General features: G+C 42.2%; 1 protein-coding gene across 1 annotated transcript; it reads left to right on the top strand.

Annotated features, from left to right (window-relative positions):
* Positions 1-28,521: 28,521 nt before the first annotated feature.
* LOC309889533 (ras GTPase-activating protein 1-like) lies at positions 28,522-141,560 on the top strand (the record flags this gene model as incomplete). Its single annotated transcript, XM_082782382.1, has 25 exons — positions 28,522-28,976; positions 33,809-33,958; positions 36,826-36,961; positions 85,157-85,227; positions 88,358-88,475; positions 89,147-89,178; positions 90,937-90,989; positions 91,742-91,892; positions 96,663-96,741; positions 98,184-98,304; positions 100,185-100,341; positions 101,037-101,124; positions 103,316-103,393; positions 108,964-109,121; positions 109,414-109,490; positions 112,277-112,449; positions 112,639-112,798; positions 112,986-113,128; positions 113,920-114,035; positions 126,555-126,641; positions 131,090-131,157; positions 134,935-135,023; positions 136,698-136,775; positions 137,990-138,124; positions 140,779-141,560. 25 exons carry the CDS (start codon positions 28,522-28,524, stop codon positions 140,860-140,862), a joined length of 3,057 nt encoding a protein of 1,018 aa, XP_082638508.1. The 3' UTR covers positions 140,863-141,560.
* Between the last annotated feature and the right edge of the window lie 2,619 nt (positions 141,561-144,179).

The following is a 144,179-nucleotide window of genomic DNA, read 5'->3' as shown; positions in this document are numbered from 1 at the left end:
GAGCACAGGCCCTCAGCCTCTGGAGACGACTCCTGGCAGCTATCAAAGAAAGATATCCCCATAAGGAAGATATTGTATATCACATAGGCAAGTGGACCACTGTGGATAAAGGTCTCCAGCATCTGCGGGAATTAGCTGTGCGGGAGATGATTTATAGTGATTTGGATAATGCCCAGACACCTCAAGATCCCGATGAAGTCCAGTGCACAACATCCATGTGGCGTAAATTTGTGCGGAGTGCACCATCAGCACATGCCAGTACCCTGGCAGCAATTCGCTGGGACGAGGGGATTGGACCAACAATGTATGATGTGTCCTGCCAGCTTCAACAATATGAAGACAATCTCTCTGCTCTGCTACAGTCCTGTGTCTCAGCTGTGGAGAAACTGTCTAAAGGACTTGACAAGCTCGTGGAGAAAGTATATTCCCCCTCATCTAGACAGAGTGATACTTCAGCCACTAAGAATCAGCATTCGCCTGCTCAAGAGAGAGAGTACCCAAGACGTACACCACGTGGCACCTTGTGGTTTTATCTGCGTGACCATGGGGAAGATATGAGGAAATGGGATGGTGTACCTACTTCAACCCTAGCTGCTCGGGTACGTGAACTGAAAGGAAATACAGCAGCAAGAAGAGGGGCTCCTAAGAGAAATGCTGCTCCAGTTTCTATTGGGCAGTACCCCAGAGGCAGTAGAAGAGCTGATGTTATTCTTGACCACGATGAAGGGACCTCTACCTCTCATTTGCCAGAATTTGTGCATTTGCAAGAATTAAGTGGCAGACGCTCCAGCCAGGACTAGAGGGGCCCTGCCTCTGGCCAGGTAGAGGAGAGGGATAACCGGATTTATTGGACTGTGTGGATCCGATGGCCTGGAACATCAGAACCACAAGAATACAAAGCTTTAGTGGACACTGGCGCACAATGTACCTTAATGCCATCAGGCTACCAAGGGACAGAACTCACCTGTATCTCTGGAGTGACAGGGGGATCCCAACAACTATCTGTACTGGAAGCTGAAGTGAGTCTAACTGGGAATGAGTGGCAAAAGCATCCCATTGTGACTGGCCCAGAGGCTCCGTGTATCCTTGGTATAGACTATCTCAAGAGAGGGTACTTCAAGGATCCAAAAGGATACCGGTGGGCTTTTGGCATAGCTGCTTTGAGCACAGAGAAGATTAGGCAGCTGTCTACCCTGCCTGGCCTTTCAGAAGACCCTTCTGTTGTAGGATTGCTGAAGGTTGAAGAACAACAGGTACCAATTGCTACTACAACAGTGCACCGACGGCAATATCGCACCAACCGAGACTCCCTGATTCCCATCCATGAGTTGGTTCACCAACTGGAGAGTCAGGGAGTAATCAGCAAGACTCGCTCACCCTTTAATAGTCCTATATGGCCAGTACGAAAGTCTAATGGCGAGTGGAGGCTAACAGTGGACTATCGAGGCCTGAATGAAGTCACGCCACCACTGAGTGCTGCAGTGCCGGACATGCTAGAACTTCAGTACGAACTAGAGTCAAAGGCAGCCAAGTGGTATGCCACAATTGATATTGCTAATGCATTTTTCTCCATCCCTTTGGCAGCAGCATGCAGGCCGCAGTTTGCCTTCACTTGGAGGGGCATCCAATACACCTGGAATCGGCTGCCCCAGGGGTGGAAACACAGCCCTACCATTTGCCATGGACTGATCCAGTATGCACTGGAGCAAGGGGGAGCTCCTGAGCACCTTCAGTACATTGACGACATCCTCGTGTGGGGCAACACAGCAGAAGAAGTTTTTGAGAAAGGGAAGAAAATAATCCAAATTCTCCTGAAAGCTGGTTTTGCCATTAAAAAAAGCAAGGTCAAGGGGCCTACACAGGAAATCCAGTTCCTGGGGGTAAAATGGCAAGATGGACGTCGCCATATTCCAATGGATGTGATCAATAAAATAACAGCAATGTCTCCGCCAACTAGCAAAAAGGAAACGCAAGCTTTCCTAGGCCTCGTGGGATTCTGGAGAATGCATGTGCCAGGCTATAGTCAGCTTGTGAGTCCTCTATATCGAGTGACTCGAAAGAGAAACTATTTTGAGTGGGGCCCTGAGCAACAACAGGCATTTGAACAGCTCAAACAAGAAATAGCTCGTGCAGTAGCCCTTGGGCCTGTCCGTACTGGACCAGCTGTGCAAAATATACTGTACACTGCAGCTGGGGAGCATGGGCTCACCTGGAGCATTTGGCAGAAAATCCCAGAAGAAACTCGAGGTCGACCTCTGGGCTTCTGGAGTCGGGGCTATCGAGGATCAGAAGCCAATTACACCCCAATTGAAAAAGAAATACTCACAGCATATGAGGGTGTTAGAGCTGCTTCAGAAGTTGTGGGTACAGAGGCACAGCTCCTCTTGGCACCGCGGCTACCTGTGTTACACTGGATGTTCAAAGAGAAAATTCCCACTACACACCATGCAACTGATGCTACATGGAGTAAGTGGATAGCGTTAATTACACAGCGGGCTCGAATGGGAAAACCCAATCGCCCAGGAATCCTGGAAGAGATTATGGACTGGCCGGAAGGCAGAGATTTCGGAGTGCCAACAGAAGAGGTAACCCGTGCTGAAGAGGCACCACCATACAATGAGTTGCCAGAAGACAGAAAGCAGTATGCGTTGTTTACTGACGGATCCTGCCGTGTGATAGGGAGCCATCGGAAATGGAAAGCTGCTGTGTGGAATCCCATACGACGAGTTGTGGAAGCCATGGAAGGGGAAGGTGAGTCGAGTCAGTATGCAGAAGTAAAAGCCATACAACTAGCCTTAGATATCGCCGAAAGAGAAAATTGGCCAGTATTGTATCTTTATACTGACTCATGGATGGTGGCAAATGCTTTGTGGGGGTGGCTGCAGCAATGGAAAGAGAGCAACTGGCAGCGCAGAGGTAAGCCTATCTGGGCTGCTACCCTGTGGCAAGATATTGCTGCCCGGGTAGAAAACCTGGATGTTAAAGTACGTCATGTAGATGCCCACATGCCCAAGAGTCGCACTACTGAAGAACATCAGAACAACAAAGAAGTGGATCGAGCTTCGAAAATTGAAGTGGCTCAGGTGGACCTAGACTGGGAACGTAAGGGTGAGCTGTTTGTAGCTCGATGGGCCCATGAAACATCAGGACATCTGGGGAGAGATGCCACTTACAGATGGGCTCGTGATCGAGGGGTGGACTTGACCATTGAGGCCATCACACAGGTCACTCATGAGTGTGAGACCTGTGCTGCAATCAAGAAAGCCATGAAGGTAAAATCTCCCTGGAACAGGGGGAGATGGTTAGGGTTTCAATATGGTGAGGCCTGGCAAATTGACTATATCGGACCACTCCCAAAAACTCGCCAAGGCAAACGGTACATACTCACCATGGTAGAAGCAACTACTGGGTGGCTGGAAACATACCCTGTAAACCATGCCATGGCCCGAAACACTATCTTGGGCCTGGAAAGACAAGTATTGTGGCGTCATGGTACACCAGAGAGAATTGAGTCTGACAATGGGAGTCATTTCCGAAACAGTCTTGTTACCTCCTGGGCAAAGAGGCATGGTATTGAGTGGGTGTACCACATCCCTTACCACCCACAAGCCTCTGGAAGGTTGAGAGGTACAATGGACTGTTAAAGACTATGTTACGAGCATTAGGTGCTGGGACGTGGAAACAATGGGACACAAATCTACCAGAAGCCACTTGGCTAGTTAACAATAGGGGGTCTGACAGCCGTGCTGGTCCTGCCAAAACAAAACCCCTACACACTGTGAAAGGAGCTAAGGTTCCCGTAGTGCATATAGGAAGGTGGATGGGGAAGGCAGTGTGGGTTGCTCCTGCCTCGGGAAAAGGCAAACCCACTCGTGGGATTGTCTTCGCCGAAGGACCAGGGTATACCTGGTGGGTCATGCAAAAGAATGGGGATATCAAGTGTGTGCCTCAAGGAGATTTGACATTGAGAGAAAACTAATCTATAATCTAAGTTATATGTTGTAGGAAGATGCTGTAGGATCAACGACAGGTCAACTTTGCAAGGAGCCGGGCAGTGCAACAAGGACTTGAGCTAAGCTGGTGCTGGTGTCCAGACATCCAACTCCGCCTGCCTTAAGTGGCCACTTTGGCAGATGAAGACCTAATCATCAACAGTTCTTATGAACATTTTCCAAGAAAGACCTATGGAATGAAAAGATACACCTGCCTATTAATCCTGTCCTGTTAAATCCTTGTCCTGTTAAAGGACAAGGGATAATGATGAGAATGCTTGTATGCTAAAGTATGGGGATCTGAGTGTGACACAAATGTTATGGAATAAGGGGTGGAGGTTGTACTGGGTCTGGCTGGAATGTTAACTTTCCCGGCAGCAGCCCATACAGTGCCATACTCTGTACTTGTAGCTGGAACAGCAGTGTTATCACACCAGTGTTGTGTCTACTGCTGAGCAGCAGTGGAACAGCATTGGGCCTTTCTCTAACCCTCCTAGGGGGTAGGCAAAAAAGTGAGGAGAGAAACATCACTAGGGCAGCTGACCTAAACCAATCAAAGGGATATTCCATACCATGTGGTGTCACACTCAGCAATAAAAGGTGGAAACAGGAAGAAGAGGGGAGGGGTGGGCTCTCGTTGAGAAGACGTCGGTCCTCCTCTCGAACACCGGCTGCGTGCGTTGAGGCCTTGCTTCAAGGACGTGGTCAATCATCGCTCATTTGTGGGAAGTAGAGAGTAATTTCTTTCCTCTGCACTTCCATATAGCTTTCATTTATTTTGTTTGTTTGTTTTCCTCCCTTTTTCCCCTTTCCCTTTTATTTCCCCTTAGTTAAATTGTTTAGTTCATGGTAGTCTTTATTTAATTATTATAATTATTTCCCTTTAATTAAATTATCCTTATCTCAACCCGTGAGTTGTTCTTTGCTTTACTTCTCCCCCTCCTTATCTAAAGGAGGGGGAGTGAGAGAGCGGTTGTGGGGTTTAGCTGCCCAGCACGGTAAAACCACCACACTTTCTCGGAGCCTATTACTTTAAACGGAGATGGGAGAACTTTTCACCAGTCATAACTAAGATATGCTTAACTGGAGTCACTCAAGCTCCACCAAAAAGATAGAAAGTAATATAACTTGGCCTAAGAGAGAGGGGATGTTAGGGAAGATACCACCGTCAGGGGAGATACCATCCCAAGGGAATACAGCATCCTTAGGACCCCTGACTCCTGGGACCAGTCGACGGGCTGGGACACGTTTGGGTGAGATCTGAACAGTTTGGGAAGGACTGTATCCCATGAGAAGGACCCCACACTGGAGCAGGGGAAGAGAGTGACTGAAGAAGCGGCAGTGACGAAGTGTTATGGCCTGACCCCATTTCAATGATATTGAAAGGAATAGGCAGACCCAGCTAATTAATATGCAGCTCCAAGGCTGGTGTTACCAGTAGAATTTTGTGTTTCTTGATCATGGGATGGTCTACACAATACGAGGCCTGCTGGTGCCTGATGGGACACACCTCTCTCAAGGGGGGAACAGGGTTTTTGGTCAAGAGTTAGCAGAGCTGATTGCTAGAGCTTTAAACTAGATTTAAAGGGGGAAAGGGATAAAATCGGGCTTGCGAGTGTTTAAGGGACTGTGTGCTAGCGAGGTCCTTCAGTCTTCTCCATGAGGTGGCGGGTACAGTGAAGCACATTGGAAATGTTTCTATGCCAATGCATGAGGAACAAGCAAGAGGGGCTAGAAGCCTTGAGTCAGTCCCAGAGCTATGGCATCATTGGCATAAGTGAGACTTGGTGGGAAGAGTCCTGTGATTGGTGTGTTATGGTAAAATGTTGTAGATAGGTAGGGCAGGTGAGGTGGGGTGGTGGTGCTTTATGTAATGGGGTAGGCTGAACTGTATGGAGCTTGCAGTTGGTGACAATGCAGTTGAAAGCCTCTGGGTAAGGATTAAGGGACAAGCAAATAAAGTGGATTTTGTTGTGGGAGTCCAGTGTAGATCATCCAGCCAACAATGGTGACACCAATGAATTATTCTTTAAGGAACTAAGAGGTATTTTAGGGTATAACTGTGTACGAGCGTACAGTCGGCTCTAATCTAGTTCTAACAATTTGAGGGGGGATGTACCGTTTTATAGCTCAAGTCAATAGTTAATAACAATACAAAGAACATAAGTGTTGTGGAGAGATCAAATGGGAAATGATGGAAGGACTCCATAAGGCTGACTGTAGATGATGAAGAAGTCAAAGTAATGAAGCCATACAAAGGACAAGCTATTAGTTAAAGGTCCAAATATGAGCTCTTCTGGAATTCTGTTCATGGTCCTCAATAACAAAGACAGCTTTGCTAAACCTCAAGCAAGTATTGAAGAGGGCTGCTAAAATGATGGGGACTTTGTGGCTTTAGGAGTAGGCATGGGTTACTAGCTTTAAGGTTGAAGTGCTTAATCAGCGTTAAAATATTTTTTTAGGCTCTTGTCTGTTCATGGAATACTTCTAAATACTAGCTCCTGGGAATAAAGACCTCAAGTTTTGTGGGTTTTGTTTTCCTTTTTTTTTTTTAATTTCTTTATGATATGTTTGCAGAAGAAAAATCTTGGACTCAATCCAAGAGGCTTTCTGGGATCAGCCAGCATTATCTCTGGGTAAGGATTAAGGGAGAAGCAAATAAAGCAGATGTTGTGGGAGTCCACTACAGGCCACTCAGCCAGGATGACAACAACGAAGGATTATTCTTTAAGGAACTAAGAGATATCTCTAGATCAGCTGTCCTTGTCCTTATGGGTGACTTCAACTTCCCAGACATTAACTGGTAATACCAGAAAGCTGATACAAACAGGTCCAGGAAATTCATAAAACATAGTGATAAGTTCTTGGTACAGGTATTAAGGGAGCCAGCTAAGAAAGATGCCCTCCTAGATGGGTTTGTAAACAGAGAGGGTCTTGTGGGTGAAGTGGCAATGGGCAGCCCTCTTGGCCATCATGACCATGAAGTAGTCAAAAATGAAATCTTTGGTGATAGGAGGTAAAGCTGCCAGCAAAATTTGAACCATGGATATGGGGAGAGCAGACTTCAGGCTGCTTAGGGAACTAGTTGGTGAGGTCCTCTGGAAAATGGCTTTTGAAGGTATTGGGGTCAATCAGTGCTAGTTGCTTTTTAAATACCACCTCTTAAGAGCACAGGAATAGATTTCCAAGTGTCGGAAGTCAAGTGGTCACTCAGGACAGGCTGAGTAGGATTTCTGGATGCCAGCACCAGCTTAGCTCGAGCTGTTGCTGCCCTTGCCCGGTTCCTTGCGAAGCTGACCTGTAATTTGTCATGCAGTGTCCTCCTATAACACATAGCTTAGATTACAGATTACTTTTGTCCCAATGTTAAATCTCCTTGAGGCATGCACCTGATCTCCCCATCCTTTTGCATAACCCATCAGGTGTACCCTGGTCCTTGGGCAAACACAATCCCACGAGTGGGTTTGCCTTTTCCTGAGGCAGGGGCAATCCACACAGTCTTCCCCATCTACTTCCCTACATGCACTACAGGGACTTTAGCTCTTCCCACCGTGTGTAAGGGTTTTGTTTCAGCAGGACCAGGATGGTTGTCAGACCATCAGGTGTTAATTAGTCAAGTAGCTTAAGGGTAAATTCACGTCCCATTGTTTCCACGTCCCAGCACCTAATGCTCGTAACATAGTCTTTAATAGTCCATTGTACCTCTCAACCTTTCCAGAGGCTTGTGGGTGATAGGGGATGTGATACACCCACTCAATGCCATGTCTCTTGGCCCAGAAGGTGACAAGATTGGTCTGACAATGGGAGTCATTTCCAAAACAATTTTCTCTGATGTACTATGGTGATACAACACTTGCTCTTCTGGGTCCAAGGTAGTGTTTTGGGTCATTTATGGGGTATGTTTCCAGCCACTCAGTTGTTTCTACCATGGTGAGTATGTACCCTTTGCCTGGGAAAGTGGTCCGATACAGTCAGCTTGCAAGGCCTCACCATATAAACATCTTAGCCACCTCCCCCTATTCCAGGGGGATTTTACCCTCGTGGCTAGCTTCATTGCAGCACAGGTCTCACACTCATGAGTGACCTGTGTGATGGCCTCAATGGTCAGGTCCACCCCTCGATCACGAGCCCATCTGTAAGTGGCATCCCTCCCCAGATGTCCTGATGTTTCACGGGCCTATTGAGCTACAAACAGCTCACCCTTACGTTCCCGGTCTAGGTCCACCTGAGCCACTTCAGTTTTCAAAGCTCGGTCTGCTTCTTTGTTATTCAGATGTTCTTTGATGGCATGACTCGTGGGCATCTACATGATGTACCTTTACATCCAGGTTTTCTACCCTGGCAGCAATATCTTGCCACAAGGTTGCCTTGAGGTATCCCAGAGCCTTCTTTTCTGTAGGCTGAACAGCCCCAGCTCTCTCAGCCTGTCTTTGTAAGAGAGGTGCTCCAGCCCTCTGATCATCATTGTGGTCTTCCTCTGGACCCCCTCTAAGAGCTCCACATTCTTCTTGTGCTGAGGGCTTCAGACCTGGATGCAGTACTCCAAGTGGAGCCTCACAAGGGCTGAGTAAAGGGGGATAATCACCTCCCTCAACCTGCTGACCACTCCTCTTCTAATGCAGCCCAGGATGTAGTCGGTCTTCTGGGCTGCAAGCGTGCACTGCCACTTCACGTCGAGCTTTTCATCCACCAGAACCTCCAAGTCTTTCTCTGCAGGGCTGCTCTCAATGAGTTCTTATCCTAGTCTGTGCTCATGTCCAGGATTGCCCTGGCCCAGGTGCAGCACCTTTCATTTAGACTTGTTGAACCTCACTACGTTCATGTGGGCCCACTTTTCAAGCTCATCCAGGTCACTTTGGATGGCATCCCTTCCTTCTGTTGTATCAACCATACCACTCAGCTTGGTGTCATCTGCAAATTTCCTGAGGGTGCACTCGATCCTACTATCTGTGTTGTTGATGAAGACATTAAACAGCACTGGTTCCAGGACAGACCCCTGAGGTACACCATTCGTCACCAACCTCCACCTGGATATAGAACCAGATCACCTCTTGGTCTTGCACGTGCCTTGACGTTGCTTCCAGGAGGATCTTTTCCATAATCTTTTGAGGCAAGGAGGTGAGACTCTACCGGTCTGTATTTCCCTGGGTCCTCTTTTCTACCCTTTTTCAAAATGGGAGTGATGTTTCCCTTTTTTCAGTCACCAGGGACTTTGCCTGACTGCCAGGACTTTTCAAATATGATGGAGAGAGTGTGATAAGACTGTGTGTTATCTGGTCATTAGTTTCAGAGACCTCCTCCTCCCCTTGAGGGTCCTGGGTAGCAAGTTACCTTTTGATAGGTGCAGGCCAGAGACAAAAATGATAACGCAGGGCCTGAATACCAGATTAAACTGAAGGGCAGTGCTTCACATCACAGCAAACTGAAAAAAGCAAACAGATTTCAGCACGTTCTCCAATCGCATATGGAGAAGAGATTATGGCACGGATTGCATAAGGCAGTATCACACAGAAAAATATTAATAGCAACCTAAACTTGGTGACTAACAAGTAAGTGTGTTATTTGTGTTTTAATCAAATCTACTGTTATCTCAACCTTTTGTGCCCCACATTGGGCACCAAAAAGAAATGTGGTGCTTTTACCTTGCTAGGTAGCTGAGCTCCACCACAACCATTCTCTCACTCCCCCTCATCAGAAGAAGAGGGGGGAGAAGAAAGTATGCTGGGAAGAAAAAAACAAAACAAAAACTCATGGGTTGAGATAAGGATAATTTAATTAAAGGGAAAAGGAAAAAAGAACAAAAAAGCAAAGGCCATGTGGAAGCACAAAGAGAAAGAAAATAAATTTCTCTCAAAAAATTACCCAAAACGCTGGTGTGATACCAATGCTTTTCTAGCTACAAGTGCAGAGCACAGCACTGTATGGGCTGCTGCATGGAAATTTAATTCCATTCCAGCCAGGCCCAGTACACAAGGTTACCCAACTAGTTGATCAAGGAAGATAGTTGATATGATCTTCTTGGATTTCAGCAAAGCATTCAATACATTTTTCTTATAGTATCCTTCTGGACAAAATGTGCAGCAGTCCAGCATACAGCTACAAAAATAATATTGTGATGGGTAAACAATGGGCTAATGGGTCAGGATCAAAGGGTTATAGTAAATGGGGTTACATCTAGCTGGTGGCCAGTCACTAGTGGGGTTTTGCAGGGCTCCATTTTGGGGCCGTTTCTCCTCAATGTTTTTAAAAATCCTGAACTAAAATACATACTATTGCGTTAAAGGGTAAAGTGTGCCAGAACCTAAAACCCCCTTGTATTCCAGCATGTTCTCAGATATGAGAGGGGATGGGGGTGGCTGTGCTTAGATTCTCAGCGATGCCTAAATCAGCACTATAAGTCTTCTTCCAATATATTGAAGTACTACAGTCACAGATGTGCAAATAAGTTGATACACCTTCAGTCTAGTAGAGTAATGAGTAGTGCAGTTTATTGCAGCAACGGGAGTCCAGGTTCTTTTGGATTGCTGCTGATGAATATGCTGTCTGCAACTAAGATATGCTTGACTGGAGTCACTCAAGCTCCACCAAAAAGACAGAAAGTAATATAACTTGGCCTAAGAGAGAGGGGATGTTAGGGAAGATACCACCGTCAGGGGAGATACCATCCCAAGGGAATACAACATCCTGAGGACCTCCTGACTCCTGGGACCAGTCGATAGGCTGTCTGCAAAGCACATGCGAATACCAAGATTATGACAAACACAACCAACTACACATGTGCTAACTTATGAAACAACTCTATAGAGAATGTTAGGTTTCCTGGGGAAGCACTCAGTATAACCAAGGGTTGGAATCTCACCCAGTAGGCATCTCTGTGTGAGGGAAGAGATGCTTAGCCTGTTGACTGATCCCAGAAGTCAGTGATGTCTTTCCAACTTTTCTGCAGTGGTATCTTCCCTAACATTCTTCCTCTCTTGAGCCATTTTTATACTATTTTCTTACTTTTAGGTGGAGCTTGAGTGACTCTAGTCCTACATATCTTTTATGATTGGTATAAAATTTTCTTACTTTTGCTTTAAACGTATAGGCTCAGAGAAATTCATAGCACGTGCTCAATGAGGGGTGGTCATACCCTGGAGGCAGATGGTGTTTTGGATGGAGGTGTGTTTTGGCATTATGATGAGATTAAAATGAGCAAAGTTCACTCAGAGGACGTGATTTTGTTCTCAGTTCCACTCATGGCTGGCCGTGCAGTCTATCAGTTTCATAGAATCATAAAGGTTGGAAAAGACCTCCAAGATCATCTGGTTCAACCATAACCCTACCACTGACATCACCCACTAAACCATGTCCTGAAGTATGATCTCCAACTTTTCCTTAAGCAACCCCTGGGACAGTGACTCCACGACTTCCCTGGGCAACCTATTCCAATGCCTGACTATTCTTTCTGAGAGTATGTCCATCATGATGGACAGTAATCAGAGTCTTTTGTCCATTTTCTTGAACTTGTGTCATCGGCCGCTTCAAGTCCTCATGTACCAGCAATTTCTTCACCAAGGCGAGGTTCATTCCAATAGGAGTAGGCAGCAGATCGTGAAGCAGAATTAGATGCAATAAGTTGATAAGAAGTGACAGAAGCTGAGTATCTAAAATCACATCATGCAAACACAACCTTTCCCAATATATACAAGTACAGTTTCAAGGGTTTCATTAGGATGTATCTCTAAGTGGAAAATATTTTGTTCAGTGTCAAGACAAATGTCTTGGGCTTCGAGCGTGTTACTCTCGCAGATGAAGCCTTTTTGTTCACACACAATACATGCATTCACATCAATTGTTGGCCACTTTCCTCCCTTTGATGGGCCCATACTTCATGCTCCTTAGGATATAGTTCCATTATGATTGAGTCCTAATGCAATGATTGGATATACGTTGTATATGGTGGCATTACTTATAGTAAGTATAAAGGCAACAATTTTATGATTTTCTGCATAGTAGGTAAAGTTGACTAATCGCCACCATGCTTGAAACTCCTTTTCAAATTCTGAAGCATTATCCCAAATCAGTTTTCGAATTTCAGTGGGCAAAGTTCCTCCTTCTCCCTCTCTAATAATAGCTGCTGCTACAGACCGTATCCATAACTGCGCTTGGATGCAGCTCAAGGCAAGGGAGGTATTGCCTTGAGTTTTTCCAAGGGCATTTACAACTAATTGATGATCATTTTCTTCAGTTTGTTCCCAATGGGGTAAAACATCTGATAGAAGCCAATGATTTTCTCCTAAAGCCAATAAGGATGATTTTATTGGTCGTTCCAGTTTCCTTAGGTCATCTGTAGTAGCAGTTATTCTACTCATTAGGACCTCAGCATCAACGCTATTTAATATACCTAATCCTATTCCCAATAACCCAGTTGCATCCCGTGGCATGCGCTGAGATTGTTTCAGAGAACGTCCGTGTAACCATGCTAACCAGCCAGTGTAAGCAGTTCTCAGAAAGGTGGTACATTTTGAGTTGATTTCAGAGATATTAATGTGCAGCACTAGCTCTACCCTTTTTAGGGACCAACTAGGGTTAAAGAGAATTTGTTGTTGTCCCACATTTTTAATTATGTAAGGACCAGGGTTGAAGATGGAAGGAGTTAGACCAATGGGAGGCCAAGTTGGTACATTTTCAAGTATCTGCGGGGCAGAGGCTTCTTAATTCTGTGCCTCTGTAACCCCAAAGACAGTACACAATTATAGGTTTGGTGAAAGTAAAATTGTACCAGCAATCAAAATTTGGTTCAGTTATTTTGGTACAATCGGTACTCTGATTTTGTGGTAAACTGTCTTAATTTCAGTTGGCTTATTGTAAGTAGATCCACAGAATCACAGAATTTCTAGGTTGGAAGAGACCTCAAGATCATCGAGTCCAACCTCTGACCTAACACTAACAGGCCCCACTAAACCATATCCCTAAGCTCTACATCTAAACGTCTTTTAAAGACTTCCAGGGATGGTGACTCCACCACTTCCCTGGACAGCCTGTTCCAATGTCTAACAACCCTTTCGGTAAAGAAGTTCTTCCTAAGATCCAACCTAAACCTCCCCTGGTGCAACTTAAGCCCATTCCCCCTCGTCCTGTCACCAGGCACGTGGGAGAACAGACCAACCCCCACCTCTCTACAGACTCCTTTAAGGTATCTGTAGAGAGCAATAAGGTCGCCCCTGAGCCTCCTTTTCTCCAGGCTGAACAAGCCCAGCTCCCTCAGCCACTCCTCGTAGGACTTATTCTCCAGGCCCCTCACCAGCTTCGTCACCCTTCTCTGGACCCGCTCAAGCACCTCGATGTCCTTCTTGTAGCGAGGGGCCCAAAACTGAACACAGTACTCGAGGTGCGGCCTCACCAGAGCCGAGTACAGGGGGACGATCACCTCCCTAGCCCTGCTGGTCACACTGTTTCTTATGCAAGCCAGGATGCTGTTGGCCTTCTTGGCCACCTGAGCACACTGCTGGCTCATATTCAGCCGACTATCAACCATCACTCCCAGGTCCTTCTCTGCCTGGCAACTCTCCAACCACTCATCTCCCAGCCTGTAGCTCTGCTTGGGGTTATTGCATCCCAGGTGGAGGACCCGGCACTTGGCCTTGTTAAACTTCATGCAGTTGACCTCAGCCCATCGGTGCAGCCTGTCCAGATCCTCCTGCAGAGCCTTCCTACCCTCAAGCAGATTGACACACGCACCTACATTGGTGTCATCTGCAAACTTACTGAGGGTGCACTCAATGCCCTCATCCAGATCATTGATGAAGATATTAAAGAGGACCGGCCCCAGCACCGAGCCCTGGGGAATGCCACTAGTGACTGGCCTCCAACTGGACTTGACTCCATTCACCACGACTCTTTGGGCCCGGCTATCCAGCCAGTTTCTAACCCAACGAAGCGTGCGCCAGTCCAAGCCAAGAGCAGCCAGTTTCTTGAGGAGAATGCTGTGGGAGACGGTGTCAAAAGCCTTGCTGAAGTCAAGGTAGACCACATCCACAGCCTTTCCTTTATCCACCCAGCGCGTCACTTTGTCATAGAAGGAGATCAGGTTCGTCAAGCAGGACCTGCCTTTCATAAACCCATGCTGACTGGGCCTGATCGCCTGCTTGCCCTGCAAGTGCTGCGTGATGACTCTCAAGAGAATCTGCTCCATGAGCTTCCCTGGCACTGAGGTCAAACTGACAGGCCTGTAGTTTCCCGGGTCTGCCCTCTGGCCCTTCTTGTAGATGGGCGTCACGTTTGCTAGCCGCCAGTCAACTGGGACCTCCCCCGATAGCCAGGACTGTTGATAAATGATGGTAAGCGGCTTGGCCAGCTCCTCTGCCAGTTCTCTCAGTACCCTTGGGTGGATCCCATCCGGCCCCATTGACTTGTGCACATCCAAGTGCCGTACCAGGTCACCAACCAGTTCTTCGTGGATGGTGAGGGCCACATCCTGCTCCCCATCCCCTTCCACCAGCTCAGGGTACTGGGTATCCAGAGAACAACCGGTATTGCCGCTAAAGACTGAGGCGAAGAAGGCATTAAGCACCTCCGCCTTTTCCTCATCTCTTGTAACTAAGTTTCCCCCCGCATCCAGTAAAGGATGGAGATTCTCCTTAGTCCTCCTTTTTGTGTTGATGTATTTATAAAAACGTTTTTTGTTATCTTATTAGTTATTAGATCCAAATAGATCCATTATAGATCCATTAGTTATTCGGCAACTGATTTGTATTGTCTGGCCAGACGTGGCTTGAAGTTCAGCCATTCTTAGAGAATCGTTCCAACTCCATTCATCTTTTGAAAATATTTACTCCCATGTAAAACTAAAGTAGAGAGATTTAGATCCTTTTTGTTCTGAGGTGTTCCAATGATTGTGCTACACTGTGACAATGCATGGTTAGATGTTACAGTGAAACACCTCAGCTCCATGCACAACCACAGTAGCTAAGTTTCCTTTAAGGTCTGTAATTGCATCAAGGTCAGGGTAAAGTATAGCATTATTAATCCAAACTGTTGATTCGTCATCCTCCAGCTGTCCATACACAGTTCATTCAGGATTCTTGTGAGCACAAAAGAAAATAAAATATGCTCTGTTGTATTCAACCGGCAGGGTTAGAAAGAGGGTGAAATAGCAATCTTTGACTTCCCATGCGTAGAGATATTTGGGAGTAGTTAGTTCCATTGTTACTGTTAGATGCACAGAAGGCTTTCACTATCTCTGCATGTTTGGAACTGCGGCAGTCAAAGGTGCAGTATTAGCATTCAACTGTCTGTAATCCACTGTAAAAGGCCATTCCCTGGCTGGTTTCTTTACCGGCCACACTGGTGAACTGTAAGGTGAATGAGTCCTTTTAATAATGCCTCTTTCTTCCAATTCTGTTACCACCCCGTCAATTCCCATAACCGCTGCTGCTGATAACAGATATTGCCGAACATTAGTGATTTTAGCAGGGGATAAAGGTATGGATGTTTGTAACAGACTCGGTCTCACTGTGCCTGAATCCCTTTGATGTGTCATGAAACTCCACACAGTTCCATCAGGGAGTTTCCACATACAGCCACGCAGCATGTTAAATCCTAAAATATTAGTATATGCAGCACCAACTAATACTTCGGCTCTGGTTAATTTTTGTTCCTCTGGCAGCCAGAGTGAAATTTTTGCAGTAGGGCATTGTTTTTCCACACCATCGATTCCTGTGAATTTAACCCTGCGTCAACCAGGTGTTATGCTCAGGGTTTGTGCTGTCTTGTGTAATTACTGACATTTCGGTCCCGGTGTCAATAAGAAAATTTACCAATATTTTTTGGGGTCCAACAGGAATGGCAATGACAGGGTCAGAGTGTTCATTAGAGAACCATTGAATTGCTAATACCCACTGAGCAGGGTGGCTCACTGCCCTCCCCGGGGATAGGAGTTTTTTTGCTGAGCTTCTGCCTCCTCAATTAGGCTCGGTGCAGAAGTTGCAGTTTCCTTATGGGTTAGGGGTTTTCCGCTTAGGCAATTCTCCCCAGCTGGAATATTTTTCTTACCCAGAAGTTGGACTAATGTACGGAGGTCCTCCATAGAGGCACCATGCAAGAATGGTCAGGGTGCACCCAAAGCTAGGGCCTTACGCCACAAGTCACCTCGTTCCCTATTAGGTTTGAACCCCTCTTTGAATTTGGGGTATCTGGGATTTTGAGTGTGGATTTGGCGGACTCACCGAGAGTGGTCTTGGGACTTAATACTGGATGAACTAATCCAGACCATTCGGCGTCCATACTTATCTATGTCTTGTACAAATTCACTCCAGGTGGGAATGGGGGAGTTCAGATTTCGCCTACAACCACTATCATCATCCCTACAAGCAGCTAGTATGTGATCCTGGGTATTTTCTACAAACATCTTAAGACAATCAGGGAGTCCACGGATGAGAGGGGTTAATCGAACCGGGTCAATAGGAGCTAACATCAGGGATTTCCTGAATTCATCTCTTTCATATATCGTCTGAATGCAGGCTGCTTTCTGTACTGCTACAGCCAGGTCAGAATAGCTCGTGGCTCTAATTTCCAGGGGTTCCCCTATCTCCCGGGGATCTATACCACCTGCCCAGTATGCTGCCCGTGCAGTGATAGAGTAATTATGGTCTCCTGGTGTGGTAGTTAAAAATACTCCAGGTCCCCAAAAGCCTCCTGCTTCTTCCTCACTCAACATAATTCGATCTCCTCCTTCAAGAGAAACTCGCCACACATACTCAACTTCCGATTCCCCTGACCGCCTTGAGAACTTCTCCTGTATTTTAACCAACTTTGCCGGTGGCCATGGAATCGTTTGCACAGTAGTGTGGATTCCATCATCATCATCAACAGTAGTCTCAGTCTTAACCAAAGGTCTCAAGGGAATCGATTGAGGTTCAGAATCAGCAATCTCTTTGTCATCATCATCACTGTCAAACCAGAAATCACCATCCCAGCTTTCAGGGTCTGAACTATGCAGCAATCTACAAATCTGCTTGACTGGAGCAGAAGGCTGTATTTTATTTAACAGATGACTAACCCTCTCCAGCAATTAAGATGATTATTCATTATTCAAGTTTATCATTTTCAGTCACAAGTTTGTCATTCTCAGATGAAAGTTTATCCACTCTGATTCCTAATGTTTTTCCCATCTCCCTTTCAAAGGCCAACGATGACTTCAACACCTCATTCTCTGATTTCAAAGCTGTATATTCCACATCAGAAATCAGTTTGGGAGCAGGAGTTTCCTTAGCTTCTTGCTGAGCACAAGACAAACAGGATCCTAACACAGCACAAATCACACCTTTACTCTTTCTTTGACCGATCTTTCGTGAAGCCTGACACTGCTCAATACTTTCTACCACTTTCTCTTGATTTTTCAAAACATTTTGGGCCCACTCCTTCCCCACCTGGGAAAGGAAACATTTGCATTTTTGCAGCAGTTTATCCATAGCAATCCTGCCGACTATGCCAATTTCTCTGTCGCATTAAGGGGTATAGCCGATTAACCATTATGGGCCCAGTCGGATTCAGGGTACTGAACTATCACAATCACAGATTCACCAATAATGCATTAACTGGTCTGGTTGGATTCAGAGCACTGAACTACCACGGTCACGGATTCACCGATAACATATAACCACCCTTACTCTAGTCATGTTTAGAACCGTCAAGACTAGGAACAAGGCAATCAAGTGCAATTTATTACAGCAACAGGTATACAGGTTCTTTGGATTGCTGGCGATAGTTACTGTCTGCAAAAGCAAGCTAGCATGCGTGAAATACACAGGTGCGCAGCCTGGAAATTAATGCGTTAAAAGGCACAAAGACTCTATAGAGATTTCTAAGTTTCCGCAGAGACAGAGTATAACCAACTGTTCAGATCTCACCCAAGCGTGTCCCAGCCCGTCGACTGGTCCCAGGAGTCAGGAGGTCCTCAGGATGTTGTATTCCCTTGGGATGGTATCTCCCCTGACGGTGGTATCTTCCCTGACATCCCCTCTCTCTTAGGCCAAGTTATATTACTTTCTATCTTTTTGGTGGAGCTTGAGTGACTCCAGTCAAGCATATCTTAGTTATGACTGGTGAAAAGTTCTCCCATCTCCGTTTAAAGTAATAGGCTCCGAGAAAGTCAGAGCCATGCTCAGTGAGGGGTGGTTGCACCTTGGAGGCGAGTAGCCTTTGGGATGGAGGTGTGTTTTGGTATTATAATGATATTATAATGAGCAAAAGTACACTAGGGTACAGCATTTTGTCAAAACATGACAGGTCCTTGGCTCAGGGTAGGAAAAAGTGCAGCTTATCGGTCTCGGTGTGCACAAGAACAATTGAGTCCCCACCTGGTCACAGAGCCTAGCCGTGGTGTCTCCACTCTACTCTACGCTCCGTACTGTTCCTTAGAGCTAGCACACCAGGTTCCCCCAGTGCGATAGCATCTAAGGTTGGAAGCCTAGGGAATGCTCAGGTAATGCAGCTACGCCCTACCCTGAAAGCCTCTTCAATGCTGTACATTTTCTTTAAAATGTGAATGTTAGTTTTATTTTCCTAGTTACTTCAGGCAATTACACCACACCTAGCCGTGATAGTTCTCATTGAACGCAACTAGAGTGAGGGTGTGTTATGTTGTTGGTAAATCCATGATTGTGATAGTTCAGTGCTCTGAATCAGACCAGACCTATATCAGTTAATGTGTTATTGGTGAATCTGTGATTGTGATAGTTCAGTACCCTGAATCTGACCATACCCGTAACAGTTAATCAGCTACACTCCTTAATGCGACACTGGGATGTAGTTCATTTCCTTCATAGTGGCTGGTATGGTGCCATGTTTTGGATTTAGGAGGAAAATAATGCTGATAAAATGCTGATGTTTTAATTGTTGCTGAGCTGTGCTTACACAGAGTCAAGGACTTGTCACTTTCTCATACTGCCCTGCCAGCAAGGAAGCTGGGGGTACACCAGAAGCTGGGAGGAGACATAACCAGGACAACTGACCCAAACTGACCAAAGGGTTATTCACAGAATCATAGAATCACAGAATATTTAAGGTTGGAAAAGACCCCCAAGATCATCTGGTTCAACCATAACCCTACCACTGATATCATCCACTAAACCATGTTCCGAAGTACGAACTCCAACTTTTCCTTAAACACCCCCCGGGACAGTGACTCCACGACTTCCCTGGGCAACCCGTTCCAATGCCTGAGAAGAGATTTTCTTCTCTTTCTGAGAAGAAATTTCTCCTAATTTCCAACTTGAACCTCCCCTGGAGCAACGTGAAGCCATTCCCTCTTGTCCTATCACTAGTTCACCTGGGAGAAGAGGCTGACCTCCAGCTCCCCACAACTTCCTTTCAGGTAGTTGTAGAGAGCAATAAGGTCTCCCTCAAGCCTCCTCTTCTGCAGACTAAAGAACCCCAGTTCCCTCAGCCACTCCTCATAAGATTTGTGTTCCAGACACTTCACCAGCTTTATAGCCCTTCTCTGGACATGTTCCAAGGCCTCGATATCCTTCTTGTACTGACGGGCCCAAAGCTGAACACAGTACTCGAGGTGCGGCCTCACCAGAGCAGAGTACAGGGGGACGATCACCTCCCTGGTCCTGCTGGGTTACGCTATTCCTGATACAAGCCAGGACGCTATGGGCCTTCTTGGCCACCTGGGCACACTGCTTGCTCATGTTCAGGCAAGCATCAACCAACACCCCCAGATCCTTTTCCTCTGCACAGCTTTTGAGCCACTCTGCCCCAAGCCTGTAGCGCTGCATGGGGTTGTTTTGGCCAAAGTGCAGGACTTGGCACTTAGCCATGTTGAACCTCATCCCATTGGCCTCTGCCCATCGATCCAACCTGTCCAGGTCCCTCTGCAGGGCCTTCCTACCCTCCGGCAAATGGACACTTCCCCCCAGCTTGGGGAGTAGACTGCAGACTTACTGAGGGTGCACTCAATTCTCTCATCCAATATCAATAAAGATATTAAAGAGGATGGGCCCAAACACCAACCCCTGTGGAACACCATTCTTGACCGGTCGCCAGATGGATTTCACTCCATTCACCACTAGAAACTGGGCCTGGCCGTCCAGCCAGTTTTTAACCCAGCAAAGATTGTACCTGTCCAAGCCATGGGCTGCCAACTTCTCCAGGAGAATACTGTGGGAGACCGTGTCAAAGGCCTTGCTGAAGTCTAGGTAGACTACATCAACAGCCTTTCCCTCATCCACTAGGCAGGTCAGTTGGTCATAGAAGGAGATGAGGTTGGTCAGGCAGGACTTGCCTTTCATGAACTTATGCTGGCTGGGCCCAATACCCTGGTTGTCCTGCATATGCTGCATGATTGCATTCAAGATGTCCTGTTCCATCACCTTCCCTGGCCCCAAGGTCAGGCTGACAGGCCTGTAGTTCCCTGGTTCTTCCTTACGACCATTCTTATAGATGGGCATCACATTAGCAAGTCTCCAGTCATTCAGGACCTCTCCGGATGACCATGATCACGGATAGATGATGGAAAACGGCCCAGCAGTCACATCTGCCAACTCCCTCAGCATCCTCATATGCTATTCCATAGCATATGATGTCATACTTGACAATAAAATGAGAGGGAGTTGGGTGGGAGGGTTACCATTGCTCTATCTGGGCATCAGTCAGCTGGTGGTGAGCAACTGTGGTGTGCATCACTTTTTTTTTTTGTGTATTCTTTTACTATTACTACTACTACTACTACTGTTTTCCCTTCCTTTTCTTTCCTATTAAACTGTCTTTATTTCAACCCACAAGTTTTACTTTTTTTCTGATTCTCTCCCCCATCCCACTATGGGGGAGTGATCAAACACTGTGGTGCTTAGCTGTCTTACCTGTTAAACCACAATATGTGAATAGACTATCAAAAACAACTTATGCCCCCCCCCCCCCAAACAGAAAGGCTCACAGGGTGAGCTCTTTGTTTTGTCTGCCATTAGTCTGCATGTGGCTTTTAAGCAAATAGTCCATATGCAGTTCAAAACCAACTACATCTTATTCTGTCTCTTCCTTAGGCAGTATTTAGGGAAGAAAAGAAGAGGTGGCAATGATGTATGAAGATGCCAGAGTCAGGGATGCTGTTGTGGGTTAACTCCGTTAGGTAGCTAAGCACCATACAGACACCCACTTGCTCCCCACCAGTGGGAGCAACTTTCTTGCAGGCACCTTACTTTTGCTATGGTACTGCAACTCAGCTGAGACCTTGCTTCTCTGCTGCCATGGTACTATTCTCAAACGTGCCGTATTTTCTATATCTGATATCTACGATTTGCTTTCACTTCTTCCTAGACTGATAACACTCAGTCTTTTCCTGTACTCTGTTCTGGTGAGGCCGCACCTTGAGTACTGCATTCAGTTTTGGTCCCCTCAGTACACTGTGTCCCCTCAGACACCGTTTACTGTTTCATGTTCGCTTAAGCGCTGGCCATTTAGTTCCCACCAGAGTCCACTGTATGCCACAGTTGGGCCAGAGTTCCTTTGTGGAAGTACTGGCTCCAACATGGATTATCCACAGGCCGCAGTCCCTTTAGAGGTGATACCAGTTCTGGTATGGAACACCTACTGCTGTGGCCTTGTTGTACCTTTTTTTTTTTTTTTCTCAGCATTTACTGCCCATTCTAAAATATATTTTCACAGAGGTCCCACAAACTAAAGCTTTCATGTGCAGTGGGTCTGTTGCCAAGCCAGTTGGAAGCAGCTGTGACTGGCAGAGGGCAGTCCCTGACCTCCTCCCACAGAGGACATCCCTGCAGTTATTGTTCCCCTTGCCCCCACCTTGCAATTTATACACAATACAAACACGCTTAAAGTTTATAGATGGCAAATGTTTAACAATACCGTTCCTTGAGAATGCCAAATGTATGACCTGCAGTTTGGATCCTGCTCACTGATCAGTTTCATCCAGTCTCTGTGCTAGTTAGTGGATTTTCAGATTTGTTAGTAAATTAAAACATAATATTGACACTTTTATCACTCTCTTATGCTATGTATACTCTGAATGGTATTAGCCTTTACAAGTACATTTTCAAAGCACTTACTTAGGGTTCAGTAAAAAACGTCTGCTTTGTGATGTAGCTGTATTTTAGAAGGTCTAAAAGTACAGAAAAGTCAAGCACTGACTTAACAGGCAAAGAGCAGCAGCAAAAGAAACTTCTGACTCTTAGAACAGGCCAAAGTGTGGCCATGAGGCTGTGCAATGCCTCCAAACAGACTGCAACTGAATGGTGTTGTTCTTGCTTAAAATGGATGTTTTTGAATAATTCCATCACTGATATACTATATTTTATATCATCCAAGATATTCATTCAAATGAATATAGTATGTTTCCATAGGCAGTAACAAACTGAAAAAAAAAAAAAAAAAAAACATAACAACAACATTATGAATACATAGTATTTCAAAAATTCAGTGGTAATATGGGAATAATTAAGGGTAAGAGCGTGTATATTGGAATATTACACTCAAATGAAAGAAATGGATTTTAAAATGTCATCAGTAAAAAAATTGCTCTTTGATGAAACTGATAATCTCTGTACAACATTTAAATGATATGTCACAGAAAATTTATGCTTTCCAAGGCCAATTCTCAAGAAAACTGCAGCACAACAGGTTCTGAGAAAATCTTCCAAGAATGTACAAGTAATAAAGGTAGGAAAAGAATTTTCACTTATATTCAAGACTGGGATGACTGGATAAAAGCATGAGGCCACTCTCAGAACAGTGAGTAACAAGATTTGTCAGGAAGGAAAGATTTTGGGATCTGGGACAAAGGGATCTGGGGGTTTTGGTTGACAGCAAGCTGAACGTGAGCCAGCAGTGTGCCTTGGCGGCCAGGAGGGCCAACTGTATCCTGGGATGCATCAAGCAGGGCATTGCTAGTCAGTCAAGGGAAGTGATTGTCCCACTCCACTCTGTGCTGGTGCGGCCTTACCTTGAGTACTGTGTGCAGTTAGGGGCACCACAGTATTAAAAAGATATAAAACTATTAGAGACTGTCCAAAGGAGGGCTACGAAAGTGGTGAGGGTAAAATGTATGAGGAACAGCTGAAGTCACTTGGATTGTTCAGCCTGGAGAAGAGGAGACTGGGGGGAGACCTCATCGCGGTCTATAGCTTCCTCACGAGGGGGAGCAGAGGGGCAGGTGCTGATCTCTTCTCTCTGGTGACCAGTGACAGGTACCCAAGGGAATGACATGAAGCTGCAACAGGGAAGGTTCAGGCTGGATATCAGGAAAAGGTTCTTCACTGAGAGGGTGGTCAGGCATTGGAACAGGCTCCCCAGGGAAGTGGTCACAGCACTGAGCCTGCCAGAGTTCAAGAAGCGTTTGGACAACACTCTCAGACACATAATCTGATTTTATTTTTGGAAGGGAAGTCTTTTGGGGACCCAGGAGTTGGACTTGATGATACTTGTGGGTCCCTTCCAACACAGATATTCTATGATTCTAACAATTTAATTGATCTTACAAGAAGCTCTCTTTCTGTGGAATCTTCCTACCCTCCGGCAGATTGACATTTCCCCCCAACTTGGTATTGTCTGCAATATGTTTGCGTCAGCAACCTAAAGCTCCCAAAACAGTTTGTAATTCCTTTGTGTTAGAGGGACTCTGCCCCTGTTCTGTTTAGTTTTTTTTTCTACAGTGTCTGGAGGAAGAGAAGATGTTCCTTTAATCCATCAGACTCCCAAGAATTTAACTTCCTTGTCACTGACACTTTGAATCTGGAATTTCCAATCCCAGTTCAATTATTGTTTCCTGAATGTTTTCCATTGTGTCTCTTGCACTTTCTCGTCTCTGTCCCTCAATCAATATATTGATATATTGTAATGTCAGGTGAAACAGGAATTTCTGCTAAGACTTTAGCCAAAACATTGTGAGCAATCATAGGGAAATGTTTATATCCTTGTGGAAGCCTGTTAAAAGTCTCCTGGATCCCCCTCCACATAAAAGCAAACTGCACTTTATCCTGCTCAAGGAGAGGAATCATGAAAAACACATCTTTAACATCTAAAGCAGCCATCCAGGAATGAGCAGCTCCCTGTATCAGTGTCACTATTTCTGCAGTGTTTGGGACTGCAGCAGTTAAAGGTGCATTATTAGCATTTAGCTGTCGATCATCAACTGTGAAATGCTATCATCAGATTTTTTTATTTTTTTTTTATTTTTTACTGGCCACACCATTAAATTATAAGGCAAATGAGTCCTTCTAATGATTTCTGTCTTTTCCAATTCCGTCAGCACCCTGTCAAACACCCGCCCCCCCCTCCTCCCCCACTGGTAACTGCCGCTGCTAGCAGTGGATATTATCGAACATGTGATTTTTATTTTTTTTTTTTTGGGGGGGGGTAAGGGTATAGATGTTTCTAACAGATGTATAGATTTAGTTCAAACCACTCTATTTCCCCATTTCCTCATCCTGTGAAACTCCAGAATGACTCAGCAGGGAGTTTCCACGTTCTGCTGTACAACAAATCAAATCCTAAAATACTGGTATTAGCAACACTGACCACTACTTTAGCATGGGTCAGTTTCTTTTCACCTGGGAGCCACAAAGTGATCTTTGCTTTAGGACATTCCTTTATGACTCCATCAATCCCTGTAAATTTTAATTTAGTGCAACCAGGCTTTATGTTTAGATCCTCTGCTGTTTCATTAGTAATTACTGACAGCTGTGCCCCCACGTCAACAATCTACAGAAATCTTCTTTAGTCCTGTCTGGATAGGAATGGTTGGTTTATAGTGTTTATCCAAGAGCCATCCTATAGCTAACACCCACGAAGAAAGGTGCCTCACTGTCTTCCCCAGGGATGCAAGTTTTTCGTCGGAGTGTCTGTTATATCAAAAAGCAAACCGTGCCCTGCAGTCTACTGCCAGAGGGATGGAGAAAAATTCATTAGCGATATCAGTTGTTGCATACCACTTGGCCATATGGGACTATCAAAGGGTGAGTGAGTCTTGATGATCACTCCTTGGCTCTCCAGTTGATGAATCAGTTTATGGATAGGAATCAAGGAGTCTCGCTTGGTGCAGTATTGCTCCTCTTTCTGTGGAATCCTTGCTGAATTTAAAACTGCTCTCCCTAAAACAAAACTCATGAAGGATGGCTGCAGTTACATTACCCTCTTCTGCAAGGAATTATTAGTGCAGATGTCCACATACCTACACATGCTGTTGCCCTTGAAAGCACTTAGAAAAGACTGCATCATAAAGGGAATCTTATTAAGTAAACAGCAGTAAATAGAAGCCCACAACAAACTACAAGAGTATTTGAAATTACAAATATGACACCAAAACATGGTAATGCAGAAATCTATCATAAGAGAGTGACATTGAAGCTGTAACTTCTTAAAGAGAAAAACAACAGGGTACAGATGTGTTAGAGTCCTGTAAACTGAGGACTTGAACCTGATTCTGCTTTTATTGACACTGGCATAAATACAGCATAATTCCATTTATATTAGGGGTGTAACTAGAAGTAATTTTTGCCTTCAGAAGGCAAGATATAAAACTTTGTTTCTGCACATAAAAAGATGTTGGCTGAAAAACTGTGAAAATAAGAGTATTAGGTTGTTTTAATGGCCTCAGGAGAAATTCACTTAACACTTTTGGGTAGTACAAAGCTTTGAAAAACTGAATGCTTAAATGCCTTCTGGGAACTCGAGAGACATGCAAGTGTCAATGTGCTATTATTTGTCAGCTCTTTTAATACTGAAAATAAAAATTAAAATATATGTACACGTTACATTGCCTGGCAATATGTCACACAGTCTCTTGATCAAGGAGGTACTTACATATGAGGGGAACCTAATGTATCCAAGTAAACCCACTGAATTTAGTAGAATTATTAATGACAAAGATAAACTTGGGTGTGAGAATTCATAGGCTTGGATAATAAGAAAAAAAAAAAACAATTTCAGAAAAGTGCAGATTAAACATATTTTAAGTAGCTATATAGTTGCAACTCTTAGAAGATAAATAGTACTTATTTTCAGGACAGGCTGTGAGAGCTGGGCCTGTTTAGCCTGGAAAAGAGAAGACTGAGGTATCAGTGTATATTGATATCTCATCAATGTATATAAATATCTGAGGGGAGGATGTTGCAAGGATGGAGCTGGTCTCTTTTCAGTTGTGTCCAGCGACAGGACAAGAGGCAACAGGCACAAAATGAAGCACAGGAGGTTTCAGCTGAATATGAGAGAGCACTTCTTTACTGTGAAGGTGACAGCACTGGAACAGGTTGCCCAGAGAAGTTGTGGAGTCTCCTTCTCTGGAGATATTCAAAACCTACCTGGATGCCTTCCTGCGCATTGTGCTCTAGGTGATCCTGCTAGGCCAGGGGTTGAACTAGATGATCTTCATACGTCCCTTCCAACCTCAACGATTCTGTGATTTATAATATTAATATGTATTATTTATCTTGTAAATAAGATGCCTGTGACACCTGCTCCCCTACCTCCCCAGCCCCCCATCAAGCATGCCCACCCTGCCCACACTCAGCCCCCATCGCTGTCCGCCTGCACCTCTCACTTGCAGCATCTGCACTGCGGTGCCTCACTAGATCTACTTTCCCTTTAGGCAGCAGTACAGTACCGAGCAAATTCCTACTTTTTTCCTCAAGTTGGGATGACCTGAGAGCCACCCTACTCTCCCTACAGAACTATGCACGTATTTACTGCTTCACACTTTGGTAGTCCAAAAGGCTCACACAGTTGTTCTCAGCTTGGAAATCATAATGAAGCCAGGGATAGAAGAATGGGGGCTTGTTTAATCGCATTAATGATTTCTAAATAAAACAATCACTATTATTAAAGCCAGGAGTGGAAGAATGGGGGCTTGCTTAATCGCATTAAAACAGATGTTGCTGAGTGTCTTTGCTTACTACTGTAATAAATATTTTATAATAAGTTTGTTAATCAAACCGGTGGGAAAGCTTGTGGGGCCTGTGACAACCCTGTATAGCTGAAGTTTCCAGCTGCCTATCCTGATAAGAACCTGTAATAAATTTGGGGGAAGCTTGTGGGGGCTGTGACAACCCTGTATAGTTGGAAAGTTTCCAGCTGACCATCCTGATAAGAACATGTATAGTGCTTGCTCAGCAAGATCGCAACCTGCAATGCAGAGGAAGACTACGGCCTTCATCCTCACGACCACCGGGAGGTCCGAGACGACCCTCTAGCAACAGTACGCGCAACCGCAGGACATACCAGGATATCCCATGTACACCCGGAACAACCAAGCTATAAAAGGGGGACTCTGGCGGGGGTGAGGTGTGCGCCGTTGGTGGAGTGGAGACTCCCCAGCCGCCCAGCACTGTTTTGCCTGCTTGAATGCTTGCTTAATAAATTTGGCTCTGATAAAGATTATTCTGAGAGTGGTTTTGTTCCGACCACTTATTACACTACTGTGCAAATTAACCTAAACAAGGAGTCTCGGGGCCCCTCACAGAGGATGTTTCCGAACAAAAACAGGGAACCTGTCTCAAAAACCAGCTGAGACTGACCTTGTGGTTTGGACAAGAGCCAAGGAGCAGCTGAGTCTGGACAAAGGCAGGAGGTCAACTAGTGGTGATGAAGAGGAGTTATCAGCCTTCATCCCCACGACCCTTTGCTGACCACCACCAGAAGGCACTGCACAAGCGCAGATGGGAGGAGTTTATGGAAATGACTTCTTGGAGCTAATTTTAATACAAAGCAGGGATAGGTTATGCAAATGTATAAGCGTATTGGGAAACTTCATGCATATGCAACTCTTTATTGCACATAACCAAAGTAAGTAGCCACGTTAGGGTGTGCATGCCTTGGGGAGCTATCCCGCATGCACCCGGCACTGAAATAAACCACATATCTACTTTGTAACTCATTTGCTTTGAGTTGTAGAGTTCTTCCACGAATCAATAACTCTAGGGGAAGAGAAAAATTTGGCACGATCCAGAGAAATCCACCTTTTTCTATTTGCTTGTCGTGGAATTATGTTTTTTGTTTGTTTGATTTTTTCTCCTGATGGTGGTGAGGAAAATTCCTTATACTTCTCTCTCTTCCCTGCATCCCTCACAACCTCCAGGGAAGAACAGAAATCCCCTCTTACGGCGCATCCCACAAGCTGCCCGCATGCGCCGTGCGCCTTAGTGAACACGCAGGTGCAGCCCGCCCATCTGCTCTTTTTTTGTCGCTAGCTAGCTCCCTTTCTATTTTCTTCCTTTCCCCACCTATGCGTGAGCTCGCTGGTTCTCGAAGGGGGTGGGGTGATTATGAAGCTACGCTCTTGCAGGAGCTGTTCCCCTCGCGGCCACAGGGGGAAGAGGCAGCAGGACTGATGCCTCGTGGAGCTGCCCTGAACGCTCAGACTGATATTGTTTGGAGGCCGTCTCTGTCGGGGAAATGTTCTCCTCGTCCCCGGCTCTGCTCCCCGCAGACGTGGGGGGAGTCTGAGCTCCTTTGTCGCCACCTCCCTAGCGAGTGTTGGCGGCGGCGGGTGGGGGTGGGGTGGGGGGTGTGTTAGGAGGGGGCGAGGCTCAACATGATGGCGGCCGAGGGCGAGGAGGACGTCTCGGTTACCTCCGTCAGGATGATAGGAACCGTTGGCAGAGCTGAGCTGGGGAACTACCCCGCCCTATGGAAGAGCAAGGAACTGGGGTCTCAGGGCCACTTCCTGATGGGCTCTGGTGAAGACAGCTCGGGCGCCGGCGGTCCGGCTTTGTGCTCGGCGCTAGGGCTTTTGGCGCTGGGCTCAGGGTCTGCCCCTCTGGTGTCCGCAGGTGGTGGTTCCGTGACACCGACTGGCCAGGGACCGGAGGTGTCCGGAGGGGCGCTGCCCGAGCCCCTTCCAGACACCGTCGCCTTTTCTCTGCTGCCATTACAGCCGTCTTCCTTGGCGGGGGGGTTGGGAACTGTGGACGAAGGCGACTCGCTGGATGGGCCGGAATACGAAGAGGAGGAGGTGGCCATCCCGCTCAACGCTCCCCCCACGAACCAGTGAGTAGTAACGTTCCGTTGCCCCGTCGGGCGCCTGCCACGCCTGGGCTCTTCCCCCCGGGGGGCGGAGGGGGAGGGGAAGCAGCAGGAAGCTCGGCGTCGGGCCCCATCTTTTTTCCGCTGGAAAGTGCGTGTCAAACTCCCGTGCAAGTCCCGCAAAAGTTTTGCCCCTTCCTTCCCCCCCCCGCTCTGATTCCGCTTAAGTGGGAATTTAGACGGGAAAGTTACGTGCGTAGGAAGTGCTAAACCTTGGGATGGCTTTAAGACTTATTTCCTTGTTTCGGGTGAATCCGTGGCTTGGTCCGGCTTCATTTCAGAATTCAGTTTGACTCACGTATGCAGAAGACTCCACGGAAAGTCAGTCCTGCTTGCTCGTACTTGCCACTTTGAAGTGTGTCTCATCCATCTTTTGTCCTGTTGTGCTGTTTTATGACTGGCAGTGGGTGAAAGCGAGTGTAATACGTGTGTCTGTATATCTCTAGGAATTATTGCCTGCCTTTTTTTTTTATTATTATTTTTTTATTTTTTTTTATTTTTACAGTAAGCTAGAGCATTAGTGACATGAAATGTTTGAGATTTAAAGATGGTACTCTACAACTAATTGGGGTCAGCTCCTGTGAAGATTGATCTGCACGAGTTAACTTTTTCAGCTTTTAATATTAATAAACAAAATGCCAAAAAGGAATGAGCTGTTCCAGATATGATTCGATTATTTGTTGAACTACTGGGGAGTCCAATATCTAGAAGCAGAGTAATCTTTCTCAGAAGAGTAATAAATGTTATATTTAAATAGTGAAACCGTGTATAACATTTTAATTAGTTTTAAAAGGTTGCTTATACTGTGTAATCATTTTATGTTGCAAGTTTTTTGACTAAAAAAAGTTTAAACTCCAAAAAAGTGTAACTTTAACATTTCAGATAAAAACATGATTAATGTAACTTTTAAAAAAAAAAATATTCAGGCAGTCTTGAAACACAAATTTGAAAGGGATGTAACTATTTCTGTATTTTAAAATATTAATAGAGAGGTTATTTTTGTAAATAATGCCTTACTTAGGCTGCTTTGCTGCTCAGCCAGCTTCTTAAAAGTTGTTCTTAATTAAGTTATATTTGGACAGAAGAGGCAATTGGGGGGGGGAAACTAAATTTTCATTAGGATAAGTATAATAAAAATCTTTTCGTTAATTGGCATTCCTACAGTGCTGGTATTATAAAGAACCTTGCACTAGAGGCAGAGCAGTTCTGTGTTTATATTTTGTGAAATAAAAAATCAGAAACTGTTATTTGGAGTTGATATAACTAGTGAGTACTTGAAACATAATTTTTGGATTTAACAACAAATTAAATTTAGGAATCTTGTACGTTTTACATAAAAATGTTGCAAGACTTGTATTAGAGCAAGAAAATAGCCCTCAAGCAACTACCTTACCATCTCCAAAGTAAAACATTGGTATCTATGAATATATTATTTCTGAAGTTTTAGTAAGTATAGTGGATAATTTAGGGTTTCAAGATTTCAGGTTTTATTTTCACATTCTCTTGTAACTCCAATGTTGAGTTTAATTTTTGCATTATTTCAGGTATTTCCAAGATTTCAGAAGCCATTGTAATTTTAAGGAGGACATAAACTGTAATATTAAATAATTGCTTTAAACATACATGCCCCCTCTAATCTTCAAAGACTTCTTACTAAACCTTTCCTCTTTTTGTTTCTTGACTTTTGCTAGACATTTCTGAAGAATAAGACGTCATTTTGTGAAGACAGCGTTTGAATAGTCTTTAACTTGTACATTTCCATGAAGAGCTAGAAATATAATCAGGCAGTTTAGACAAAGGATGAGGGTAATAGAAGCACGTAAAGGTGAAGTTACTTCTTTGTATCTCACTGACTTGATATACAACAGAATTCTGGTATTCTGAAAAAAATCTGACATTTTACTATTAGAAGTGGTTATGTTTCTCAGACAAAGTAGGTTTTTTTTGGAAATACTTTTAGAAAGTGGGGTAATTATGATCACCTCTTTGATACAATAATTGTACTACTTTCACAAATGTGAGTAGACTTTGCTGTCAGAATGTTGTCTTAACTCAGCTGATAGCATGAAAGCTAACGTTTATGAAAGGATACAGAATTTTTGGCAAGTACATTCTAGGGGGAAGACTGCAAAGGCCCTGATTTCTTGTATTAGTCGATGAGGCTACTTATCTTGTGTGGGCTTCCTGTAGGCTGATGTTCTTCGAGTTCAACAAGTGCAAGGTCCTGCATCTGGGCTGGGGCACTCCCAAGCCCAAATACAGACTGGGTAGAGAATGGATTGAAAGCAGCTCTGATGAGAAGAACCTGAGGGTGTTGTTTGATGAGAAGCTCAGCATGAGCCAGCAAGATGTGTTTGCAGGCTAGAAAGCCAACTGTATCCTGGGCTGCATCAAAAGAAGTGTGGCCAGCAGGTCAAGGGAGGGTGATTGTGCCCATCTACTCTGTTCTTGTGAGACTCCACCTGGAGTGTTGTGTTCAGCTCTGGGGTTCCCAGTACAAGGACATGGATGTATTAGAAGGAGTCCAGAGGAGGGCTACAAAGATGACCAGGGGGCTGGGGCACCTCTCCTATGAAGACAGGCTGAGGGAATTGGGGTTATTCAGCCTGGAGAAGAGAAGGCTCTGGGGAGACCTTATTGCAGCCTTCGAGTACCTAAAGTGGGTCTACAGGAAAGCTGGGGAAGGACTCTATCAGGGAGCATAGTGATAGGACAAGGAGTAGTGGCTTTAAACTAAAAGAGGGTACGTTTAAATTAGATGTTAGGAAGAAGTTCTTTACTATGTGGGTGATGAGGCACTGGAACAACTTTTCCCAGAGAAACTGTGGATGCCCCATCCCTGGACGTGTTTAAGGCCAGGTTGGATGGGGCTTTGAGCAACCTGGTCTAGTGGGAGGTTTCCTTGCCCATGGCAGGGGGATTGGAACTAGATGATCTTTAAGGTCCTTTCTAACCCAAGTTACTCTATTATATTTATTAAGATTAAAAGGGGTATTGAAGTCTTTGCAGGACCAGCATAATTGTGTTTTTTCTTCTGGATACTTTAACATTAAAAATACCTGAACAGTAAATATATTAAAAAAAAAAAAAACAAAAAACAAAAAAAAACAAAAAAACAAAAAAAAAAACCAGAAACTTATACTTCCATCTTCCTATTTTTCATCATTGTTTATCCTTGTTTTATTACTTAAAGTTAAATTGAGTAATTAAAAATGTAGGCATGAAACATCAAAAAGCTTTTTGTTTTATACAGTCAGTTTTTACCTTTTTTTTTTTTTTTTTTTTTTTTAAAAAAAATTGGCCATGTATTGATAGCGAATTGTATACTTTCCATCCTGCCATTTTCTTTTGTAAGTGTCCTTTCTTTGTAGTCATACCATCTGCTTTTATTAAATTGAACTCTTCATTACCAAAACAATCATCTGTCACCTTAAAATTATAAGCAAGCACCTAATTTCCTCTTCTCTTTTACAAATTTTGGTGGTTTCACAGTGATGGCTAGCTAAACAGGGAATGGGGTTGTGGTCAGTCCATAATGCTCTGTCATCTGCTGTTCTGTCTTTGTTTTCTTCCCCTCTTCCAGCATGGGATCCCTCCCACGGGATGCAGTCCTTACCGGAATGATCCTACGTGGGCTTCCCGCAGGCTGCAGTTCTTCAAGAACTGCTCCAATGTGGGTCCCCTATGGGTGGTATCTCCTGACAGATCACCTGCGTGTGTGTGGGCTCTTCTCCACAGGTTGCAGTTCTGGCCCATAGTCTGTTTTTGCATGGGCTCTCCACAGGCTGCAGCATGGATATCTGCTCCTCTGTGGTACCCATTGGGCTGCAGAGGAGATGGCCTGTTCCACCATGCTCCTCTCCATGGGCTGCAGGGTGCCTGGAGCACCTCCTCCCCCTCCTTCACTGACCTTGGTGTCTGCAGGGTTGTTTCTACATTTGTCTATGTTTTCTCACTCCTCTGTCCCAGCTGCCACATAGGCACAGTGCAGACTTCTGTTTGTGTTTGCTTTTCATCATAGAATATCTGAGTTGGAAGGGACCCACAAAGATCATTGAGTCCAACTCCTGGGTCCCCAAAGGACCACCCAAAAACAAATATCAGATCGTATGTCTGAGAGCGTTGTCCAAGTGCTTCTTGAACTCTGCCAGGAGTGAAAAACCTTTTCCTGATATCCAGCCTGGACCTCCCCTGTTGCAGCTTCAAGCCGTTCTCTTGGGTCCTAAATAGGATTTTAGGTCCTTCTAATAGGCTATGTTGGGTTTGGGTAAGACTCTTTTGACTATGGTGTAGTAGTAGTAACTGATTTTATTTAGTTTAGGTGCAGGCCTTGCTGCTGAGATCTGTGATTGTTGTTTGAGAAACAGGTTATTACAACTCGCTTCACAATTCATGTTTATCCAGCCTGAATTGAAGCTTGAATAGGCTTAAAATACAACAGTTGAGTCAGATCAGTTACTTCTGTTTCTGTTCACTTACTGAAAATGCACAAATTGAGGAGGAAAGAAAAAGCTGGTCATATAGAACCTTTGGATGGTCCAGAGTGCTTTTGCCAAGTGTGAGTTATTTGGGAAAGTAGGTTATCTGAAAACCTGTGGACTGTTTAAAATAATTAAGATTCTGTATATTGGAAATGATTAATTCCAGAGAGATTACACCTGATAACTTTATTTGAAACAGTCTTGGAATTGCATCAATTTCAAATGATAACTTCAATTATTTTCAGAGGTCTGTTTTGTGAGAATGAACAGAAGCTTTAAGTTTTAAGGACACCCATTGTTACATTTGGTTTTTAGGTGGTATCATGGAAAACTTGACAGAGCAATTGCTGAAGAACGTCTTTGGCAAGCAGGAAAACCTGGAACTTACCTTATTCGAGAGAGTGATCGGAGACCGGGTTCATTTGTGCTTTCATTCCTTAGTAAAACAAATGTAAATCATTTCAGGTGAGAACTATTATTTTTTTTTTATTTTAAAACACTGTAACTTGTTTGTGATTTTAGAACTGAATACAGAAAATAGTTGTATTATAAATTAAATATTTTGACTTTTTATTCATGTACCATATAGATCTTCACTTGGGTTTGTTTTTAAATTGTGATGCTTAAAATCTACTTCATAGGCTAAAGAATGAAAATGTCATTGAAATAGAGAAGCTTGTCTCAAACTGTTATGGCTAAACTTACAGTAATATGGAGTCATTCGTGGAGATGGTTTTGAGTCTATTCCTCAGTCACTGCAGTTTACAGGGAATACTTGAATGTTGAAGTTGTAGTAAATCTGTGTGCTTCCTTTTTAAGAAAAATAACAAGGAGAAACAAAGAGGTTATGTATTTAACAATCTGAGGTTTTGGTGGAATCAGCTTTCCAGTATGTGTTAATTGAGTTGTTCTAAATATAAGTAGTCCTTTATACAAAATTGTAACTAGGATTATTTTTCCATTGTTAAGTTGTATGCTTTAATTTATTCTCATTTATCATCAATAAGATGTGTTCTGGGAAGCTCTTGAATGTTAGCCAGCGTGTAGTGTGCGGCAGTGTAATGTTTATCTTTTATCTTCACAAAATAGGAAATCAGATTCATTTTTAGTAGTTTAAAAGAAAAAAGGCACAAAAAACAAACAAGGAAACAAACAAAACCGATAGCTGTCAGCTATTTAGATAACAGGAAATAAAAGGAAAGCAAATTTACTTGCAGACCAAATAGAAATAGCATACTCACGTTTGCTTCATACTATCTGAGCTAAGAAGTATACTTTTCAGCTATACTGATTTACTGATTCTTATTTGGGAATCGGTTATTATGTAGCAGTAGTAGAAAATAAAAAGCAAGAATTAACACAGTTTTAAAATAATCAGATACTGAAAAAAATAATAACTTCTGCTCATTGTGGCTAAAACCAGGCATTGAATATTGGTTCATGTCCACTATGCAGTTGTTTCTGACATCTCAGATAGAACATACTCTTTAATGGCTTCCCACTCTCTAGGAAAATGATTCTAATATTTTCAAATATTACAGAAAATTTCCTTCTTGGATCCATTACATATGTGAAGAGGTAGCTATTCAAATGAAATTAATTTCTTTGATACTGTTCTTTACAGAATAGACATGCTCTTTGGTTTCATTTGTTGACTGCAGAGTGTATATTTTTGTTATTAGAAGGCAGGTGCTACGCTCAAATGTTGTCAGCTTCAAGAATGGCAGTCTTGAAATTGTTTCAAGTAAATGTAGGGATGCATCCACTGGGTCTCAGACTAGAAATGTCATTTTCCCCAAAGCTGGTTCTTTGACAATTGCCTTCCAAAAATGGGTGAGATTTCCATTGCTCAATAATATTGCTGATAGTTCGTTTCCAAAAAGTGATATTTTTCAGAATAAACTTCTCTTATGTATTTGTGTGACTAAAATGCTAACTTTTTAAGTGAAAGCTCACTAAATTGCCCCCCAGTTGGATACAAATGTGTACTTAGTGCAGCATATGACTGATAGATAGTGTATGAGTCCATGAAAACTAAAATTCTCTGTGGATGTAGTAGTATGCTTTTAGTGAGTTGCAGAGTAATATAAAATATTAGAAAGGAAAACTTTTCATCTTGTCCTTCAGAATTTTCTGTGTTTACAGAAATCATGTTTACTAGTCCCATATGTTCTGAAGAAAAGCTTAAATTAAGCTTGTTTAATGATAAAATCTGAAATACTAAATTTCATTTAGAAGCCTAATCTCTGAATAATTTACCTTGTCTTTTATAAGGAATCTGGCAGAAAATATGCCAAGTGTTCTATCCATGCTCTAAGTTACTTTTCCAGATAGCTCTTAATATTCTTAAAGAAGTGCTGGAACTGAGTATTGTTTTCCAGATTCTGAATGGCTGGAAAAGTTCGCATCCTGTTGATGCTATCAGTTTACATAACTGGTTGTTTCTTTGGATTGTTTGGTCAAAAATACTATCTGTTTCAACTTAAGTACTCCTCCCCCTTGTATAAATGATTATTGTGTCATGTGAATGTTTTTAAAAATCATTTTTACCTAAATCAATTATTTCTGACTGTTTTTAGAACTTTTATTGCATAGTAATATGAACAGACATAATTTGCATTTTTGGTACAAGTGCATTCATGAATCTGTATACTTAAAAGCAAAAAGTAGTGAGGTGAGCAGTTCTGTAAGAATTTAGTGTTAAACAATGTTTTGTAGGCTTTTTTCCTATTAATGAGCTTTTAAACTCAGTAATTATGATCAAGTTGTTATTTTTAGTATGTCTACTAGACTAACTGTAGAAAAGTGACTAATTCTTCGAGGTATTTCAGTATAATTAAATGCAGTTATTTGTTGTTACACAGTTAGATATACTATATGCAGTTATTTTTTACTATATTGATACTTTGGCCAAATGTATACAGGCCTGTCATATAAGCTGTATGTTGTGCGTGGCAGAAGTATTAACGCTGTTGCCTCTACTAATGTATGTCATTTATTCAGGATGCTGGTAATTGCTTCTTTGTTTAATTTAACTTAGTTCTGGCAAATTTGCTTGTTTTTTTGTGAATCTATGCCTCCTTTATAGTCTTTGAAGACTTCTATCATGTGATGTTTATCAGCAATTTCTGATTATCTAATGTTTATTTAAAGGGTGTGTATGATATTGCATTTTATTGAATGTAGACTGCTTTAAAAACTCACCATTATCCTAATTTCCTTTTTTAAAAATCCACACACACAAAAAAAAAACATACAAAAAAAAAAAAAACGCCCAACAATTTGTAGCAAAAGATTTTCTTCTGTCAAGTTTCCTTTTTCCATATTAACAGAATTATTGCCATGTGTGGAGACTATTACATTGGTGGACGTCGCTTTGCTTCACTCTCGGACCTAATTGGTTATTACAGTCATGTGTCTTGTTTGCTGAAGGGGGAAAAACTGTTCTTTCCAGTAGCACCTCCAGAGGCAAGTAGTAAAAATTTTAAGTGTTTACTTGAATGTTAGTATCATTTATCTTGCATTTGATATTCATAATTTTATGCGGGGGAAAAAAGCATTGTAGAAAGCTTGTCCAAGTTCTAGAGTTGTCTCAGTGTATGGTGAAGTATAACAAATATATAAATGCATTCTTACTGATACAAAATAATTATGAAAAAATTGCTTTATAATGAAAGTCTAATGACAAAGCTAGATCTGGTACTTTAGTTATCTCCAAATGTAATTATAGCGTTGTGTGTAAACTCAGATAAACAAGAAAATGTGCAATTTTTGGCTAGTAAAGAGCACTGTTGTAATGTAGTTAACCTCTATGCTGGGTTTTACACCAACTTAATAGAGTATTTCAAAATAATTTCCATTTTGTGATATTCTTGATGAGGCAACCAGCTCTGATGCCAGCACAATCCTCAGTGTGGAGCAGGGGGATCATGGTGTACAGGGTGTGTGTGTGTGTGTGTGTGTTCCAGAAATCCCAGGGGAGTGACAGAAACTCTTGTGAGATTGGCTGATGAGGCATGGGCAGGGCTAGGAGCAATGGTGAGAGATTTAAATGTGGTGTAACTGTAACTAGCAGTCATTTGCTGGGGTGAATGGCTCCAGTGCCAGCAAGATCTGCAGTAGAGCAGGGGATGGGGGGGGACTTCAGGAAATCCCAGCTGAGTGTAGAAACCTGCCAGGAACCAGCAGCTCTTGTTAGAGTGGCTGATGAGGCTTGGGTGAGGCCAAGAGCAAAGGCAGCCAAATGCTACTCACATAAAAGGCAGCCCTAGGGAGCACTAGTGACCAGGTCAGAGTGTAGCACTCAAGGCAGGGCACAGGAGTGTGTGCAGGGAGGGTACAGTCACTACCAGTTCAAACAGCAGTTCTAACCAGCTCACAAGGAGATCCAGTCATGGTATCCACCTAGCGGAAAGCCATGTTCTTTGTGTTCCCTGTGGCCTCTCCAGCCACAGGAACAACTGACACAGCTACCCAGACAGAGCTCCCAAGGGAACATGCAGCTATCTAGATCTCAGGCTGAAGGGTGTGCCCAAATTTTCTGTTAGCATCTAATGGCAGCAGTGAGCTGTCATTCAATGGCAGCAGTGAGCTTCTACCTGGGTGCACCTCCTGTAGGAGGTGCACCCAGGTAGAAGAACTGCTCAGTCTGGTGACAGAGCTTCAGGAAGAGGTGGGCAGGCTGAGGAGTGTTAGCGAGTCTGAGAAGGAGATTGATGGAATCATTGTGGTGGTTTTACCTTGCTAGGCAGCTGAACTCTACCACAATCACTCTCTCACTCCCCTTCCTCAAAAGAAGGGGGGGAAGAAAGTACTATGGAAAGAAAAAGGCTCACAGGTTGAGATAAGGATAATTTAATTCAAGGGAAAAGAAAGAGGGGAGGGGGTAAAAAAAAAAAAAAAAGCAACGGCTGCATGGAAGCAAGGGGGGGAAATATTCTTTACTTCCCATCAAAAAGTGATGTTCAGCCACATCTGGGGAAACAGGGTCTCAGTATGCGTAGTGGTTTTTTGGGAGGACAGATGTCTTCATAACAAGAGGACCCCCCCCTTCTCATTTCCCTTTACCACCTTTTATTGCTGAGTGTGACATGATATGGTATGGAGCATCTCTTTGGTTTAGGTCAGCTGCCCTGGTGATGTCCCCTTTTTTTTTTTTTTTCTTTTTTTTTTTTTTTTTTTATACTGATGTCACCTTTTGCCCACCCCCAGCATACTGGCTCTTGGGGGGGCTTGGAGGGAGTCTTGATCCTGTGCCAGTATTGTTCAGCAATAAACACAACACTGGTGTAATACCAATGCTGTTCCAGCTACAAGTACAGAGCACAGCACTGTATGGGCTGCTGCAGGGAAAGTTAACATCCCAGCCAGACCCAGTACAATCATATTCTATCATCCCTGGAACAGATGCTTCAGCCAGCCACAACATAAGAAATGAAGTATCCCCTACCCTCTCCCACCAGGCAGAAGGAGGGCAATTAAGAGATGGGTGAATGGAAGGAGGCTTCTGCTTCACAGCAGGTGAATCCCCTCCCTGCCTACCTCACCTTACCAGGTACCCTTGTACAACAGGTATGAGGCTCTGGAACTTGATGGACATGCAAATGATGATGTGACCAAAGGTCCATCTAGGTTAGAGGGGTCACCTAGGGCAAGTCAGCCTACCCCATGGGTCAAGACCACCTCTGTCAAGGGGAAAAAAAGAAAGGCAATTGTCATTGGTGACTCCATTCTGAGGAGAACAGAGGGCCTGATATGCTGATCAGACCCAACCTGCTGGGAAGTCTGCTGCCTCCCAAGGACCTGGGTAAAAGATGTTACTAGAAAACTCACTAGTCTGGTATAGCCCTTTGATTATTATCTGTATTGGGTTTACATGGCAAGGTTTTGGTAGCGGGGGGGGGCTGCCAGGGTGGTCTCTGTAATAAGAGTCCAGAAGCTGCCCCATGTTAGATAAGGACCAGTTTCAGCCAGCTCTACAAGGGACCTGTCACTGGCCAGAGCTGAGCTAATAAGCAAGGTTGTTTGTGCCTCTGAGAGCATATTTAAGAAAGGGGAAAAAACTGCTGGGCAACAGCAGCTGGGTAAGTGAGGAGTGAGAACCAGCCTTGCAGACAAGAAGGTCAGTGAAGAAGGAGGGGGGGAAGAGGTGCTCCAGGTGCCAGAGCAGAAGTTCCCCTGCGGCCTGTGGAGAGGACCATGGTGAAGCAGGTTGTCCCCCTGCTGCCCATGGTGTATCATAGTGGAGGAGATTTCCACACTGTAGTCCATGGAGGAACCCACGGTGGAGCAGGTGGACCTGCCATGAAGGAGGCTGCGGCCTGTAGACAACCCCTGCTGGAACGGATTCCAGGTCAGACCTGTAGGCCGTGGAGAGGAGACTACTCAGGAGCAGGTGACCTGGCTGAAGCTGCCGCTTGTGGGGGACCAGTGTTGGAGCAGTGTGCTCCTGATGGATGGACCCTGTGGTACGAACCTGTATTTGGAGCAGTTCTTGAAGAGCTGCTGCCTGTGGGAAACCCATGCAGGATCAGTTTGGGAAGGACTGTATCCCATGAGAAGGACCCCACACTGGAGCAGGGGAAGAGAGTGACTGAAGAAGCGGCAGTGACGAAGTGTTATGGCCTGACCCCATTTCAATGATATTGAAAGGAATAGGCAGACCCAGCTAATTAATATGCAGCTCCAAGGCTGGTGTTACCAGTAGAATTTTGTGTTTCTTGATCATGGGATGGTCTACACAATACGAGGCCTGCTGGTGCCTGATGGGACACACCTCTCTCAAGGGGGGAACAGGGTTTTTGGTCAAGAGTTAGCAGAGCTGATTGCTAGAGCTTTAAACTAGATTTAAAGGGGGAAAGGGATAAAATCGGGCTTGCGAGTGTTTAAGGGACTGTGTGCTAGCGAGGTCCTTCAGTCTTCTCCATGAGGTGGCGGGTACAGTGAAGCACATTGGAAATGTTTCTATGCCAATGCATGAGGAACAAGCAAGAGGGGCTAGAAGCCTTGAGTCAGTCCCAGAGCTATGGCATCATTGGCATAAGTGAGACTTGGTGGGAAGAGTCCTGTGATTGGTGTGTTATGGTAAAATGTTGTAGATAGGTAGGGCAGGTGAGGTGGGGTGGTGGTGCTTTATGTAATGGGGTAGGCTGAACTGTATGGAGCTTGCAGTTGGTGACAATGCAGTTGAAAGCCTCTGGGTAAGGATTAAGGGACAAGCAAATAAAGTGGATTTTGTTGTGGGAGTCCAGTGTAGATCATCCAGCCAACAATGGTGACACCAATGAATTATTCTTTAAGGAACTAAGAGGTATTTTAGGGTATAACTGTGTACGAGCGTACAGTCGGCTCTAATCTAGTTCTAACAATTTGAGGGGGGATGTACCGTTTTATAGCTCAAGTCAATAGTTAATAACAATACAAAGAACATAAGTGTTGTGGAGAGATCAAATGGGAAATGATGGAAGGACTCCATAAGGCTGACTGTAGATGATGAAGAAGTCAAAGTAATGAAGCCATACAAAGGACAAGCTATTAGTTAAAGGTCCAAATATGAGCTCTTCTGGAATTCTGTTCATGGTCCTCAATAACAAAGACAGCTTTGCTAAACCTCAAGCAAGTATTGAAGAGGGCTGCTAAAATGATGGGGACTTTGTGGCTTTAGGAGTAGGCATGGGTTACTAGCTTTAAGGTTGAAGTGCTTAATCAGCGTTAAAATATTTTTTTAGGCTCTTGTCTGTTCATGGAATACTTCTAAATACTAGCTCCTGGGAATAAAGACCTCAAGTTTTGTGGGTTTTGTTTTCCTTTTTTTTTTTTAATTTCTTTATGATATGTTTGCAGAAGAAAAATCTTGGACTCAATCCAAGAGGCTTTCTGGGATCAGCCAGCATTATCTCTGGGTAAGGATTAAGGGAGAAGCAAATAAAGCAGATGTTGTGGGAGTCCACTACAGGCCACTCAGCCAGGATGACAACAACGAAGGATTATTCTTTAAGGAACTAAGAGATATCTCTAGATCAGCTGTCCTTGTCCTTATGGGTGACTTCAACTTCCCAGACATTAACTGGTAATACCAGAAAGCTGATACAAACAGGTCCAGGAAATTCATAAAACATAGTGATAAGTTCTTGGTACAGGTATTAAGGGAGCCAGCTAAGAAAGATGCCCTCCTAGATGGGTTTGTAAACAGAGAGGGTCTTGTGGGTGAAGTGGCAATGGGCAGCCCTCTTGGCCATCATGACCATGAAGTAGTCAAAAATGAAATCTTTGGTGATAGGAGGTAAAGCTGCCAGCAAAATTTGAACCATGGATATGGGGAGAGCAGACTTCAGGCTGCTTAGGGAACTAGTTGGTGAGGTCCTCTGGAAAATGGCTTTTGAAGGTATTGGGGTCAATCAGTGCTAGTTGCTTTTTAAATACCACCTCTTAAGAGCACAGGAATAGATTTCCAAGTGTCGGAAGTCAAGTGGTCACTCAGGACAGGCTGAGTAGGATTTCTGGATGCCAGCACCAGCTTAGCTCGAGCTGTTGCTGCCCTTGCCCGGTTCCTTGCGAAGCTGACCTGTAATTTGTCATGCAGTGTCCTCCTATAACACATAGCTTAGATTACAGATTACTTTTGTCCCAATGTTAAATCTCCTTGAGGCATGCACCTGATCTCCCCATCCTTTTGCATAACCCATCAGGTGTACCCTGGTCCTTGGGCAAACACAATCCCACGAGTGGGTTTGCCTTTTCCTGAGGCAGGGGCAATCCACACAGTCTTCCCCATCTACTTCCCTACATGCACTACAGGGACTTTAGCTCTTCCCACCGTGTGTAAGGGTTTTGTTTCAGCAGGACCAGGATGGTTGTCAGACCATCAGGTGTTAATTAGTCAAGTAGCTTAAGGGTAAATTCACGTCCCATTGTTTCCACGTCCCAGCACCTAATGCTCGTAACATAGTCTTTAATAGTCCATTGTACCTCTCAACCTTTCCAGAGGCTTGTGGGTGATAGGGGATGTGATACACCCACTCAATGCCATGTCTCTTGGCCCAGAAGGTGACAAGATTGGTCTGACAATGGGAGTCATTTCCAAAACAATTTTCTCTGATGTACTATGGTGATACAACACTTGCTCTTCTGGGTCCAAGGTAGTGTTTTGGGTCATTTATGGGGTATGTTTCCAGCCACTCAGTTGTTTCTACCATGGTGAGTATGTACCCTTTGCCTGGGAAAGTGGTCCGATACAGTCAGCTTGCAAGGCCTCACCATATAAACATCTTAGCCACCTCCCCCTATTCCAGGGGGATTTTACCCTCGTGGCTAGCTTCATTGCAGCACAGGTCTCACACTCATGAGTGACCTGTGTGATGGCCTCAATGGTCAGGTCCACCCCTCGATCACGAGCCCATCTGTAAGTGGCATCCCTCCCCAGATGTCCTGATGTTTCACGGGCCTATTGAGCTACAAACAGCTCACCCTTACGTTCCCGGTCTAGGTCCACCTGAGCCACTTCAGTTTTCAAAGCTCAGTCTGCTTCTTTGTTATTCAGATGTTCTTTGATGGCATGACTCGTGGGCATCTACATGATGTACCTTTACATCCAGGTTTTCTACCCTGGCAGCAATATCTTGCCACAAGGTTGCCTTGAGGTATCCCAGAGCCTTCTTTTCTGTAGGCTGAACAGCTCCAGCTCTCTCAGCCTGTCTTTGTAAGAGAGGTGCTCCAGCCCTCTGATCATCATTGTGGTCTTCCTCTGGACCCCCTCTAAGAGCTCCACATTCTTCTTGTGCTGAGGGCTTCAGACCTGGATGCAGTACTCCAAGTGGAGCCTCACAAGGGCTGAGTAAAGGGGGATAATCACCTCCCTCAACCTGCTGACCACTCCTCTTCTAATGCAGCCCAGGATGTAGTCGGTCTTCTGGGCTGCAAGCGTGCACTGCCACTTCACGTCGAGCTTTTCATCCACCAGAACCTCCAAGTCTTTCTCTGCAGGGCTGCTCTCAATGAGTTCTTATCCTAGTCTGTGCTCATGTCCAGGATTGCCCTGGCCCAGGTGCAGCACCTTTCATTTAGACTTGTTGAACCTCACTACGTTCATGTGGGCCCACTTTTCAAGCTCATCCAGGTCACTTTGGATGGCATCCCTTCCTTCTGTTGTATCAACCATACCACTCAGCTTGGTGTCATCTGCAAATTTCCTGAGGGTGCACTCGATCCTACTATCTGTGTTGTTGATGAAGACATTAAACAGCACTGGTTCCAGGACAGACCCCTGAGGTACACCATTCGTCACCAACCTCCACCTGGATATAGAACCAGATCACCTCTTGGTCTTGCACGTGCCTTGACGTTGCTTCCAGGAGGATCTTTTCCATAATCTTTTGAGGCAAGGAGGTGAGACTCTACCGGTCTGTATTTCCCTGGGTCCTCTTTTCTACCCTTTTTCAAAATGGGAGTGATGTTTCCCTTTTTTCAGTCACCAGGGACTTTGCCTGACTGCCAGGACTTTTCAAATATGATGGAGAGAGTGTGATAAGACTGTGTGTTATCTGGTCATTAGTTTCAGAGACCTCCTCCTCCCCTTGAGGGTCCTGGGTAGCAAGTTACCTTTTGATAGGTGCAGGCCAGAGACAAAAATGATAACGCAGGGCCTGAATACCAGATTAAACTGAAGGGCAGTGCTTCACATCACAGCAAACTGAAAAAAGCAAACAGATTTCAGCACGTTCTCCAATCGCATATGGAGAAGAGATTATGGCACGGATTGCATAAGGCAGTATCACACAGAAAAATATTAATAGCAACCTAAACTTGGTGACTAACAAGTAAGTGTGTTATTTGTGTTTTAATCAAATCTACTGTTATCTCAACCTTTTGTGCCCCACATTGGGCACCAAAAAGAAATGTGGTGCTTTTACCTTGCTAGGTAGCTGAGCTCCACCACAACCATTCTCTCACTCCCCCTCATCAGAAGAAGAGGGGGGAGAAGAAAGTATGCTGGGAAGAAAAAAACAAAACAAAAACTCATGGGTTGAGATAAGGATAATTTAATTAAAGGGAAAAGGAAAAAAGAACAAAAAAGCAAAGGCCATGTGGAAGCACAAAGAGAAAGAAAATAAATTTCTCTCAAAAAATTACCCAAAACGCTGGTGTGATACCAATGCTTTTCTAGCTACAAGTGCAGAGCACAGCACTGTATGGGCTGCTGCATGGAAATTTAATTCCATTCCAGCCAGGCCCAGTACACAAGGTTACCCAACTAGTTGATCAAGGAAGATAGTTGATATGATCTTCTTGGATTTCAGCAAAGCATTCAATACATTTTTCTTATAGTATCCTTCTGGACAAAATGTGCAGCAGTCCAGCATACAGCTACAAAAATAATATTGTGATGGGTAAACAATGGGCTAATGGGTCAGGATCAAAGGGTTATAGTAAATGGGGTTACATCTAGCTGGTGGCCAGTCACTAGTGGGGTTTTGCAGGGCTCCATTTTGGGGCCGTTTCTCCTCAATGTTTTTAAAAATCCTGAACTAAAATACATACTATTGCGTTAAAGGGTAAAGTGTGCCAGAACCTAAAACCCCCTTGTATTCCAGCATGTTCTCAGATATGAGAGGGGATGGGGGTGGCTGTGCTTAGATTCTCAGCGATGCCTAAATCAGCACTATAAGTCTTCTTCCAATATATTGAAGTACTACAGTCACAGATGTGCAAATAAGTTGATACACCTTCAGTCTAGTAGAGTAATGAGTAGTGCAGTTTATTGCAGCAACGGGAGTCCAGGTTCTTTTGGATTGCTGCTGATGAATATGCTGTCTGCAACTAAGATATGCTTGACTGGAGTCACTCAAGCTCCACCAAAAAGACAGAAAGTAATATAACTTGGCCTAAGAGAGAGGGGATGTTAGGGAAGATACCACCGTCAGGGGAGATACCATCCCAAGGGAATACAACATCCTGAGGACCTCCTGACTCCTGGGACCAGTCGATAGGCTGTCTGCAAAGCACATGCGAATACCAAGATTATGACAAACACAACCAACTACACATGTGCTAACTTATGAAACAACTCTATAGAGAATGTTAGGTTTCCTGGGGAAGCACTCAGTATAACCAAGGGTTGGAATCTCACCCAGTAGGCATCTCTGTGTGAGGGAAGAGATGCTTAGCCTGTTGACTGATCCCAGAAGTCAGTGATGTCTTTCCAACTTTTCTGCAGTGGTATCTTCCCTAACATTCTTCCTCTCTTGAGCCATTTTTATACTATTTTCTTACTTTTAGGTGGAGCTTGAGTGACTCTAGTCCTACATATCTTTTATGATTGGTATAAAATTTTCTTACTTTTGCTTTAAACGTATAGGCTCAGAGAAATTCATAGCACGTGCTCAATGAGGGGTGGTCATACCCTGGAGGCAGATGGTGTTTTGGATGGAGGTGTGTTTTGGCATTATGATGAGATTAAAATGAGCAAAGTTCACTCAGAGGACGTGATTTTGTTCTCAGTTCCACTCATGGCTGGCCGTGCAGTCTATCAGTTTCATAGAATCATAAAGGTTGGAAAAGACCTCCAAGATCATCTGGTTCAACCATAACCCTACCACTGACATCACCCACTAAACCATGTCCTGAAGTATGATCTCCAACTTTTCCTTAAGCAACCCCTGGGACAGTGACTCCACGACTTCCCTGGGCAACCTATTCCAATGCCTGACTATTCTTTCTGAGAGTATGTCCATCATGATGGACAGTAATCAGAGTCTTTTGTCCATTTTCTTGAACTTGTGTCATCGGCCGCTTCAAGTCCTCATGTACCAGCAATTTCTTCACCAAGGCGAGGTTCATTCCAATAGGAGTAGGCAGCAGATCGTGAAGCAGAATTAGATGCAATAAGTTGATAAGAAGTGACAGAAGCTGAGTATCTAAAATCACATCATGCAAACACAACCTTTCCCAATATATACAAGTACAGTTTCAAGGGTTTCATTAGGATGTATCTCTAAGTGGAAAATATTTTGTTCAGTGTCAAGACAAATGTCTTGGGCTTCGAGCGTGTTACTCTCGCAGATGAAGCCTTTTTGTTCACACACAATACATGCATTCACATCAATTGTTGGCCACTTTCCTCCCTTTGATGGGCCCATACTTCATGCTCCTTAGGATATAGTTCCATTATGATTGAGTCCTAATGCAATGATTGGATATACGTTGTATATGGTGGCATTACTTATAGTAAGTATAAAGGCAACAATTTTATGATTTTCTGCATAGTAGGTAAAGTTGACTAATCGCCACCATGCTTGAAACTCCTTTTCAAATTCTGAAGCATTATCCCAAATCAGTTTTCGAATTTCAGTGGGCAAAGTTCCTCCTTCTCCCTCTCTAATAATAGCTGCTGCTACAGACCGTATCCATAACTGCGCTTGGATGCAGCTCAAGGCAAGGGAGGTATTGCCTTGAGTTTTTCCAAGGGCATTTACAACTAATTGATGATCATTTTCTTCAGTTTGTTCCCAATGGGGTAAAACATCTGATAGAAGCCAATGATTTTCTCCTAAAGCCAATAAGGATGATTTTATTGGTCGTTCCAGTTTCCTTAGGTCATCTGTAGTAGCAGTTATTCTACTCATTAGGACCTCAGCATCAACGCTATTTAATATACCTAATCCTATTCCCAATAACCCAGTTGCATCCCGTGGCATGCGCTGAGATTGTTTCAGAGAACGTCCGTGTAACCATGCTAACCAGCCAGTGTAAGCAGTTCTCAGAAAGGTGGTACATTTTGAGTTGATTTCAGAGATATTAATGTGCAGCACTAGCTCTACCCTTTTTAGGGACCAACTAGGGTTAAAGAGAATTTGTTGTTGTCCCACATTTTTAATTATGTAAGGACCAGGGTTGAAGATGGAAGGAGTTAGACCAATGGGAGGCCAAGTTGGTACATTTTCAAGTATCTGCGGGGCAGAGGCTTCTTAATTCTGTGCCTCTGTAACCCCAAAGACAGTACACAATTATAGGTTTGGTGAAAGTAAAATTGTACCAGCAATCAAAATTTGGTTCAGTTATTTTGGTACAATCGGTACTCTGATTTTGTGGTAAACTGTCTTAATTTCAGTTGGCTTATTGTAAGTAGATCCACAGAATCACAGAATTTCTAGGTTGGAAGAGACCTCAAGATCATCGAGTCCAACCTCTGACCTAACACTAACAGGCCCCACTAAACCATATCCCTAAGCTCTACATCTAAACGTCTTTTAAAGACTTCCAGGGATGGTGACTCCACCACTTCCCTGGACAGCCTGTTCCAATGTCTAACAACCCTTTCGGTAAAGAAGTTCTTCCTAAGATCCAACCTAAACCTCCCCTGGTGCAACTTAAGCCCATTCCCCCTCGTCCTGTCACCAGGCACGTGGGAGAACAGACCAACCCCCACCTCTCTACAGACTCCTTTAAGGTATCTGTAGAGAGCAATAAGGTCGCCCCTGAGCCTCCTTTTCTCCAGGCTGAACAAGCCCAGCTCCCTCAGCCACTCCTCGTAGGACTTATTCTCCAGGCCCCTCACCAGCTTCGTCACCCTTCTCTGGACCCGCTCAAGCACCTCGATGTCCTTCTTGTAGCGAGGGGCCCAAAACTGAACACAGTACTCGAGGTGCGGCCTCACCAGAGCCGAGTACAGGGGGACGATCACCTCCCTAGCCCTGCTGGTCACACTGTTTCTTATGCAAGCCAGGATGCTGTTGGCCTTCTTGGCCACCTGAGCACACTGCTGGCTCATATTCAGCCGACTATCAACCATCACTCCCAGGTCCTTCTCTGCCTGGCAACTCTCCAACCACTCATCTCCCAGCCTGTAGCTCTGCTTGGGGTTATTGCGCCCCAGGTGGAGGACCCGGCACTTGGCCTTGTTAAACTTCATGCAGTTGACCTCAGCCCATCGGTGCAGCCTGTCCAGATCCTCCTGCAGAGCCTTCCTACCCTCAAGCAGATTGACACACGCACCTACATTGGTGTCATCTGCAAACTTACTGAGGGTGCACTCAATGCCCTCATCCAGATCATTGATGAAGATATTAAAGAGGACCGGCCCCAGCACCGAGCCCTGGGGAATGCCACTAGTGACTGGCCTCCAACTGGACTTGACTCCATTCACCACGACTCTTTGGGCCCAGCTATCCAGCCAGTTTCTAACCCAACGAAGCGTGCGCCAGTCCAAGCCAAGAGCAGCCAGTTTCTTGAGGAGAATGCTGTGGGAGACGGTGTCAAAAGCCTTGCTGAAGTCAAGGTAGACCACATCCACAGCCTTTCCTTTATCCACCCAGCGCGTCACTTTGTCATAGAAGGAGATCAGGTTCGTCAAGCAGGACCTGCCTTTCATAAACCCATGCTGACTGGGCCTGATCGCCTGCTTGCCCTGCAAGTGCTGCGTGATGACTCTCAAGAGAATCTGCTCCATGAGCTTCCCTGGCACTGAGGTCAAACTGACAGGCCTGTAGTTTCCCGGGTCTGCCCTCTGGCCCTTCTTGTAGATGGGCGTCACGTTTGCTAGCCGCCAGTCAACTGGGACCTCCCCCGATAGCCAGGACTGTTGATAAATGATGGTAAGCGGCTTGGCCAGCTCCTCTGCCAGTTCTCTCAGTACCCTTGGGTGGATCCCATCCGGCCCCATTGACTTGTGCACATCCAAGTGCCGTACCAGGTCACCAACCAGTTCTTCGTGGATAGTGAGGGCCACATCCTGCTCCCCATCCCCTTCCACCAGCTCAGGGTACTGGGTATCCAGAGAACAACCGGTATTGCTGCTAAAGACTGAGGCGAAGAAGGCATTAAGCACCTCCGCCTTTTCCTCATCTCTTGTAACTAAGTTTCCCCCCGCATCCAGTAAAGGATGGAGATTCTCCTTAGTCCTCCTTTTTGTGTTGATGTATTTATAAAAACGTTTTTTGTTATCTTATTAGTTATTAGATCCAAATAGATCCATTATAGATCCATTAGTTATTCGGCAACTGATTTGTATTGTCTGGCCAGACGTGGCTTGAAGTTCAGCCATTCTTAGAGAATCGTTCCAACTCCATTCATCTTTTGAAAATATTTACTCCCATGTAAAACTAAAGTAGAGAGATTTAGATCCTTTTTGTTCTGAGGTGTTCCAATGATTGTGCTACACTGTGACAATGCATGGTTAGATGTTACAGTGAAACACCTCAGCTCCATGCACAACCACAGTAGCTAAGTTTCCTTTAAGGTCTGTAATTGCATCAAGGTCAGGGTAAAGTATAGCATTATTAATCCAAACTGTTGATTCGTCATCCTCCAGCTGTCCATACACAGTTCATTCAGGATTCTTGTGAGCACAAAAGAAAATAAAATATGCTCTGTTGTATTCAACCGGCAGGGTTAGAAAGAGGGTGAAATAGCAATCTTTGACTTCCCATGCATAGAGATATTTGGGAGTAGTTAGTTCCATTGTTACTGTTAGATGCACAGAAGGCTTTCACTATCTCTGCATGTTTGGAACTGCGGCAGTCAAAGGTGCAGTATTAGCATTCAACTGTCTGTAATCCACTGTAAAAGGCCATTCCCTGGCTGGTTTCTTTACCGGCCACACTGGTGAACTGTAAGGTGAATGAGTCCTTTTAATAATGCCTCTTTCTTCCAATTCTGTTACCACCCCGTCAATTCCCATAACCGCTGCTGCTGATAACAGATATTGCCGAACATTAGTGATTTTAGCAGGGGATAAAGGTATGGATGTTTGTAACAGACTCGGTCTCACTGTGCCTGAATCCCTTTGATGTGTCATGAAACTCCACACAGTTCCATCAGGGAGTTTCCACATACAGCCACGCAGCATGTTAAATCCTAAAATATTAGTATATGCAGCACCAACTAATACTTCGGCTCTGGTTAATTTTTGTTCCTCTGGCAGCCAGAGTGAAATTTTTGCAGTAGGGCATTGTTTTTCCACACCATCGATTCCTGTGAATTTAACCCTGCGTCAACCAGGTGTTATGCTCAGGGTTTGTGCTGTCTTGTGTAATTACTGACATTTCGGTCCCGGTGTCAATAAGAAAATTTACCAATATTTTTTGGGGTCCAACAGGAATGGCAATGACAGGGTCAGAGTGTTCATTAGAGAACCATTGAATTGCTAATACCCACTGAGCAGGGTGGCTCACTGCCCTCCCCGGGGATAGGAGTTTTTTTGCTGAGCTTCTGCCTCCTCAATTAGGCTCGGTGCAGAAGTTGCAGTTTCCTTATGGGTTAGGGGTTTTCCGCTTAGGCAATTCTCCCCAGCTGGAATATTTTTCTTACCCAGAAGTTGGACTAATGTACGGAGGTCCTCCATAGAGGCACCATGCAAGAATGGTCAGGGTGCACCCAAAGCTAGGGCCTTACGCCACAAGTCACCTCGTTCCCTATTAGGTTTGAACCCCTCTTTGAATTTGGGGTATCTGGGATTTTGAGTGTGGATTTGGCGGACTCACCGAGAGTGGTCTTGGGACTTAATACTGGATGAACTAATCCAGACCATTCGGCGTCCATACTTATCTATGTCTTGTACAAATTCACTCCAGGTGGGAATGGGGGAGTTCAGATTTCGCCTACAACCACTATCATCATCCCTACAAGCAGCTAGTATGTGATCCTGGGTATTTTCTACAAACATCTTAAGACAATCAGGGAGTCCACGGATGAGAGGGGTTAATCGAACCGGGTCAATAGGAGCTAACATCAGGGATTTCCTGAATTCATCTCTTTCATATATCGTCTGAATGCAGGCTGCTTTCTGTACTGCTACAGCCAGGTCAGAATAGCTCGTGGCTCTAATTTCCAGGGGTTCCCCTATCTCCCGGGGATCTATACCACCTGCCCAGTATGCTGCCCGTGCAGTGATAGAGTAATTATGGTCTCCTGGTGTGGTAGTTAAAAATACTCCAGGTCCCCAAAAGCCTCCTGCTTCTTCCTCACTCAACATAATTCGATCTCCTCCTTCAAGAGAAACTCGCCACACATACTCAACTTCCGATTCCCCTGACCGCCTTGAGAACTTCTCCTGTATTTTAACCAACTTTGCCGGTGGCCATGGAATCGTTTGCACAGTAGTGTGGATTCCATCATCATCATCAACAGTAGTCTCAGTCTTAACCAAAGGTCTCAAGGGAATCGATTGAGGTTCAGAATCAGCAATCTCTTTGTCATCATCATCACTGTCAAACCAGAAATCACCATCCCAGCTTTCAGGGTCTGAACTATGCAGCAATCTACAAATCTGCTTGACTGGAGCAGAAGGCTGTATTTTATTTAACAGATGACTAACCCTCTCCAGCAATTAAGATGATTATTCATTATTCAAGTTTATCATTTTCAGTCACAAGTTTGTCATTCTCAGATGAAAGTTTATCCACTCTGATTCCTAATGTTTTTCCCATCTCCCTTTCAAAGGCCAACGATGACTTCAACACCTCATTCTCTGATTTCAAAGCTGTATATTCCACATCAGAAATCAGTTTGGGAGCAGGAGTTTCCTTAGCTTCTTGCTGAGCACAAGACAAACAGGATCCTAACACAGCACAAATCACACCTTTACTCTTTCTTTGACCGATCTTTCGTGAAGCCTGACACTGCTCAATACTTTCTACCACTTTCTCTTGATTTTTCAAAACATTTTGGGCCCACTCCTTCCCCACCTGGGAAAGGAAACATTTGCATTTTTGCAGCAGTTTATCCATAGCAATCCTGCCGACTATGCCAATTTCTCTGTCGCATTAAGGGGTATAGCCGATTAACCATTATGGGCCCAGTCGGATTCAGGGTACTGAACTATCACAATCACAGATTCACCAATAATGCATTAACTGGTCTGGTTGGATTCAGAGCACTGAACTACCACGGTCACGGATTCACCGATAACATATAACCACCCTTACTCTAGTCATGTTTAGAACCGTCAAGACTAGGAACAAGGCAATCAAGTGCAATTTATTACAGCAACAGGTATACAGGTTCTTTGGATTGCTGGCGATAGTTACTGTCTGCAAAAGCAAGCTAGCATGCGTGAAATACACAGGTGCGCAGCCTGGAAATTAATGCGTTAAAAGGCACAAAGACTCTATAGAGATTTCTAAGTTTCCGCAGAGACAGAGTATAACCAACTGTTCAGATCTCACCCAAGCGTGTCCCAGCCCGTCGACTGGTCCCAGGAGTCAGGAGGTCCTCAGGATGTTGTATTCCCTTGGGATGGTATCTCCCCTGACGGTGGTATCTTCCCTGACATCCCCTCTCTCTTAGGCCAAGTTATATTACTTTCTATCTTTTTGGTGGAGCTTGAGTGACTCCAGTCAAGCATATCTTAGTTATGACTGGTGAAAAGTTCTCCCATCTCCGTTTAAAGTAATAGGCTCCGAGAAAGTCAGAGCCATGCTCAGTGAGGGGTGGTTGCACCTTGGAGGCGAGTAGCCTTTGGGATGGAGGTGTGTTTTGGTATTATAATGATATTATAATGAGCAAAAGTACACTAGGGTACAGCATTTTGTCAAAACATGACAGGTCCTTGGCTCAGGGTAGGAAAAAGTGCAGCTTATCGGTCTCGGTGTGCACAAGAACAATTGAGTCCCCACCTGGTCACAGAGCCTAGCCGTGGTGTCTCCACTCTACTCTACGCTCCGTACTGTTCCTTAGAGCTAGCACACCAGGTTCCCCCAGTGCGATAGCATCTAAGGTTGGAAGCCTAGGGAATGCTCAGGTAATGCAGCTACGCCCTACCCTGAAAGCCTCTTCAATGCTGTACATTTTCTTTAAAATGTGAATGTTAGTTTTATTTTCCTAGTTACTTCAGGCAATTACACCACACCTAGCCGTGATAGTTCTCATTGAACGCAACTAGAGTGAGGGTGTGTTATGTTGTTGGTAAATCCATGATTGTGATAGTTCAGTGCTCTGAATCAGACCAGACCTATATCAGTTAATGTGTTATTGGTGAATCTGTGATTGTGATAGTTCAGTACCCTGAATCTGACCATACCCGTAACAGTTAATCAGCTACACTCCTTAATGCGACACTGGGATGTAGTTCATTTCCTTCATAGTGGCTGGTATGGTGCCATGTTTTGGATTTAGGAGGAAAATAATGCTGATAAAATGCTGATGTTTTAATTGTTGCTGAGCTGTGCTTACACAGAGTCAAGGACTTGTCACTTTCTCATACTGCCCTGCCAGCAAGGAAGCTGGGGGTACACCAGAAGCTGGGAGGAGACATAACCAGGACAACTGACCCAAACTGACCAAAGGGTTATTCACAGAATCATAGAATCACAGAATATTTAAGGTTGGAAAAGACCCCCAAGATCATCTGGTTCAACCATAACCCTACCACTGATATCATCCACTAAACCATGTTCCGAAGTACGAACTCCAACTTTTCCTTAAACACCCCCCGGGACAGTGACTCCACGACTTCCCTGGGCAACCCGTTCCAATGCCTGAGAAGAGATTTTCTTCTCTTTCTGAGAAGAAATTTCTCCTAATTTCCAACTTGAACCTCCCCTGGAGCAACGTGAAGCCATTCCCTCTTGTCCTATCACTAGTTCACCTGGGAGAAGAGGCTGACCTCCAGCTCCCCACAACTTCCTTTCAGGTAGTTGTAGAGAGCAATAAGGTCTCCCTCAAGCCTCCTCTTCTGCAGACTAAAGAACCCCAGTTCCCTCAGCCACTCCTCATAAGATTTGTGTTCCAGACACTTCACCAGCTTTATAGCCCTTCTCTGGACATGTTCCAAGGCCTCGATATCCTTCTTGTACTGACGGGCCCAAAGCTGAACACAGTACTCGAGGTGCGGCCTCACCAGAGCAGAGTACAGGGGGACGATCACCTCCCTGGTCCTGCTGGGTTACGCTATTCCTGATACAAGCCAGGACGCTATGGGCCTTCTTGGCCACCTGGGCACACTGCTTGCTCATGTTCAGGCAAGCATCAACCAACACCCCCAGATCCTTTTCCTCTGCACAGCTTTTGAGCCACTCTGCCCCAAGCCTGTAGCGCTGCATGGGGTTGTTTTGGCCAAAGTGCAGGACTTGGCACTTAGCCATGTTGAACCTCATCCCATTGGCCTCTGCCCATCGATCCAACCTGTCCAGGTCCCTCTGCAGGGCCTTCCTACCCTCCGGCAAATGGACACTTCCCCCCAGCTTGGGGAGTAGACTGCAGACTTACTGAGGGTGCACTCAATTCTCTCATCCAATATCAATAAAGATATTAAAGAGGATGGGCCCAAACACCAACCCCTGTGGAACACCATTCTTGACCGGTCGCCAGATGGATTTCACTCCATTCACCACTAGAAACTGGGCCTGGCCGTCCAGCCAGTTTTTAACCCAGCAAAGATTGTACCTGTCCAAGCCATGGGCTGCCAACTTCTCCAGGAGAATACTGTGGGAGACCGTGTCAAAGGCCTTGCTGAAGTCTAGGTAGACTACATCAACAGCCTTTCCCTCATCCACTAGGCAGGTCAGTTGGTCATAGAAGGAGATGAGGTTGGTCAGGCAGGACTTGCCTTTCATGAACTTATGCTGGCTGGGCCCAATACCCTGGTTGTCCTGCATATGCTGCATGATTGCATTCAAGATGTCCTGTTCCATCACCTTCCCTGGCCCCAAGGTCAGGCTGACAGGCCTGTAGTTCCCTGGTTCTTCCTTACGACCATTCTTATAGATGGGCATCACATTAGCAAGTCTCCAGTCATTCAGGACCTCTCCGGATGACCATGATCACGGATAGATGATGGAAAACGGCCCAGCAGTCACATCTGCCAACTCCCTCAGCATCCTCATATGCTATTCCATAGCATATGATGTCATACTTGACAATAAAATGAGAGGGAGTTGGGTGGGAGGGTTACCATTGCTCTATCTGGGCATCAGTCAGCTGGTGGTGAGCAACTGTGGTGTGCATCACTTTTTTTTTTTGTGTATTCTTTTACTATTACTACTACTACTACTACTGTTTTCCCTTCCTTTTCTTTCCTATTAAACTGTCTTTATTTCAACCCACAAGTTTTACTTTTTTTCTGATTCTCTCCCCCATCCCACTATGGGGGAGTGATCAAACACTGTGGTGCTTAGCTGTCTTACCTGTTAAACCACAATATGTGAATAGACTATCAAAAACAACTTATGCCCCCCCCCCCCCAAACAGAAAGGCTCACAGGGTGAGCTCTTTGTTTTGTCTGCCATTAGTCTGCATGTGGCTTTTAAGCAAATAGTCCATATGCAGTTCAAAACCAACTACATCTTATTCTGTCTCTTCCTTAGGCAGTATTTAGGGAAGAAAAGAAGAGGTGGCAATGATGTATGAAGATGCCAGAGTCAGGGATGCTGTTGTGGGTTAACTCCGTTAGGTAGCTAAGCACCATACAGACACCCACTTGCTCCCCACCAGTGGGAGCAACTTTCTTGCAGGCACCTTACTTTTGCTATGGTACTGCAACTCAGCTGAGACCTTGCTTCTCTGCTGCCATGGTACTATTCTCAAACGTGCCGTATTTTCTATATCTGATATCTACGATTTGCTTTCACTTCTTCCTAGACTGATAACACTCAGTCTTTTCCTGTACTCTGTTCTGGTGAGGCCGCACCTTGAGTACTGCATTCAGTTTTGGTCCCCTCAGTACACTGTGTCCCCTCAGACACCGTTTACTGTTTCATGTTCGCTTAAGCGCTGGCCATTTAGTTCCCACCAGAGTCCACTGTATGCCACAGTTGGGCCAGAGTTCCTTTGTGGAAGTACTGGCTCCAACATGGATTATCCACAGGCCGCAGTCCCTTTAGAGGTGATACCAGTTCTGGTATGGAACACCTACTGCTGTGGCCTTGTTGTACCTTTTTTTTTTTTTTTCTCAGCATTTACTGCCCATTCTAAAATATATTTTCACAGAGGTCCCACAAACTAAAGCTTTCATGTGCAGTGGGTCTGTTGCCAAGCCAGTTGGAAGCAGCTGTGACTGGCAGAGGGCAGTCCCTGACCTCCTCCCACAGAGGACATCCCTGCAGTTATTGTTCCCCTTGCCCCCACCTTGCAATTTATACACAATACAAACACGCTTAAAGTTTATAGATGGCAAATGTTTAACAATACCGTTCCTTGAGAATGCCAAATGTATGACCTGCAGTTTGGATCCTGCTCACTGATCAGTTTCATCCAGTCTCTGTGCTAGTTAGTGGATTTTCAGATTTGTTAGTAAATTAAAACATAATATTGACACTTTTATCACTCTCTTATGCTATGTATACTCTGAATGGTATTAGCCTTTACAAGTACATTTTCAAAGCACTTACTTAGGGTTCAGTAAAAAACGTCTGCTTTGTGATGTAGCTGTATTTTAGAAGGTCTAAAAGTACAGAAAAGTCAAGCACTGACTTAACAGGCAAAGAGCAGCAGCAAAAGAAACTTCTGACTCTTAGAACAGGCCAAAGTGTGGCCATGAGGCTGTGCAATGCCTCCAAACAGACTGCAACTGAATGGTGTTGTTCTTGCTTAAAATGGATGTTTTTGAATAATTCCATCACTGATATACTATATTTTATATCATCCAAGATATTCATTCAAATGAATATAGTATGTTTCCATAGGCAGTAACAAACTGAAAAAAAAAAAAAAAAAAAACATAACAACAACATTATGAATACATAGTATTTCAAAAATTCAGTGGTAATATGGGAATAATTAAGGGTAAGAGCGTGTATATTGGAATATTACACTCAAATGAAAGAAATGGATTTTAAAATGTCATCAGTAAAAAAATTGCTCTTTGATGAAACTGATAATCTCTGTACAACATTTAAATGATATGTCACAGAAAATTTATGCTTTCCAAGGCCAATTCTCAAGAAAACTGCAGCACAACAGGTTCTGAGAAAATCTTCCAAGAATGTACAAGTAATAAAGGTAGGAAAAGAATTTTCACTTATATTCAAGACTGGGATGACTGGATAAAAGCATGAGGCCACTCTCAGAACAGTGAGTAACAAGATTTGTCAGGAAGGAAAGATTTTGGGATCTGGGACAAAGGGATCTGGGGGTTTTGGTTGACAGCAAGCTGAACGTGAGCCAGCAGTGTGCCTTGGCGGCCAGGAGGGCCAACTGTATCCTGGGATGCATCAAGCAGGGCATTGCTAGTCAGTCAAGGGAAGTGATTGTCCCACTCCACTCTGTGCTGGTGCGGCCTTACCTTGAGTACTGTGTGCAGTTAGGGGCACCACAGTATTAAAAAGATATAAAACTATTAGAGACTGTCCAAAGGAGGGCTACGAAAGTGGTGAGGGTAAAATGTATGAGGAACAGCTGAAGTCACTTGGATTGTTCAGCCTGGAGAAGAGGAGACTGGGGGGAGACCTCATCGCGGTCTATAGCTTCCTCACGAGGGGGAGCAGAGGGGCAGGTGCTGATCTCTTCTCTCTGGTGACCAGTGACAGGTACCCAAGGGAATGACATGAAGCTGCAACAGGGAAGGTTCAGGCTGGATATCAGGAAAAGGTTCTTCACTGAGAGGGTGGTCAGGCATTGGAACAGGCTCCCCAGGGAAGTGGTCACAGCACTGAGCCTGCCAGAGTTCAAGAAGCGTTTGGACAACACTCTCAGACACATAATCTGATTTTATTTTTGGAAGGGAAGTCTTTTGGGGACCCAGGAGTTGGACTTGATGATACTTGTGGGTCCCTTCCAACACAGATATTCTATGATTCTAACAATTTAATTGATCTTACAAGAAGCTCTCTTTCTGTGGAATCTTCCTACCCTCCGGCAGATTGACATTTCCCCCCAACTTGGTATTGTCTGCAATATGTTTGCGTCAGCAACCTAAAGCTCCCAAAACAGTTTGTAATTCCTTTGTGTTAGAGGGACTCTGCCCCTGTTCTGTTTAGTTTTTTTTTCTACAGTGTCTGGAGGAAGAGAAGATGTTCCTTTAATCCATCAGACTCCCAAGAATTTAACTTCCTTGTCACTGACACTTTGAATCTGGAATTTCCAATCCCAGTTCAATTATTGTTTCCTGAATGTTTTCCATTGTGTCTCTTGCACTTTCTCGTCTCTGTCCCTCAATCAATATATTGATATATTGTAATGTCAGGTGAAACAGGAATTTCTGCTAAGACTTTAGCCAAAACATTGTGAGCAATCATAGGGAAATGTTTATATCCTTGTGGAAGCCTGTTAAAAGTCTCCTGGATCCCCCTCCACATAAAAGCAAACTGCACTTTATCCTGCTCAAGGAGAGGAATCATGAAAAACACATCTTTAACATCTAAAGCAGCCATCCAGGAATGAGCAGCTCCCTGTATCAGTGTCACTATTTCTGCAGTGTTTGGGACTGCAGCAGTTAAAGGTGCATTATTAGCATTTAGCTGTCGATCATCAACTGTGAAATGCTATCATCAGATTTTTTTATTTTTTTTTTATTTTTTACTGGCCACACCATTAAATTATAAGGCAAATGAGTCCTTCTAATGATTTCTGTCTTTTCCAATTCCGTCAGCACCCTGTCAAACACCCGCCCCCCCCTCCCCCCCCACTGGTAACTGCCGCTGCTAGCAGTGGATATTATCGAACATGTGATTTTTATTTTTTTTTTTTTGGGGGGGGGTAAGGGTATAGATGTTTCTAACAGATGTATAGATTTAGTTCAAACCACTCTATTTCCCCATTTCCTCATCCTGTGAAACTCCAGAATGACTCAGCAGGGAGTTTCCACGTTCTGCTGTACAACAAATCAAATCCTAAAATACTGGTATTAGCAACACTGACCACTACTTTAGCATGGGTCAGTTTCTTTTCACCTGGGAGCCACAAAGTGATCTTTGCTTTAGGACATTCCTTTATGACTCCATCAATCCCTGTAAATTTTAATTTAGTGCAACCAGGCTTTATGTTTAGATCCTCTGCTGTTTCATTAGTAATTACTGACAGCTGTGCCCCCACGTCAACAATCTACAGAAATCTTCTTTAGTCCTGTCTGGATAGGAATGGTTGGTTTATAGTGTTTATCCAAGAGCCATCCTATAGCTAACACCCACGAAGAAAGGTGCCTCACTGTCTTCCCCAGGGATGCAAGTTTTTCGTCGGAGTGTCTGTTATATCAAAAAGCAAACCGTGCCCTGCAGTCTACTGCCAGAGGGATGGAGAAAAATTCATTAGCGATATCAGTTGTTGCATACCACTTGGCCATATGGGACTATCAAAGGGTGAGTGAGTCTTGATGATCACTCCTTGGCTCTCCAGTTGATGAATCAGTTTATGGATAGGAATCAAGGAGTCTCGCTTGGTGCAGTATTGCTCCTGGTGTACTGTTGTGGTAGTGATTGGCACCTGCTGTTCTTCAACCCTCAACAACCTCACAACAGAAGGGTCTTCTGAGAGACCAAGCAAGGTAGACAACTGTTAAAGCAGGAGAACAGCTCGTCTGTCAGCTGTCTGCCTGTAGCTAAACTGCCATGGTCTGCACTAGGCAGAAAGCTCTTTCTAGAAAGTCTTTGATGACCCAAACTGAGTGCCTGCTCAAAAATGAGGCATTTCAGGTCTCTGGATGCAGGGAGCGTCTGAGCCTGTTGCTGCCCTCTGAGGGTGGCAGAGACACCCTGTGTGTGAGGTGTGAGCAGGTGGATGACCTGGTCAGACTGGTGGCAGAGCTCAAGGAGGAGGTGAAGAGGTTGAGGGCCATCAGGGAGTGTGAGTGGGAGATAGACTGGTGGAGCAACTCCCTGCAAGGCCTGAAGGAGAGGTACCAGGCTGAGACACCCCAAATGGGGGTGGACCCCCTGCCCTGTAGCAGTCAGGCAGAGAGGGGACCTGGGAGTTGAGGAGGAATGGAGACAGGTCCCTGTTCGACCTCATAGGCAACACCCCCCCCTACCGGCCCCACCTTCCCAGGTGCCCTTACACAACAGGTTTGAGGTCCTGGAGCTCGAGAGACCGGTGGGTAAGGATGAGGTAGTAGGTCCACCCAGGAGGATGCCTCGGGTGAGGAAGTCGACTCCATGCCTCAAGACTGCCTCCACCAAGAAAGACAGAAGGGTAATTGTTGTAGGCAACTCCCTTAGGTGGGAAAAGGATGAGGTTGAAGTTCCGGATGGTAGTTCAAACCCAGGAAGCAGCCCTGCAAAACGTGTCAAGACTGGGGGAAGTACTGAGCATACGGATCGGGGCTGGGCGGAGTACTGCATCACAACCAATGCCACAAAAAAAGAATGAAGTCTTAGTAATCGGAGACTCCTTGCTGAGGGGCACTGAAGCTTCTATTTGTCGCCCAGATAACCTATCCAGAGAGGCGTGCTGTCTTCCTGGGGCACGTGTCAGAGACGTTAGGAAGGCTCTGCCACAGCTCATTAAACCAGAGGATTACCATCCTCTTGTCATTCAGGTTGGATCCTGGGAAGCTGCAACTAGAAAAATGAGGAATATTAAAAAGGACTTTGCCTCCCTGGGAAGGTTGTTGAAGGGATCAGGGGCACAGGTAGTGTTCTCCTCTGTCCTCCCTCTGGGTGACTGGGACCCAGAAAGAAGAAGGAGAATGGGACAGGTGAACGACTGGCTGAGGGGGTGGTGTCTGGACCAAGGATTTGGGTATTTCGATCTTGGGCAGTCCTTTGAGAAGCCGGGTATGCAGGCTCCTGACCGATTTCAACTCAGTAAGTGGGGCACAAGTGTGCTGGGGAGCAAGCCCTCTAGGCTAATTACCAGGGCTTTGAACTAGGTTTGACGGGGGAAGGGAGGGGAGCTAAAAGTGACAGAGAAGGGCTGGGGGAAGTTGTCACTGCTGTCACTGTTGAAGATAGTATGGAAAAACCTCTGAGTTGTCCCATAGGATTGTCCGAGGGCTCCCCAGAGAAGGTGATGATCTCGATACCCCGTCCAGAATTTTCTTCTTCTTGCATCCTTCCAGGGGTAACTGTGCCTGCTGCTTTCCTAATGTGCCTGTATACCAATGCGCAGAGCATGGGAAATAAACAGGATGAGCTCGAGATCTATGTTCGGTCACAAGGCCACGATCTCATTGCAATCACAGAGACGTGGTGGGACAGCTTGCATGACTGGAACGCTGTCATGGAGGGCTATGTCCTTTTTAGGAAAGACAGGCTGGGGAAGTGAGGGGGTGGGGTTGCCCTTTATTTGAGGGAGCAATTAGAGTGTACCCAGCTCCAGCTGGGGAAGGGTGATGGACAAGTGGAGAGCTTGTGGGTGAGAATTAAGGGTCAGGCTGGTATGGGGGACACTGTTGTGGGGGTGTGCTGCAGGTCACCAGATCAGGAGGAGGAGGTCAATGAGGCCTTCTATGAGCAGCTGGTAGTAGCCTCACAGGCGCTGGTTCTCATGGGGGACTTCAATTTTCCGGACATCTGTTGGGTAAGCAACATGGCCAGGCACGTGCAGTCCAAACGGTTCCTACAGTGCATTGAAGACAATTTTTTAATGTAGGTGGTGGAGGAGCTGACAAGGTGGGGGGTTCTCCTGGACCTCGTTCTTACCAACAGGGATGGGCTTGTTAGGGATGTGAAGGCAGGGGCAGCTTGGGATGCAGCGACCATGAGATGGTGGAGTTCAAGATGGAACTTGGTGGAAGAAGTAAGGCTAAAAGCAGGATTGCAACCCTGGACTTCCGAAGAGCCAACTTCGACCTCTTCCGGGACCTGCTTGGGAGTATCTCATGGGCTAGGTTGCTAGGAGGCAAGGGTACTTGTGAGAGCTGGGCTACATTTAAACAGCACTTCTTCCAAGTTCAGGATCGGTGCATCCCTAAGAGTAGGAAATCGGGGAAGGGGGGCAGGAAACCTGCATGGATGAGCAAGGAGCTCATCGATAAGATCAAAAGGAAGAGGAAGGTTTATGAAATGTGGGAAAAGGGCCTTTTCTCTTGGGAGGAGTATAGATGTGTTGTGAGGGCCTGCAGGGACACGACAAGGAAGGCTAAAGCCCACCTAGAGATGAGGCTTGCAAAAGAGATAAAAGATAATAAGAAAGTTTTGTGTTTTGTTTTGTTTTTTTTTTTTTAAGTATGTAAACAGTATAAGGAAGACTAGGGGTAATGTGGGTCCCTTGCTAAACGAGGAGGGTGTCCTGGTAATGGGAGATGCTGAGAAGGCAGAGATACTGAATGCTTTCTTTGCTTCAGTCTTTGGTTCAAGGACTCCCCCCCGGGACTCCTCGACCCTGGAAGGAGCAGAAAGAGTCTGGGAAGTAGAGATCTCCCCCCTTGTTGACAAGGGAGTGGTTCGGGAGCATCTGAGTGGGCTCAATGCACACAAATCCATGGGTCCTGATGGGATGCATCCACGTGTGCTAGGGGAGTTGGCAGACGTGACTGCCGAACCGCTCTCTATCATTGAAAGGTCCTGGAGAACAGGAGAGGTGCCTGAAGACTGGAGGATAGCCAATGTCACTCCGGTCTTCAAAAAGGGCAAGGAGGATCCGGGAAACTACAGGCCAGTCAGTCTCACCTCTGTCCCTGGAAAGGTGTTGGAACAGCTGGTTCTGGATGCCACCTCCAAGCAATTGGAAGAGAAGAAGGTTATGAGGAGTAGTCAGCATGGATTCACCAAGGGGAAGTTGTGCTCGACCAACCTTGTAGCCTTCTATGATGGCATCACCAGGTGGGTAGATGAGGGGAGAGCAGTGGATGTCATCTACCTTGACTTTAGCAAGGCTTTCGATACTGTCTCCCATGACAGCCTGCTAGCAAGGCTGAGAAAGTGTGGGATAGACGAGTGGACGGTAAGGTGGGTTGAGAACTGGCTGACTGGCTGAGGTCAGAGGGTGGTGATCAGCGGCACAGAGTCTGGATGGAGACCTGTGACTAGTGGGGTGTTCCCCTGGGGTTGGTGCTGGGTCCAGTCTTGTTCAACATCTTCATCAACGACCTTGATGAGGGAATAGTGTCTGCCCTCAGCAAGTATGCTGATGACACAAAGCTGGGAGGAGTGGCTGACATGCCAGAAGGCTGTGCTGCCATTCAGTGAGACCTGGACAGGCTGGAGAGATGGGTAGGAAGAAACCAAATGAGGTTTAATAGGAGCAAGTGAAGAGTCCTGCACCTGGGAAGGAACAACCGCATGTATCAGTACAGGCTGGGGGACAACCTGCTGGAGAGGAGCTCTGAGGAGAAGGACCTGGGGGTCCTGGTGGACAACAGGTTGACCATGAGTCAGCAGTGTGCCCTCATGGCCAAGAGGGCCAATTAAAAGGAGCGTGGCCAGCAGGTCAAGGGAGGTGATCCTCCCCCTCTACTCTGCCCTGGTCAGGCCTCACCTGGAGTATTGTGTCCAGTTCTGGGCTCCCCGGTACAAAAAAGACAGGGATTGTGTCCAGTTCTGGGCTCCCCGGTACAAGGAAGACAGGGATCTCCTGGAAAGAGTCCAGCGGAGGGCCACAAAGATGATACGGGGCCTGGAGCATCTTCCTTATGAGGAAAAGCTGAGAGACCTGGGTCTGTTCAGCCTGGAGAAAAGAAGACTGATAGGGGATCTTACCAATGTGTATAAATACCTGAGGTATGGGAGACAGAGGGATTTGGGCAACCTCTTTTCAGTGGTTTGCAGGGACAGGACAAGGAGTAATGGTCACAAGATAGAGCACAGGAAGTTTCGCACCAACATATGAAAGAACTTCTTCACGGTGAGGGTGACGGAGCACTGCAACAGGCTGCCCAGGGAGGTTGTGGAGTCTCCTTCTCTGGAGATATTCAAGGCCCATCTGGACGCCTACCTGGGCAGCCTGCTCTAGGGAACCTGCTTTGGCAGGGGGGTTGGACCCCATGATTTTTCGAGGTCCCTTCCAACCCCTTCAATTCTGTGATTCTGTGAAATGTCCTTCATCTCCAAGGTAGCTATGCCAAAAGCCCACTGGTCCCCTTTTGGATCTTTGAAGTACATTCTCCTGAGGTAGTCTACACCAAGGATGCATTGTGGCCAGTCACAGTAATGGGGTGCTTTTGCCACTCATTCCCAGTTAGACTCACTTCAGCCTCCAATACAGTTAACTGCTGGGATCCCCCCATCACCTCATAAATCCAGATGGGTTCTGTCCCTTTATAGCTTGATGGCATTACGGTACACTGTACCTCGAGTAAGCTCAAGTAAGTGAACTGCAAGAAAATAAAACAGCAAAAAGGGGGTCTCCTAGGAAAATTACTGCTCTGGTTTCTGTCAGGTAGTTCCCCAGAGGCAGTAGAAGGGCTGATGTTACTCTTGACACTGACAAAGGGACCTCTGCTTTGCATTTGCAAGAATTATGTGACAGATACTCCAACCAGGCCTAGAGGGGCCCTGCCTCTGGCCAGGTAGAGGAGAGGAACATCCAGATTTATTTGACTGTGTGGATCCAATGTCCTAGCACATCAGAACCACAGGAATACAAAGCTCTAGTGGACACCGGTGCACAATGTACCTTAATGCCATCAGGCTACCAAGGGACAGTACTCTGTATCTCTGGAGTGACAGGGGGATTCCAACAGCTAACTGTATTGGAGGCCAAAGTGACTCTAACTGGACACAAGTGAGTGGCAAGTTAGTGGCAAAAGAATCCCCCTGTGACTAGCCCAGAGGCTCCTTCATCCTTGGCACAGACTACCTCAAGAGAGGGTACTTCAAGGGTCCAAAAGGGTACCAGAGGGCTTTTGGCATAGTTGCCTTAAGTACAGAGAAGATGAAGCAGCTGTCTACCCTGCCTGGTCTCTCAGAAGACCCTTCTGTTGTGGGATTGCCGAGAGTCAAAGAACAGCAGGTGCCAATCACTACCACAGCGGTGCACCAGCAGCAATATTGCACCAACCGAGACTCCCTGATTCCCATCCATGAGTTGGTTCATCGGCTGGAGAGTCAAGGACTAATCAGCAAGACTCGCTCACCCTTTGACGGTCCTATATGTCCAGTGTGAAAGTCTAATGGCGAGTGGAGACTAACAGTGGACTATTGTGGCCTGAACGAAGTCACGCCACCACTGAGTGCTGCAGTGCTGGACATGCTAGAACTTCAGTACGAACTAGAGTCAAAGGCTGCCAAGTGGTACTCCACAATCGATATTGCTAATGCATTTTTCTCTATCCCTCTAGCAGCAGCATGCAGGCCACAGTTTGCTTTCACTTGGAGGGGCATTCAGTATACTTGGAATCGACTGCCCCAGGGGTGGAAACACAGCCCTACCATTTGCCATGGACTGATCCAGACCGCACTGGAACAGGGGGAAGCTCCTGAACATCTGCAGTACATTGTTGACATCGTTGTGTGGGAGTGGTGACACAGCAGAAGTTTTTGAGAAAGGGAAGAAAGTAATCCAAATTCTTCTGAAAGCTGGTTTTACCATTAAATAGAGTAAGGTCAAGGGACCTGCACAGGAAATCCAGTTCTTGGGGGTAAAATGACAGGATGGACGTCGTCACATTCAAATGGATTTGATCAACAAAAAAACTGCTATGTTTCTGCCAACTAGCAAAAAAGGAACACAAGCTTTCCTAGGCCTTGTGGGATTCTGGAGAAGGCATGTTCCAGGTTATAGTCAGCTTGTGAGTCCTCTATATCGAGTGATTTGAAAGAGGAGCTATTTCGAGTGGGGTCCAGAGCAAAACCAGGCATTTGAATAACTCAAACAAGAAATAGCTCATGCAGTAGCCTGTTCATACAGGACCAGCTGTGCAAAACGTACTTTACACTGCAGCTGGGGAGCATGGACTCTGTCGCGTTAAGGGGTGTAGCTGATTAACCGTTACGGGCCCAGTCGGATTCAGGGTACTGAGCCAGTCGGACATTCAGCAACAACGCGTTAACCGTCTGGGGGTCCAGTCAGACATTCACCAACAATGCATTAACGATCTGGGGGTCCATTCAGACATTCACCAACAACGTGTTAACCGTCTGGGGGTCTGGTTGGATTCAGAACACTGAACTATCACGGATAACCACCCTTACCCTAGTTGCACTTAATGAGAGCTATCACAATGCAATCAAGTATGGTTTATTACAGCAACAGATAACCAGGTTCTTTTGGATTGCCAGCAATAGTGACTGTCTGCAAAAGCAAGCTAGCATGCATGACATACACAGGTGTTACAGCTGTTACAGGTGTTACAGGTGCACGGCCTAGAAATAAACGCGTTAAAAAGATCAAAGACTCTAGAGAGATTTATAAGCAAGTATTCAGATCTCACCCAAAGGCGTCCCAATGGGGGGGGAAGAGAGGCTCAGCCCGTCGACTGGTCCCAGGAGTCAGGAGGTCCTAAGGATGTTGTATTTCCTCGGGATGGTATCTCCCCTGACGGTGGTATCTTCCCTGACATCCCCTCTCTCTTGGGCCAATTTATATTATTTTCTATCTTTTAGGTGGAGCTTGAGTGGCTCTAGTCAAGCATATCTTAGTTATGATTGGTGTAAAGTTCTCCCGTCTCCGTTTCTCCGAGAAATTCAGGGCGCATGCTCAGTGAGGGGTGGTCGCACCTTGGAGGCGGATAGCTTTTGGGATGGAGGTGTATTTTGGTATTATAATGATATTATAATGCCTAGTTATTTCAGGCAATTACACCACATAATCCACCCCGTGACTATAGTCACTCAAGCTTCACGACAGTTGGAATATGTCGGGGATATCACATACATTCTCGGGATGAGGTTTATCGAGTGTATGTACATTGTGTAGGGATGCTAAATGTTTCATCATAAACCAGAGTTTAACATACAAACCAATCGTCAGTATAAAACATAATACAGTGAGTATTAACAGAACAATAACAGGGTGAAGCATCTTGTTGAAGATTCCCGTGGCAGCTGGTGACCATCCAAACAAAGTGTCCCACCAACGGTGTCTCTCATCGCTCTTTACTCTTTCCATCACTCGATGTATTTCTTGTGCATCATGATGGACAGTAATCAGAGTCTTTTGTCCATTTTCTTGGACTTGTGTCATCAGCCGCTTCAGGTCCTCATGTACCAGCAATTTCTTCACCAAGGTGAGGTTCATTCCAATAGGTGTAGGCAGCAGTTCATGAAGCAGAATATAATTAGATGCAATAATTTTATAAGAAGTGACAGGAGCAGAGTATTTTAAATCACATCCTAGAAGTTTGGTAAAATTGCAAACACAAATATTAGAGTGATTACTGGTATCTACCACTGTATTATCTACGACTATAGAATCACAATGGGTTCTCATGCAAGCACAACCTTTTCCAATATATACAAGTACAGTTTCAAGGGTTTCATTAGGATGTATCTCTAAGTGGCAAATATTTTGTTCAGTGTCAAGACAAATGTCTTGGGCTTCGAGCGTGTTACTCTCACAGATGAAGCCTTTTTGTTCACACACAATACATGCATTCACATCAATTGTTGGCCACTTTCCTCCCTTTGATGGGCCCATACTTCATGCTCCTTAGGATATAGTTCCATTATGATTGAGTCCTAATGCAATGATTGGATATACGTTGTATATGGTGGCATTACTTATAGTAAGTATAAAGGCAACAATTTTATGATTTTCTGCATAGTAGGTAAAGTTGACTAATCGCCACCATGCTTGAAACTCCTTTTCAAATTCTGAAGCATTATCCCAAATCAGTTTTCGAATTTCAGTGGGCAAAGTTCCTCCTTCTCCCTCTCTAATAATAGCTGCTGCTACAGACCGTATCCATAACTGCGCTTGGATGCAGCTCAAGGCAAGGGAGGTATTGCCTTGAGTTTTTCCAAGGGCATTTACAACTAATTGATGATCATTTTCTTCAGTTTGTTCCCAATGGGGTAAAACATCTGATAGAAGCCAATGATTTTCTCCTAAAGCCAATAAGGATGATTTTATTGGTCGTTCCAGTTTCCTTAGGTCATCTGTAGTAGCAGTTATTCTACTCATTAGGACCTCAGCATCAACGCTATTTAATATACCTAATCCTATTCCCAATAACCCAGTTGCATCCCGTGGCATGCGCTGAGATTGTTTCAGAGAACGTCCGTGTAACCATGCTAACCAGCCAGTGTAAGCAGTTCTCAGAAAGGTGGTACATTTTGAGTTGATTTCAGAAATATTAATGTGCAGCGCTAGCTCTACCCTTTTTAGGGACCAACTAGGGTTAAAGAGAATTTGTTGTTGTCCCACATTTTTAATTATGTAAGGACCAGGGTTGAAGATGGAAGGAGTTAGACCAATGGGAGGCTGAGTCAGTTCGTTTTCAAGTATCTGCGGAGGCAGAGGCTTCTTATCCTTTGTAGTCGATAATGTTTGTGTATTAACCATGAATTCAAATAATAATTCTGTGCCTCTGTAACCCCAAAGACAGTACACAATTATAGGTTTGGTGAAAGTAAAATTGTACCAGCAATCAAAATTTGGTTCAGTTATTTTGGTACAATCGGTACTCTGATTTTGTGGTCTGGTAGAATCAGTGTATAATGTCTTAATTTCAGTCGGCCGATTATAAGTGGATCCATTAGTTATTCAACAACTGTCGTGGTTCCGCTCGAGTGGGCAGCTGAGCTCCACCACAGCTGCTCTCTCACTCCCCCTCCTCAAAGAGGAATGCGGATAAAATATGTGAAAAGGGCTCAAGGGTTGAGATAAGGACGAGAAAATCACGCAATAATTATTGTAACGGGCAAAACAGACTCGGCATAAGGAGATAGTAAGATTTATTGCCTATTACTAACAATCGAGAGAAGTGAGAAAACAAAGGAAAAAAAAAAAAACAAAAGCACCTTCCCCCCCATCCACCCTCTTCCCGCTCCTTCTCGGTCACTCTCGTCCCCTGTGCTGTGGGGTCCCACCCACGGGATGCAGTCCTTGATGAACTGATCCAGCGTGGGCTTCCCACAGGCAGCAGCTCTTCCAGAACTGCTCCAGATATGGGTCCGTACCACGGGGTCCATCCCTCAGGAGAAAACTGCTCCAACCTGGCTCCCCTACGGGCAGCAGCTCCTGCCAGGTCACCTGCTCCTGCGTGGGCTTCTCTTCACGGGCTACAGGTCCGGCCCGGAATCTGCTCCGGCTGGGGTCTTCCACAGGCGGCAGCCTCCATCGGTGCAGGGCCACCTGCTCCACCGTGGTCTCCTCCACGGGCTGCAGCGTGGAACCCTGCTTCACCATGGTCCTCACCACAGGCCGCAGGGGACTTCTGCTCCGGCACCTGGAGCACCTCTCCCCCCGCTTCTGCACTGACCTTGGCACCTGCAAGGCTGTTTTCTCACTCCCTTGACTCTCCCGGCTGCTGTGTGGCGCAGCGTTTTTTTCCCTGTCTTAAATATGCTCTCACAGAGGCGCAAAACAACATCGCTTATTGGCTCAGCTCTGGAAAACAATGGGGCCCTTCCCAAACATGGGGCAGCTTCTAGATCTTTCTCACAGAAACCACCCCTATGGCCTCCTGCTACCAAAACCTTGCCACGTAAACCCACTACAACAACCAATTTGTATTATCTGGCCAGATGTGGCTTGAAGTTCAGCCATTTTTAGAGAATCATTCCAACTCCATTCATCTTTCAAAAATATTTTGTTTCCCTGTAGAAATAAGGTAGATAGATTTAGACCCCTTTTGTTCTGAGGTGTTCCAATGATTGCGCTGTACCGTGATAATGCATGATTCCAAGGATCATCATAAGGTGCTATGGTGTCACTGGGTATATTTCTAATTCCATACTGCAGTATATCGAATGTAATGTATGGAGTTAGGTCAGGTGGTGTAGTTGGATCAGGTTCAACCACATCTATTTTGAATCTAAATAGTAGTCCTGTACACCGTGACTGCGACAGGCCTGAACCTGGGCAGTGTTGTTGCCATATACAAGTTACAATAGTGGGTCCTGTCAGGGTAAAATTATACCAACAATCCCACTCATCTGTAGTACAGGACTTTGTTGTCACTTGGTTTCCAGATATTGTTATTAATGTGGCTTTCTTGTTGTAGTGGTTTTACTCAGGTGGGCAGCCGAGCTCCACCACAACCGCTCTCTCACTCCCCCTCTCCTCAAAGAGGAAGGGGGAGAAAATACAACACAGAGAACTCGAGGTTTGAGATGAGAAAGGTTTAATTAAAGGGAAAGGGAATGGGGAGGAAAAAAAGAAACAATCAGTCCACGCGGAAGCACAGAGAGAGGGAAAAAAATTATTCTCTACTTCCCATCAATGAGCGGTGTTCGGCCACGTCCTGGGAAGCAGGGCCTCAAAACGCGTAGTGGTTGTTCAGGAGGAACAGCCCCCTCCCACACGAGATCCCCCCCTTTTTATTGCTGAGTGTGACATCAGGTGTTATTCTGTGATTCTGTGATTCTGTGTTATGGAATATCCCTTTGGTTGCTTTAGGTCAACTGCTCCAGCAATGTCCCCTCCCCATCACTTGCCCACCCCCAGCCTGCTGGCTCTTGGGGGCTTGGAAGGAGTCCTGATGCTGTGCCAGCACTACGCAGCAATAGACACAACACTGGAGTGATATCAGTGCTGTTCCAGCTATGAGTGCAGAGTACGGCACTGTGTGGGCTGCTGCAGGGAAAAGGTGACTCCAGCTCAGACAGACCCAACACAATTTCCATCCCTTATTCCATAACATTTGTGTCACAATCAGGTACAGTTTAGTATATAGATGTTCTCATCACCATTGTTTTCTGTCCATTGAAGCATTTATATGTCTGTACTTCTCTTTATTCTATAGGTCTTTTCCCAAAATGCTCATAAAAACTGTTGATGGTTTCAGCTTCATCTGTCAAAGTGGTCACTCAGGGCAGGCGAAGTTGGTTTTCTTGACACCAGCACCAGCTTAGCTCATATCAATGTTGTACTTGCCCGGTTCCTTGCAAAGTTGGCCTGTCATTGGTTCTGCAGTGTCCTCCTACAACACATAACTTGGATGACAGATTAGTTTTCTCCTAGTGTTAAATCTCCTTGAGGCACTGTCGTGGTTCCGCTCGAGTGGGCAGCCGAGCTCCACCACAGCCGCTCTCTCACTCCCCCTCCTCAAAGAGGAATGCGGATAAAATATGTGAAAAGGGCTCAAGGGTTGAGATAAGGACGAGAAAATCACGCAATAATTATTGTAACGGGCAAAACAGACTCAGCATAAGAAGATAGTAAGATTTATTGCTTATTACTAACAAGCTAGAGAAGTGAGAAACAAAGGAAAGAAACCAAAAGCACCTTCCCCCCCCATCCACCCTCTTCCACCTCCTCCCCCCGAGCAGCGCAGGGGAACGGGGGAATGGGGGTTATGGTCAGTCTACAGCACTTCTTCTCTGCCGCTCCTTCTCGGTCACTCTCGTCCCCTGTGCTATGGGGTCCCACCCACGGGATGCAGTCCTTGATGAACTGATCCAGTGTGGGCTTCCCACAGGCAGCAGCTCTTCCAGAACTGCTCCAGATATGGGTCCGTACCACGGGGTCCATCCCTCAGGAGAAAACTGCTCCAACCTGGCTCCCCTATGGGCAGCAGCTCCTGCCAGGTCACCTGCTCCTGCGTGGGCTCCTCTCCACGGGCTACAGGTCCGGCCCGGAATCTGCTCCGGCTGGGGTCTTCCACAGGCGGCAGCCTCCATCGGTGCAGGGTCACCTGCTCCACCGTGGTACAGGCACACACTTGATATCCCCATTCTTTTGCATTACCCACCAGGTATACCCTGGTCCTTGGGCAAAGACAATCCCACAAGTGGGTTTGCCTTTTCCCATGGCAGGGGCAACCCACACTGCCTTCCCCATCCACTTCCCCACATGCACTACAGGGACTTTAGCTTCTCCCACAGTGTGTAGGGGTTTTGTTTCAGCAGGACCAGGATGGCTTTCAGACCCCCTGTTGTTAAGTAGCCAAGTGGCCTCTGGTAGATTTATATCACAATATTTCCACGTCCCAGCACCCAATGCTCGCAGCATAGTTTTTAACAGTCCATTGTACCTCTCAACCTTCCCAGAGGCTTGTGGTTGATAAGGGATGTGATACACCCATTCAATGCCATGTCTCTTGGCCCAGGAAATGAACAAATTGTTTCGGAAGTGACTCCCATTGTCGGACTCTATTCTTTCTGGTGTACGATGTCGCCACAGCACTTGTCTTTCCAGGCCCAAGATAGTGTTTCAGGCCGTGGCATGGTTTACTGGATATGTTTCCAGCCACCCAGTAGTTGCTTCTACCATGGTGAGTATGTACCGTTTGCCTTGGCGGGTTTATGGGAGTGGTCCGATGTAGTCAATCTGCCAGGCCTCACCATAACAAAATCCAAGCCATCTCCCCCTATTCCAGGGAGACTTTACCCTCATGGCTTTCTTGATTGCAGCACAGGTCTCACACTGATGGGTAACCTGTGTGATGGCCTCAATGGTCAAGTCCACCCCTCGATCACGAGCCCATCTGTATGTGGCATCCCTCCCCAGATGTCCTGATGTTTCATGGGCCCATCGAGCTACAAACAGCTCACCCTTACGTCCCCAGTCCAGGTCCACCTGAGCTACTTCAGTTTTCAAAGCTCGATCTACTTCTTCATTGTTCTGATGTTCTTCGGTAGCACGATTCTTAGGCATATGGGCATCTACATGACGTACCTTTACAGCCAGGTTTTCTACCCGGGCAGCAATATCTTGCCACAGGGTAGCAGCCCAGATAGGTTTACCTCTGCACTGCCAGTTGTTCTGTTTCCATTGTCGCAGCCACCCCCACAGAGCATTTGCCACCATCCATGAGTCAGTGTAGAGATACAGTACCGGCCACTTTTCTCTTTCAGCAATTTCTAGGGCCAGTTGTATAGCTTTCACTTCTGCATACTGACTCAACTCACCTTCCCCTTCCATGGCCTCCACAACTTGTTGTGTGGGACTCCACACAGCAGCTTTCCACTTCCGATGGCTCCCTACCACACAGCAGGATCCGTCAGTGAACAACACATACTGTTTTCTGTCTTCTGGCAACTCATTATATGGTGGTGCCTTTTCAGCACGAGTTACTTCTTCTGTCGGTGCTCCGAAATCCCTGCCCTCTGGCCAGTCCAAAATCTCTTCCAGGATTCCCGGGCGGTTGGGTTTCCCCATTCAAGCCCGCTGTGTAATTAACGCTACCCATTTACTCCACGTAGCATCGGTTGCATGATGTGTAGTGGGGATTTTCTCTTTGAACATCCAATGTAACACAGGTAGCCATGGGGCCAAGAGAAGTTGTGCTTCTGTACCAACAACTTCTGAAGCGGCTCGAATCCCCTCCTATGCTGTTAATATTTCCTTTTCAGTTTGGGTGTAATTGGCTTCTGATCCTCGATAGCCCCGGCTCCAGAACCCCAGAGGTCGGCCTCGAGTTTCTCCTGGGGTCTTCTGCCAGAGGCTCCAGGTGAGCCCATGCTCCCCAGCTGCAGTGTACAGTATGTTTTGCACAGCTGGTCCAGTACGGACAGGCCCAAGGGCTACTGCACGAGCTATTTCTTGTTTGAGTTGTTCAAAGGCCTGTTGTTGCTCAGGGCCCCACTCAAAAGAGTTCCTCTTTCGAGTCACTCGATATAGAGGACTCACAAGCTGACTGTAGCCTGGCACATGCATTCTCCAGAATCCCACAAGGCCTAGGAAAGCTTGTGTTCCTTTTTTGCTAGTTGGCGGAGACATAACCGTTACTTTGTTGATCACATCCGTCGGAATGTGGCGACATCCATCCTGCCATTTTACCCCCAAGAACTGGATTTCCTGCGCAGGTCCCTTGACCTTATTCTGTTTAATGGCAAAACCAGCTTTCAGGAGAATTTGGATTACTTTCTTCCCTTTCTCAAAAACATCTTCTGCTGTGTTACCCCATACGATGATATCATCGATGTACTGCAGGTGTTCAGGAGCGTTCCCCTGTTCCAGTGTCGTCTGGATCAGCCCATGGCAAATGGTAGGGCTGTGTTTCCACCCCTGGGGCAGTCGATTCCAAGTATACTGAATGCCCCTCCAAGTGAAAGCAAACTGTGGCCTGCATGCTGCTGCTAGAGGGATAGAGAAAAATGCATTAGCAATATCGATTGTGGCATACCACTTGGCTGCCTTTGACTCTAGTTCGTACTGGAGTTCTATCATGTCTGGCACTGCTGCACTTAGTGGTGGTGTGACTTCATTCAGGCCTCGATAGTCCACTGTTAGCCTCCACTCGCCATTGGACTTCCGCACTGGCCATATAGGACTGTTAAAAGGTGAATGAGTCTTGCTGATCACTCCTTGGCTCTCCAGATGGTGAACTAACTCATGGATAGGAATCAGGGAGTCTCGGTTGGTGCGATATTGCCGCCGGTGCACAGTTGTAGTCGCAATTGGCACTTGCTGTTCTTCAATCCTCAGCAATCCTACAGCAGAAGGGTCTTCTGAGAGACCAGGCAGGGTAGACAGCTGCTTAATCTTCTCTGTGCTCAAGGCAGCTATGCCAAAAGCCCACTGGTACCCTTTTGGATCCTTGAAGTACCCTTTCCTAAGGTAGTCTATGCCAAGGATGCACGGAGCCTCTGGGCCAGTCACGATGGGGTGCTTTTGCCACTCATTCCCAGTTAGACTCACTTCAGCTTCCAATATGGTTAGCTCTTGGGATCCCTCCGTCACTCCGGAGATAGAGATGGGTTCTGCCCCTTGGTGGCCTGACGGCATTAGGGTACACTGTGCGCCTGTGTCCACTAAAGCTTTATATTTTTGCGGTTCCGGTGTGCCAGGCCATCGAATCCACACAGTCCAATAAATCCGGTTGTCCCTCTCCTCTACCTGGCCAGAGGCAGGGCCCCACTAGTCCTGGTCAGAGTATCTATCAATTAATTCTTCCACATGTGAAGCAGAAGTCACTTCGTCAGGGTCAGGAGTAATACTATTCCTTCTACTTCCTCTGGGGGACTGTTCAACAGAAACTGGGGCAGCAATCCTCCTAGGGGCCCTTTTTGTTGCTGCTGTATCTTTCCGTAGCTCACGTACCCGAGCAGCTAGGGCCAAGGTCGGTTCACCGTCCCACTTCCTCATATCTTCCCCGTGGTCACGTAAATAAAACCACAAGGTACCTCACGGTGTGCATCCTGGATTCTCCCTTGTTTGAGCCGGAGACTGCTGGCGCTTGATGGCCGAAAGATTTTTCCGTTTAGGTGAGGACGAAGCTATGTGTTCATCTAACCATTGGAACAGTCTCTCCACAGCTGAAATGCAGTCCCGTACTGGGGCAGAGAGATTTTCTTCATATTTATGAAGTTGATTGGACACGTTGTCTACAGTTGGCCCCATCCCCTCCTCCCAACCCATTGCTGCCAGTGTGCTGACATGTGTTGGGGGTGCAGCCCGTACAAACTTCCGCCACATGGACATTGTGCATTGGGCTTCATCAGGGTCTTTAGGTGCCTGGGCATTGTTTAAATCACTATAAAGCATCTCCAGCACAGCTAATTCCTGCAGCTGCTGGAGGCCCTTATCCATAGTGGTCCATTTGCTTACTTGGTATACAATATCCTCTTTGTGGGGATACCTTTCTTTCACAGCTGTTAGGATTCCAGAGGCTGATAACCTGTGCCTCTCTCCCAATTACTCTATCAATGAGCCTTTCTCTAGAGAGGGATCCCAGCTGCTTGGCTTCATTGCCTTCTAGCTGTTGGGTATTGGCCCCACTATCCCAGCATCAAAGCAGCTGAGTGAGGATGTGCTCACCTGGATGACGACTGAAGTCTTTTCGTATTTCTCGCAGCTCACTCAAGGATAGAGACCGAGTAGTTTCTGATTCATCTATGATTTCAGTCTCCGTGATGTTGCCGTGATGACGCTGCTTTAGAGCTGCCTGCCTTTTCCTCTTCTCCCTCATCCGTAGGAGGAGCTTCTTCCCTTACTAAACGACCTGATCTCCGTTTCCACTGTTTTGTCTTTACTATAGGGGCGACTGATACTATAGATGGTCGGTATTCTGGGGTGGTCACAGTGTGTGCTGTCTCATCATCAAATTCAGGAACCTCCCTATCCCCTTGAGGGTGCTGGGCAATGTTAATTGACATCTGATAGGCGTAAGCCAGAGCCCAGCAGAGTGCAGCAAGCTGGTGGAGTTCTCTAGTATTGCCAGGGTCAGGGCATACATTTTTCAAACATTCTACCAGTTTTCTTGGATTTTGTACTTGTTCAGGGGTGAAATTTAGAACCATTGGAGGAGAAAACCGTGATAGGTACCTGCCCAAATCCCCCCCCACACCTTGCCACCCACAACTACTTTGTCGGGGGACAGGTCCTTGGATAATATTCTTAATAAATTGCTTTACCTTGGGGAAGAAGACAAACACTAGACCTAGTAATAGGAGGATAATATCTGACCAGGGGTATCCAAGATACTGAAAAGCTGCTGTAATTAGCCCACAGGGAGAAAAGTAGAAGGCACCACCCCCGATATTATTCACTGATTGACTGCTAGGGGCAAAAAAGAAGGCTCTGTAATTCTTAATATTTTCAATAAGATAATCTCCATGAGAACAGGAGGATAACAATGCCGGGCCTGAATACCAAACAAAACTGAAGGCCAGTATGTTACAGCACAACATGATAAAAAAAAACAAGCACAGACTTCAACACTTTCTCCGATCGGATGTAAAGGAAAAAAGAAAACAGAGTGGACTACATACAACATAGCCACACAGAAAAGTATTACCAGAAAACCGAACATTATGACTACCGACATGTTAGTTGTCAATACTTCAACCAATGCTATTGTTATCTCAACCCTCAAGCCCCACGTTGGGCGCCAAAAAGGACTGTGGTGGTTTTACTCAGGTAGGCAGCCGAGCTCCACCACAACCGCTCTCTCACTCCCCCTCTCCTCAAAGAGGAAAGGGGAGAAAATACAACACAGAGAACTCGAGGTTTGAGATGAGAAAGGTTTAATTAAAGGGAAAGGGAATGGGGAGGAAAAAAAGAAACAAAAGAAACAATCAGTCCGCGCGGAAGCACAGAGAGAGGAAAAAAAAATTATTCTCTACTTCCCATCAACGAGCGGTGTTCGGCCACGTCCTGGGAAGCAGGGCCTCAAAACGCGTAGTGGTTGTTCAGGAGGAACAGCCCCCCCCCCCCAACGAGATCCCCCCCTTTTTATTGCTGAGTGTGACATCAGGTGTTATGGAATATCCCTTTGGTTGGTTTAGGTCAGCTGCCCCGGCAATGTCCCCTCCCCATCACTTGCCCACCCCCAGCCTGCTGGCTCTTGGGGGCTTGGAAGGAGTCCTGATGCTGTGCCAGCACTACGCAGCAATAGACACAACACTGGAGTGATATCAGTGCTGTTCCAGCTACGAGTGCAGAGTACGGCACTGTGTGGGCTGCTGCAGGGAAAAGGTGACTCCAGCTCAGACAGACCCAACACATTCTACACCCCACCCGGATTTCTTCTCCTGTCCTTCCTTTTAGGAGTGGAAGCCATCTCTCATCCCAGCCCCACTCGTGTCTCGAAAACACCTCAGTTCCATGCATAACCACTGTAGCTAAGTTTAATTTTTCCTTTAAGGCTTGCGTTCCCCAAATCCCAGTGTATTTAACATAGGCTTGGGACCACAGCCATCCTAGGTCTCCTTGGCTGTAAACCAGAAGTGATTGCATCAAGGTCAGGGTGGAGCATAGTATTATTAATCCAAACTGTTGATTCATCATCTTCCAGCTGTCCATATACAGTTCGCTCAGGGTTCCTGTAAACATAAAAAGAAAGAAAATATGCTCGGTTTTATTCAACCGGCAGGGTTAGAAAGAAGGTGATATCCACCGGGTGCTGATCCGGTGTATTTTTCCTGAACAATCTTTAGCTTCCCATGCATAGGTATTTTTGGGAGTAGTTAGTATCATGGGTACTATTCCAATCTGAGTCATTCTTACCAGCACAGGCTGTCCAGGAGAAAATCCTACAGGGTGCTTTTCTATTTTAGTATGATGCTTTTCTATTTCAGTATAGTGCTTTGGAGTGATTGTGGTAGAGGATGCGCAGAAGGCTTTCATTTTGGGGTAGCCATCTCCACTCCATCTATTATTCAATTGATAGATGGCGTCATGTAACCGCAAATGCCATCCAGATTCATGAGTATTTGCGAAACGCTTGACCAATCCATTAGTGCGTTCCACAATACCATTCGCTTGAGGATAATAGGGGGTGTGGAATACCCATCAGATCCCTTCCTCTCTGGCCCAGTCTTGTACCACTGCAGCTGTAAAATGTGAGCCATTATCACTTTGAATTTCCTCAGGTAGGGGGAGTGTGCTGAACCATCCTTTTAGTCCCTTTACTGTGTTTTCCCCAGTAGCTGATGCAAAAGCAGCAGCCATAGTGAGGCCAGATATTACCTCTACTCCTACTAGAACATACTTCTTCCCCCCTGATGATCTCAATGGACCGATGTAATCAATCTGCCAGGAGTGCCACAATGTTTTCCTGTCCTGAATGTGCAAAGGAGGTGCCTTACTCGGATGGTCCCTGTTAAGTCGTAAGCGACATTGGGAACAGGCAGTCACCACCTGTTCACACAGCTTGACTGATACAGGCCATCCTCGAGCTATACCTTCCCAGTATAAGTCAGCCCGTCCGGTGTGGCCACGCTTAACATGTAACCATTCGAGCAACCGTTCCCACTCTTGGTTATCATTAGTGACATCAATTTGTCGCAACCGTGTGAGGCTATCTACCTGCTGATTGAATTGGGCAGCTACAGTGTTTGACTGATCATGTCCTTTTACCCATCCTAGATGTAGTGTTCGCTGCTTTCCTATCTCTAACAGTTGTTTCCAACTTTCAGTTTGCCAGACTGGAACTCTATTTACCTGCCAATCATTAACTGCCCAGTGACCGATCCACTCGGTAGCTCCTTTAAAAACAGCATATAAGTCAGTATAGATATGGGTAGCACCATGTTGTGCGGCTAATAAAACTGCTCTGAGTTCCCCTACCTGTGCACTGCCTTCACCGGTTTCAATCAGTTTCTCTCCTGTTGCTACTTCCAATGCCACAGCCTTGTATTTCCACTTATTGTTTTCCCTATGAGACGAGGCATCTGTAAACCACACTCCTGTAAGATCATTGTCTTCCTTTAGAGGAGGTGCTTCCTGGATCGGGGATGGTTTGGTCGGTGGAGGCTGAAACAGGAGGGTACTATCCTTTTGTAGTTTGGATATTTTAGTATTACCCTCAGTGATTGGCATAATCTCATTAATACCTTCTAGATAGGCGTACCATTTATGAACCGTAGGTTTCTGAGCAATGCCAGCAGGTGGTATTGTTCCTTTACGGACTACATGCAGGATACGGAAAGGTCCTCGGACGATCACATTCTGTTTTCTCCTTAATTGCTCTGTCTGTTTCAGTGCTTGCACTAGAGACAATAATCCCTTCTCAAGATCCAAATATCTCCTTTCAGTATCACTGAAAGAGTGGGAGCTGAATTCTAGTGGTCTCTCGGGTCCCTCTGGCCCCCTTTGCCATAAGTTACAATGAGAGCCATGTTCACTGAACCCCCATTCCACATGGATAGGGTCAGTAGGGTGTATGGGGCCAAGCTGTTGGAACAACCTCAATTCCTTTATTAATAATTCTATTGCATTAGTATGCTGTTCAGTCCACTCCCATGATTTTCCTTTCCTAAGCAAGTTATACAGAGGACGCACAATGATAGCAAAACCTGGAATATGTTTACGCCAATAACTTAAAGCACCCAATACTTGTTGTAATTCCTTTACACTAGAAGGTCTTTGTCCATGTTCTATTTTTTCCAGCGTGTCCTGAGGAATAGAGGCAGCTCCATTAACCCACCATACTCCCAGGAATTTAACTTCCTGTGCAGGCCCTTGGTACTTTGAGTCAGGGATTTCCAGTCCTAAATCGGTCAGTGTCTTCCGGATATTTTCCATTGTGTCTCTTACACTTTCCTGATCCTTTCCCCCTATCAGGATATCATCTATATACTGATATACTGTGTTATCCGGTGGAATAGGAATCTCTGCTAGAATTTTAGCCAAAGTATTGTGGGCAATTGTGGGAGAATGCTTGTATCCTTGTGGGAGCCTATTAAAAGTATATTGGATTCCTTTCCAGGTGAAAGCAAACTGAGCTTTGTCCTGCTCAAGGAGAGGAATCATAAAAAACATATCTTTGACATCCAAAGCAGCCATCCAAGGATGGGCAGCGCCTTGTATTAATGTCACTATTTCTGCAATGTTTGGGACTGCAGCAGTTAAAGGTGCGGTGTTAGCATTTAACTGTCTGTAGTCCACGGTGAAGCGCCATTGCCCAGTTGGTTTCTTTACTAGCCACACTGGTGAATTTCAAGGTGAATGGGTCCTTTTAATAATGCTTCTTTCTTCCAATTCTGTTACCACCCCGTCAATCCCCATAAGTGCTGCTGCTGGCAACGGATATTGCCGAACATTAGTAATTTTAGAGGGAGGTAAGGGTATAGATGTTTGTAGCAGGCTCAGTTTCACTGTGTCCGAATCCCTCTTATATGTCGCGAAACTCCACACAGTTCCATCAGGGAGTTTCCACATATGACCACGCAGCACGTCAAATCCTAAAATATTAGTATATGCAGCACCAACTAATACTTCGGCTCTGGTTAATTTTTGTTCCTCTGGCAGCCAGAGTGAAATTTTTGCAGTAGGGCATTGTTTTTCCACACCATCAATTCCTGTAAATTTAACCCTGCGTCGACCAGTTGTTATGCCCAGGGTCTGTGCGGTCTCATGTGTAATTACTGACATTTGGGCCCCAGTGTCAATAAGAAAATTTACTAATATTTTTCGGGGTCCAACAGGAATGGCAATGATAGGGTCAGAGTGTTCGTTAGAGAGCCATTGAATTGCTAATACCCACTGAGCAGGGTGGCTCACTGCCCTCCCCGGGGATAGGAGTTTTTTTGCTGAGATTCTGTTTTGTCAATTAAGCTTGGTGCCGAAGGTGTACATTCTTTATGGACGGGATTTTTTCCTGTTAGGCAATTCCCTCCATCTGGAATATTTTTCTTACCCAGAGATTGGACTAATGTACGGAGGTCGTCTACAGAGGCACCAGGCATCAATCTCTTGGACATCGTCATCACTGTCAAACCAGATATCACCATCCCAGCTTTCAGGGTCTGCATTATACAACAATCTACAAATCTGCTTGACCGGAGCATAAGGCTGTACTTTATTTAACAGATGACTAACCCTCTCCAGCAATTGTTTAAGATAATTATTTTCACTCACAAGTTTATCCACTCTGACTCCTACTGCTTTTCCTGTCTCCCTTTCAAAGGCCAATGATGACTTCAATACCTCATTCTCTGATTTCAAAGCAGTATGTTCCGCATCAGAGATCAGTTTGGGAGCAGGAGTTTCCTTAGCTTCTTGCTGAGCACAAGTCAAACAGGCTCCTAACACAGCACAAATCGCACCTTTACCCTTTCTTTGACCGATCTTTCGTGAAGCCTGACACTGCTCAATGCACTCTACCACTTTCTCCTCATCTTTCCAGAACTTTTGGGCCCACTCTTTCCCCATTTGGGAAGGGGCACATTTGTATTTTTGCAGCAGTTTATCCATAGAAATCCTGCCTACTACGCCAATTTTACTGTCGCATTAAGGGCTGTAGCTGATTAACCGTTATGGGCCCGGTCGGATTCAGGGTACTGAACCAGTTGTACATTCACCAGCAACGCATTAACCGTCTGGGGGTCCGTTCAGACATTCACCAACAATGCATTAACCGTCTGGGGGTCTGGTTGGATTCAGAACACTGAACTATCACAGATAACCACCCTTACCCTAGTTGCACTTAATGAGAGCTATCACAATGCAATCAAGTATGGTTTATTACAGCAACAGATAACCAGGTTCTTTTGGATTGCCAGCGATAGTGACTGTCTGCAAAAGCAAGCTAGCATGCATGACATACACAGGTGTTACAGGTGTTATAGGTGCTACAGGTGTTACAGGTGCACGGCCTAGAAATAAACGCGTTAAAAAGATCAAAGACTCTAGAGAGATTTATAAGCAAGTATTCAGATCTCACCCAAAGGCGTCCCAATGGGGGGGGAAGAGAGGCTCAGCCCGTCAACTGATCCCAGGAGTCAGGAGGTCCTAAGGATGTTGTATTTCCTCGGGATGGTATCTCCCCTGATGGTGGTATCTTCCCTGATATCCCCTCTCTCTTGGGCCAATTTATATTATTTTCTATCTTTTAGGTGGAGCTTGAGTGGCTCTAGTCAAGCATATCTTAGTTATGATTGGTGTAAAGTTCTCCCGTCTCCGTTTCTCTGAGAAATTTAGGGCACATGCTCAGTGAGGGGTGGTTGCACCTTGGAGGCGGGTAGCTTTTGGGATGGAGGTGTGTTTTGGTATTATAATGATATTATAATGCCTAGTTACTTCAGGCAATTACACCACAGACTCACCCGGAGCCTCTGGCAGAAAACCCCAGGAGAAACTCAAGATTAACCTCTGGGGTTCTGGAGCTGGGGCTATCGAGGATTAGAAGCCCATTACACCCAAACTGAAAAGGAAATACTAACAGCATAGGAGGGGGTTGAGATGCTTCAGAAGTTGTTGGTACAGAAACACAGCTCCTCTTGGCACCACAGCTACCTGTGTTACATTGGGTGTTCAAAGGGAAAATCCCCACTACACACCATGCAACTGATGCTATGTGGAATAAGCGGGTAGTGTTAATTACGCAGCAGGCTTGAATGGGAAAACCCAACCACACAGGAATCCTGGAAGAGATCATGGACTGGCCAGAAGAAAAACATTTTGGAGTACTGATTGAAGAGGTAACTCATGCCCAAGGAGCACCATCATATAACGAGTTGCCAGAAGACAGAAAGCAGTATGTGTTGTTCACTGACGGATCCTGCTGTGTGGTAGGGAGCCATTGGAAATGGAAATCTGCTGTGTGGAGTCCCACATGAGGAGTTGTGGAGGCCATGGAAGGGGAAGGCGAGTCGAGTCAGTATGCAGAAGTGAAAACCATCCAAATGGCCCTAGAAACAGCCAAAAGAGGAAAAGCACCAGTACTCTATCTGTGACAGGGGGATCCCTACAGCCATTATTGGAGGCTGAAGTGAGCCTAACTGGGAATGAGTGACAAAAGCACCCCACTGTGACAGTCCCAGAGGCTCCATACATCCTTGGCATAGACTACCTCAAGAGTACTTATCTCAACCTGTGTATTGTTTTTTCTTTTCTTCTTCCCCTACTCTTCTGAGGAGGGGGAGTGAGAGAGCGGTTATGGTAGAGTTCAGCTGCCTAGCAAGGTAAAAAACACCAAACTTCTCTTAATATATGGACATACTTTTAGTCTTAATAAGTCACCTCCAGCAATTATTCCACACATACTAAGTAAGTTTACAGGTGATACTAAATTAGTATTAGCTGTTGACTCCCTTGAGTATAGAGAGGTCTTTTGGTGAGATTGTGATAACTAGAGAGCTGGGCAATCATCAAGAATATGAAATTTAACAATAGCAAGTGCCAGTGTGTGCACTTTGGACAGTGGAACCCTTGATATACATCCATATTTGAGAGGCTGGAAGGCAGCCCCATGGAAAGGGATCTGGGGGTTCTGGTCGATGGCAAGTTGAATACAAGTCAAGAGTGATCCCTGGCAGCCAAAAGGACCAACTGTGTCCTAGAGTGCATCGGGCATAGTATTGCTAGCTGATCAAGGGAAATGATTGTCCCACTGTACTCTGCACTGTTACATCCTCATCTGAAGTACTGTGTGCACTTTTGGGTACCACGGTATAAGGATATAAAAACAAAGGAGGAATTTGAAGATGGTGAGAGGTATAGAGGGGAACATATTTGAGGAGTGTCTGAGGTCACTTGGTTTGTTCAGCCTAGGGTAGAAGAGACTGAGGTTAGATCTAATTGAGACCTACAGCTTTCTCACAAGGGGAAGTGGAGCGGAAGGCTCTGATCTCTTCTGGCGAGTAGCGAAAGGACCTGAGGGAATGGCATGAAGCTGCAACAGGGGAGGTTCAGGTTGGATACTGGGAAAAGGTTCTTCACTGGGAGGGTGGTCAGGCACTGGAACACATTCCCCAGGGAAGTGGTCACAGCACTAATCCTGTCAGAGTTCAAAAAGCATTCATATAGCGCCCTCAAACATATGGTTTGATTTTTGGGTGTTTCTGAGTGGAGCCCTAAGTTGGACTTGATGATCCTTGTGGGTCCCTTTCAACTCAGGATATTCTATGATTCTATGTATCAAGCTTACATTTCAAAATATGGGTTCTTGAAATAACTGAAGTTTTTAAAAGTTGGTCGTCTTTCATTTCTCCATGCTTGAGACAACATCAGTAAATTTAAAAAAAAAAATCACCTACAAACTGTATCTTCACGTTCATCCCTCCCTCCAAGCAAAACCCAAATAAAGATGTTTCCGAATGTTAAATTTTCATAAATTTTCATTAAGTGGAAGGAAATTCTAAAGTACTCTTTCATGGGAGTTACATTATTGGTAATTAATTTCGAAGATAGCATATGTTATCTGTCATGCTACAAGGCTAGGAATGTATTGAGAGCTGTTGTAGATAACTTTAGGAATTAAACATTCCTAGCTCTTACTTTTTTGACCGTTTGAAAACTTAAAACTCACAACTGAATAAAAATCTCTGTTACCAGAACTTTCCCTCTGAATAGCGTAATGTTGGGGAGAGGAATTCTACACTGGAGTGAAAGCAAAATGTAATATCTTTGCTCTCTTCTCTTAAATTGTAGCCTGTGGAGGATAGAAGGAGAGTTCGAGCAATTCTACCATACACCAAAGTGCCAGAAACTGATGAAATAAGGTATGTTTTAATAATAGGTAGAAGCAGTTGTGAAATTTTTGTTGTGTTTATGAATATTAATGATTTTAGTATATTTACTATGCAAATACTTTCCAATTGTGTCTTAGACTTAACAATGGGATGTTAAAAGTATGATAACTTTTTTTTTTTCTTGCTGGATATAGTAATAAGTTTTATTATTGATAGACTGTTTGTATTGCATTAAATTGCTAGAACTATGAAGCTTAGTTTAGAAGTAGAACATTACCAATTTCAAAGGCTTACATTTTTCTCAAAGTGGATAAGTATGTGTATTAGGGAATGCTGTGTAAAAATGTCTAGTGAGGGTTTAAAATAAATTATCTAGGCTTTTCCCTAAAAATTGCCTGCAGAAGTAACTAGTAGAAGATAAATAATTCAAGCCAAACCAACCTTGACCACCAGAAAGACAATGTGAGCACTGACTAATGAAATTAAGAATAGTATATTTAGCATCTGCTAAATAAGAAAAAAAGAGAGATGTCAAAAACAACAACAACAACAAACACAACCATTTCCATTTAGTGTTCTGATGAGACCATCTTGGTTTCACAAGATGATATGTTGGTTGAATTGGGTTCTTGTTAGGAATGCTGGCCTAAGGTATAGGCTAAGATATACAGGCCGGGGGCTAACCTGCTGGAGTGCTGCTCTGCAGAGAGGGACCTGGGAGTCCTGGTGGACAGCAGGCTGACCATGAGTCAGCAATGCGTTCTTGTAGCCAAGAAGGCCAAACTTATCCTGGGGTGCATTCGTAAGAGTGTTCCCAGCAGGACAAGGGAGGTGATCCTCTCCCTCTGCTCAGCCCTGTTGAGGCCACACCTGGAGTATTGTGTCCAGTTCTGGGATCCCCAGTACAGGAGGGACATAGAACTACTGTAGTGAGTCCAGAGGAGGGCTACTAAGATGATTGACTGGAGCACCTGTTGTATGAGGACAGGCTGAAAGAACTGGGCCTGTTTAGCCTGGAAAAGAGAAGACTGAGGGGAGACCTCATTAATGTATATAAATATCTGAGGGGAGGGTGTTGAAAGGATGGAGCCAGTCTCTTTTCAGTTGTGCTCAGTGACAGGACTTATCCTCTCTTATCCAATGCCTAGCGAGAGGATGAGGCAACAGGCACAGGAGGTTCCGGCTGAATATGAGAGGGCACTTCTTTACTGTGAGGGTGACAGAGCACTGGAACAGGGTGCCCAGAGAGGCTGTGGAGTTGCCTTCTCTGGAGATATTCAAAACCCGCTTGGATGCCATCCTGTGCAATGTGCTCAAGGCAATCCTGATCGGCAGGGGAGGTGGACTAGATGATCTTCAGAGGTCCCTTCCAGCCTTGGCCATTCTGTGATTCTATGATTCTGTAATGTATTATACTCTTGTATTGTAATGTACTTTTGAAGATTCTATGTTTTTCAGTGCATCTTGACTTAAAATTTTAATGTTATAATTGATTTTTGAAAAGCTTGAATTATTTTAGGGTTAATTTCAACCTGTTTTCCAAGCAACAAATTAGAGTACATTGTTATAGAACTGGCCTTGCTGTTTATTGTTCATTACTGGGATTTAGATACATTAGTAGCTGAATTCATTCTAAATATTTTCATTAGGCTTTTTTTTTTTTATTCTTTCTGTTCACTTTGCATTCAAATTAATGCCTTTTCTGTTACCCTCACAAATGGAAGAATGCAATAGAAAATTGCTTATAGTTTTGGATTGTACTCTAGTAGTTGATGAGCTTCAGTACCTGTCCTGGTTTTGGCTAGGATAGAATTAATTTTCCTCCTAGTAGCTGGTATGGTGCTCTGTTTTGGATTTAGGATGAGAATAATGTTGATATCACACTGATGCTTTAGTTGTTGCAGAGCAGTGCTTACACTAAGCCAGGGACTTGTCAGTTTCTCACACTGTCCTGCAAGCGGGCAGGCTGGGAATGCACAAGGAGCTGAGAGGGGACAGAACCAGGCCAGCTGTCCTAAACTGGCCACAGGGGTATTCCATACCATATGACATCATGCTGAAAAAGAAAACTGTGGGGAGTTGGCCTAAGGGGGGGGTGTACTGCTGCTTAGGGTTTGGCTGGGCATTGTTTGGTGGGTGGTGAGCAATTGCATTGCACATCACTTGCTATGTATATTCTTTTACTATTATTGTTGTTGTTGCTGTTATTATTATTATTATTATTTTCCCTTCCTTCTCTGTCCTATTAAACTGTCTTTATCTCAGCACATGAGTTTTTTACCCTTCCCCCCCACACTCAATTCTTTCCCCCATCCCACTGGGGATGGGGAGGAGTGAACAAACAGATGTGTGGTGCTTAGCTGCCTGCTGGGTTGACCACAACACTACCTTGTAGCTATTGCCTGTACCACTAATGTACTATCCATGTTGATTGAAGAGTCCTGCTGTACTCCAGTGAAAGGTTTTCATATGACCCAAGTTTGGGGTTACACTTAAGGGAATAACTTATAATCACCTTCCAAAAATGAAACTCCCTTGGATATTTTAATGCTTTGTATTTATGTTCTTATTATAGCTTTGCTTTTTTAGTATGCCATTATATATATATTATAAAAGCTATTATACATTATATATATTTTATATATAATATATATTATAAAAGCCATTATAGCATGGCTTTTTTAGTAACTATTCTGTATCCTCTTTTTAGCACTTGTACTGTTTAGATCTTTGCATGTGACGATATATTTCACAGGCTTTTATTATAAAAAAATAGGTTTTGATAAAAAGTATTATTTTCTTAAGTTATTAAGGGAATCTTTGTTTTTACTGGTATTTGGTATTTGATCCTTCTTGATAAAATAATGCTACTATCTTTTAATATTATTGTGGTGGTGTTTGTTTTATATGTCCTTAGCCCACGTTAAATTTGACTGAATTAAAGCATCCATTAAATTCTAAACGTAAATCAAAGGATAATTATTAATCTGTTATAGCTACTAAAAGTGTGAGATGCCGTGTTTGGGATACCAATAAATTAATCTTTCATGATCAGATTTCCTCAAATTTTTGCTGAAATTATGCTCAAGAACTCATTGTGTTAATTAAACTTTAAGTTAAAGCACAATCATAATATAAATCTTACTGTAACTCTCTCCAGTTTCCTTAAAGGAGATATGTTTATTGTCCATAATGAATTGGAAGATGGCTGGATGTGGGTTACGAACCTACGGACAGATGAACAAGGTCTTATTGTAGATGACCTGGTAGAAGAAGTTGTAAGTAATTCTATATTCAAATCTGTTAGAGAAGTGAGATTTTTATTTATTTATTTATTTATTATTTTGTGTGTGTGCGACTTTAACACTGAGATAAACCCAAACAAGTGGCATTTAACTTCCCAATTTTCAGTTACATACTTTTCTCAACCTTCCTTTAGTAACTGAATCTACCACTTTTAAAATAGTGTAACAAACTTTGAAGTCTAATTCATTAGCCAAATAGAGCTTATTGACATGTTATCCAAACAAGTTAATGTGCAAATGAATAATACTGTGAATTTACTGGGCAGTTCCCTAAACTTACCAGTCCTGATAAAGAACCTGCTAGTCATTCAATTGCATTCTTTTTGTTTGTTTGTTTGCCATGAAATATTTGTATTGTGATATGCATTTTTTTAAAGGGCCAAGTGTGGGTTAAAAAGTATATTGTTGAGTTAACTATGTCTAGAACAATCTTCTGAAATAATGGGTTTTGGTTGAATTTCCACTTAGTGAATGAAGTGGAAAAACTCTTTACACAGATATGTGAAATAAGCCATTAAGTTCAAAAATGTCTTGGACTTCTTAGTGCTGCCTATTTCTACAGAAGGTCTTAACCAATTAAGTTCACTTTTCTAAAATCAGGTATACTGTTGTCATGCACTTAATATGTTATTTTTTCTTATTAGGGAAGAGAAGAAGATCCACATGAAGGCAAAATGTAAGGATTTTATTTTGTTATTAAAAGCGAATCATAAAATAACTGTAAATTTTATCTATGAGGTTGATGTTGGGGAGGCAAATCAAAGGTGTGTCATTGGTTGTTTTTTTGGAAGACTTTTCTTCTGTACTAGCTACTGAAGATACAAGAGTTCATGTCAATTATCCATGTATTAGTTATGCCAAATTGCAATGGTTTTTGCACTGATAAAATCTTAAATGAGTCTGTGCGATCACTTTTACCCAGAATATGCACAGTGTGGTGTTTTCTGGTTTGTGTTTTTTATTGTGATGGTTTTACTCAGCTGGGCAGCTGAGCTCCACCACAACTGCTCTCTCACTCCCGCTCCTCAAAGGAAAGGGGGAGAAAATACAATGAAAAGGGCTTAAGGGTTGAAATAAGGACAGGGAGATCACTCAACAGTTATCATCACAGGCAAAACAGACTCAGCAGAGGGAGATTAATGTAATTTATTACCTATTACTAACAAGCTAGAGCAGTGAGAAACTAAAAATAAAACAAACTAAAAACACTTTGTCCCCATCCACCCTCTTCCATGTCCTCTTCCCCTGACTGGTGCAGGGGAACGGGGAGTGGGGGTTGTGGTCAGTTTACATCTGTTTTTTTTTAGCTTTTTTTTTTTTATTCCTTTTCTTAAATCTGCTGTCACAGAGGCGCAAACAACATCACTTATTGGTTTGGTTCTGGGCTGCAGCGGGTCCCTTTGGAGCCAACTGAAACTGACCGTTATCTAACATGGGGCAGCTTCTGGATTCTTCTCATAGAGGCCACCCCTGCAGTCCCCTGCTACCAAAACCTTGTTTTGTAAACCCAATACATATGTATCTTGTCTTAGAAGTAACCTTTTTCAGATCTGCTTAACTCTAAATGCAGCAGAGGGAACAAAGCCTTATTAGAGGAATGATAGTGTAATATTAACACTTATTGTCCTTCTGGTTTTCTCTTTAATAACCTGTTTGCAGTGAATTCCAACTTGTTCAATACTTAAATCATATTAGCTCTTTGCAATTTATTTTTATTTATGGTGAACGTTTGATATTGTGCCAAACTGTTGACATATTATTTGCGGTTGTAAAGATGAGTGGCAAATGCAAGTTACAGAAAAATTCTAGTAGCTAGATAACTTCATCTGTACTCCATTTGCTTACTGTAATTGCATCTGCTGCTTTCTGTATTAATTGTAAAGTTTGTAGTCTCCAAAGGACTGATGACTGAAGAAGGCATCTCTTGTTACTTAATAGCAAAATGAAACCACACACCAGTGATTTTCTTTCTGCTGTGCCAGTTTTAGTTGTTCTGTGCAGTATTTAACCTTCATTAATCTCCTTGTTTGGGCTTTGCATTTCATGCTTCAAATTGCCATCTGAAATGGAATTTAAATATGCCTGTGAAATTATCTAGCATTTAAACAATGCCTTTTCATCTCTAAGCACACTTGGATTTGAACATCTACTTCATGTTAGACATTTGTATTGAATGAATGTATTTATATAGCTGTTGATATTTATCTTTCATTCTATTGCTAGAACAACAGAATTATGGAAGAAGATAATGGTTGATTATATAATCTATGTACTAGTAATTTTTGTGTTTTTTTTTTTTTTGTTTGTTGTTGTGTTTTTTTTTTTTAAATAAAAAAAAAAAAGATTAATTCATAGGTGCCAGAGCCTTAGATGTCACAACAACCAAAAAAGAGTGCTGATAGTCTTGCTTTCTATTTTTTTCTTCATCTTTAAGATGGTTCCGTGGGAAGATCTCCAAACAAGAGGCTTACCATTTGCTGATGACAGGTACTTGTATTTCAGATAAAAAGACAGTGGTAGTAGAATAGAACAAAGTGATCCTATTTATATTGAACTGCAGCAAAACTTGTTTTTCTGTATGAATGTTTGAGTATCTAATTCCAAATGGAATGGTTGCTGCTAGAGAATGTTGGGGGGGGGGGGGCTGGCAGGGAGCAGATGGGCACAGAAATCCAAAGCTGATGGCTATAAGTATTGAGTATTTTTATGTTCTCAAGTATAGTTAGCTTAGTAATTTAAGGTAAAATTGATAATTATTTTTTTAATATATACATATTTAAATATTTTGGGCTTCATCAAAATGCTGAGGAGAAAATACTGTTATATACTTACAGGAGAAAGTATTATTAACTTTTTAGTCCCCTCATAGAGGAAATAATTATTTTAATGAAACTGTCAAGATTTGAGTCATACTGTCAAGTAAAAAATTAGAATAAAAAAATCATTAGTTTTTTAAAACATTGTTGTCCGTCCGTCCATCCGTCCCCCCCCCAATGCTCTTGTAAAGAGGTGGCAAAACTGTGGATAGGTTGTCAGTTACAGCCAAACAAATTTGCATTAACTTTGGTAGTTTAGTATTACATCCCATTTGGGTGAAGAACAGGGATCACTTTGGGAACTTACCTCAGACTTTGTGTGCAGTTCTTGATAATTTGTACAGAAGGAGTTTTGATAAGCACTCATAAATGACACTAAGATAAGTAACACTTGAATAACACTTTATTATGCTATCTTTTCAGTTGGTCAGGTGTGCGGTTTTCTTGTGAGGCCTTCAGATAATACACCTGGTGATTATTCACTTTATTTTCGGACCAGTGAGAATATTCATCGTTTTAAAATATGTCCAACATCAAACAACCAATTTATGATGGGAGGCAGATATTATAATAGGTAAGTTTTAAGTTGTGTGTATTTTTTAACTTTTGTAAAGAATTTGTGTTGTTGATAATTTACTGATATGATCATAAAATTTCAGTATTTCTTAATGTACTAAGAGTTTTACCTGACTTGCTTAGTAGCTACTTGTAACTAAGCATCTTCTAAGAGCCCTAAAAAGCCTAAGTGTAAGCTTTAAGAGGGATTTTTTAGAGTATTTTGGTACCTAGGTTGCAAAGATCTTTCTCAGTGAAAGAGAGCTGCTTGATTTTGAAAGACTTAGTTTTAGTTGTATGTTTTGGGGAAATACTAATATACTTCTAGGCTCAAATTCTGTCCAAGTTAGTATTTACTGAAAGTTGTTGAACTTCTTGAAGTTAATGGAAGATAATAAGGATACAAAATGAAGGTGGTAACTGCCCCAAATTGTTTACCACAAGATCTACTTCAGAGTAGGAAAAAAAAAAAAAAAAAAGTTCTATTTCACAGGTAGTTTGAATATCCAGACACAGGACTGGAAGTTTGATAGCCTATATAAGCAATATTATGTGTCTGCCTATATTCCAAAAGCAAGCCAAAATTTTCTTGGGTGATCATGGGGAGGAAATATTTTTTGGTATATCTCAGAAATCTGATGTTCTGTGATGCATAGGAAGGACTACTTTTTCCACTAACGTTTTCCCTTTGCATGTCCTCCCACCGTTCTGTATATATAAATTGCTCAGAATTTCTATTGATGAGTGTAACTGACAGACTCTCATACAGAAGTCTGCTTTCATTATTTTTAACAGCAGCTTTACAAAATAGCCAGTCTGTATTCTTTTAGTTGACTAATTTAAAGTTCTAAAACATAGGAAAAGATAAATACATACTGAGTGTGCTTTTGACTATAATGAAATACTGTTTTCCCATGGACTTTACTAAAGCATGTAACTTCTGTGATCTTTCTGTTTGTTCCATGAATAACATAGAAATGACTTCAGTAGTCACTTTCTTCTATTTTCATGGAAAAAATGGCAAAGTCAGTTCTAGGGGGTGATTTTGCTAACTGTATATCATGAAATCTAAAACACAAAATTTATGCTTACTGACCTGTTGGACACACCATCCTGAACATACTGTTTCTGATCTAAGCAGGGTTGGGCCCAGTACTTGGACGGGTAACTGCTTGGGAATACTGGGTCTGAGTGTTATAGGCTTCCAAAGAAGGGCCACAAAGACAATGAAGGGGGTGATTGGAGCCTCTCTAGTATGAGGAGAGAGCTGGGACTGTTTAGCCAAGAGAAGAGAAGGTTGGGGGGTAATCTTATCACAGTGTATAAATACCTGATAGGAACAAAGAAGAGAACCAAATGCTTTTTAGTGGTGTTCAGGGGCAGGACAAGAGGCAGTAGGCACAAACTGAAATGCAAGAAATTCCATCTGAACGTAAGAAAAGGCTTTTTCTACTGCAAGGATGACTGAACACTAGAAAAGGTTGACCTAAGAGCTTGTGGAATCTCTATCCCTTAGAGATGTTCAAAACATGACTGAACAAGGTCCTAAGTAATCTGCTGTAGTTGACCCCTCTTTGAGCTGATGAATTTCACTAGGTAATCTCAGAGGTCCTTTCTGACTTTCTGACTCACCATTCTATGAATAACTTTGATGTATTTTACAGGTGTTTTTTATTTTGTTTTTGTTTTTGTTTTTTTAATTTTTCAATTCTGATTTTAGAAAGGATGGTAGGATAGGGATACTAGGCCATATCTCCTGCCCTTTTCTCCTATCTGCTTTCTTTCTGAAATCTAACCTTTATAACAGGTAGTTTTCCAAAAACCTGTAAAATGGGGGGGGGGGGGGGGGGAGGGAGGGGGGGTGTTATATCTGGTGATTCCATGTCAAAGGAGAATTGAGGAGAACATTGACCCAACAGTTAGACATCAAACAATCTTTCAAGTTACCTTTAATTTGAGAAATATGACAATTTGAGACTAGGAGACTGGAGTTGATGGAAGCCATTTTCATTTCAACTGACGGTTTAATCCATATTTTGATAGGCTGAACAATATGGGCCTAACACGTTAATATTTTTTAATAATTTAACAAAGTACATAGTGTTCTGCTTTCTGGATTCTTCACTATTTGAAATGTCAGCACTTACAAGAACTCCTAATTTACCCATTAACTATTAAACAAATGTTATTGCTCATGGTGATGAGATATTTTTAAACTATCCAAGTAGCTAGGACCTGGGCAGCCTAATAAGCTGTTAGCAGGCACAGTCAACATGAGTTCATCAAGGGAAAGTTCTGCCTTAGTAATTTGATCTTCTAAGATAAGGTCACCTACTTGGTGGATGAAGGGAAGGTGGTGGATGTAATCTTTCTAGACTTTAGTAAGGCATTTTGTACCATCCCTCAGCATCCTTCTGGACAAATTGTCCCAATTGTGAGATAAACAGGTTCACCCTATGCAGGATGAAGAGCTGTTTCAATGGTTGGCCTCAGAGGATTGTAGTGAATGGGACTACATCTGGCTGGCAGCCAGTCATTAGCGGTGTTCCCAGGGTTCAATTCACTGAACATGAGTCAGCAGTGTGCCCTGGCAGCCCAGAGGAAAACCACATTTTGGGATGCATTAAACACAGCATAGCGAGCCGGTCAAGAGAAGCAATTCTTCTGCTATATTTAGAGTTGGTGCAGCCCCACCTTGTGTGCAGTTCTGGTCTCCACAATATAAAAAGGATGTTAAGATGATTGAAAGCATCCAGAGGAGGGCAACAAAGCTGGTAAAAGGACTGGAAGGCCTGTCCTATGACAAGAGGCTGATGACACTTGGGTTGTCTAATCTGGAGTAAAGGAGGCTAAGAGGTGACCTCGTTGCTCTTTACAACTTCTTGAGGAGGGGAAATGGAGAGGGAGGAGCTGGCCTCTTATCCCTGGTAACCACTGATAGGACATGAGGAAATGGCACAAAGCTGCACCAGGGTAGATTCAGGCTGGACATTAGGAAAATTTCTTTACTGTGAGGGTGGTCAAACACTGGAACAGGCTTCCTAGTGAGGTGGTTGATAACCCCATGCCTGTCAGTGTTCAAGAGGCATTTGGATAATGCCCTCAAATATATACTTTAACTTTTGTTTAGCCCTGAAGTGGTCAGGCAGTTGAACTTTGTAGGTCCCTTCCAGCTGAACTATTCTATATGTCTAAAGATATCTGTTTGGTTTTTTTTTGTTTGTTTGTTTGTTTGTTTGGCTTGTTCAGCCATTTGGGCTGTTCAAGTGGTAAGGCAATATACAATGACCATCTGAATTGAGTTCACTGGGGGGAGGAGAGAGCTAAAGAACCCAACACTTGATCACTCCATCAAGACATAATGTCCTAGTCTATATGGTACTGTAACTCCAAAAGGAGTTTTCAAATACTATCCAGTTTATTCTTCAGCTCATTTTACAAAATTCACAGAAATTAGGCAATTGTTTCTTATGTTGAGGTATTTTTCTTATTGTTGAGGTATTTTTAACCATGGAAGTAGACAGTGACAGTAAAGGTATCTTGATTAGATGAACAGGGAAAAATATATAAAGTCGCTTTATTGATGATTGCCCTCATAACAAGATGCTGGCAATAGCTGTTCAACATGCAAAATTCAATTAGTCATTATTTTATTCGATGTGGTAAAGTCTAATTTTTTATGCAGAAAATGGCATGTGCACGTTGCATATAAATAAAATTCGAAATTTGATTTTAGTAATACTGAAAGAGAAATTCAAGTCACTTTACAAACCTGAAAAATAAAAATACTCATGGTAAGATTCAAAGATTGATCAAGCATGCACTAGTTGGATAAAGAAAAGCAAACAAAAATGTCTTTCTATTGTTTTGTTTAAATGTTTTCACAATCCTTTTATAGTTTCACATATCTTTGAACACAACTTGATCCACTTGTAATAGGGCAAAGATCTCATCACATGTGTCTTATTGATTACATTTTCACACATAGCTAACAGTATATATATATATAAAGTGAGAAAAAGCTTTCAGTATAGTTTTGTTCTTTATTTTCAGGTTCATATTTTATATATGAATGATTAATCTGTGTGATGTTAACGTTGCCCTTGTTTATTACAGTGGTAACTTTGAATAACTGCAAAAATAAGTTTGAGCAACAGAAAAATAAATTGAATTAGCTTGCACCTGTCACTGTTTCTCTCCTGATCTTTCAGAATTCAATTTCACTCAGATTCTGGCAATTAAAATGCAAGCTCCTTCTGTAGAGGAGTGCTACTGACTGAGTAACATGATTTAACATGAAAGCTCAGTGATTTTGAAGTGTAAATTGCATAATCAATGTTACAATACTTTTATATTTCCCCACTCCTGTCCAAAAAAGAAATTGCTTTGCATAATTTGAAGCATCTCCCATTCCCTTTCCCTAGTTTACTCAAGGACTTTGGAAATTATTGCCAATAAAATAGCAATTTTCAGCCTGGTTGGAAAGCTGGAAATGTCTATGCATTAACTGAATGTTGAAAAGGTAGTCTACTCATCTGGCATTTTCAACATCTGATTGAAAATGTTCTGCAGAGTTTAGGATTAACAGATTATGAATACAGTCTGTTAATTTTCATGACTTCAATGTATTACTAAATTGTCATTGCTGCAAACAAGATTATGAAGTTTAACACTTGATTTTTTTTTTTTAATTGTGAAGCTTAGCGTGATTACATGGAAAAGCAAATTCTCATACAGAGGAAAAACTAACCAATTTAACATTTAAATCTTATTTTTCTTATTTGAACAGTATTGATGAGATCATTGAACATTATAGGAAAGAACAAATTGTTGAAGGATATTACCTTAAAGATCCTGTTCCAGTGCAGGTAAAATTTCATCTCTGAGCATTTGTTGTTGAAGACATCGACTTAATCATCACCAAATATTTATTATAACTGAATTACAGGAGAGGTATTGATGATAAACAGCATCATCTTCACCTGATTTTTTGTTTTGAGCTTGTGTGCTTATTTCATTTTAACCTCCTATATATTCACTCATCTAAGGTTGGCTTCTAGTCAACAGAACGTAATGGTAAGTTTTGTCTGTGCTCTGAGGTGTAAATGCTCTGCCTTGTGTCCCCAGCTCTGGTTCCTGATTAAACCATTCTGTGCCTCAATCCCATGTTGGGCTGTATCTGGCATCTTTCTTCCTCCAGAGAAACCTGTATGCACAGAAAGCTGGGATTGTAGGGCATGTTCTGGAACACTTGTGTTGTATCCATTACATTAATACAAGGGCATTTCTTGTATTATCCCTTCATACCATTCTTGTAGTTGCCCTGCTAACACAAAATCTAGTGCAAGTTAATGTTTCCCGAATGTGATGGACCAGAACAGCTCAGAATGCCATGTCATCAATGATGCCTTTTTCTGTAGGAATACTTACCAGATATATCCTAGAATATTAGGTGTCATTATTATAGCCACATTATATTATATTGTTTTATACTATCAGCTAGCAATTTAGTTTAAAACATTAGTAACTACATATGTTGTTTTGTGCATTATTTCCTTCATAGTTGTAGAGGTTATCTTGAGTTCCAGAAAATTTGGATATGGATTCAATTTTTAGTCCTGTTCTTCCTGGTATTAAAGTGTTTTTCATCTTGTCTTTGTTATTCAAAACTATAATTCTTATAGGCATATGGGGGGGAGCAGAGAGAAAAGAGTATTTGTGTTTCTGCTTTCTCCTATTGTTTTATGTTTGAATGTTACTCATTTAGGACATGAGTGCAAATAAGGTTAGTGAGGGAATGCACAACTTCTTGCATAAATAACTGTTTTAATTTAGATCTGCACCATTCTTGTTGCTTCAGAGTTTATCCTTAATTAGTCATTCCCAAAAGTTTTGATAGAAGACAGCCAGACACTCGATAACCTTTAAAGACTTATGTAAATTTTATATAAATCAATGTGAAAGGTGATGCTTTCTATTTAATGTTAAATAAATACAGATGTTACTTTGTAAACATCGGTCTGTATTTTATAAGAAAAATAAGGTTTATTCTGGTCTAATCATTCCACAAGAAATAGTCACATTACATTTCTGGCAAAGGTATTGTATGAAATTATATTGGTTTGCTAAAACGCGAGAGAACAATAATAAAAGATTGGTAGTGTTCAATAATATTTTTGGTTGCAGCTTCATAGTGTTTAATTGTTTCACAGTTGATTCCTGAGCTTTAAAAAAACAAACAGACAAAAAAAAAAAAAAAAAAACAAAACAACAAAAAAAAACAACTGCTGATTTCTCCCTTATTTACCAGCATCAAGAACAAGTGCTTAATAATACGGTGGATGGAAAAGAAATCTACAATACAATTCGTCGCAAAACAAAGGATGCTTTTTATAAAAATATTGTCAAAAAAGGTTATCTTCTAAAAAAAAGTGAGTTCTGTTGCTTCTATAAAATGTTTCTCTTAAAAAAAAAAAAAGCAGATTTGGATGCATGTTTTGTGTAGCACTGGTACCTAGTGGAGGCAAAATTGAAGTGAGCAAAAGGTTATAGAAAGTTATAGATATGAAAGGTTCTTTTTCCTTAAATTCACCAATATAAATACATAATACATAAAATGACACGTAATATAAAGTTCATTGGCAGTTCTTGCTGAAAAAAATCAGAGCAGCACAAAAACTAAGTGCCTTTCATCAAAGGTAATATTCAAACTCATTAAATGAAGTACACTTTTATAAAATTCATACTTAGTATGCAATTCATTTAAATTTAAGCTGATGGCATGAGTTAGAGAGCTAGATTAACGTAAATCAGTGCGTTCATTGGAGACCAGAGCTGGTTTAATTTTGTTATTCCAAGTTAGGTAATATGTGTAATTTAAAATGTGTATTCTGGGTAGTTCTGTACAGACGGAACTTAGTAGTAGTAGTTCTGTATAGACAGAACTATTAAAGTTCTGTCTAACACTGACACAGTCAACGTAATGTACAGTAATTGGATTAAAAGCTGCCTGACTCATCCCAATATATCCTTAAAGAATTGCCATTGAATAAGGTGTTGGAGTTCCAAGGAAGCTAGTCCCTTACCAAGTATCATGGTTTTATTTTTTTTTGTTTCCGCTAAAGCTGATTTTAATGATCAGCAATACAACAAACATTTAAAAATTAAACATAAATAAAAAATAATAATAATGTTTCTAGAAATGACGAAGACCGTAACTTAAACAATAAGTTCCAGATAATGGTCTGGATAGCGAGCAAAAATGAGAAAGAAGGCAAGCACTTAGATATAGTCAAATATAAAAGATGCATTCAGAGGAAATAAAAACTAGATCCTCTGAATAAAGCAAGGAAAGCACCTCTTCTCTTGAGAGTGTTAATTCTGAGATAAGGTGTAGAGGGCTGTGGTAGAGTTGAGGAATTAGCTGAGAATAAACTTTTAAAAATAAATAAATAAATTTTTAGCTAAAAGGGATACTGAGATACTTTACATGTGCAAGCAGGAGTACTGAATAGGTATGGAGAGAGACACGTACCTGCATATAGAACAAAAAATTAATAAAAATCACTCTTCCATCTAGTAGAGTATGACTAGATGTTAAAGTAGGTTTTCCAAAACTGTGAGTTCTAGTCCTTGTTTATGAAGGTATGTGGTAGATCTATGATGATCAAGTTGAAAATTAATGCTGAATGCTTTTCTAAAAGGTACTGTGTCTTATGTTTTTACGTTTTTCTCTGAAACGTGGAACTGGCCAAATTCTTGGATATAGGTGTGTTTGGGTTCAGGTTTGGTTCTGATTCAAGTATGTGTATATTATGTTCCTATTTCTATTCTGTAGTGATACGGTTTTAAGATATCGTGATGCAATTTGTTATGCTGAGCAGTTAGTAAGAGTTTAGGAATAATTTTCTCATGTCAGGAGAAATCCGTTTCTTAATTTAAAATAGCTTTATTAATTTGGATTGTTTACAGCATCACACATTATTTGCGAACTGCATAGTCAGTCTTCTCATCGATATGAATGGAGTTGTCTGGGCAGCTCGTGCACTTGCTTAATCCTGTTGAGATTAATGAAAATGTTTAGAGAACCATCTACAATTGTACCTGAACATGTGAAGAGGGACTGTTTTTAGCTAGATGTTGCAGAAAACATTGCATATGCATACTGATATTACTGCTTAAGCATGGTTAACTGTATGTTGTTTTTCTGTTTGTATTTTGACAAAAACCTTACTGCCCTCTTTTTTCTTCATTTACAAAATTTATATTTTCTTTAAAACAATATTGTAACTTCCTACTTGCTTTTTTACAGGTAAGGGGAAGAGATGGAAAAACTTGTACTTTATATTGGAGGGAAATGATGCCCATCTTATTTATTTTGAAAGTGAAAAACGAGCCACAAAACCTAAAGGTTTAATAGACCTTAGTGTGTGTTCCATCTATGGAGTACATGACAGTTTATTTGGCAGGTACGACACTGATTTTTTAATGCTTGTACATGCAGCAGGGCAGTTAACTGCTAGTTTGAGGCATGTACAGTACATGGACAATATGTCAGTAATGAACAAGGTGGGGTTTTTTTGTTTGTTTGTTTGTTTTCTGATTGTGAAATGTAAGCATTGTGACTGTTGGTTTATATTGTGTTTTATTCCATAGTTGGTGTAGATTGCAAGAGTGTATGTAGACAGATTTAACTGAAAATGGTAACTTGTTAAGCCATGGCAACTTGATTGCTAGCAACTGTTCATAAACAAATTCTAGTAAGAAATTTTAGAACTTAGTCTTAAGATTGTCTTGTGTGTAATAATGATTTGGGCTATTGCATTGTCATTTTTCAATATTGTGTATTAATTGTTCCCCATTTTGTATTACAGGCATTAAAAAGATTATGAAGCAACTCTATTGAGGGTTTTAATCCTATTGAACCAAAAATTGACAAGATCAAGGATTTTGTCAATTCCAAAAGATCTGCATTCTTTTGCTGATAGGTATTAGAAAGCTAAATTGGGGGTTGAAACTACTCTGTGTTCAATGCTCTATACAGTCAAACATCAGAAATGTATTAGTTCAGTGTGAACTTTGATTTGGCAGATATCAAGAAATGGAGGCATTTGTCAATGCTACAAAGATTAATAAGCCTTATGGGTTTTGTTCTTTTATTAAGGCCAAACTGTTTTCAAATAGTAGTTCAGCACTTCAGCGAAGAGCATTACATCTTTTACTTTGCAGGAGAAACTCCAGAACAAACACAGGTGAGAGATTTTGTTGATAAATATAATTTTAAAAGCAATTTTTTTTTTGTCTTGTAATGTTTAATATTTCCCTTCTGTAATAGAAATTTTGTTTAATATTTCCCTTCTGTAATAGAAAGCATGCCTACCACAGATGGTAGCTATGTCTACATTAACAAATATTACCATGCAAGTAGCAGATCTGTAAGGGAAATTGTTGATGCTGAGAATGTAGCTTTGGGGGTTTTACTTTGGACAAGTTTTAGTCTGGTCTCATGCACTGAACTCTCATTAGTTTCCCTAAAATATTTCTGGAGAATTATCTTTTGGAGTAGTTCAGTCCAAAAAAAATTTGTTTGCTCTCCAAGAATCTTCTATGTTATGAACCAAAGCATGGTAAGTGGGGAGTTTTCCTTCAAGAGTGCTTCTTGATGTGAACAAAAATGCTGATGCAAGTATGTCCAGCGATCAGAATTTGCTGAGCATTTTACAGTTATTTGTCCTGACCATAAATTGGTGGTTGTTTATATTCTTGGGCACTGATTTTGCATGAAAAGTAAGATTTATTTATTTTTTAATTACTATCATTTAGTTATTAGCTCTCTAGCAATTAATGTTTGCAGATTAAAAATTGTAGGAGTGGAGCCTAATTCTCTAAAAGTCACCCACCGACAGAAGAACGTATGTAAGATGCGATAATGTTCTTAATCATTAAGTTGTTTTGGTATTCCATGGCTCTGAAATACCCGTGTTAGAAGTTAACCTTTGCATTTGATTTTATTTAAGAATGTACAGTAGGCAGAATATTCTGTCCTGTTTTCTGACCGTTTGGTATAATCTGCTTTTGGGTTAGACTTGCTTAACATTTAAGCTGTTCACTGCATTTATAGGATTTCATTTATAAAATTATTCTTGGTAAGGCACATCAATTGTTTTACAGATGCTTCCAATTTCAGAAGTTTCAGTTGTCTGTACCTTGTAAAATTTCATGGAAGAATAGTTTTGTTGGTATATTAAGGAAAACTTGCCAGTTTTCATATAATGTGGTAAATATCAAAGCAGATGTCCAATGGATTGCATGATGTCTTTGATGTTTGTACAAAACATTTGTGAATGTAATGTGAAGTGTAGCCTCATATACTAGTGTCACTGTACATGCCATGGTGCATTACTCATGCTAGTGTAAACTTTGGAATTTAAGGGGAAAACTTTTCTTGTTAGGAGGGGGAATAAAGAGGAGTATATATCTAGGAAATATTTATATTAATTTAGAGTATTTAGGAGGTTCTGTGGGTCTTCAATTGCTTTTCCTTATTTGGATAAGGAAACAAGCTACAAAAAAAAATGCATAGTTGAGAGTTCTTCCTTTTGTGGAAGGTTTTGAAAGCTAAAACTTCACTCACAAAGTGATTTACCTGAGAATAGCTCCAATATAGAATGTACTTGTATATTTTAAATGTGGAAGGTAATGTAAAGGATAAGACTGAAAATGTCTTTTTAATTTTTTTTTCTTTAATGACATTATTAAATTGTACTTTGTGTAGGCAGCAGATCTTTGAACTACTACACCTTTATGAATGTTACTCAAAGCCTAAATTTTGTGCTTTAGAAAAACTTACAAAATTTGGGAGTGGGGGATGAAAACACGAGAATGAGGCTATAGCATATCTTCTACCTTACAAAATATCCACTCTGCTCTCTGCATTTGTGAGCAGAGAGAATGGGGGTGTAGGTTATAATTTTCACTGTTTCTCTGTTAATGCTGCTTTGTTTTTGTTTGAAGCATATGCAGTAAAATATGACTGTGATACAGAAATGGACGAGAGAATGATCAGAACAGTTTGACTTGTCAACTGTTATTTTCTCAGAAGCACCTAAGTCTTGCTTCATTTTACATACTGTTTTTAATTTAATGTAATATCACTATTTTTGAAAATTGGTAAAGGTCACACTGTATATCCATTAGTAATGCTTAATATTTCTAAAAGAGAATCAGTTTTGTAAATTCTTTCTTTAGTTTTGCTGAGTAAAGATGAATTTTGCTTTAATATTCAAATTTCATAATTTGAACTGCATACAAGTGGTTTTTTTTTTTCAATCTAAAGAAAACTTCAGATACTTCAATGTATTTTTATTTTTTAGACATGTCTGTTCTAGCGCAAGAAGGTGAGTCTGACTTCTTGTTACACTGTTCTGTGCCTTTCTGTCTTAGGACTGGATGAAGGCTCTGCAGATGTTTTGCAGTTTAAGAAAAAACAGTCCAGGGAAATCCAATAAACGTCTACGTCAGGTGAAGCTATATAAATAATGGGGGGGGGGGGGGGATTGTCTCCTTGTTGTAAAATGATGCTGATCTCAGAACTTTACTTTCAACAATAGCAAATCCTGCATGTACTTTCTTTCTTGGAGTTATGCAGTACCTTTGTTAAACCAACCGGAGTGAATTCCTGTTTGTTAACATAGAATGGCTTGGGTTGGAAGGGACCTTAAAGATCTAGTTCCAACCCCCTGCCACGGGCAGGGATGCCACCCACTAGATCAGATTGCCCAGGGACTCATCCAAGCTGGTCTTGAACACCTCCAAGGATGGGGCATCCACTACTTCTCTGGGCAACGTGGAGTGAAGAATTTCCTCCTAACCTCTAATCTAAATCTCCCCTCTTTTAGTTTAAAGCCATTCCCCTTTGTCCTGTCATTGTCTGCATGAGCAAAAAGTTATCCCCCTTTAGGTATTGAAAAGCTGCAATAAGGTCACCCCAGAGCCTTCTCTTCTTCAGGCTGAACAGCCTCAGCTCTCTCAGCCTTTCTTCATAGGAGAGGCACACCAGCCCAGTGGCGTGCTATCAACACAAATCTAAAACACAGCACCATATCAGCTGCTTTGAAGATAATTAACTCCATCCCAGCGAGAGCCAGCACAATCTCCACCACTTATTCCATACATTTGCATCATGCTCAAGTCCCACACTATCCACAATACATCCTCATTAATTACCACCCCCTTCCTGTCCTTTGACATATACACAGATATCATTCCCTTTGTCTATGGGAGGCCTCATTGAAATGTTTATAAAAGGGACGTTGAGTTCATTTAGTCTGTGACTTTGACTCCATCTGTTATGGTGGTCACTCAGGACAGGAGAGGCAACGTGTTGTGTCAAGTTATTGGGCACCAAAGCCAGCTCAAGTTGGCTTGCTGCTGCACTTGCCTGGCTTCTTCCAAGGCTCATCCTCCATTAGTTTGGGTGGTTCCTGTTACAGTACTTCCTATAACACACAACTCAAATCATGGATTACAGCAGTTTAAATGTATATCCACTACAATCTCCACCCCTTTTCCCTTTGGACTATGCTACAGAGTTTAACACTGCAATGAACTCCCTCCCTTGCCCCTGCTCCAGCATGGATCCTCTGTGGGCTACGGTCCCTTTTGGGGGTCTACCTGCTCTGGCATGGACTTATGCACAGGCCACAGTCCCTTCACAGGTGTGCCCGCTCTAGCGTGGATTTATCCAGTTACTTTGACTCCAGTTCATACCGGAGTTCTAACATGTATGGTACAGGTGCACTCGACTTTGTTCAGGCCTTGATAGTCCACAGTTAGCCTCCACTCTCCATCCGACCTTCACGCTGGACATATGGGACTACTAAAGGGTGAGCAAGTCTTCCTGAGCACTCCTGGGCTCCCCAGTCAATGAATCAGCTCATGGATGGGAACCAGGCAATCTCGGTGCATTATTGCCACTGATTCACTGTCATAGTAACAATTGGCACCTGCTGTTCTTTGACATGCAGCAACCTCACAACAGAAGAGTTTGGAAAAGGTAGACGGCTGTACAGCTGGATAGAGCTCTTCTCTGTACCCAGGGCAACCACACCAAAAGCCTGCCAGTACCCTTCTGGGTCCCATCCTATAGGAAGGATGCACAGGGCCTCCAGGACAGTCACAGTGGAGTGCTTTTGTCACTCATTCCCAGTTAGGCTCACTTTGGCCTCCAATACAGTTAGCTGCTGGGATTCCCCTGTCACTCCAGAAATACCGATGGGTTCTGCCCCTTTATAGCTTGATGGCATTACGGTACACTGTGCACCAGTGTCCACTAGAGCCTTATACTCCTGTGGGTCTGATGCGTGAGGCCATTGAGTCCACACAGACTAATAAACCTGGTTGTCCCTTTCCTCCAGCTGGCTGGAGGCAGGGCGCCTCTAATCCTGGTCATTGCATTTGAATTCATTACTTGCTTCTTGTAAATGTGAATCGAATGTCCCTCCACTATAACCAGGAGTAAACTCAACCCATCTACTCTGTTTGGAGAACTGCCCAGTAGAAACTGGAACAGTAATTATCCTGGAAGAACACCCTTTTGTGATTGTTTTTCCTTGCAACTCACATACCCGTGCTTCTAGTATCAAGGTAGATTTATCATCCCACTTCCTCTCCTCATTTCCTCCCCGTGGTCACACATAAAACCACAGGGTGGCACGTGGTGTGCACCCACGATACCCTTTCCCTTGAACAAAAAAGGCTGATTCCTAATAGCTGAGATACTGGCCGGTATGAAAAGGGAGGAAGTCATTCTCTTTGAGTTGCTGGACTTCTTGGAACAGTTTCTCTACAGCTGAGATACAGGCCCATAGGAAGGAAGAAAGATTCTCTTCTAATTGCCAGAGTTGGCTGGCCACTACATCCACTGTTGGTGCCTCTGTGTCTCATTATCACCAGAGTACTTGCGGATGATGATGGTGCACTCTGTACAATCTTCTGCCTCATGGACCGTGTGCTCTGGACTTCATCTGGGTCTTTGGATACCTGATCATTGTCCAGGTTGCTATAGATTGCCTCCACCATAGCTAATTCGCTCAGGTACTTTATACTTCTCTTCATAGTTGTCCACTTGCCTGGGTGACGTACGACATCTTCCTTGAAGGGATACCTTTCCTTCACGCCTGACAGGAGTTGCCTACAGAGGCTGAGGGCTTGTGCCTCTTTTCCAATCACTTTGTCAATGGCCCTTTCCCTAGAGGGATCCCAGCTGCTTGGCTTCCCCGTGTTCCTGGCTACTGGCCCCCTTATCCCAGCACTGGAGCAGCCAGGTGATTCACCTGGACAACAGCTGAAATCTTTTCGCAAATCTCGCAGCGGTTTCTGACTCATAGAATGGCTTGGCTTGGAAGGGACCTTAAAGATCATCTAGCTCCAACCCCCCTGCCATGGGCAGGGTTACCAACCACTAGAGCAGGCTGCCCAGAGCCGCATCTAGCCTGGCCTTGAATGCCTCCAGGGATGGGGCATCCACAACCTCTCTGGGCAACTTGTTCCAGTGCCTCACCACCCTCTGAGTGAAGAATTTCCTCCTAACCTCTAATCTAAGTCTCCCACTCTTTTACTTTAAAGCCCTTCCCCCTTGTCCTATCGTTATCTGCCCAGGTAAAAAGCTGTTCCATCCTTTGTATGAGCCCCCTTCAAGTACTGAAAGGCTGCAATGTGGTCTCCCCAGAGCCTTCTCTTCTTCAGGCTGAACAGCCCCAGTTCTGTCAGCCTTTCTTCATAGCAGACGTGCTCCAGCCCTCTGATCATCTTTGTGGCCCTCCTCTGGACCCTCTCTAACAGGTCCACATCCTAGTGCTGGGAGCCCCAGACCTGGACACAGTATTCCAAGTGGGACCTCACAAGGGCAGAGTAGAGGGGGACAATCACCTCCCTCAACCTGCTGGCCATGCCTCTGTTGATGCAGCCCAGGATGTAGTCGGCCTTCTGGGCTGCAAGCGTGCACTGCTGGCTCATGTCAAGCTTTTTGTCCACCACAACCCCCAAGTCCTTCTCTGCAGGGCTGCTCTCAATGTGTTCTTCTCCCAGTCTGTATTCATGTCCGGGTTTCCTCCGACCCAGGTACAGCACCTTGCACTTGGCCTTGTTGAACCTCATTAGGTTCACATGGGCCCACTTCTCATGCTTGTCCAGGTCCCTTTGGATGGCAACCCTTCCTTCTTTTGTATCTCACTCCATCATAGAAGACCACCAGATTGGTCAGGCACGATTTGCCCTTGGTGAAGCTATGCTGGCTGTCTCGGATCACCTTGTCCTGCATGTGCTTTGACATTGCTTCCAGGAGGATCTGTTCCATGATCTTCCCAGGCACAGAGGTGAAGCTCACCAGTCTGTAGTTCCCTGGGTCTTCCTTTCTACCTTTTTTCAAAATGGGAGTGATGTTTCCCTTATTCCAGTCACCAGGGACTTTGCCTGACTGCCAGGACTTTTCAAATATGATGGAGAGAGGCTTGTCAACTACATCAGCCAGTTCCCTCAGGACACTGGGATGCATGCCATCGGGCCCCACAGATTTGTATCTGTTCAGATTCATCAGGTGGTCTTGAACCTGCTCTTTGCTTTCATTGGGAGGGACTTTGCTCCCCCAACCCTCACCTAGAGGTTCAGGGATTCAAGAGATGTGGGAAGCCTGACTGGCAGTGAAGACTGAAGCAAAGGACTCGTTTATGATTTCTGTCTCATCCCCTTCCTGTTCTTGCAATTGCTCTGCTGCAGTGCAGGCTGCCTCTTTTGATTCTTCATCCTGCTCCCTCTCAGAAGGAGCTTTTTCTTTCCCTGCTAACTGAGACAACCTCCACTTCCATTGTTTCTTCTAGACTATAGGAGCAACTGTTACAGCTGAGGGTTAGATCACTGGCTTAGCCAGTATGCATTTATAAGTCTTCATATCCAGAGACCCTCTTGAGCCCTTCAAGCAAGTGCCAGAGGATCAGTAGGAGTAGGCCAGGTCCCAGCACAGTGCTAAAAATTTGTGTCTCTGATATATAGGCATCCTTTCTTCAAGCATTCTTTCACTTCAACAAGATTCCATGCCTCTTGAGATTTCAAGGTTTCAAGCCCTACACCATTGGGGGTGGGGCGGTATTCCTCAGAAAGTGAAGCAGGTGCTACGTGAATTAGTTTGCACGTTTTCCAAAGTATAAAGGAAAATAAGTCTCCAGTGTTTCACAGAGTGGTTTAAATTGGAAGGGACCTATGGACGTCATTTGGTCCGTGTCTGCTAAACAGTGCTGTTTGCTAAGTAAAAATTTTTATGTCTAAGGGACTTTAAGGAAACTTTATTCTGAATTGTTATATAAAGATCTTTTCAATGTTTGAACTGTCCTTTGAAAATTCTGTTACTGAATATTTGAATTTAAATGGAATGTTGACCCTTTCAAGTGTGATATTTCCTGTATTTGTCTAATTTTACTTGAGCTGATATTAGTAGATGTCAGATTAATCTATGAACTGTATGCAATTCAGAAATTTGTAAAATAAAAGACCGCTTAAAACATTTAATGTAAATGATTTCAGAGTTTGCTTTTCATTTTCTGGAAATTGGGTTGCTATTATTTTGAGAATCTATAGTACAGATTAGTATCCCCCTTTGAACAGGGAGAAAACAGTGCAGTGTGTTGAATAAGGGAATTCTGTGTAATCTGTTAGGAAAGCACCAGATATGGCATTGGGTTTGGAACTGTCCATGGCTCTTATTTGAGATACAGGTCTCTGACTTCAGTAGAATTTTCTATGTATAGAGAAGTTAACACTTGTAAAACTTGATGTCTCATATTGTGGCTTTTAAAAGGAAAAAATGAGTTAAAGCTATGGTGCTGGAGATTTATTTTCAGTTGTTATTTGAGTTGCTCTTAAAATCTTGTTCCATTACTCCTGTTTCTTGTTCTTTCAATTAGGAAATTGTAGTTTGCATTTTATATTTGTATCTTGACATTAAACCTTCACGTGTGTGTGGGGGGGGGGGTATTTGTTTGTTTGTTTATTTGTTTATTTTATTTATTTAGAAATATATTTTTTTGTATTTTCTTTAGGTCAGCAGTCTTATTTTGCATGTAGAAGAAGCTCATACACTCCCAGTAAAACATTTTACTAATCCGTATTGTAACATCTACCTGAACAGTGTCCAGGTAGCAAAAACACATATCAGGGAAGGGCAGAACCCTGTATGGTCAGAAGAATTTGTCTTTGAGTAAGTCTTTCCTATCAAATTCCTGAATTTCACTAAAATGCAATGCAACTTCGAAGATTCTTTACACTCTACTGTTTTTCATAAGCTTTTTTAAAAATACTGCATGCATGGCTATATAGCAGGCATCTTTCAGTCACAAATGCATGGGTAGAATTTTATGTATGCACCTAAATATCTATGTTAATATAAATGTCTAGCTGATCATGAGAACTCAGGTTTAAATAACTTTTAGAATAAGATTAAAAGTTGGAGAAGTATGGTATTAATTAAGGCTTTCTGTCTTTTCTCCTAGTGATCTTTCATCTGATATTAATAGATTTGAGATAAGTCTTAGTAACAAAACAAAGAAAAGTAAAGATCCAGATATATGTAAGTATTTTTCTGTAAAAGAAGAATATATATTGCAAAAATGGATACTTTGTGCAATTTTCATTGCTCTTTTCAAATATGGTTACAAAGCAATTAAGTATGTTCTGTGGTTACCATCCATACAGCTGTATATTTTGTTTTGAATATGTTACTGACTGCATTTATTTTTGCATAATAACATACATATTTTTAGTAGTAAAATGCACAATAATCCAATTCTATATATCTGATGGCTTTTGTAGCTCTATTCCAGAATACCTATTTTATTATATTGTGACAATGTTTACAAAAATATGCAAAAACAAGAAGAAAGAGAAGCTGTCATAATTAATCTGCCCTATAAGATGTGAATTTTCACTAACCTAATATCTTTAATCTGATTCAATCCTTACTGTGTAGAATTTGTTGTCCTTTACAGACTTTGTTGCTTCCAGTGAGAAAGAGGGAGGAAAGCTAGTACTTTCCTTGCTTAAAAATAAACAAAAAATCCAACTCAGCAGTCTATAGAACAAAAGTTGTCTCGGTCCTATGTCATATCCCCACCTTGTTTCTGCGTCATCTTGTGTACCTTCCATGTACCACTCTTGGCCTTATAACTAAAGTTACCTCAGTATCATCACTTTGAATCAAAAAGGATGGTGTTTCCTTCTGCCTCTTATAGATGTTCCCAAGAATTTACTTTCCTCCTGTTGTCTATACAGCTTCTTCAGTTGTTTTGTTTCTATTCTTCTATTCCAACAAACTCTTAATAAGATGTTAAGACTTACCAGATTTCAAAAAGAAAAAAAAAAGCTTTCTCAACCACACAACGTGGTTTTTTAGGCTTTCTTTTATTCAAGGTATTGTGTAACTTCAACCCTTTACTTTCTCTCTCGTTGCTTGCAGTGCAGACACCTCTCCCTTCCAAGATTTGTTCCAAGTGCTTTTCTTTTCTGTTTTCTTTTTTGTGCTAATATTAATCATTTAAAATATTCTGATTCTTGGATCAAGATTGTTGTATATAGTTCTTAACTGTGCTTGAAGAGAAGGGATCAACTACTGATGTTTTTCTGAACATTTGTATTTTCTATTTGTAATGTGCAAAGTGTAAATGTCCTTAAATTTTCAACTAATGGCAGTCTCTTAATGAATGTAACCTAATGATTCAACATAATTTGCTAAGTAGGAGAAAGTGTTCCTTTAAAGTATTTGAATATAAATTATAACTACTATTCTGTAATCCATATATCAATATTTCTGTTTTGATCTTTTAAGATCAAAGCAAGATCATAGGATTTGTATTATCGCTAGTAAGTATACTGTATAACCATGGGAAAAATTAAATCATCAGATTATTCTAAATTGTGTATCATTTCACTGTTCCTGTCAATGAGATACATGACTTATATGTGCAAGCAAAACAGGAATGAAGCGCATTGCTCAGTTGTGGACATGAGCTGTGCTCTGAAGTAATATTCTGGGAAAGTCATTTTTTTTTTAATCTGGTCTAAAGACAGTCCTATCCACACTTGTGATAAGTAGCAGATAATGAATTTGTTTACCCGCTACTCGACTGACTTGAATGTGTTACCTTATCAGTACATCAACTCCGAAGAATATGAAATATGAAGAGTCTATTATAAATGTGATGTTATTCTGTTCCATTTTCTGATTATGCAAACGATGTCTCAACATATATCATAGAATCGTAACAGTAGAAAGTCTACTAGAATTGTTCATTTCTGCAAGGCTTTGTAGAAAAGTGAAAAATAAGTGTGGTGTGGTTGGTATGAGGTGGTATGGGTTTTTTGGTTGTTCTTTGGGGGGGGGTGTTGTATGGTATGTGTTTTTCCATTATTATTTAATTTCGGATTTATTTTTATGTGAGGGACTTCAGTAAAAGTAGATCACATTAAGAGGCGCAGAAAAAGGAACTTCCAGACAGTCTAACATGGCTAAATGACAAGCTAAATGTGGAACACAAACCGTGTACCTGGACCCTTTCCATGTGAAATAACTCAGTTCAGGAGAGCACGTGCTTATTTTAGAATGGTCAGTGGTCTGACTGCTGCAGCTTAATACTTAGCTGTCAGACCAGACTTTCAGTTATGGTTGAATAGGCTTGTACAGGTTATTGCTTGGTAACTTTAGGTACCAACACCACCAAAAAAAAAAAAATGAATTAATGATTTTGTCATTCTTGGGTTGATTTGGGCAGTAAGCTGTCTGGGAATGATTTTTTATGTCTTGCCTACACTGTTACAGCCTTAACCTGGGATTTCTGAAGTATTAAAGAAATACATATGGCAACATTTGGGAAAAATGTAGTAATGCTAGTAATAAATAAGTTAAAATAGTAACAAAGTGATTCAAGATCAGAACTGATAGAAGTATGAGCCCAAGGCTTTAAAGAATGCGGTGAATTCTAATCACACTACCTGTTTTAAATTTCTGATGCTGCCTAGGTTTGTTAGGTAGTTTTGTGTTGTTTGGCTTTTTGTGGGGGTGTTTTGTATTTACTTTTTCCACTATTTGGGTGTTACAAAGAAAACTATATTAATATCTGTTGCATTTAGGAATGTATATGTATACATTATTTACAACATGTTTTATATTTCATCTTCAGTTTACAGGAGTGCTAAATCATCTAAGGGATAGTCTGTTAATATATTTGATGGCACAAATTTTGATTACTTTTATTAATACTCTTTTAATGAAAGAAGATGACATGCTGAAAATAAACTTTTTAAAATTCACTTCTATCACTGTTTGCTGAAAATAACCTACTTAATGCTTTTTTCCTGAAGTGTTTATGCGTTGCCAATTAAGCCGATTACAGAAAGGACATGCAACAGATGAGTGGTTTCAACTCAGTTCCCATATACCACTAAAGGGTATTGAGCCAGGATCTTTGCGTGTTCGAGTACGATATTCTATGGAGAAGATCATGCCAGAAGAGGAGTATAGTGAGTTTAAAGAGGTATTAAGTTTGTTTCCCCAATTTATGTCAAAATTAATTTTCTCTGTTTGAGAGAGATTTCAGTAACACTAATACATTAAGTAGTATTTGTAGTGATATCTTTATGTCACTATAGATGTATAATATCCATTTTTCCAAAGCTGTCATGTTAGGAGAAGTTTCTGAACATTATTTTGGTTTTTTTTTCAGCTCATACTTCAGAAAGAGTTGCATGTAGTTTATGCCTTATCACATGTTTGTGGACAGGATAGAACACTCTTGGCTGGCATTTTATTGAAGATTTTTCTTCATGAAAAGCTTGAGTCACTATTGTTAAGAACACTAAATGACAAGGAAATAAGCATGGAAGGTACTGTACTAATTACACTGACATTTACTGGAACTGGGGAGGGAAGGACTCCCATGTCTTTGTTTCTGTTTCCTCCCTTAACTAAGAGAGGCATATCAAACTGAGGACAACATATTTTTCCTCTGCTTTTTTTGTCTCCTTTTCTCAACTTTTCAGTTTCATCTTTTTTTTTTCTTTGTTTTTCCAGATGAAGCTACTACTTTGTTTCGTGCCACCACTTTAGCAAGTACACTTATGGAGCAGTATATGAAAGCCACAGCAACACGTTTTGTTCACCATGCACTGAAAGACTGTATATTAAAGATAATGGAGAGCAAGCAGTCCTGTGAGGTGATATCTTTAATTATGTGTTGATTTTTTTTGTTTTGTTTTTACATTTTGATTTGTTAAAATGATCTACTAGTTATGTTTTGTTTGTTTGTTTTGGAAGCATTTATTAATCCTTCAGAAATAATTTCATTTATATGAGTAATACAGGAACTGAAATACTTATGAAATTTTTTAAAATATTGTCTTGAACAATGTTCATAATATCACTTTTAAATAAGTTTAACTCAAATGTATTTAAATTATGTATTTATTCTTTAGCAGTTGTAGGTTATTTTCTAACAGTTACTGAATGCCCTAATGTAAATAACTTTTGGTAAGCTCCAGATAGTCTAGAAGTCAATGTCTGATTGTAGTTTTATTTTAAAACTCCCTTATATTAACACCTTGTTGTAGATCCTCTCTTTTTTTTTTTTTTTTTAAACTATACTCCTAACTTCTGTTTCAATTCAACTTAGTTATGGAAAGGATGAGGGATCCTCAGAAGATTGGATTAAAAGATATGAAAATAGATGTAGGTGTGTGGTTTTTTTTTTTAAAAAAAAGGTAGTTATGGATAGTGTTACATGTCTATGATTTTAGAAGCATAGTGTGCTAGAACTTAAAAGCATTGCTTTTTCATATTAATTTCCTTGCTAGCCCTTCAAGCAGATCTGGAAGCCCTGTAGAAGTCTGAAATTTGTACAGCAGTATAATATTTAGTTTGAAAAAGTATTCATTGTGTAATGTTGTCAAGTTATATATGAAGCTATATTCAAGAGAAGAAACTTTGTCTTTTTCTCTTTTCATTTTAGTTAAATCCCTCAAAATTAGAAAAAAATGAAGATATAAACACTAATTTGGCACATCTACTCAGTATACTTTCAGAATTGGTGGAGAAAATATTCATGGCTGCAGAGATACTACCTCCGTAAGTTTGCAATTTTGTGTTCAAATTTGTACTTGAAAATTCTTATTTGTGAGAGTTAAATTGCACCAGAAAGTGGTGTTCTTATTGGTTCATCTTATTCTAATCAGTTCATAGACTAACTACGCAGTCTCCAATGGAGGCATGGGTTTCTATCCCAATCCTGACACCTTAAACTAAGACAGGAGAGATTTAGGTAATATATTAGTAGGAAGTTTTTCACTCAGAGGGTGGTGAGGCACTGGAACAGGTTGCCCAGAGAGGTTGTGGATGCCCCATCCCTGGAGGCATTCAAGGCCAGGCTGCATGCGGCTCTGGGCAGCCTGCTCTAGTGGTTGGCAACCCTGCCCATGGCAGGGGGGTTGAAACTAGATGGTCTTTAAGGTCCTTTTCAACCCAAGCCATTCTATGATTCTGTGATACTTTAGAACTGTTACATGAGCAGAGGAATATTGTACTGGGTCTGGCTGGGGAGTTAACTTTCCCTGCAGCAGCCCATACAGTGCTGTGCTCTGCACTTGTAGCTAGAACAGCAGTGGTATCACACCAGTGTTGTGTCTACTGCTGAGCAGTGCTGGCACAGCATCAGGACTCTCTCTAACCCTCCTAGGGGGTGGGCAAAAAGTGAGGAGAGAAACATCACCAGGGCAGCTGACCTAAACCAACCAAAGGGATATTCCATACCATACGATGTCACACTCAGCAATAAAAGGTGGAAACAGGAAGAAGCGGGGAGGGGTGGGCTCTCATGAAAACGTCGGTCCTCCTCCCGAACACTGGCTGCGTGCGTTGAGGCCCTGCTTCAAGGACGTGGTCAAGCATCACTCATTTGTGGGAAGTAGAGAGTAATTTCTTTCCTCTGCACTTCCACATAGCCTTAATTTATTTTATTTGTTTGTATTCCTCCCTTTTTTTTCCTTTTCTCCCTCCCTTTCCCCCTTTCCCTTTTTTTCCCTTTAAATTGTTTAGTTCATAATAATCTTTTTTTATTATTATTATTTCCCTTTAATTAAATTATCCTTATCTCAACCCCTGAGTTGTTCTTTGCTTTACTTCTTCCCCTCCTCATCTAAGGAGGGGGAGTGAGAGAGTGGTTGTGGTGTTTAGCTGCCCAGCACGGTAAAACCACCACAAATATAGACAGGAATAAACCTAACCAAACACTTGAATGAATCGTGCATTTTGCACAAAAGCTTTTGGCTAGTACACGTGCTTTTCTTTGAGGTAGAAGCTACTAGATCTAAGGGGTCAGTAAAAGAATAAACAAAAAAATCAATATATTATTTCCTTGAAGAGGTAGAAAATAGCACTAGTTAGTAGACAGTTGTACATATTTAAGCTGGTTACCAATTCTTTCAAGTCCTCCTACTCTGTGAAAAAGATGGAATTATTAATAGCACTAAAAATACAAATGGGTGGTGGTAGAATGACACCCTGCTGTGCTTACTTATGTCTATCAGGGAAATGCACACGTTATTATGTTCCTTTTTTTTTAAAAAAAAAAAATGCAAGCTAAAATAACTTGTCTTCGTAGTTTACTGCCAAATAAAAAGTGCAGAACACTATCAATTTTCTTTCCCTATCTTTAGCTTTTAATCAAAATGCTGAATTTTGCAATGCTTACTGGGTCTGGCTGGGATGGAGTTAATTTTCTTCATAGTAGCCTTATGGTGCTGTCCGTGTTTCCTTCTTTTTCCTCCTCTTTACCACTCTGCTGTCAGAAATGAGTAGGCTGGGGGTGCACAAGAGTTTGGGAGGGCACACAATCAGGACAGCTGACCAAAACTGAAATGGGGTATTTCATACCATATGATGTCATGCTCAGCAATAAAAGCTTGGAGGAAAAGGAAGAAGAAGGAGTTGGTGTTTGCAGTTAGAGCATTCTAACCCAGTTGGCTGTTGACTGGGGTCAACTCACTGCAGTCCTTTTTGGCACTCTACATGAGGCTCAAGAGGTTAGAGGAGATGATAGATTTGATCAGTGCATGCTAGACTGAATTTATAGTTATAGCTGTTTAGCTGTTACTTGGAAAGATGTTACTTGTTGCTGGTCACAGTGTTGCTTTGTCTGTTCTGGACACTAGTTTGTTTATTTGTTCCCTCATGTGCTCTGTGGCTTCCTCCCTCTCTTGCTGTACATCAAATTCCAGGAGCTCTTAATGGCTGATTTCGGCTCTTGCACTTTGCTGTGCTGTTTATCGCTACTTTTTTTTTTTTTTTTTTTTTTTTACCTGGGAGAACTATGACAAAAACACTTGAGCCTGGTTGCCCAGAGAGGTTGTGGATGCCCCATCCCTGGAGGCATTCAAGGCCAGGCTAGATGCGGCTCTGGGCAGCCTGCTCTAGTGGTTGGTAACCCTGCCCATGGCAGGGGGGTTGGAGCTAGATGATCTTTAAGGTCCCTTCCAAGCCAAGCCATTCTATGAGTCAGAAACCGCTGCGAGATTTGCGAAAAGATTTCAGCTGTTGTCCAGGTGAATCACCTGGCTGCTCCAGTGCTGGGATAAGGGGGCCAGTAGCCAGGAACACGGGGAAGCCAAGCAGCTGGGATCCCTCTAGGGAAAGGGCCATTGACAAAGTGATTGGAAAAGAGGCACAAGCCCTCAGCCTCTGTAGGCAACTCCTGTCAGGCGTGAAGGAAAGGTATCCCTTCAAGGAAGATGTCGTACGTCACCCAGGCAAGTGGACAACTATGAAGAGAAGTATAAAGTACCTGAGCGAATTAGCTATGGTGGAGGCAATCTATAGCAACCTGGACAATGATCAGGTATCCAAAGACCCAGATGAAGTCCAGAGCACACGGTCCATGAGGCAGAAGATTGTACAGAGTGCACCATCATCATCCGCAAGTACTCTGGTGATAATGAGACACAGAGGCACCAACAGTGGATGTAGTGGCCAGCCAACTCTGGCAATTAGAAGAGAATCTTTCTTCCTTCCTATGGGCCTGTATCTCAGCTGTAGAGAAACTGTTCCAAGAAGTCCAGCAACTCAAAGAGAATGACTTCCTCCCTTTTCATACCGGCCAGTATCTCAGCTATTAGGAATCAGCCTTTTTTGTTCAAGGGAAAGGGTATCGTGGGTGCACACCACGTGCCACCCTGTGGTTTTATGTGTGACCGCGGGGAGGAAATGAGGAGAGGAAGTGGGATGATAAATCTACCTTGATACTAGAAGCACGGGTATGTGAGTTGCAAGGAAAAACAATCACAAAAGGGTGTTCTTCCAGGATAATTACTGTTCCAGTTTCTACTGGGCAGTTCTCCAAACAGAGTAGATGGGTTGAGTTTACTCCTGGTTATAGTGGAGGGACATTCGATTCACATTTACAAGAAGCAAGTAATGAATTCAAATGCAATGACCAGGATTAGAGGCGCCCTGCCTCCAGCCAGCTGGAGGAAAGGGACAACCAGGTTTATTAGTCTGTGTGGACTCAATGGCCTCACGCATCAGACCCACAGGAGTATAAGGCTCTAGTGGACACTGGTGCACAGTGTACCGTAATGCCATCAAGCTATAAAGGGGCAGAACCCATCGGTATTTCTGGAGTGACAGGGGAATCCCAGCAGCTAACTGTATTGGAGGCCAAAGTGAGCCTAACTGGGAATGAGTGACAAAAGCACTCCACTGTGACTGTCCTGGAGGCCCTGTGCATCCTTCCTATAGGATGGGACCCAGAAGGGTACTGGCAGGCTTTTGGTGTGGTTGCCCTGGGTACAGAGAAGAGCTCTACCCAGCTGTACAGCCGTCTACCTTTTCCAAACTCTTCTGTTGTGAGGTTGCTGCATGTCAAAGAACAGCAGGTGCCAATTGTTACTATGACAGTGAATCAGTGGCAATAATGCACCGAGATTGCCTGGTTCCCATCCATGAGCTGATTCATTGACTGGGGAGCCCAGGAGTGCTCAGGAAGACTTGCTCACCCTTTAGTAGTCCCATATGTCCAGCGTGAAGGTCGGATGGAGAGTGGAGGCTAACTGTGGACTATCAAGGCCTGAACAAAGTCGAGTGCACCTGTACCATACATGTTAGAACTCCGGTATGAACTGGAGTCAAAGTAACTGGATAAATCCACGCTAGAGCGGGCACACCTGTGAAGGGACTGTGGCCTGTGCATAAGTCCATGCCAGAGCAGGTAGACCCCCAAAAGGGACCGTAGCCCACAGAGGATCCATGCTGGAGCAGGGGCAAGGGAGGGAGTTCATTGCAGTGTTAAACTCTGTAGCATAGTCCAAAGGGAAAAGGGGTGGAGATTGTAGTGGATATACATTTAAACTGCTGTAATCCATGATTTGAGTTGTGTGTTATAGGAAGTACTGTAACAGGAACCACCCAAACTAATGGAGGATGAGCCTTGGAAGAAGCCAGGCAAGTGCAGCAGCAAGCCAACTTGAGCTGGCTTTGGTGCCCAATAACTTGACACAACACGTTGCCTCTCCTGTCCTGAGTGACCACCATAACAGATGGAGTCAAAGTCACAGACTAAATGAACTCAACGTCCCTTTTATAAACATTTCAATGAGGCCTCCCATAGACAAAGGGAATGATATCTGTGTATATGTCAAAGGACAGGAAGGGGGTGGTAATTAATGAGGATGTATTGTGGATAGTGTGGGACTTGAGCATGATGCAAATGTATGGAATAAGTGGTGGAGATTGTGCTGGCTCTCGCTGGGATGGAGTTAATTATCTTCAAAGCAGCTGATATGGTGCTGTGTTTTAGATTTGTGTTGATAGCACGCCACTGGGCTGGTGTGCCTCTCCTATGAAGAAAGGCTGAGAGAGCTGAGGCTGTTCAGCCTGAAGAAGAGAAGGCTCTGGGGTGACCTTATTGCAGCTTTTCAATACCTAAAGGGGGATAACTTTTTGCTCATGCAGACAATGACAGGACAAAGGGGAATGGCTTTAAACTAAAAGAGGGGAGATTTAGATTAGAGGTTAGGAGGAAATTCTTCACTCCACGTTGCCCAGAGAAGTAGTGGATGCCCCATCCTTGGAGGTGTTCAAGACCAGCTTGGATGAGTCCCTGGGCAATCTGATCTAGTGGGTGGCATCCCTGCCCGTGGCAGGGGGTTGGAACTAGATCTTTAAGGTCCCTTCCAACCCAAGCCATTCTATGTTAACAAACAGGAATTCACTCCGGTTGGTTTAACAAAGGTACTGCATAACTCCAAGAAAGAAAGTACATGCAGGATTTGCTATTGTTGAAAGTAAAGTTCTGAGATCAGCATCATTTTACAACAAGGAGACAATCCCCCCCCCCCCCCCATTATTTATATAGCTTCACCTGACGTAGACGTTTATTGGATTTCCCTGGACTGTTTTTTCTTAAACTGCAAAACATCTGCAGAGCCTTCATCCAGTCCTAAGACAGAAAGGCACAGAACAGTGTAACAAGAAGTCAGACTCACCTTCTTGCGCTAGAACAGACATGTCTAAAAAATAAAAATACATTGAAGTATCTGAAGTTTTCTTTAGATTGAAAAAAAAAAACCACTTGTATGCAGTTCAAATTATGAAATTTGAATATTAAAGCAAAATTCATCTTTACTCAGCAAAACTAAAGAAAGAATTTACAAAACTGATTCTCTTTTAGAAATATTAAGCATTACTAATGGATATACAGTGTGACCTTTACCAATTTTCAAAAATAGTGATATTACATTAAATTAAAAACAGTATGTAAAATGAAGCAAGACTTAGGTGCTTCTGAGAAAATAACAGTTGACAAGTCAAACTGTTCTGATCATTCTCTCGTCCATTTCTGTATCACAGTCATATTTTACTGCATATGCTTCAAACAAAAACAAAGCAGCATTAACAGAGAAACAGTGAAAATTATAACCTACACCCCCATTCTCTCTGCTCACAAATGCAGAGAGCAGAGTGGATATTTTGTAAGGTAGAAGATATGCTATAGCCTCATTCTCGTGTTTTCATCCCCCACTCCCAAATTTTGTAAGTTTTTCTAAAGCACAAAATTTAGGCTTTGAGTAACATTCATAAAGGTGTAGTAGTTCAAAGATCTGCTGCCTACACAAAGTACAATTTAATAATGTCATTAAAGAAAAAAAAATTAAAAAGACATTTTCAGTCTTATCCTTTACATTACCTTCCACATTTAAAATATACAAGTACATTCTATATTGGAGCTATTCTCAGGTAAATCACTTTGTGAGTGAAGTTTTAGCTTTCAAAACCTTCCACAAAAGGAAGAACTCTCAACTATGCATTTTTTTTTGTAGCTTGTTTCCTTATCCAAATAAGGAAAAGCAATTGAAGACCCACAGAACCTCCTAAATACTCTAAATTAATATAAATATTTCCTAGATATATACTCCTCTTTATTCCCCCTCCTAACAAGAAAAGTTTTCCCCTTAAATTCCAAAGTTTACACTAGCATGAGTAATGCACCATGGCATGTACAGTGACACTAGTATATGAGGCTACACTTCACATTACATTCACAAATGTTTTGTACAAACATCAAAGACATCATGCAATCCATTGGACATCTGCTTTGATATTTACCACATTATATGAAAACTGGCAAGTTTTCCTTAATATACCAACAAAACTATTCTTCCATGAAATTTTACAAGGTACAGACAACTGAAACTTCTGAAATTGGAAGCATCTGTAAAACAATTGATGTGCCTTACCAAGAATAATTTTATAAATGAAATCCTATAAATGCAGTGAACAGCTTAAATGTTAAGCAAGTCTAACCCAAAAGCAGATTATACCAAACGGTCAGAAAACAGGACAGAATATTCTGCCTACTGTACATTCTTAAATAAAATCAAATGCAAAGGTTAACTTCTAACACGGGTATTTCAGAGCCATGGAATACCAAAACAACTTAATGATTAAGAACATTATCGCATCTTACATACGTTCTTCTGTCGGTGGGTGACTTTTAGAGAATTAGGCTCCACTCCTACAATTTTTAATCTGCAAACATTAATTGCTAGAGAGCTAATAACTAAATGATAGTAATTAAAAAATAAATAAATCTTACTTTTCATGCAAAATCAGTGCCCAAGAATATAAACAACCACCAATTTATGGTCAGGACAAATAACTGTAAAATGCTCAGCAAATTCTGATCGCTGGACATACTTGCATCAGCATTTTTGTTCACATCAAGAAGCACTCTTGAAGGAAAACTCCCCACTTACCATGCTTTGGTTCATAACATAGAAGATTCTTGGAGAGCAAACAAATTTTTTTTGGACTGAACTACTCCAAAAGATAATTCTCCAGAAATATTTTAGGGAAACTAATGAGAGTTCAGTGCATGAGACCAGACTAAAACTTGTCCAAAGTAAAACCCCCAAAGCTACATTCTCAGCATCAACAATTTCCCTTACAGATCTGCTACTTGCATGGTAATATTTGTTAATGTAGACATAGCTACCATCTGTGGTAGGCATGCTTTCTATTACAGAAGGGAAATATTAAACAAAATTTCTATTACAGAAGGGAAATATTAAACATTACAAGACAAAAAAAAAATTGCTTTTAAAATTATATTTATCAACAAAATCTCTCACCTGTGTTTGTTCTGGAGTTTCTCCTGCAAAGTAAAAGATGTAATGCTCTTCGCTGAAGTGCTGAACTACTATTTGAAAACAGTTTGGCCTTAATAAAAGAACAAAACCCATAAGGCTTATTAATCTTTGTAGCATTGACAAATGCCTCCATTTCTTGATATCTGCCAAATCAAAGTTCACACTGAACTAATACATTTCTGATGTTTGACTGTATAGAGCATTGAACACAGAGTAGTTTCAACCCCCAATTTAGCTTTCTAATACCTATCAGCAAAAGAATGCAGATCTTTTGGAATTGACAAAATCCTTGATCTTGTCAATTTTTGGTTCAATAGGATTAAAACCCTCAATAGAGTTGCTTCATAATCTTTTTAATGCCTGTAATACAAAATGGGGAACAATTAATACACAATATTGAAAAATGACAATGCAATAGCCCAAATCATTATTACACACAAGACAATCTTAAGACTAAGTTCTAAAATTTCTTACTAGAATTTGTTTATGAACAGTTGCTAGCAATCAAGTTGCCATGGCTTAACAAGTTACCATTTTCAGTTAAATCTGTCTACATACACTCTTGCAATCTACACCAACTATGGAATAAAACACAATATAAACCAACAGTCACAATGCTTACATTTCACAATCAGAAAACAAACAAACAAACAAAAAAACCCCACCTTGTTCATTACTGACATATTGTCCATGTACTGTACATGCCTCAAACTAGCAGTTAACTGCCCTGCTGCATGTACAAGCATTAAAAAATCAGTGTCGTACCTGCCAAATAAACTGTCATGTACTCCATAGATGGAACACACACTAAGGTCTATTAAACCTTTAGGTTTTGTGGCTCGTTTTTCACTTTCAAAATAAATAAGATGGGCATCATTTCCCTCCAATATAAAGTACAAGTTTTTCCATCTCTTCCCCTTACCTGTAAAAAAGCAAGTAGGAAGTTACAATATTGTTTTAAAGAAAATATAAATTTTGTAAATGAAGAAAAAAGAGGGCAGTAAGGTTTTTGTCAAAATACAAACAGAAAAACAACATACAGTTAACCATGCTTAAGCAGTAATATCAGTATGCATATGCAATGTTTTCTGCAACATCTAGCTAAAAACAGTCCCTCTTCACATGTTCAGGTACAATTGTAGATGGTTCTCTAAACATTTTCATTAATCTCAACAGGATTAAGCAAGTGCACGAGCTGCCCAGACAACTCCATTCATATCGATGAGAAGACTGACTATGCAGTTCGCAAATAATGTGTGATGCTGTAAACAATCCAAATTAATAAAGCTATTTTAAATTAAGAAACGGATTTCTCCTGACATGAGAAAATTATTCCTAAACTCTTACTAACTGCTCAGCATAACAAATTGCATCACGATATCTTAAAACCGTATCACTACAGAATAGAAATAGGAACATAATATACACATACTTGAATCAGAACCAAACCTGAACCCAAACACACCTATATCCAAGAATTTGGCCAGTTCCACGTTTCAGAGAAAAACGTAAAAACATAAGACACAGTACCTTTTAGAAAAGCATTCAGCATTAATTTTCAACTTGATCATCATAGATCTACCACATACCTTCATAAACAAGGACTAGAACTCACAGTTTTGGAAAACCTACTTTAACATCTAGTCATACTCTACTAGATGGAAGAGTGATTTTTATTAATTTTTTGTTCTATATGCAGGTACGTGTCTCTCTCCATACCTATTCAGTACTCCTGCTTGCACATGTAAAGTATCTCAGTATCCCTTTTAGCTAAAAATTTATTTATTTATTTTTAAAAGTTTATTCTCAGCTAATTCCTCAACTCTACCACAGCCCTCTACACCTTATCTCAGAATTAACACTCTCAAGAGAAGAGGTGCTTTCCTTGCTTTATTCAGAGGATCTAGTTTTTATTTCCTCTGAATGCATCTTTTATATTTGACTATATCTAAGTGCTTGCCTTCTTTCTCATTTTTGCTCGCTATCCAGACCATTATCTGGAACTTATTGTTTAAGTTACGGTCTTCGTCATTTCTAGAAACATTATTATTATTTTTTATTTATGTTTAATTTTTAAATGTTTGTTGTATTGCTGATCATTAAAATCAGCTTTAGCGGAAACAAAAAAAAATAAAACCATGATACTTGGTAAGGGACTAGCTTCCTTGGAACTCCAACACCTTATTCAATGGCAATTCTTTAAGGATATATTGGGATGAGTCAGGCAGCTTTTAATCCAATTACTGTACATTACGTTGACTGTGTCAGTGTTAGACAGAACTTTAATAGTTCTGTCTATACAGAACTACTACTACTAAGTTCCGTCTGTACAGAACTACCCAGAATACACATTTTAAATTACACATATTACCTAACTTGGAATAACAAAATTAAACCAGCTCTGGTCTCCAATGAACGCACTGATTTACGTTAATCTAGCTCTCTAACTCATGCCATCAGCTTAAATTTAAATGAATTGCATACTAAGTATGAATTTTATAAAAGTGTACTTCATTTAATGAGTTTGAATATTACCTTTGATGAAAGGCACTTAGTTTTTGTGCTGCTCTGATTTTTTTCAGCAAGAACTGCCAATGAACTTTATATTACGTGTCATTTTATGTATTATGTATTTATATTGGTGAATTTAAGGAAAAAGAACCTTTCATATCTATAACTTTCTATAACCTTTTGCTCACTTCAATTTTGCCTCCACTAGGTACCAGTGCTACACAAAACATGCATCCAAATCTGCTTTTTTTTTTTTTAAGAGAAACATTTTATAGAAGCAACAGAACTCACTTTTTTTTAGAAGATAACCTTTTTTGACAATATTTTTATAAAAAGCATCCTTTGTTTTGCGACGAATTGTATTGTAGATTTCTTTTCCATCCACCGTATTATTAAGCACTTGTTCTTGATGCTGGTAAATAAGGGAGAAATCAGCAGTTGTTTTTTTTTGTTTTGTTTTTTTTTTTTTTTTTGTCTGTTTGTTTTTTTAAAGCTCAGGAATCAACTGTGAAACAATTAAACACTATGAAGCTGCAACCAAAAATATTATTGAACACTACCAATCTTTTATTATTGTTCTCTCGCGTTTTAGCAAACCAATATAATTTCATACAATACCTTTGCCAGAAATGTAATGTGACTATTTCTTGTGGAATGATTAGACCAGAATAAACCTTATTTTTCTTATAAAATACAGACCGATGTTTACAAAGTAACATCTGTATTTATTTAACATTAAATAGAAAGCATCACCTTTCACATTGATTTATATAAAATTTACATAAGTCTTTAAAGGTTATCGAGTGTCTGGCTGTCTTCTATCAAAACTTTTGGGAATGACTAATTAAGGATAAACTCTGAAGCAACAAGAATGGTGCAGATCTAAATTAAAACAGTTATTTATGCAAGAAGTTGTGCATTCCCTCACTAACCTTATTTGCACTCATGTCCTAAATGAGTAACATTCAAACATAAAACAATAGGAGAAAGCAGAAACACAGGATAAATTTATATAGAAACTAAAATCTGGAAATGTAAATATCAAGTTAGAACAGCCAAAAGCCAAGCCAAGTTTGACCTTACTAAGTCAGCTGATCAAGAATGATGTGTATCTGTTAGCACGGTACTAGAGGAGGGGCATGAAGTTTCCCATTTGTCTTCCCAAGTAACTTTTTGTTTGCTGAGGCCCTGCTTTCCAGGATGTAGGTAGACATCTGCCTGTGGAGCAGAACTAGTGAATGAATTCCATATTTTTCTTTATTTGCATGCATGGCTTTTTCTTCACCTTTTAAACTGGTTTTATCTTGACCTATGAATTTTTCTCCCTTTTGCCCTTCTTATTCTCTCCCCCATCCTGCACAGGGAGAGTGAGGAAGTGATTAGCTGCTGGCTAGGATCAACCCACCACAGAATAGCAGAGTAGCACAGAAGTTTCTTTTGTGTTGGTGAAGAAAAGATTAAGCATTAAAAGTTGTATTTTTTTAAAGGGGAAAACTATTGCTTAACTACCTTTAAACACTTAAAATGTATTTATGGAAACAAATTGTTATTCATTCAGTTAAAAAGTGGGGAAAAAAAGCAACAAATTTATTATAAAACGTTTTTATTCACATATGAATAATCAGAATCTGAATTGCACAATTAGAATTGTGTATTAGTCAAGGACTCTGCCTTTTGTATATGGACTGTCGTAACAGATGTTAAATTAATGTAAAGTTTATGTCTTTGTCCTGGTTTTGGCTAGGATCGAGTTAATTTTAGTCCTAAAGCTGGTATAGTGTTGTGATTTGGATTTAGGATGATAATAACGCTGATAACACACTGATGTTTTAGTTGTTGCAAAGCAGTGCTTACACAGTGTCATGGACTTTGCTACTCCTCATACTGCCCTGCCAGCAAGGAGGCTGGGGGTGCACAAGAAGTTGGGAGGGGACAGAACCAGAACAGCTGACCCAAACTGGCCAAAGGGATATTCCATATGATCCATATGATGTCATGCTGAACAATTAATATGGAGTGGCTGGCTGGGGCGGGGGGGACCACTGCTTAGGGATGGGATGGGTATCAGTCAGCAGGTGGTAAGCAATTGCATTGTGTATCACTTGCTTTCTACGTTATTATTGTTATTATTATCATAATCATTATTATTCTTTCTCTTCCTTTTCTGTCCTATTAAACTGTCTCAACCCACAAGTGTTTACTTTTTTTTCTCTCCTGATTCTCTCCCCCATCCCAGTGGGAGGTGTAGGGGGGGCTGTGAACGACTGTGCGGTGCTTAGCTGCTTGCCGGGTTAAACCACAACAGTCTGAATAATAAATCTATCATTGATAATAATTCTGCATTAAGCAGGAGGTTGGACTAGATACAGCTTCTGAACAGCTGTTTTAATTGCGAAGTTTTTTTAATGGAATGAGTAACTGGCTATTATTTTTACAGGACACTGAGATATATTTATGGATGTTTGCAGAAGTCTGTTCAAAACAAGTGGCCAACTAATACCACAATGAGAACAAGAGTTGTTAGGTATGTTACTTGTTATTTTGTTTTAAGTTGAAAATAATATTTTAACGTCTCATTATTTTCACCCTTCAGTGTGTTTATATATTTTTCTTTCAGTGCCAATTCTTTATAGCACTTACATGGGTTACAACATTATTTAAGATCATGATAGTGCTGGGGCATGATATCCCAATTAAGGTTTGAGAGCTTGCTAGATTTAGTCATGCTGTTAGAACCTTTGCTAGAAATATAGTATAGAGTTCAGTATAGCTTTACTTAATAGCTTTAACTTAGAACTTACTTTTGCATTTTATGATTTTACAAACTAATCTAAAATATTGATTTCCATTTTCATGTTGGGAAAGAGAAAAACTTATCTCAAAGTGATAGTTAACCTTCGTGATACCTCTAGAGAGCAATGGCCTCTGAAGATGATGTTCCTGTCATATGCCATCTGGGAGAATCATGCCTTTTCCAGGAACTCCTGTTCTCTGAACTGGCAATGAGTACAAAAACTCCAGTCTGTATTCATAAACCAATTGAATAATTATTTCTTCCAGTGTTAAACTGGTCGGTTGCCAGCCAGTGCAGGTCAAAAATCTTTGACAAAGATGAGGTCTTAACACTGTCTTTCTAAATGATACTAGAGGTATAAGGGTATCAGAGATGCATCTCTTCTATGTTTGCTTTACGTTTTGTTTTTTGTTTTTTTTTTTCAAGCCTAGCTTGATAGTAGACTAGCATCTGTCACTGATAATGATTTGCTGAGTTTAATCTCTTATTGAACAGTCTTTCAGATGATTTGTCATTGGCTCTTGTTTATCACTGACTTATGTCATTCAGCATCCCATGGAGGGGGAAGGGGGATTGCCTTCAAATTGAGGCTGCTCTTATCAGAGGTGTTGGGACTAGCCTATTCCAAGGGTGTAGAACTTAAAAGCAAATACCATGTCTCTCTGTTCCTCCCTAACTCCAGAGACTGCCATGTGCCTTAAGTGGATACATCTGTCATTCAGAATTTTCCTGGGGTTTCTGCTGGATACTATAAATACTGTCTCCCTTTCACATCACCTTAGCCTTCATAAGTGGATTCTTGTGACTTGTCTTGAGAGTACAGTTTCTTGCAGCTTCCAGTGAAGAATATTATCTTTTATTGTACTGGTTTTGGTCCAATAAAGATTATGTATTCAGAGACAGGTGGGAATTTTTAAAGTGTCTGGGTAGCTTCCCTTCTATATCATTCAAAAAGTGCTGCCATTTCTGTCTGATTGTAAAAGCCCATGTATAGGTATCAACTCATTCTTAATTTAGTTTGACAGGTATAAGAAGCACCAAATCTTCTGTATCTGCAAAGTCTATCTTAGGTTCATACCCCAGTTTACAGAATCACAGAATGGCCAAGGTTGGAAGGGACCTCTGAAGATCATCACCTCCCCTGCCAATCAGGATTGCCTTGAGTACATTGCACAGGATGGCATCCAGGCGGGTTTTGAATTTCTCCATAGAAGACTCCACAGCCTCTCTGGGCAACCAGTTCCAGTGCTCTGTCACCCTCACAGTAAAGAAGTGCCTTCTCATATTCAGCCGGAATATTCTACTGTGCTTCAGTTTGTGCCCGTTCCCTCTTCTCCTTTTGCTGGGCACAACTGAAAAGAGACCAGCTCCATCCTCTCAACACCCTTCCCTCAGATATTGATACACATTAATGAGGTCTCCCCTCAGTCTTAACTTTTCCAGGCTAAACAGGACCAGATCTTTCATCCTGTCCTCGTACGACAGGAGCTGCAGTCCTCTAATCATCTCAGTAGCCCTCCTCTGGACTCGCTCCAGTAGTTCTATGTCCATCTTGTACTGGGTTGTCTTCAACTTCAGGCCATCTAAAAAAGAAATTGGTGCATGTTCTATGACTTCAAAATTATTTACTTCCTCATAGCTTCAAGTACATTCCATAGAAAATATTTTTGTTTCACACTGTTATAAATGAAGTCTCAACTCAATCTGAATTTTGTAATATTTATAAAACAAATATTTCTAAAAGGTATAAAAGGCAAGTAAACAGCGCTGGGTGTGCGGGGAGTCTACGCTCCACCAACAAGCACACACGAATATCAAACATTCTAAATATACAGAACATTGCTTTACATAATAAACCCGAGTATGCCTATACATACGTACAATCAGGAAAGGTAACAAACAATCCTTTAAGTTCCATAACTTACTAAAATCGAGTACACCCATACATATTCACGATCAGAAAAGGTAACAAACAATCCTTTAAGTTCCATGACCTAACAGTCTCCATTTTCCATTTCTTTTCTTGATTACTAACAAGTCTCAATTTTCCATTCTTTTTGAACAATATGTCTCGCTTTAAGTTGTCAAGCAACTCGGTCTTCAGGCCTTATGTATCCCGTTCTTCCCAGATCGAAGAAAAGCATATCCATCTCCTTTTCAAGGCCAATAGGCCTGGGTCAAAAGGCACGTTCAGGTCAACAGGGTCGTAACAGCAAAAGCCTTCGATGGCTGTAGCAGCAGAGGGGCCCATGGCGTAGCAGTTCGATCAGTAAAGGAGCCCGCAGCTCCCTCACTATCTGGCAAACCACACGTTTCTGACTGGTCCCACATGGCTCTTTAAGGCCTCAGAATGCTCGCCAGGTGCCAAGCAATCCCACTGCAACCTTGTCGCTTTTAGTTGCAGAGTCCCACACCTTGACCTCAGTTTGGTCCCATATTTCAGGCTCATAAACTGTCCGATTGTTAATAAGGAGAATAAGCTGTAAGGTTACCAGGACAGTCTTTGTTTCTAAGGACGTATGATTCCCCATAATGAGCAACTGCTTACCAGCGAGAGGCAGTTGTGTGTGCGGGTCCGCTTCTCTCAGCTTGAGCTTCTTCCCAGTTCCGGTGCGCCTATTTCCAGCAACTTTCTATACGAGCTTCTCTGAGCAGTTTGCTGAGTTTGGCCGAACCTATCTTCATGAGGCGATCAATGTGCCTGTTCCCGTCCTGGTCTCTGTTCTGCCAGCCTGTTCCTTTTCATTCCTTCTTTCTGCTTCTTTCAATAAACTTCAACTTTCATAACTTCATCACATCGTGTTGCCTTCCTTTTTTATCTTGAGGGCAGGCTCCCCTCTTATACCCTTATCTCCACAGCAGTTCTTTTCAAAACAACTTTTCATTGGTCAAACAACTTTGAATATAACAACAACAGCAAACACCCAGAAACATCCATGCCTTAATGCTGGGGAACAAGAGACCAGCTGGAGAACAAGAAACCGGAGACTGCTTGGAGTCTCCTGAATCACCCTTCTTTGTTCCCTCTAAACTCTTTTATATTCCTGATGGCCTCATCGTTGAGAGTCTAATGTTATCTCAACCACGGGGCATTCCGACCCCCATGGCCACACTCCCACATCTCCCCCTTCTTTATTAATATCAACCATTTTCTCGACACGAATTACCACTCCATATATAACAACACTGAGCCAGGACTTTTTTGTCATCCGGTAATCTGTGGTTCTTGGAGAAATAGGAAACTTCTATAACACTATATATTAAAATTCAGGTGTCTTGGACAGACAGAAGGTGTGTTAACCCTACCGCTACGTATCAGTTCTGAGTAATTGTGGACAATGCCATCACTGTGTACTTATCAATAAGCAAGATATTGCAAGGTCCTCTTCCTTTTTTTTTTTTTTTTTAAGTGGTCAGGCTTTAGTATTGCTGTAGTGAAAAAGCAGTCTGTTGGTAGTGTACCCTGAACAAAACAAGAGATGAGTTAAATAGCTTTAGTTGGTCTGTATGTCACTTCATTTATAGCAATCTTCTAGAATCACAGTTAACCTCAGATGGATATTTTTTACTTTATCAGCTGTCAACAGAAAGTTAGATTTTTCTCATGCTAAACTAAAGGCTATTTTGGGTTTCTGTTGAGTAAGTTTCTAGTGCTTTTCTCCAGCTTTTCCAGAAAGTAGCTGATCTAGGATAATAATATACTGTTATCAGCTCAGTTTAAGCTGATATAAGGCTATGTTGCTGCCAAAAAAGAGGTTCTGTTCGGACTGCACTCTTGCTTTCCTTACATTGGCTTGGGGGAGCAAGTGGCTACAGGTTCAATTACTTGTAGACTTTTGGGAGGTAGAAGACTAAGTTTTCCTCCTTCTTAAAGCCAGTGCGGTCTTACACCACAGACATCAGTATGGTTTTACGGTTAAGCTTTTCCCAAGTGGTTTCAGAGGTTCACCTTAATTGGGAAATCAATACGCCTGTTTTTATTTCATTTTTTTTATAAAAGTTGAAATCATAACAAGACATTCATAATTAACAAACATTTTCATGAGGGTGCAGGCTCGTTGTTTGTCACCTGTCTCAAAAAGGTTTCCACATTGACTTAAATGCTTAAAGACTACATAATTTTACAATAATTTTTTAACTTCATTATTGAACAAAATACAATTTTCTTCCCATTTCAGTGGCTTTGTTTTTCTTCGACTGATTTGTCCTGCTATACTGAACCCAAGGATGTTTAATATCATCTCAGGTGACTATGCTTCAGATTAAATCCATGCTTTATATAGTAATAGGCATAAACTTACTTTAGTGCCTAATTTAAAAAAATATGAATTCTTTTGAACAGTGTGTCCAAAGCTATGCTATCCATATTAATTGACTGACTTTCTCACTAAGGGACCCAGAACATGGTTTTTACTCTCAAAGGTGAGACAGTGTTTATTCCCAAGGTCTTGTTTTAAAGTAATGTCCAGTCCCTCCGTCTCCCCAGAAAACTTTGTTGATATTTAAAAGATATAATATTGAACTCTTACTTTAGCAGTGTGTAATATATTCGGGGGGGGGGGGGGGGGGGGATGAGGGGGGGACACACGATACGACACGACCAAAACAACAGCAGAAAGCCACAAACACATTTCTTAAATCAACAAGATCTATAAAGTTGAAAAGATCTGCAGAGCCTGGAATACATTTATGAACCTAAAAAAATATGCTTGAGTAATTTGTCTGACATTTTTGCTTAAATAACTTCTAGAAGTTGGAAAAGTCTCTACTTTGAGTCATTAAGTACAGTCAGTCTTAAGTAAGGAATCTTAAATATGAGAGGTATATAGTAGTATGTAAGAAGGGTGTGTTGTGCGGACTTACAATAGTAATCTTGTTTGTCAAAGGCCATACTTAGGCAAGCCAATAAGAACCATTAAACCAAATGTGAAAGTGTTGCATAAAGAAAGCATTACCTGTTTTTTTGATGCTTTCTTTGTAGTGTCTATATCAGTAAATAAAACAGTGACAGGGACTATTCCTTTGCTAGAACAGCATTCCTATACTCGTGTGTGGCAGGATTCTGGCTGATATTGGATAGCATTCTCCTAAACAGTTCTTAGGTGTGATTTGGGTGTTCACATGCATCAGAGAACTATGTCTGACATGGTTGGCATGGGGCTGCTGTGAAGCTTTAAGGGTCAGGGCATGGATTCTCCCATGGCAATTGGCTTAAGCACCTAGAAATATCTCTGGGCTTTTTAACTTAAATGTAGTTGAAGTCTTACAGATGCAACAACTACTGTGTGTGTTATTGTTATTCTAGACATAATGCTGTGTTGAAGGGATTTCAGTTTTTTAAGTTTTGCTGTATTCCTTGTGTGAGAGGAAGAAAGGAAAGGCATTAAAACTGCTGGTGGGAAAACCATAGTACCAAAATATTGGGATATCTGAGTTCTGTAGTTTTAAAAAGTTTGCATATGTTATACTTCATCCATACCTTTTTTTTTGCTAGTCGGTCGAGGGAAGTGATTGTCCCGCTCTACTCTGCGCTGGTGTGGCCACACCTTGAGTACCGTGTGCAGTTCTGGGCACCATAGTACAAAAAGGACGTAAAACTGTTGGAGAGTGTCCAGAGAAGGGCTACAAAGATGGTGAAGGGCCTGGGGGGGGAAGACGTACGAGGAGCAGCTGAGGTCACTTGGCCTGTTCAGCCTGGAAAAGAAGAGGCTGAGGGGAGACCTCATCGCGGTCACCATCTTCCTCATGAGGGGGAGTGGAGGGGAAGGCATTGATCTATTCTCTTTAGTCACCAGTGATAGGACCCGAGGGAATGGAGTCAAGCTGAGGCAGGGGAGGTTTAGGCTGGACTTCAGGAAGAGGTTCTTCACTGAGAGGGTGGTTGCACACTGGAACAGGCTCCCCAGGGAAGTAGTCACTGCACCAAACCTGTCGGAGTTTAAGAAGTGTTTGGACCGTGCACTTAGTCACATGGTCTGAATTTTTGGGTAGACCTGTGTAGTGCCAGGAGTTGGACTCAATGATCCTTATGGGTCCCTTCCAACTTGGGATATTCTATGAGTCTATGATTCTATGATTTTTTCTTTTGCATACTAAGTAAGTATGTAGACGGCACTAAATTAGGAGGAGCTGTTGACTTCCTTGAGGGTAGAGAGGACTTGCAGAGAGATCTTGACAAATTAGATGGTTGGGCAATCACCAACCACATGGAATTTAACAAGAGCAAGTACTGTATTCTGGACCTGGGATGGGGCAACCCTGTATATATATAAAGACTGGGGGACGAGAGGCTGGAGAACCTTTGATCTCCAAAGGGTGATCTGGAGGTTCTAGTTGACAGCAAGTTGAATATGAGAATATGAATATAAGTTGAAGAGTGTGCCCTGGCAGCCAAAAGGACCAACCGTATCCTGGGATGCATTAAGCAAAGTATAGCTAACCAGTCAAGGGAAGTGATTGTCCCACTCTACTCTGTAACGTTTTCTGTCCTCTCTCTAAACTATACTGAATGAGGCCTGAGTCAGTCCAAAAGTTCCTCTCACCTTGTAATGATTTTCATACAGGCTTTGACAAAAGCATTTAAGAACCATTGCCTGGTACATGGTGATCCTTTCTTTAGTGTTTTTTATCATCTTCAGATTTGTGAGTTTATTTTCGAACTTGGGGACTACATTGAGACCACTATGTCTTAAGCTGTAAATGGAATTGTTATCCAGTAATTTGTGTTATCCCTTTAAAGCTTGTCTGTAAATTGTTAGTCCTGTTCAGAAGTCCAGCTAATATTCTCAGCTATCACTAAGGTAAACTTACAGACTCTATATAGGGCTGTTAGAGCTGTTCAAAAAAAAGGGGGCTCTTTCTTTTTGGGGCAAAGCTTCTAACATACTTTTTCGTGTAATAAGGAAAAATATATATATTCTGAAATCTGCATGTATACATAGAGTTCAGTTTCAGTAGCAATGTGCTTGTTCTATCATCTGAACTACCGTTCTCAAAAATATTGAAAAAGTTAATTCCTTTGTTTCAAACTTGATTTTTAAAAAAGAATACTCTTCTTTAGATCAGTTATCTTCATCTTGAAGTTCCCAGTTCTAAGGCTAGTAATGTTTTCCAGAATTGCTTCTTCGAAGGGATGTCTAGCACTAGATGCTATGAACAGCTGAGATTTGTTGCATTAGTGCCTCAGTCTAAGCTCCAGCTAGGCCTAAAAAGTTTGAACTTAATTGCAGTGCTGAGTAGGGTAGGGAGCAGGAAGACAGAGAGCATCAAAAGATGCAGACAGACAATGAACAGTATATAGTATTATGAAGTACTGCAAAATTTACAGTTTATGTAATAATTGTGTTAGTTTTGGAACACTTAAATGGCCAGTAAGCAGAAAGCCAAATTTGACTATAGCTGTTTATAAAAACAACAACAAAAAAACAAACCTACACTTAACACTAATCTTAGTTTAAAACCAGAAGCAATAGTAGCAGGATATTCTTGCATTTGATTTATACAGTAAATAACTATGCTTTCATGCAAATACAAACCTGGATTGCATGCGATCTTTAGTCTATTTTCCCTGTACTAGCAATTTCCCATATAATTTGCATAACAATGCAGGACCCACTTATGTGTGTATGGATAAATAAGGAAAAGGGTAAAATCAATTATTTTATTATATCCTAAGAACAAATAATCCTCCTTTTAACAGAGTTGGTTTTTTTTTGCTTTTCTTTTTTGTGAAAAGACTTTCCACTTAATTCATAGAACTTCTGTTAACCTAAGGCTTCCGAGGAACACTTTCTTACTTTGTTCTGTAAGCAACTAGTACAGAAAGTCAGATATGCATATCAATTTTTGTGGACATAATTAATAATAAAAAAAATTAAAAAAAACAAGTTTTACTTGACCATGACAACATTCAAATTATTTAATTCCATGATAAAAATAAATTGGAGAAGAGATTAACTTTTATGTGACTGGTGGTAGTTTTAAATTAAATGGCCAGTAACTCTCTGCTTTCTATTTCTGTCAGATTCTCCTTCCCCTACTGCTGCAAGAACGTTGACACTGGTCGCCAAGTCTGTGCAAAATTTAGCAAATCTGGTTGAGTTTGGAGCTAAGGTGAATATAATTCTATACAGAACAGCCTAGAACTGCATTGTCAATACATTTCAATGTTCCTGTTTAATACAGGCAAAAATCTATTGCTGTTTGGTTGTACAAAGCCTAATGTGTGATCTGGGTGTCTTCATCAGCAAGGAGACCTTGTTCCTGCAGTTCATCCAATCCTCTTCATTTGGAGCTCAACAGGGAACTAATTTAAACTAGAGCAGTAGCATAATGTCTGTCTGCATTGGGAAGAGGAATCAATCATTTTGAGAATGAATCATCTAGAAATTGGTGTGAATGGTTTGGTGCATACCATGAGGATTTTGAATCTGGTAGTATGAACAACAGAAATAGTCTGTTAAAATAATTGATGAACCAGTGACCATACTAGTAGGTGTTATAGAGTGTAATGCAACCATATTTTCATTCTATGAGAATGGATAAACTCAGACATATGTTCCAAAGACAACAATGGAAGTAGTGGACTGTTTTGTCTGTCGGTGACCAAAATGGTAGCAGCCATACCCTAGTATTTTTGGTGTTGGAGTTGGAAAAGTAGGAGAGGAGAGGCAGGCAGCCATTCCTCTGCAAAGAAAACAGCTATGTAATGGTAAAATGGGTAAATTTTATTTAGGAATATCCATATCAAAAAGACAACTGAGAAATGCTAAAGCAGAAATCTGTGATTAGAAAGAATCTGTTCAAAAAAGGTGTATCATCTGCCTTAAGTAGATGATAGCAGACTTTTTTGCATTTCCACTGATTATTTAATGTCAAAAAGGGGAGACATCTTTCAGTAATATTGGTATGCCTCTGTACAGAACCTTAAAAGAAAATGGATATAGAATGTATTTTATAGAATATATGTAATAATTCTCTTTCAAACTAAGACCAATCAGGAAGAAACATCCAGCTGGATATAGAGTATTTAATTCTGAAACAAATGAATAACTGTCAGCCTTTCCATCTGCACCACACCCTCTCCACATGCACACTTTTGCACTACTTATTCCTTAGAGTGGCATTTTTCTATTGGTACAGCATTTTGAAACACCACTTTTATTTGTACTCATCTTCATATTGCTTGACATAATTTTGTAAATCAGTTTTACAAGTTGCACTAAAAAGACTCAGCTTTTAATAAAGTCTCTATTGTATCACTAAAAGAATGCCAGCAGCAACTGGTCTGTTCTGGTTCCCAAGCCTCAGCTTGGTTGAACAATACATTTGTTGATGTAAGCATAATGAAAGATAGTGAGTTCAGGCTGCCATTATAAAGCTGTTTGTTTGACACTCGCAAGTTGGAATGTAAGCATTAATGAAAGAACGAGAAGGAGGGCACTTATTTCCAGATGTTACCTCTGAAAGTTGTTGTTTGTTGTTTTTTTTCATTGAAGCTATGTATCGGAGAAATGTCCATCTTGAAATTTTAAATTTCTGAAATATTTGTGTCACTGTGCCTATATAAACAATTTCAGAATACATCTGGAATACAAAAAAAAAAAAAAAGTGTAGCATTTTGACTGCTGGTACACCAGTCATTATAAATTCACTTGAAAAAATAAAATTACTCCAGATGACACATTTGTGTTTTGTAGTGTCACTTCTCTGATAACAATTCATTCATTTCAGATATGACTACATTGATATTGATTTGTTCTAATAAATACTTTTAAAAATTACTAGGAGCCATATATGGAGGGGGTAAATCCATTCATCAAGAGTAACAAACACCGTATGATCATGTTCTTAGATGAACTTGGGGTAAGTTCGTTTTTCTTTTTTATAATCTTTTTAATCTATTGGAAGCTATTGGAATTTGCATAGCAACATCATAAATGAAAATTCTTTACAGTTCTTAACTATCTCAAATGCATCATCTTCCACACGATTTTGAATGCTTGCTACTGAAAAACTTCTTATCCATGTTTAGGAACTGCAGATTGCTCTTGGCCTGTCGCACAGAATTAAAACCATCAAATGTCTTGAGGGGTTGGAATCGTTTAGCATTGCTGTATACATGAGATCTCTTTGAGCTTTTCTCTGAAGATTAGGGCTTTTGGCCAAAACTACCTTTCTTTTATATTTTATGACAAATTACATGTAAGAATTTGTTTTATGGTTTTGACCAGACATTTTAAAAAAAAGTTTGTTTTTTTTTAAAGTATTATGTTCAGTTGCAGTTATACATTACCAAACGTGTCTCTGCATGTATTCTAGATCTTGTATTTTAAAATAAAATAATAATTGCAGTTCATATCAAAACTGTTACTGTTTTGTGTATGGTAGCTATAATAAGAGTACGGAGCTCATGTTTGTGCATATGTGTGTATGTATGTGTGCATACATGTTTAAATTGAGAATTTGTTTTAAAAAATAAGATGAAAGAAATGTGCCTAGCTTCCTGAATTGATCCATTAAGTGGCCTAGAAGACACAGCACAATATTTTGATAATCTGTAAGAGTGAGTGTTTGAAGCGTGTCAATTAGATCAGTTGCCATATGTCACCTTTTTCTGGTTAAATGGCAACTTCTTACATGTATTATGATATACTGTTTTTTCTTTAAATGACAGATTCAATACAAGGACTCTGAAAATTCTTCATTTTTAAAATAACTGATTAAACTACTGCTGTAATATGAATCTCTATTCTCAGTATCTTTCTGGTCAGCTTAGAGGCAGCATAGCAACATCAGACCTTTTAGTAGAACCCTCCTACTAGGAATAGGAATTGCTGTTTATTTAGTAATCACTCCACATGAAATGTGTAACCATAATTAAAATGTCTTTGTTAAATATATGCTTGTGGAGTGAAGGAAATATATAATTTGTATTATATAACATGAACAAGAAAACTTAATTTTGAAGAAAAACGTTACAGTACTTGTTTGCAGTATTGAAACAACTGTAGAACTGTAATTTCCAGTATGCCTGGGTACTCACCATTCTAAGTCTGCTCTCATAATTTTTGTTAAAGAATGTTCCTGAGCTTCCAGACACTACAGAACACTCTAGAACTGATTTATCTCGTTATCTGGCAGCCTTGCATGAGATGTGTGTGGCACATTCAGATGAACTTCGGACACTCAGTAATGAGCGAGGTGTAATGCAGGTAAACTACAATGGTTAACAAAAATCTTAAGTCTTGAGTTATTGCTTAATATCACGATTCTTTTGTAATATTTCTGGTCAGTAGTGTGAGTGATAAAAGTTTTAATATGTACTTTTCACAAGGAGGTAGGTATCTGTAAAGGTAAATGGCTGGTTTGGGCTGGGATAGAGTTAATTTTCATCCTAATAGCTGTTATGGTGCTATGTTTTGGATTTAGGATGAGAATGTTGATAACACAACCATGTTTTAGTTGTTGCAGAGCAATGCTTACACTAAGTCAAGGACTTTTCAGCTTCTCATACTGTCCTGCCAGCAAGGAAGCTGGGGGTGCACAAGAAGCTGGGAGGGGACAGAACCAGGACAGTTGACCCAAACTGGCCAAAGGGTTATTCTATACCATGTCATGTCATGCTGAACAATAAAACTGGAAGAGTTGGCCATGAAGACTGCCCCTGCTCAGGGACTAGCTGGGCATTGGTTGGCAGGTGGTGAGCAACTGCACTGTGCATCACTTGTTTTGTATATTCTTTTATCATAATTAATATTATTTTCCCTTCCTTTTCTGTCCTATTAAACTGTCTTTATCTACCCAATGAGTTTTACTTTTTTCCCATTCTCTCCCCCATCCCACTGTGGGGGAGTGAGCAAACAGCTATTTGGTGCTTAGCTGACTGCCTGGTTAAACCACAACAGTAAAGAAGCTCAAAACCATGGACTAAGTATTTATGCAATAAAACCAAAATGTTTTACAGGGATGCTTTTTAGTTTCCAGAAGAAGCTTTTACTTTTTAGAGGAAGCCTAAACCCAAGAAATTACTGTCTCCTGACAGGCTCTCTGGGTCACAAGTTTTTTAGGATCTTTTTTTTAATTGAAAACTAAATTTACTTTCCTTAGGTGTCTATCACTAATTCACTTCTGCTTCCTGATTTATTACATTTGTAAACAAACATGGCCAACTTCTCTAGCAAGCACTATAAATGACTCTTCTGTTCCAACTATTAAGCAAATGTACTATTGTGGTGTTTTTACCGTGCTAGGCAGCTGAACTCCACCACAACCGCTCTCTCACTCCCCCTCCTTAGAAGAGGAGGGGAAGAAGTAAAGGAAAGAACAACTCATTGGTTGAGATGAGGATAATTTAAATAAAGGGAAAAATAGTTATTAAGGACAGATTATTATTAATTAAATAATTTAACTAAAGGGAAATAAGGAAAAGGGGAAAAGGGAGGGGAAAAGGGAAAAAAAAAAAAAAAAAAAAAAAAAAAACAAGTAAAGGCTGTGTGGAAGTGCAGAGGAAAGAAATTACTCTCTACTTCCCACAAATGAGCGATGATTGACCACGTCCTTGAAGCAGGGCCTCAATGCACATAGCCAGTGTTCGGGAGAACAGAAGTTTTCACAACGAGAGCCCACCCCTCCCCTCTTCTTCCTGTTTCCACCTTTTATTGCTGAGTGTGACATCACATGGTATGGAATATCCCTTTGGCTGGTTTAGGTCAGCTGCCCTGGTGATGTTTCTCTTCTCACTTTTTGCCCACCCCCTAGGAAGGTTAGAGAGAGTCCTGATGCTGTGCCAGCAATGCTCATCAGCAGACACAACACTGGTGTGATACCACTGCTGTTCTAGCTACAAGTGTAGAGCACAGCACTGTATGGGCTGCTGCAGGGAAAGTTAACTCCCCAGCTAGACCCAGTACAACTATAAATTATTATTCTTTTCCAACTATTAAACGTCTATGTAACTTTTATGAAAACTTATTTTTAATAAGAAAAATGTTCAAATGACTACCTTTTTTAGTATTTTGAGACAAAGAAATTTATTTGCTAATGGTCTACTAATTACAATAGGCAAGTCATTACTCAAATTTCAGTAGTAATGTTTTTTGGGTTTTGTTTTGTTTTTAATCAAGGGGGTTACTGCAAACCTTTATATGATTTTGCAAAATGTGAAAATACATTTGTATTTAATCATCTTTGGCAGAAGAAAGCTCAAGGAATTAAAAATGAAATAATGTTTCATTACAGCAGTTCAAATCTAATCCCATTTAATAACTACTACAGTTTACCTCTTTGGTGGCATTATGGGGAAAAAATCATCATATTCAAGTTCATAATTCATTCACAGCTACTAGTAGTCTTGGCAAGGCAAAAACAATGGCTAGACTGGCATGCAGGATAATAGAAGCTTTCAATACTACATACTCACTTAGAGATAAGGGTTATTTCTTTTACAAGGTTTGTATCTGAAGTACTTAATGATAACAGATGTGATACTGTTTCCTCAATACTTATTTCTACTTCAGAAGACTAATTTCTTCTTGTGGGTTTCCATAAAGAAAACTCTTGATTTATTTTTTTCTTCCCTTTTCCTCCTGTCAGTGAGGTTAAGTTGGTTAACTTTCAGGTTAAGTTGGCAAGATTTAATGGGTGTCCATGGATGCTGATAAATTTCATATTGCTGTTTTACAGTTGCCTTTTGAAGTAATGTCTTAATAGCAAGGGAACTGGAGCTGTGACGGCTTTGGTGTGTGTGTGTTGATATATATTTTAAACTATCTAATTACAGGTCTGGTAGGCTAATGTTGATGGTTCTCAAGCAAGGTGTTTGTTTTTCTCTAGTTGCTAATGTAGGGTTGTACTCTTTTTTCTACAGCATGTTCTTAAGAAGTTGTTGGCTATTACGGAGCTGCTTCAACAAAAACAAAATCAGTATTCAGTGTCTAATAACATCAGGTAGCAACCTGAATTCTGCATGGATCCAGCATGTCTAATATGGCAACTCACACCAGTATCACTTTTGGTTTTTAGCTCTTGCCAAAAATAGCACACCCTGTCACATTACCAGTGATGTGTGAACTATGCAAAGAGAAAACAAAGATCCTGTTGGTGAATGATTGTGCCAGCAGATTTTTAAGCTATCTGTGCAGAACAGTTGCACTTTTCCTCTTGGAACCAGTTCTTATAACCTCTGAGCCTTGGTGTACAGTTTACCTTCTGCAAAGAAAATGCTGTGACTGTCTTGAACTTGAAAAATTGCTTTCAGCACCTCTAATTGCCAAACCTTTTCTGTCTTGTTGGAAAAGAATTATCAACTGACAAGGAAAGAAATGCATTGTTTTGACAGCTACATATAATGGGATAACATTTCTTACTATAATTTCTGACTGGTTACAATTATTATGGCTTTGACCGTTTCAACCACTTGAACTTGTATTTACAGTTTGTAGACTTTGATGGGTATAGTAAGAACAATTGTTGTTGTACACTTTTTACACCATGCTGTTTCTCTTGCTGGAATCTTGTTAAAAGACAATATGCAGAATGGGTCTTGTCAGCTTTATTCTTTAATGTGCCACATTCAGTCTAAATTCTTACATTAAGGACTATATCCATACAGATAAATCACAATGCTTTTGTAAAATGTTTACAACAGTAAAGAATTTTAATTCAATAAATTTACTATTGTATCAGATGTGCATGTGTCCATTAAAACATTTTATGAAATAAATGTAGGTCGGTCTTCTGTGTAAAGTAAACTTACCACAAATCTTATTTTTAAACATAAAAAATAAGTTTTTAAATAATCAAGCTGCAGATAGACTCTTTGTGGAAATTAGCTAACCTTGGCTGCTGTGGAAATTTTTATAGTGTCTACCTAAATAATACTTTGAAATGTTCATACAGTGTCACATTATAAGTCAGTAATTGAGAATCATCGAATCTTAGAATAGTTTGGGTTGGAAGGGACCTTAAAGATTGTCTAATTCCAACCTTCCTGCCATGTGCAGGGATACCTTCCAATAGACCAGGTTGCCCAAAGCCCCAACCAACCTGGCCTTGAACACCTTCAGGGATGGGGCATCCACAACATCTCTGGGAAACCTGTTCCAGTGCCTCACTACAGTCTGAGTGAAGAATTTCTTCCTAATGTTTAATCTAAATCTCTCCTCTTTTACTTTAAAGCCGTTCCCCCTTGTCCTATCACTGCACTCCCTGATAAAGAGACCCTCCCCATCTTTCATGTAGGCCTCCTTTAGGTACTGGAAGACTACTATAAGGTCTCCCCAGAGCCTTCTCTTCTCCAGGCTTAACAAACTCAACTCTCACAGCCTCTCTTCATAGGAGAGCCCTCTGATCATCTTTGTGGCCCTCCTCTGAATCTGTTCCAACAGGTCCATGTCTCTTGTGCTGGGGGCCCCAGAGCTGTACTCAGTACTCCAGGTGGAGTCTCACAAGAGCAGAGTAGAGAGGGAGAATCACCTCCCTTGACCTGCTGGCCATACTTCTTTTGTTGCAGTCCAAGATGCAGTTGGCTTTCTGGGTTGCAAGTGCACATTGCTGGCTCCTGTCCAGCTTTTTGTCCACCAGTACCCCCAAGTTCTTTTCTGCATGTCTGTTCTCAATCCATTCATCGTCCAGTCTGTACTGATGTTTGGGAGTGCCCTGACCCAGATGCAAGACCTTGCACTTTGCCTTGTTGAACTTCATGAGATTTGCATGGGCCCACCTCTTAAGCCTGTCAAGGTCCTTCTGGATAACATCCTTTCCCTCTAGCATATAAACTGTACCATAGCTTGGTGTCATCAGCAAACTTGCTGAGGGTGCACTCAAATTCCACTGTCCATGTCACCAGCAAAGATGTTAGTCCTGGTCCCAATACATACACATGAAGGAGACAACTTGTCACTGGTCTCCACCTGAACTTTGACCGCATCTCTCTGGATGCAACCATCCAGCCAATTCCTTATCCACCAAAAAGTCCACCCATCAAATCCATGTATTCCACTTCAGAGACAAGGATGTTATGGGAGAACTGTATTTCATGTTCAATGTGGTGTCCAGCAGGACCCCCAGGTCTGCTTTCTAGCTGGGTGGTCCCTGGTGTGTACTGGTGCCTGGGGTTATTCCTCCACAAGTTCAGGATTCTGCACTTGGCTTTGTTGATCTTAATTAGGTTCTCATGGGCCCACCTCTCAAGCCTGTCCAGGACCCTCTGGATAGCATCCATTCCCTCCAGTGTTGACTGCACCACACAGCTTAGTGTCATCGGCAAACTTGCTGAGGGTGCACTCAATCCCACTATCCATGTTGGCAACAAAGATGTTAAATATTGCCTATGTAGTTCTGAGGGGCACCACTTATCACTGGTCTCCACCTGTACATCAAGCTGTTGACTGTAACTCGAGTACGATCATCCAGCTAATTCCTTATCCGCCAGTAAGGAATTCCCACATTCGTTTATTTTAGCATGAATTGTCAAAATAGCATCAACTTGTCCATAATCCATATTATAGACTGGCTAAGAGTTTCAATACATAAAATAGGAAAAAAAACTTGATTTGTATGTACCTCTCATGGAGCAAGAAAGTAGATGTGTTAAAACTATTAAAATGTAAGTTGAAAGTAAAATATGCAATTAATTTAGAGGATGTTTCAGCATTCTCATTCATGACTTCCCATTTCTTGTGAGTGACATAATGAATAAAAAGACACTGAGATTCACTGTGAGTAATCACATTATTGTATAATATGAATGTGTCTGTTGCACTATTGGAACAACTGTTATATCTGAGAGCTCTAAAGTGTGAATAACATACTTAATAGGTAGAGCTGATGCCCTTAATATGGCCTAAGACATCCATTTGCAGGGCTATGATATTATTGAGTCTTTTGTAGATCCTCCCCTATAAAAATGCTTGACCTGCTGAAGTCAAGCTTGTATTAAATGACACCTTAGAGGAAAAAGTAAATTAATAATAGTCTTGGTTAATCTTGGTTTCAGCACTACTTATTCACCCCCTCACCTCTTTTTTTTTTTAAATTATGGAATACAAAGTCAGGTCATTAGTACAAATGCATGAGCCAGCCCCAGTTCATATCATGTTTTTGTGTGAGGAACTGTTGCCAAATACCCTGCTTGTAGCTTTCAACTGGATCAGAAGGTAATATATACTATCCTTAGCAAAGGTTTTGATTAAATTTCATTTCCATTACTTCCTTTTGAAGGTATGTAAATGATGTCAGGCCATCTGAATTAAAAATGTGATACCTACT

The sequence above is a fragment of the Aythya marila genome, assembly GCF_965140915.1.
Source record: "Aythya marila genome assembly, chromosome: W".
NCBI lineage: Eukaryota > Metazoa > Chordata > Aves > Anseriformes > Anatidae > Aythya > Aythya marila.
Note: the sequence above shows the minus strand (reverse complement) of the source record. Positions and strands in the feature narration are given on the sequence as shown.